Source organism: Anthonomus grandis, chromosome 7 (genome assembly GCF_022605725.1).
Source record: "Anthonomus grandis grandis chromosome 7, icAntGran1.3, whole genome shotgun sequence".
NCBI classification, from domain to species: Eukaryota; Metazoa; Arthropoda; class Insecta; order Coleoptera; family Curculionidae; genus Anthonomus; species Anthonomus grandis.
This window is the reverse complement of record NC_065552.1, coordinates 17,330,333-17,474,511: the sequence shown is the minus strand read 5'-3', so window position 1 is coordinate 17,474,511 and position 144,179 is coordinate 17,330,333. Positions and strand designations below refer to the sequence as shown.

The 144,179-nt window shown below is 31.5% G+C and overlaps 1 protein-coding gene across 3 annotated transcripts; it reads right to left on the bottom strand.

The window, feature by feature from the left end:
* Nucleotides 1-34,071: 34,071 nt before the first annotated feature.
* On the bottom strand, nt 34,072-117,290 carry LOC126738445 (UDP-glycosyltransferase UGT5). Of its 3 annotated transcripts, none has more exons than XM_050443796.1 (8): nt 117,217-117,290; nt 59,366-59,571; nt 59,172-59,302; nt 46,755-47,012; nt 46,456-46,698; nt 34,777-35,002; nt 34,476-34,708; nt 34,072-34,362 (listed from the first exon to the last, which is right to left on the bottom strand). In XM_050443796.1, the coding sequence occupies exons 2-8, from the start codon at nt 59,565-59,567 to the stop codon at nt 34,078-34,080; spliced, it is 1,578 nt and encodes a 525-aa protein (XP_050299753.1). In that variant the 5' UTR covers nt 59,568-59,571; nt 117,217-117,290; the 3' UTR covers nt 34,072-34,077. The 3 variants fall into 3 exon arrangements, with proteins under 3 accessions (XP_050299753.1, XP_050299754.1, XP_050299752.1); XM_050443797.1 differs by lacking the exon at nt 117,217-117,290 and adding an exon at nt 81,411-81,742 and having other exon boundaries at nt 34,509-34,708; XM_050443795.1 differs by lacking the exon at nt 117,217-117,290 and adding an exon at nt 81,411-81,738.
* Between the last annotated feature and the right edge of the window lie 26,889 nt (nt 117,291-144,179).

Here is a 144,179-nt window from a genome sequence, read left to right as displayed (position 1 = left end):
AATTATTTTACCGTACAGCTTTGCTTTGTAAGCAGCTTTTTTAAAAATATAATACGGTCGCCTGTAAAATGGGTCCAAACCGATTTTGAGGTTGTGCCAGGTAATGATATAATAATCCCTTTTAAGTATTTTGTTATGCAAGTTAAGTATTAAGTTATGTTAATATATTGGGGTTTTCCGAAAAGGGATAGGTAATCCTTTTAAGTAATCGTGCCAGGTCAAACATTTAGGGTGTAATTGGTCAGGTTAATCAGAACCGAGCGCTACCTGAGCGCTGGAAGTTTTGCCTATAATAGTAAGGACCAATAAAAATTGTCATACCTGAGCAACAATCGAGCGCTCAGGGAGCGCTTTTTTCTAATGAACCCGGCCATTATAAAATATAATTTTATGATCATAATTTGGTTTTGAGAATTACTTAAGTAGCTTTTATCTTTTTTTAAATATGTGTTTTAAAATGAAAGAAGGAATAACAAGTTAGGGGCTGTGCTGGTAGGCCTGTGAGATTTAAATTTATAGATTGAATATAAGTATATATTTGGTCCTTATTTAAAAAAGGAACAAATACTACATTTATTTTAATACATTTTTTACACATTATGTCTATAATTATGTAAAATATTAAAATTATTTCATCATCTCATCCTGGGACACACTGTATATTAAAAATATTTATTACCTGCTGCTTCTGCTGTAAACTGGACTTTTTGCACTTTATTTTATGCTGGATGCTCGTTATCACATGTTTTATATATGTTCATAATCGCTTCCTTTTCAGCAATGGTCAAATGTTTTCGTACTCTTTTCTTGGGGGGTGACAATGGGGGTGTACGTGGCGCGTCAGCCATTATTTGTTAACAAACAAATTAACAAAAAAATTAACACAATCTCAACTTTTCAATATTGCGAAGATTCAAATATTCGAATAGCAGAAAATTTAACCTAAACGATCTAAAGCTGCTCGACTAATAAAATTGAATAAAACCCCAAGTCATGAACCCTATCGAGGCTCTAGGCCACACCTCCCAACCTGTTCTCCTCTATTCGGTAACCCAAGTATATCTGGTTCAAAGCGTGTAAAATTATACACTGCTTGAACTGATTAAGTTTTATTTGAAAGTTTACAACAGGATACAAGGATGATTACAAGGATGCTAACTTTATGACGTCTTAATGTTCGACAATTGAACAAATTGGTATTTTAATTTTATTTTTTTTTTATTCTAAAATGTTTAAAAGCCTTGACAAAGTTAGAAGAACAACTAATCTAAAAGTAAAGGACACAAAAAAACACTCGTCTGGTGCAGGACGATCTATGAGTACATTTTCTAGATCATTGGCTATTTTCAAAAGGTATCAATTAATGCTGCTCAGATTCTCAGCATCAGTTTTTTTATTTAATGTGTTTTCATGTATTTTAATATGCACCATTTCTAAGAAAGTTTAAAGTATAACGTTTCTAAAGTAACTGTTTTCTTAAGAATCTCTGCAACGTTCCAACCTACTATTCATCTGCTCTAACTGCAACCGCGACGAAAGGGGAAAGAAGGCCATAAATACTGTAAAAACCCCATTTCAAACTTGGCCTCCAGGCATTTTCAGTGGAGCACACTATCAATTACAAAAACATTGAATATTTTACCTGTTTTTTTTTAATTTTTATCACCAAGAATAAAAGCTCTTGATTATGATTTCTCATATATCGCTTTACTTCGGCCCATAGTGCCCACACTAGTTCTATATGGTTTAATTTGCACATGTAGGCTGGTGTTCAATAAGTTGTCTATTTCATAATTTTTATTGGTCACATTAGGCATAGGCGCACATAATAAATCGAAAGCTCAAATTTTCTTTTTGATTCTTTTGTTGCCTTTGAGCCAATTTGCTATTGTACCTTTTGTCGAGGATTTTGTGCGCACTTTACTTGCTAATACAGAGCGATAGGGGGCGTTGTCCATAATATCAACAGTCTGTTTTAGAATATTTGGCAACAGTTTTTCTTCTATCCATCTGGTAAAATTTGTTTCGTTCATTTGCCCATGATAATCCCCCGTAGATAGTTCAGCTTTAAAAATTAGAGATGCACCCTCAACAAATCCAACCTCAAAAAATCAATTTTCGTTTCCGGCATGTACTACAATATAGCGACCAGTCAAACTGATGTTTTCTCTTATTCCGAATATTCCATTAAAATTTTGCTCCGCTTTTGACATCTTCTCCACTAAAATTCATTATTTTTTTAATAATCTTCACAGTGAGCCTTTTTCATATGGAAATATAATTTTCTCCTTAATATTCACCAGCATCTTTCCTAAAGGTTTTACTTTATATTCTGTATAAAATTTCTCAATAATTCTTCTTATTACGCCAAAATCAGCATCATCAAGTTTTTCCAATACTGATAATTTCTCATGTGTTTTTCCTGGAGTCGATAAAGGCTCTGTAGGGTTAAACTCACATCGATGTTGGTCTTCTTTTCTAATTTTAATTATAGTAGATCGCCCTACTCCACAATACATAGATGTTTGTTCTGTTTTATTTTTTAAGGGTAGCTTAAAAGCATTATTGTTACTTTCCTCATCACCAATTCTTATTACATTTGCAATAACCTCACGAGTCTGATTTTTTAAAACTTTATTTTTTAAATATTCCTTATTACTAATTAAGAAACCACGAGACCACACAAAAACTAATATAAACACGAAGGAACAAAATTAACGCGATAACACAACAATATCAATAAATGAAAAATGAAACAGATACTTGCACACTTTCAGAAAAAGAGTGGCGGTTCTAAAATAATAGGTGTATACCTATGTAGGTAAAAGGCTACATTTGCAGGTTCTAATAAAAAAAAGCGATTAATAAGTCTGCCCCCAAATCATTTACCAATATGAATATTTATCATAAATAATTAGATTAAAACATGTTTGATTTACCTAATGTTATCAGATTAGTCCTTTAAGATACGACTGGTAGATATTAAAAAGACAACTTGAAAGTTATAAAAAGGATACAAAAAGGATTAGCGGTAGATGCAAGTCATAAATTATTAATTATTTTATAAATATATAGGTACTAAATTTCCCTTTCCTTGATAATCCAACTATTATAATACACTAATAAATTAATAATTAAACTAATATAATACCTTCATATACAAATTCCATAATTTATGGATAATTCCCAGTGGGACGCCAGTGGGACTATTTTTTCCCTTTAACCTATTTAAAATGTTACGGCTCCCGCGATATACTGACAAAAGATCATTGTTAAACATTAAAAAAATGCGCTGTTGTCAGTCCTATTTTACTTCATTTAAAATTCAAATAGAATAAAGTGAAAAGTATGCATAACATAGCTAAAATTGGCAACTCAGTTGAACCCAACTATTAACATTCTTTTGCCGGCTACAGATTCAATAGATGAATAGTACGTTTGTGTTTTTAGTATGTTCAAACAGAAAGCATTCTAGTGAGGCTGTTTCTACAGTCACTTTTATGATATGTGATACGATCTTTTAGGCTTCTAGATGTTTAGCCAATGTAACAATTACCACAGCTTAAACAAGGGATCCTATAAACTACACCTGAAATTTCTTCTTTACTTAATGGTATTTTAGTTTTAGTAAACACGTTATTTATAGTTTTTAGTTATTTCTTAGTTATTTTGACATGTGTGTTGGTAAACAAATCTAAAAGTTTAAAGGTAAGATTTTCTATAAATAGTGATAATTTACATGCTCTAGATTTCATACCTACTAATAGGTTTATTTTTGCTAATAGGTTTATTTTTGTAGGATGGTACGAGTGAAAACTGATAAATCTGTTAGAGCAGTAAGGCTTTCTATACTATTTTGTCAGAATGGTATTATTCATTCTAATCACCAACATATCAAGAAAAGGGACAGAATTATTGGTTTCCATTTGACGGTGAATTGTATATGTTTATTAAATGAATTAAACATTTCTAGAGTTGTGTTTATTTGCCCTTGTAGAACGCTTAGGATTGTGTCGTCCACGAACCTCTTGACAAACGGTATGTGGAAAGTCATACGTATCAAACAATCCCCAACCAACTTATTAAGCACAAAATTTATTAAAATGGGGGATATTGTTGAACCCATTGGTGTATGAAAAATTTGCTGATAATATGTGTCATTAAAAATTAAAGTGTTAGAATTGAAAATAAACGTCATGATCTCCCTGAACATACCAAAATCAAAATTGCAGTATTTAGATATGTGTAACCATCTTCTTTCGATGCTGTTTAGAATGGCTTCTTGTGGAAGATTAGTAAACAAAGAGACAACATCAAAGCTTACAATGACATAGCCATCAGGTATTTTAAAATCGTTTATAAATTGGCTAAACTGAAAAGAGTCTTTTACATAATAAGGGTTGTTGACATTGTAGGTAGCTTTGAGAACTTCTGTTATATATTTGGCTAGACTACTATTAGGGCTATTAATTAAAGAGGCTATAGGCCTCATTGACAAAATTGGCTTGTGGATTTTAGGCAGTGCAGTGCATAAAATCTAGGTGCAACAGTATTGTATGTTGTTAGTTTAGAAGCCATTACTTTGTCAATAAAGCCCCCATCTTTTAACCCTTTGACAATTTTATTAGCCCTAATGACGTGCTACCCTTCCTAACCCACCACTGAAACTTAAAGTATTCAACGGCATGACTCACCTGATCGGATGTTTTTGGAATGACTTAGGCAATCGGCACATTCTTTAATCTATTTCGCAGGGCAAGATAACAAAAAGAGAATAGATATATTCGCTCGACTCAAAGCGATAAGACTTGCATAAATTAAGAATTATTATTTTTTTAAAAGTTATTGTTTGTGATATTTATAAATATAACTGTTTGGAAGATTGTGGCATTATTTATATTAAACGCTCAGACTACATCAGAAGTGGTTGAAAAGAACCGGAGGTGTTGAGAAAAGGCTAATTTAGGGTGTTTTGTGCAAAATTGAAAAATGGGACGTAATAGTAACAGGGATAGGCGACATCGGTCGCCCTCATCGACATCAACATCAAGTGAAGAGTGCAAGAGCCATAGTAAAATTGGTAAACAAAAACAAAAAAAAAGTTAAGAAGCAGATCATTTAATCTTATATGATCTTATTGTAACTTATATTTATAAGTTACACACCTCCTCCTATTAAGTCTTCCAGCGTTATACAAGATTTTGACCCCAAATTTAGGGACATAAATGACTGGATCAAAATTATTCAATATAGTAAAAATTTATATCATTGGTCTGATAAGGCCACTATGTTTCAAGCTTTAAGCAAATTAAAAGGGACTGGCGAAATGTGGTATAATAGTTTCATTGAAAGGGAATTGGGGTGGTCTCAATTTTCATAGGAAAAATAGAAAAATATTTTATTGCTAACTTTAAAATCAAATTGAAATTGTTACAAGTTGTTAATGAACCTAGTTAATCTTAAACCAAAAGAAAACCAATCATTATACGATTTTTATTTCGAACATCTTTTAAAGATCAACAAACTAAAATTGAAATTTTTCGGAAACAGATATCTTTGATTACCGGAGCCATTAATGACAATAATATAAGCGCAGCAGTCGAAGCTTCTAATGCTAATGCTTTAGCGCATATCTTAAACATAAAACTAATGTTGTTAAAGCCAATAAAATGGTACAAAATAAATTTCAATTTGAGAACACTAAGCATAAAATACATCGTGAAACTCCTTCGACTAGCTCGACACCTCACATAGAAATTATAAACAAAGGGTGCAAAACATGTGGAAAAATTGGTCATGATCGATCCGTTTGTAGGCGTAAAAACCAGATTTGTAATTCTTGTCAAGTTAGAGGACATTTAGAAAGTTATTGTTTAAACAAGAAAAAAGTTAGTAATTTTGAGCCTCACAATTTTCAAGAAAATCAAATGTTAAACAAAATTTTAAACCCAAAAATGTTAACCTAATTAAAAATTCAAACAATATTTTAAAATTTTATATTTTTTTTAATAATTTGTCTTAACAGATTTAATTGCAAAGCATTTATAGACTTTGGTAGCGATTGCTCATTAATTAAATTATCTTTGGTTGAAAAACTCAAAATAGAAATATTTTCACTAGAAATCCCTATTGTGTTGTCAGGATTTTTAGGAGTTGGCACCACTGTTAAATATTAAATTGCAGCTCAAACGAAAATCGATAACGTAGGACTGGAAACAAAATACTATATTATTGAAAACTCGGAATTTCAATTCGATATCTTAATTGTAACTAATTTTACTGAGAATATAAATATTATGTATTATAGAATAAATAACTTTTTAAATATAAAGGCGATATTCCTACATGGTTGTCTAATATTCACAATGGAGAAATATCTTCTGAAAAATTAAGATTGTTACAAAAACTTTTACAGAAATTTAACATGTGTATGTTCCAAACATTTAAGTAAGTTATTTATGCTTAGGTAAGGCTCATTCGGTTACACTTTTAATACAATTAACTTCTGAAAAAACAATATTCCATAGAGCATATTGATGTGCAGAAAAACATAAGGAAATTTATCGAAATATTATAAAAGAACTCTTAGATGCAAAAATTATTCAAGAACGTAAGTCTCCTTATTCTAGTCCGGCTCTGCTTGTAAATAAAAAGAATAAGAAAAATTCTATTGGTTTCCAAAGATGAATAGATTTGTAAAAAAATATATAAGTGCATGTTTACAATGTTTATATCATAAGGACTAAAGTGGAAAAAACCTGGATATCTTTACACAATTCCCAAGTATGCGAGACCTCACCACACAATTCATCTAGATCACCTATGCCTATTTGTTGTGAGTAAAAATGGAAATAAATACTTATTATTGGTGACAGTTGATGGATTTTCAAAATACACATATTGCTAATCATTTCCTGATATGTCTTTAAAACATGTTGTTGCGTATTTTAATAATACACAGGTGTTCTTGATTGATAATAATTTTAATGCAAAATTATGTACAAAACTGACTGATAACACTGACTAAAAAGTAACTGATTGTCTGTAAAAAACTGAGAAAACTCGACTCGACTCGACTGCTTCTTTTTGTGTCCGAGAGGCACTGGTAATATTTTCTGTGACTACCCGTAAAGTAGAGTCTATTCTATATTACATTATTTTAAATTGTTATGAAATAAATATAATTAAAAATAACTTAAATAAAAGTTTCTCTACAACAGGTCACCAGCCTTGAAACAGTTAACAGCGGTTTCAATGATATGTAGTACCAACTTAACAAATACTTTAATAGTACACATATTTACAACAAATTAAAGTACATTGAACATTGCTACTGCTTAAAAACTATGATTAATATTAACTTACAATTATACATCTATTGGCAATATAAAAATTCGTGATAACGCACGTTTTACTTCACCATTAGATGTCTTAACCCTCACCACGCGAACCTTATTGTCTTTGCCTGGATGCACTTCACTGATTCGTCCTAGTTCCATTGGAGAGGAGGTAAATTGTCCTCTTTTAGGCACACCAACTGTCCTTCTTGAATATCATGTGCCTGAGCTGTGTCCTGAGCTGTGCAACTGGGCTAAGTACTCTGTGGACCACCTTGTCCAAAAATGTTGAAGTACTTGCGTCATGTGTTGAAAGTTGTGCAATCTAGTAACTTCACGTAAGTCAGGTTCGGGGAAGGTTGTCAATGGAGAAAAAATTTAAAAATGTCCTGGGGTTAGTGCTTGATAGTCTGTTGGATTGGAAGATAAAGGAGTCAAAGGTCGGGAATTAAGACATGCTTCAATATGTGCTGTTAAAGTAGGAAAATTCTCTAATGAGAAAACATGATTACTAATGATTTTTTTTAGATGAAATTTAAACGACCTCACGCTGCCTCCCAGATTCCACCATAATGTGAAGATCGAGCAAGAATAAATTTCCATTTCATGGACTCGACTGTCAAGAAATTATTAATGTCAGCCTGTGAAGTTTTTAAAAAATCATACATGGCCTTTAGTTGATTACTTGCACCAACAAAAGTTGTTGCATTGTCTGATGAAAGAGTTAAAGGTTTACCTCTACGACTTATAAAACGTTTTAAGCAATTCAAAAAACATTCAGTAGTTAAATCTGACACGATTTCTAAATGAGTAGCTTTCGTGCTAAAACAAACGAATACTTATACACACATAAATATTGATAACCTTTGAATTGCGTAACTTATTAGCTTTAACTGGAAAAGGGCCACAGTAATCTAAGCCTGTATGTAAAAATGCTCTAGCAGGAGTAATTCTATTCTTGGGTAAATCACCCATTAACTGATTAATTAAAATAGGTTTATTCTTAAAACAAACAATACATTTTCTCAAAACCTTTTTGACTGTTGTTAAACCTGACAAAATCCAGTATTTTGTTCGCAATGGCTAATCGCGTGGCTAATAATGATTGTGGTTCCGCATGTAAGTTTTTGTAATATTCATCATGAATTAAACATGTAGTAATATAATGAACTGAGGGTAAAATTATAGGATGCATTTGAGAAAAACTTAGAAATTTTGCGTTGTTGATACGATCACCAACTCTGAGAATATCATCGTCTAAGATGGGGGTAAGAGGCAATAGTTTGCTATTTTTATTAACATTTTTGTTTTTTAAGATATCTGAAATATCTGCCTGAAAACATTCCTGTTGAACAACCTTAATAATTAATTTTACGCTAAACTCCAGCTCCTTTAAAGAAAGTGAGCCATACTGCTTCACGGTTTTATTTAAACAATTATGTTTAAATCTCAAGATCATTGCAATTATTCTCTGCAATTTTGCTATTGACGAATATTTTTGCATAAGATCAAAAGATTCAATTTGTTTGATATGAGCTGATAATTGATATTTATTTCTTTTCGCTGGAGTCTCTTCTGATAAGAAGATTTTTGTTTAGGCCAGCATTCTTCACCTTTCAATAACCAGGAAGGTCCATTCCACCATAGTGAAGAAGTTGTCAAGACCTCAGGGTTGGCTCCTCTAGAAATAAGGTCTGCTGGATTTTCTTTAGATGGAACATGTCTGCATTCATTTATCTTAGAACCCTCATGAATGTGAGCGACTCTATTAGAAACAAAAGGCTTCCAAACATGAGAATTGCTGTTTATCCAATGCAAAACGATCGTTGAGTCTGTCCAGAAGGTATACGTGTCAAAATCAATATCTTAACAAGAAATTATCTTGTTTACTAAGTCTGTTAAAACTATTGCTGCGCATAACATAATTTTGGAATAGTTAGCGTTTTTAATGGTGCTACTTTGCTTTTTGCAGTAAGTAACCTACTCTGTTTTTTGTCTTGATATTGACTGATAATATAAACGCAAGCTCCGTAAGCTGCCTCTGAGGCATCATAGAATACTAAGTATACCCATGTAATACTAAGTATGTTTTTTGAGATAGTATAACATGACGTGGAATGTTGATGTTATTTAAGTTTGTTAACTGGTTTATGAATAAAACAAAACTCGTATGAAGTTCCATAGGAAGAGATTCATCCCATTCAACATTTAATTTCCACAATTTCTGGAGCAATATTTTTGCCTGAATAACACAAGGTCCTATCAAACCTAAAGGATCGAAAATTTGTGAGATAGTTGAAAGGACAAACCTCTTTGAAATTTTGTTATTTTCCTTGTAACTGTTAATTTTAAAGAATAAATTGTCATGACCAGAATGCCAATGAATTCCAAGGGTTTTATTTTCTTCTTTACTAGAAATAAAAAATTCTACATTGGTCTGATTCTTTTCTGTATCTGAAAATATGTTACACTCATTGGAAATCCATTTTCTTAGGATAAGCTTTAATTTTCCAAGAATTTCTTGTAAATTTTGTTTTAATTGTATAGCCTGTTTAACACTGTCACAGCCCTATAAACGATCATCAACGTAGCATCCCTTCTTAATGGCTGATGCTACTTCTGGAAATGAAGTTTCACATTCATTTGCTACTTCCACAGGCTTCTTATAGCTAAATATGGAGCACTTGCAGTTCCATATGTGACAGTTTTAAGCTTGAAATGTTGAATATCTTCAGAACTATTTTTACGCCATAATATTCTTTGATAATTTTGATAATCATCCATTATCAAAACCTGTCTGTACATCTTTTTGACGTCAGCTGCTAAAACAACATTAAAAAATCTGAAACGTATTAAAATAGAAAAAAGATCACTCTGGATAGTTGGTCCAACTTTCAAGCAATCATTTCATGATAAATTGGTAGTTGTTTTTGCTGATCTGTCGAAGACGACCCTTAATTTTGTTGTGTTATTGTCCATTTTTAACACACGATGATGTGGTAAATAGTATGACGGATATTTAAAGTAGTAGTTTAAAGTGACATATGTCCAAGATTATAGTATTCGTCAATGAACTGTGTGTATAACTTTTTATACTCTGGATTTTTATTTAATTTTCTTTCAAGATACAAAAACCTATTTTTAGCTGTCTGAAAAGAATCTCCCAAATTATGAATATTGGGTTTCGTTAAAAGCGGAACAACGAATGGTCCATCTTTAGTTTTAATTACAGATTTTTTATATTCATCTTCACATTCTTCCTCTTGCCTGTTAAAACCTTTAATAGCCTCAATGCTTTCAATTTCCCGAAATTTCCTGAGTTGTTCATTAATGTCATTAAGAGAGCAACGTTACAAATTGTTTTTTTATTTTTTCTAATAAAAGATACATTCCCTGTAATTACCCACCCTAACTTGGTTTTCTGTAAAACTGGTAAATAATTATTAATTTTAATTTATCCAATACATAGCAAATCATAAAATATAGAAGCACCGAGTAAAATATATATTTTTCCTGGAATAAAATATGTTTTATCTGCTAATATGATATGTTCTGGGACATTAAATTCACTTACATTCACCCTGACTACAGGCAAATTTTCTGTAATTTTATCAATTACTAAAAACGAACTTTCATATTCATAAGAACATACTTGTGACCTGATGTAAGTTGTAACTATATAGTTTATCAAAGTTCGTTTGTCATTAATACCTGATACTGGCATATTTATGCAAATTTTGCTGAGATTTAATTATTCACAAAGATCAGCACTGATGATATTAGATTGTGGACCTGAGTCAAGTAATGCCCTTACTTGTGAAACGGATTGTGGTTTTGAGGTGTTTGGATAATGTCGAGAGTGTTATGATTTTTGCTGCAAAGTTTACAACCCCTAGATATACACTTGTCAATGGCATGTTTTCCCTTCAAACAATTTGAACATAACTTCAATTTTTGCACTTTAAGAACTCTTGTTTTCACTGGTAGTTGTAAAAATTTATTACAAAAGAAAATTGAGTGTAAATCTTTGCAATAAAAGCATTTATATTGTGGACTGTTCTGGTTGTTTGTACTAAAAGCTTGTATTTTGGGTTTGTAAGTTGGCTTGTGAGAATTTTGTTGCTGAGAAAATTTAGTGTGTTTGTCACTGTTTGTGTATAACGTTTCTAAAAGAAGTGAACGCTGTGTGAGGAAATTTAAAAATTCTGTGTATATTGGAAGTGCTTTTTTGGAAACATTTTCTGACTCCCATTGTCGCTTGGTATTGTGGTCTAATTTAAAAGTTAATAAATATATTAAAAGAGTTGACCACTCGCTAACTGGCTATCTGAAAGATTCTAAAACCCTTAAATTTATATTAATCTCATCAATCATTTTTCTGAGTTGAGTAAATGACTCTTTTTGCATAACCGGTAACTCAAACAAAGCACGAACATGCGAATGCACAATCATTTTGTTATTTTGAAATCTGTCTGTCAAAATTGCCCATGCAATATTGTAGTTATCATTTGTAACCTCCAGAGAAGAAATCACTGCCGCAGCATTGTCTGTTAAACATGATTTCAAGTAATAAAATTTTTTAATGTTACTCAAATTTAGATCATTTCCAATTAAACTGGTAAAAGTATCGTAAAACTGCAACCACTTTTCTAAGTTTCCATTGAATTTAAGCAAATCAATGGGTGGAAGCTTTACCTCTTGTGACACTGGTAAATTCGTAGTTATTGACTATTTGTTCATTATTTTCATTTAACTCTTTATTTAAAATATTCGCTTTAGAAACTGAACTATAATATCTGTCTTCAAAAGCATCTAACTCATTCTCAAAATTCTGTGAATCATCTAAAGCCATAAGCTGAATACAAACTGACTGAAAATCTAATAATAATTGTTTTGAATTTGTTAATCTGGTAGGCAGCTGATCTGCCTTCGTTCGATCTGTGTCTAAATTATCAACAAAATTACAAAATCTTGTCGACTGACTTTTTAAAGTGGTTTTTTAAGTATTATCGTCTGCCATTTTTAATTTAAAAAATTAAATAAATATGTTATAGAAAATCTCAAATTCCTGCAAAAATATATAACAACAATCAAATAAATCAATAAATAAATACTAACAACACCGATCGAAACATGTAAGGGTAATGTAAGGGTAAATAGGATATTCGGAAAAAGGATACTTCAACTGATCTCATGGAACGAACTTTACATTCCCTGATACAAATGCAACGCGACGCCTGGCGTCGAAGCGCTTTCTGTCCTTTGCTAACCAACCAAAAAGCCTCGCCGCGGGGCGCATGCCACCTGAGCTGTTTGATCACCTGACTCGTATCCCACTAATCACCGCTTGCCCGCTGAAATCGTTCGAACCACAGAATAAACGATCTCGAGATCATTTATTCTTTATTTCTTCAGATCTTGAGATCGTTTATTCTGTGGTTCGAACGTCGCTCTGTCGATGTCCGTTGTCCCTCAGTCGACCGCCAGCCTAGCGTCGAAGTAGGGAGCAAACTATGGCTGCTTTGATAGAATGCGGGTTACAAACGGCAAATGAATTTAATTGAATACCTTGAAAAATCGGCTGTTTCTGTCCTATCACGGTCGCCAAAATGTTGCGTATTTTAATAATACACAGGTGTTATTGATTGACAATAATTTTAATGCAAAATTATGTACAAAACTGACTAATAACACTGACTGAAAAGTAACTGATTGTCTGTAAAAAACTGAGAAAACTCGACTGCTTCTTTTTGTGTCCGAGAGGTACTGGTAAAGTCCAGTTCAGAGATCTATTAGAATCTCTGATGTGTCGCAGATGCCGCACTAACTAGTCCGTGCGCCTATGTCATATTTATTGTCGCATGATATACATGTTTAAATGGCAAAATTTTATATTGTCTATCTATGAAATCATTTTAAATATACGTAAAACCCCATGTTTTATACTATTTTTTATTTTTCTTTCGAAAATGTCAATTTTTAGAAACAAAATAATATCACAAAAAAATAATATCAAAAAATTGACCGCGGACTAAAATCCAAGCATCTAACAAAATATTTTAAACACTTCCAACACTCACAGACTTGTCAACTCTTTTTAGCCAGTCTATTAAACAAAGATAAAACACCTGCGTTCTGGCGATTCCTACTTTAGGCTGTGCAAGTGATTGTGTATCTCTCTCTATCCCACTGATTTTAAGAATTACGGGGCCGTACCCAAATAAATTTTTGTGCAGTTTTTGTATTACTTTCGACGTGTTTTTAAAGAGATCTTTAACGATGGGTCCACGAAACACCAAAACATGTTTTGTGTATCGTGGATGGGTCTATCACCTTTAATAGTTGGGAGGAGAGCCATGTGAAGTTATTATTTGATGTGTTTTGCCGGTTATGCTTTTTACACGTTTATGAAAGTAAAGAATTTAGAATTTGGCGTGTATTCGTCTAAATTTATTGCAGTTTTCACTGTGAGAAAGTGTGTTTTTTTATTTGTGTTTGTGGATTTTTTTTGGTATTATACCTAAAGACCTTAAAATGTTTCGACCCTGGAAAAAGAGGCAGGAAAATTTGGCAAATGAAGAGGAAAGTGTTTGTGCGGGCTTATGGAGACCGTGAGTGTACAAGAAAGACAATAACATTTGTGATAAAAACAATAAGAGTGATCTGGACAGTGATTTAGACTTACATAGTTCTGATAGTTCATTTTCTAGTGTTGAGGAAGCAAAAAGAAGCAAGGGAAGTAGAAGCTACAGAGGAAATCAAGCAGTTTTAAAACGTAATTGTTATATTTAATTGGACCTACAGGTCGCGTGTAATTATTAAATCAAAGATTTTTATTTCAGTGGACTGTATAAAATATGTATATTAAAATAAAGTAAAAATGCCAAGGTGGTGGCGTAATTAAAAAATACAAAAGTAAAAGCGTAAATGACGCGAACAAAAAAAAAACCTGTTCCGGGCTCTTCCTGCGATTAGATGGAAAGGCTAAAGTCAAGTGGCGGCACCGCACAAACGAACGACAGAGACGGTCCCGATGGCGTGATTTTGCGGTTCCAGGAAATCTTGAATCGTTGGCGAAAAAAAAATAAATGAAATCCCTAACATTTTACAAATCTAGACAATTGGTTAAGTACAGACGCCAAACAAATTTATCTAAATATCTATAACAATCTAAGGAATGATCCTCAGTTCACAAATGATTATAGTGCTTTGCAAAAAACAGCGTTTTTAACAGGGGTTCCCTATAGTACAATATGCCTGTAAAAAAAGGATTAAAGGCAGAATAAAAAGGAAAGATGCAGAACAATCAGAGGGACTTGACATTGCCAAATTGCTAAGGGAAGGTGTGTATTCTAACTACAAAATCAATGAGGTTCTGACCATAGAGACACCTTATCGGCAAGGGACAAACATTTCTCAGTCTCAACCTTGCGGAGATACCTCATATAACTTGGATTTAAGCTTAAGATGGTTAACAAAAGAGCTGCTGTAATGGAATTGTCAGGTGGTATATAGAATATTTGAGGAAAATTTAAAAAATTTGGGAGGAAGAAAGATCCATATATTATTTAGCCTAAACATGGTATGATACATTTATGATTTCCATTCTCAGGGAAAAAGTCCCTTTTTTTGCCATAATAAGAAAACCATATTTTTATTAATTAAACAAGTTTAAAATTTTGTTTTCTACAGCTTACTGCCCCTGTTTATCCTTCAGTGACACAATAAAGACTGCTTCTTCCACCATTCTCTGGGAAAAACCATTTTTTGCTATGGTAAAAAAGAAAACAAGTCTAAAATTTTGTTTTTTACAGCTTACTGCCCCTGTTGTCCTTCAGCGATATTATGAAGACTGCTTCTTCCTCCATTCTCTAGAAAAAAGTCCCTTTTTTGCCATAGTAAGAAAACCCTATTTTTATTAATTAAACAAGTTTAAAATTTTTTTGTCAGCTTACTGCCCCTGTTTGTCCTTCAGCGACACAATAAAGTATATATAATATAATGCTTTAGTAATCATATGCTGATGTTCGAGATGAAGTTGGAATCCATGGCGGCAACAGAGAAACTGTTTCCTTCCTTAATGGAAGAAACTGCTAAAGAACAATGACAAAAAAACAGAATTTAGAAAATTGTATTAACTTTTTGGGCCACATTTAAAAGAGTGGTTAAATTTATAAAAGTATTTAGTATTCTCACTATAGTTTTAGAATCCAGTATATTTAAAATGTAGTGTTTTGTATAAGATTTTTAGTTTTTGGTATAAGCATTTATTTTTGTTAATTTTTATCTAATCTCTCCTAATATGCATAATAACTAAATACGAGGCAAACAAATTAATAAATATTACATTCAGGGTGTAAAGTGTATTTTTTTATAAGTAAAACTTGTGTTTTTTAAACACATAAAGTATAGACAGCTAGACGATTTTTAATGTAAAAATTTATTTAAAAAAATATACTTCCAATTTTCTGACTACATAATTACTTTTTATCAAAAGAAGTTGGTACTAAATATAGAGATAGGAAGTTTTCATGAGTATATTATTATAATAATATATCATATTATGTATTAATTTTAAAAAAACTATAATAAAGGACATTGAATATGGCATTCAAAATCCCCATTAATAATCACCAGAAAGTAAAAATAAATCTAAATTCCCAAAAAAAGGAAATATATAAAATTTGAAGACAAACCAAAACATTTTACACTTTTGTGTCAAAAAGTAAATATTTAATGCCTTAATCCACATAATAAATGGGCCTAAGTAATTCGTATTACCTATTCTCTCATCACTTGTTATAAGGGACTGATGGCGCTAAAAACTAAACTTATTAAATTAAAATTTTTGGTTAAACTCATTTTACGTACTTAATAAAACTAAACCCAAAAATCCCGAATAATAAAGTTTTAAATACAAATAAATTTTAAGGCCGGGCCTGTGCAACTTTTCACGCTTGAGTGGCTACGACTAAGGTCAGGCGTTTAACAAAATAGTACGTGGGCGCATGTAGTCAAATTTTACGAATCAAATGTATAAATTCTTAAAAAAATGCTTAAAACATTTATTTATTTAATGAAATGATTAAATATTGCTTAAAATATTACTTTATGACTCTTTCCACATAAAATTTTGTGATTTAAACATGCATGTCATGTGACAATACAAGCAACACCGGCACACGGACTATTCGCGGTACATCAAAGATTCTAATAGATCTCTGAACTGAACTATAATATTTTCTGTGACTGCCCGTAAAGTAGACTCTATTCTATATTACATTATTTTAAATTGTTATGAAATAAATATGATTAAAAAAAACGTTGACAAAAACTAAAACAAAAAAAAGTTGGAAAATTGGAAGAAATTTTTTAAAATTTTTTCTGTACTGCCTTCACTTCAAAAGAATTTAAAGAATATTGCGATAGAAAAGGCATTAAGCTGTTCACAAGAGCTGTGGGACTTCCTCGAGGTAATGGTCAAATAGAACGTATGAACAAGTCCATACTGGAGGCTCTGGCTACATTAACTGCTAGTACAACGAAAGACGACTGGGACAGCAAAATAATACAAATTCATCAAGGAATAAGTAGCATGAAACACCGCATAATTTATTTACGTTATAGATTCACGTTATCCACTTAGAACTAACACTGACATTTACAATGTATTGGACGAAGAGATTATATACGTAACAAAGATCCGGAAGCAAGCGGCCAAAAATCTCGAAGAAAACAGAGTCGGGCAATAATTCTTTAATGAACATCGAACACCACCAAAATTTTATTCAGTACGAGATGTTGTTCTCACAAAATTAACAAGCTTTCCGGCAAACAATGAAAGTAAAATGTCACTTCCCAAGTATAGAGGCCCTTTTAAAGTCATCGAGGTTTTACCTAACGACCGCTATCGCTATCGAGTAAAGGAGGATATTCACTCAGAACGACCCAGTATACCTTACACTGCTGTGGTTGAATTAGAGCAAATAAAGCCTCTTACTCTTCAGGAAAAATATTATCTCAGGTAGGCAAAGAGACTACTTACTACTCTCTCTCCAAACAGTGAAACTTGGTGAAGATCGTTAACATCTTTGGGAAAATAGTAGCCCTCTTAGGCAAAACAGTCGTCCTTTTTGGCAAAATAGTAGCCCTCTTAGGCAAAACAGTCGCCCTCTTTGGCAAAATAGTAGCTCTGTTAGGCAAAAAGTCGCTCTCTTTGACAAAATAGTAGCCGTCTTAGGCGAAACAGCCGCTCTCTTCAGAAAAATAGTAGCCCTCCCAGGCAAAATAGTAACTCTCTTAATCAGATTAGATTATAAAGAAAAAGAAAAAAAAAGTTTTAATTCCAGGTACTCTATCTTTTGAGGACGAAAGAAGATCAGGATGGCCGTGACGTACTACCCTTCCTAACCCACCACTGAAACTTAAAGTATTCAACGGCATAACTCACCTGATCGGATGTTTTTGGAATGAGTCAGGCAATCGGCACATTCTTTATATTTCGCAAGGCGAGATAACAAAAAGAGAATAGATATATTCGCTCGACTCGAAGCGATAAGGCTTGCATAAAGTAAAAATTATTATTTATTGAAAAGTTAGTGTTTGGGATATTTGTAAATATAATTGTTATTGGAAGATTGTGGCTTTATTCCTACATCGCTTAAACGCTCAAACTACTTTAAGTTGTAATGTATACGTTGTATTTTTATTTAACTTTTTATAGTATTGATTATCGTCTAGCAATTCTTAACTTTTACTAAGATATTGTTCCTTTAACATAGCAGCGGTTACACTACCCTTATCACTTCTTATAATGTAAAGTTCTGGGTGGTTCTTGAGAAAAAGTGCATAGTCCAAAAATAGTTTTTTTAAAAAAGGTTGTGATTTATGATTTTTGTTTATAAAATTTGTGAGAATGTTAGTACTACGAGCTCTAAAGGAGTCCCTCTGTGTTTCATCGAAAGAAGAAACACTCAAATGTTTAAACACTTAAATATTATGCTGTAATTTTTAACTTTTGCAATAATATTTATTCTATTAAACAAAAGATATACAGGGTGTTCCACAGAAAAATTCGCATCCTTATTTGTGACGCTTTTGATAGCTTTGGAGGAAAAACGCTCAATTTAATTTAATTTAAATTAACGATATTTTGATTTCTAGGAGGACGCCTTTTTATCATGATTCATATAATATAGGGTGATCTAAGAAGAAGATACTAAAAATTATAATTATTATAGTTTTCATTGTAACAAGATTTCACTTTAAAATTAAACAACTCTTCAAATATTCAAACGAAATATAATAATACAGATTGGGTTCAAATCTATTGCACATATTTTCAAATATGACTTGAGCGGAATCCGGCTTCGGGTGCTTGAGCAATTTAAGATGTTTTTTGTTATTATGTAAAATTAAGAGTGTAAGGCAAACCTTATGTATGTGATTATAAATAAAACTTATGTATGTATGTGTTCAACCCAACCAAACCAAACCCATCCCATCCCATCCCATCCCATCCCATCCCATCCCATCCCATCCCATCCCATCCCATCCCATCCCATCCCATCCCATCCCATCCCATCCCATCCCATCCCATCCCATCCCATCCCATCCCATCCCATCCCATCCCATCCCATCCCATCCCATCCCATCCCATCCTATCCCATCCCATCCCATCCCATCCCATCCCATCCCATCCCAATCCCATCCCATCCCATCCCAATCCCATCCCATCTTTTTTTTATCGGGCATTGGTCTTCTTACATGATATACCTTGTCTTTAATTGCCATATCTTGTAAACTCCGTTTATTTGTCATAATAAATTACAAGTCAAAAAATATACACAGAAAGTATACTATTACGCGTTATTAAAAGAAGAGAAAAAAAATTATTACTTATAATAGACCATAAAATAAGAAGCTATGGTACTTAAGCATAGAAAAAATTTAAATTCTAATAAATAAATATTTAACGATAATATAGAATTTGATGTTTTTGTTCAGTCTTCGTTGTACTCATTATTCCGTTATTTCTCGTCTGCTTCTTTAAGCCTGATCTCTATACTCTTGATATCATACGCTCAACATAGTTTAACATAATTTTTTTTAATGTTCACCGAGTTTCCTCTGTTAAGTGCTACGATCTTCTTCATTTCTGCTCTTCTTCTCTGCAGGTCAAAAGATTTGCAATCAAAGATCATATGCTCAGCCGTACCGCTCTCGCTGTCTCCATACATGCAATCTGGGCCTGGCCTTCTTTTACACTTGTACAAGTAGTGTGCAAAACATCCGTGTTTAGTCAGGAATTGTGTTATGGCGTAATTTGTTTTTTCCATTCCTCCTTTCCACCCATGGTTCTATTTGTGGTATTAAGGTTCTTGTCCATCTTGCTACTCCTCTCTCCGTCGTGGTCCAGAGATTCTACTATCGTTCCAAGGTCCTTGTTTTTTAGGTTCTTTTTTCCTCATGACCTTTTTTTTAGATTTCTGAGATGTTCTAGGTTCTTCGTTTTTTCTCGTTGGTGCACCCTGTCTCGCTCTTTTATCAAGAAAGTCATTGGAATCATGATTGACACCACTGCAGCTACCTCCCCAGAGACGATGTGGTAAGCCATACAGCACCCTAAGGTCACCTTTCATTGACACGACCACAGACGATGTTTGTTCCTGACCGCCTCCAAGCTGGTTTTTCACACTAAAGCGGCATACAGAAGGATTAACTGGACCGCCATCGCCATCACTCTTCGTTTTGCACCATATGGATCTTTCATATTCTGCAGAAATGCACTAAGGTTTTATTAGTCTTATCAGCCTTTTTGATAATATTGTGTAGTCGAGCGTTACTCCTAGGTACTTAATAGTTTTCTGAGGGGTCATCGTTGTCCCCTGCAGCTGGAAACTTACTTCTCTCCTTACTTTATAGTTAAGCTTTTCTAGGGCTAACTTTAAGCCGTGCAAAATTATACTTGTGTTTATGAGGTTTAGTGCTCTGTTTCCAAGATCCATTAACTCGTTTGAGTTTCGCGCCGTTACCATAAGTGCCAAGTCGTCATTATGTTCTACAAGGTAGGCCCCATTACGGATCTTTGTGGAAGTCCGGCAAATATCTCCTTTTGGTCTTTACCCAATGCCACTTGCCTATTGTCTAGGTAGGATGAGATTATTCCAACTAAACCGTTCTCTATACCTCTCTGCCTGAGCTTTCTTATTATTACGTCCCACCCGACCGTGTTGAAAGCATTTTTTATCTCTACGCATGATGATGATTTCTTTTAGACTAGCAACGTAGGCTCTTACCGGTTTTTTAAATAGTCGTTATATAGAAAAGATTAGGCGCCTATCTTTTCATTATTCTGGGTCAAATCTAAGTGCTTTGGACTTTTGACGGCTTAGGAATATGGGAACTGACAGCGTGAAATAAGATTTGGTTGGTTATATTTATAATGTCTGGGTGTGATGCTATTGGACGCAAGCCTAAGGTCAGGTCACGTCTCCTCAAAGTAAAGAACTATGAGAAAAACGGTCGCGCAGAGATGTGACCGTAAACTCAACCTGGCCTTTTGCGAATTAGTTTAAAATCTCAACAGACTCGCAAAGCGTAAAGTTATTTTGGAAAGAACATTGGTTGCACGCTGAAGCGGCTGACGTAATTCACCCCATGGGTAGGACAGTGAGCTTAACTTCATAAGCCAAAATATTTAGAAGTCAATTTTATTATTGAACTGCTAGCCTAGCCCTCCTGGAGGAGTCTAGCTAAAACAAAAACATATCGCATAAAAATCAATTATCAGTTACACCTAAAATTTATAAAATCTAGGAATAATAAGATAAACCTTAGCCCGAAAGATTGGTGTAATTGGAAAAAACCCTGAGAAAACTATCAATAATAAATTGCAGTATTTGGAACTTGCGATAAGCTGAAACATTTATAACAAAAGACCAAAAAAGATTAAAGGAAATTTTTGAGACAAAAAACTGTCGCAAATTTGACTATCAATTTTACGAAAAAGATACCTACCCAGAACAATTTTTCAGATAAAATTTTTAAGCTAAGTATCTAAATAACAAAGGTCAGAAAATAACCTCAATTCCTTCATTAGGTCACAGCAGATATTTATCTAAGCACATCAAAAGCCTAACACAAACCAGAAAATACAAGATGTCCAACTGAGAGGAAAAGTTGATTTTGTCAGGTCATTAACCAAATTTAATGCACTGCAAAGCCTAACAAACCAAACATTTCTTGCCCAAGACAAATCAAAACCATGCCATTGATTTTTGAATTTTAAAAATAGCTACAACAGGATAAAGCATGACTACATTACTGCGAGATCTAAGACAGTTTAAGAAAGGTTTCAGTTCTGTGAAATTATTGCTTAAATATAACTTCTATGACTGGTGTTAATCATAGTTTTCTGGAGCAGAGATACACAGAAAAATTATTAAAAATTGTGTGCCCATCAACTAACCCTATGTGTTATTAAAAAGTTGACAAACGATAAACACGTGCCACCGTCAAGAGTAACATCAATTTCTGCACAAGCTATAATAAGATGTTAAGGTCGACCAACTGCTAGTGTTAAATAATGTTGGAACTAAAACAAAAAACTAAACTAAAGCAAAATCTAAATTGATATTTAAGGCTATAGGTATATTCTATATAATTATGTACAGAAAATACACTTCAATTCAAAATTATAGAGATAGGTGGTAAGTAAACTTTTAGTGAGAACTAAAGTCTACTTACCACCTATTATTAATCAACTAACACTAAACTGAATTAACATGGCTATATAGAAGGAAACTATATTCAAGGGAAGTTTAGAGATCGGTAGATATCGTGCATGTAGTAAACATTACGGAGATTATTGAGTTTTATAACTGTAAAGTTTCATAATAACGGCAGAAAAAAAATTTTAAATTATAATTACTCCAAAATGCCTCAAACACTATAAAATTTAAAAAATGTCGCTGTAGCAAATGGTCTCAGGGGAGAAATTGTAATTGTAATAAATAAGTTTTTTGAACCAACAAACCATATATAAAAAAATCGATATTTGGGTCAACATTTCCGGGATTTGGGGGTATGCCAAGGGATATTCTCTAAAAAATGAGGTTAATTTTTTTTTTGGAATATCTATTAGGCTAAGAGACAAATCAATTTGATGAAAGTTATTAAACCTGTGGCGGGCTACCATTTGCAAAATATTTTACAATTTTATTTTTGATTGTTTTCTAGAAAATTAAAGAAATGCGATTCTTATAATTCTTCAATTTTTTCTAAAACTATGAAGAAAATTGATGTTTTTATTTTTGTTTTGGACTCTATGTCAGGCTTTCTAAAAAAGGTAGAATACTTTTTTGCCCTAAATTGCTAATTAAAGGAGCTATAGGCAATTCTTTAAAATTGGCCAAAACTTTAAGCCCAAAATTTCGAAAATTCGAAATATTTAAAAAACAAAATAACCATGAGGTAGCGTATTAAATTATCATTAGAAAAGGTTTATAACTCATTTTTGTAAGTAAAATAATAACGGCACAAAAAAATCAAAAAATCTGATCCTTTAAAAATGACTTAAAAATTAGCTCTCAAAAAATGGTTAGGAAATGCTTTTAGGAGGGAAAATGTGTTAGAATTTTTCAAATTTTGTAATTGTATTTGGGTACCTTTTTTAAGAGGATGATTTTTCGTTGTATGTATGACGTAGATACACAAACAAGTTCGAAGATGTAAAAGTGAAAGTACCGAGAGTTATGTGATGCAACCATGCCGATAACCCCAGACATGGGGCGATGCCGATGACCAGACAATCCTGTCTATATATATAATATTATTATTGTATCGCAAAATAAGCATTTATAAGTTAATATAATATTAGTTCCCATAATTAGTTTTATTTTTACTTATCTTTTAATTTTGGAGTAGTAAAGACCGCAGCTAGATAGATAGTCAACCTTTATTTTTGTACAAAATTATTTTTTTTAAACGTATTCATAAATAATTCCACTGGCGTAGTCGTTTATGTAGGTGTCTTGGTTTTGCAAAACGATTGCCAAAGCCGAATGCCAAAAATCGTCAGTATTAAGTTAAGAAATCAGTATAAGAGTTTTTCTTTCCATTCTCATTATTTTCATATTTTACCTTATATAATTGTTGTGTGTATTTTTTAAAAATTACTAAAAGTACGAAATAATTTGTTTACATTAGTTACATTTTTAAATTACGTTTCAATATTTTTCATATTAATTTTTAGTAAAGTTAGTGTCACATTCTGAAACTCTTTTGTCTAAATTCAATCAACTTTTATTTAATCTTTATTCGCCACGACTTCATATGGAACTGTTTTTTGTTTCTTACCAAAAATACGCCTTATCCTCTAAACCTTTTTAACCTAAACAAAGTATCAAGTTACAAACTAATATTTCTCGGCTATCGCTACATACTTCTTAAGTGCCACACATCATTACTTTTCCCATAAATAACTGACACTTATTTCGAACCTATATAACAAAAAGAGTATTGTCCTTATATTTAAACCGCGTAATATTCGGCCATCCTAATTCTCTTTTCCGCCCTCGGAAAATAATGATCATAACTTCCTGGCCAACAATCCTTGATGACCTCAACAATCCTGAAATACAAAATTCTACAACAGCAAGACGGCTTAGTGTGGATCTTGGTTGTTCCTTTTCTTAAATATTTTTTTTTTAATTAATTTAATACTTTGCCTCTTAATTAATCGAAAATACTTTACATTTTCTCCACAGCGATTTATTAATCAATCATAGCATTTCATAGCTATTTTCAAAACTATCTGATGACTAATTTTCATTTCACAACAAATAGTTAATTTTCTATCTTATGTCACTTTCTCAACCCTATTTACAGGTCATTCACCCCATACATTACTCTGGCCAGATTTTTTTTTTTTTTTATCAACTGTTTAACACACGTTCCCTTTTAAGTCGTCCTGTCCGACTATTTTTATTCAACACAGGTTACCTTTTAAGTCGCCCTGTCCGACTATTACATTTATTCAAAATGCCAAGTGCTGTATTTAAGAAAAGAAACAACAATCCAACAGTTCAAATTCTAAATTCTACATTAACTTTCCAATAAATCAATCAAATCATGTCTATCTCTTGCATCTTCATCGGATTCACTACCTGAACTCTCATTAATCATTATACTACGATACGGTCATAAAGAGTCAACAGCAACTAGTGTGTTAAACTTTTTATAGTCTCTCATACCCTTTACACTTCTAATCTTATACCTATCGTTATCAAAAATCTTTTCAATTACATACGGCCCTGTAAATTTACCACTTAACTTAGAGTTGACGCCGGTCTTGCTACAAGACTCACCACCTTTCCATAACACTAAATCACCCTTTTTATATTTTTTCGGTGGTTTTCTCTTTCTATCAAAACAAACTTTCATTTGCTCAGAAACTCGTTTCAAATTTTTACTAGCGTCCTTTCTTTTATCTGAAAAATCAACCGTGATTGACCCTTCTAAATCTCTTTGAACATTATTTTTATACCCGAACAAAAGCTCAAAAGCACTGTATTTAGTACTATCATTGACAGTATTATTAATGCCTCAAATAATTTCAGGTAACTTATCGCTCCATTGTAAATCACTATCACTAGTCATTGTTCTCATTGCGTCTAAAAGTGTCCTATGAAACTTTTCTACTTGACCGTTAGCCCTAGGCGTCGCGGTAGCTGTCCTTATATGTTTAATCTGTTTACTATCTACAAATTCCTTAAAATATCTACTGGTAAATGCCAACCCATTGTCAGAAGCAATATGTTTTGGATACCCTAAATAACCACCAAAAATCTCTCGAAAATTCTTAATACATTCCGCCGAATCTAAAGTACGACAAGCCTTTGCTACCATGTATTTCGTAAAGGAATCAACAATGGTCAAAATATACGTAAACCCTGATTTACTTTTAGGAAATGGACCAACGTGATCGATATGAACTGTGTGCATAGGCACATCAGGTTTTCTATAGGATGTAATTTACCCTCTTCTTTCCCGTAACTACCCTTTTTATAATTACAATCTAAACAACTTTGAACATATTTTTTTCACAAATCGAGACATTTTTGCAAACCAAAATTGATCCTTTATTAATTTTAAACAACGTACAAAGCCTGGATGACCTACGGAAACATGATATTTTTGCAATATTTGGAATCGTGCAAATTTTGGAATAACTAATTTTTCGCCATTTAATGTTTTCTTAAAAAGTCGACTATTTTTATATACATATTGCCTTTTAAAATCGGGATTAGAATTATTTTTAATTTGATTTATGATATTTTGTAGTGTTTCATCCTGCATTTGGATTGTTAAAAACCAATCTTCAATATTAATTTTTGATATATGCACCGGCGGATTTCTACTTAAAGCATCTACATGCTTCATAGTACTTCCAGGCTTATGTTCAATTTCAAAATCATACTCTTGTATCGATAACCACCATCTAGCAATTTTTGGAACTAAATCGCGTTTTGCAAAAGTATACCGGACTGCAGAGCAATCAGTTATAATTTTAAAATGTGAACCAATAAGATAAATACGAAAACGTTTCAAGCCTTCTACTACTGCTAAAGTTTCTAATTCATAACTATGATATACCTGCTCAGCCACCGAAGTCACTCGGCTAAAATAAGCCACAGGTTTAAGTCCTTCATCGTAAATCTGAAAAAATATACCTGCAATACCCTTCGAGCTTGCGTCGGTATGAATTTCAGTTTCACGATGCTGGTTAAAGGGCGTTAAAATGGGTCTTGATATTAATTTATCTTTTAAATCGGTGAAAGCAGACATCTGATCTTTTTCCCACTTAAACGGGGCATTCTTTTTTGTTAATTGCGTAAGTGGCAAGGCAATTATGGCAAAATTTTTAATAAATTTTCTAAAGTACCCAGCTAAGCCTAAAAATTGTCGAATTTCGTGACCATTAGTAGGCTGTTTAAAATTTTTGACCGCATCTATCTTAGCTAAACCCAGAGACAAACCATTTGGACCTATTTCATGACCCAAAAATTGAATGCTTTGTTTTAGAAAAGAACATTTTTTTTAATTTAATTTAAAACCTGCCTCAGACAATAACTGCAAAACTTTTTCTAATAATTCTAAACCTTACTCAGGAGTACTAGTGGGGATTAGAAGGTCATCCATGTAAACTAGAACTTGATCAAACCGCAAATTACTCAGAGCTCTGTCAATAGCACTTTGAAATACAGCTGGCGCATTTATCAAACCAAAAGGCATTTTTATATACTCAAAATGACCATCTGGGGTGACAAATGCCGTTTTATCAACAGAGCCCGAGGCAACAGCTATCTGGTGGAAGTCTTGATTACAATCTAAACCTGTAAAATAATATTTCCCCCCTAACATATTTAATTGTTCTTCAACATTTTTCATAGGATAGACTTGTTTTTTAGTTATTTTATTTATTGACCTATAATCACAACATAAACGATATGAATTATTTTTCTTTTTCACTAGAACAATAGGACTAGCAAAATCTGAATTAGATTCTCTTATAATACCTGCAGAAAGCAAGTCATTGATAGAAACTGGCAGCATCGACAAAGGTCCCCTAACTATAGCTCCTGGTATACAAATCAACGATTTGCCCAAGTGGAAACATTTTCCATTTACAAAAACGTCTTCTCCATCCTTCACCCCCTTGATATCCACTGGAACGACGTGGGTTGACCGTGGACTAATAATACTATCCTCTTTAAGCAACACAAGTGGCCTCAGATCTTCAGCTTCAAGTGTCAGTTCTTCCAATAAACCAGCAATGTCTTGGCTCAATTTTGCCTCGTCAGAGTGGACCACTAAAGAAATTCCTGTAGCGTTAATAATGGGTTGTCCAATTAAAACATCAAAATCACCCATTGGAAGGTTAGTTATTAAAGCGGATGTTTCTATTTTAACTTCATCAATTTCAATGCTAAATTTAGTTGTTGCCTCACTTACGTAAGTGCCACCTCCAAAAGCAGTTAAAATATTTTTGCATGGAAATGTTGGCAATTTCATTTGGTTTACCACATCACAGTCTATTATATTTTCCTGGCTACCAGTATCAATATATCTGGTTACCAGATGCCCATTGATTTTACAGGATTTCTTGTAAATTTGATTCACGTCTTTGTTTAAAAACTTGACAGATTTTTTCCCAACGTTTTCACGTGACGTGCTAGGAGTAGCAATATTGCGTGAATTTCGTAGGCGGCAGTTTTCCTTTTTATGGCCCAATCGACCACATAGGTAGCAACGTATTGTACTCTTAAAACGGCAGTCTTTAGCTATGTGGCCCGGTTTTCCACAAATGTAACATTCTGTTGGCTTTTTGGTCTCACCTTCATGCTTAAATCTTTTTGATTTAGGTTCATACGTAGGACTTTGATAATTTTCTAAAGGTGCTATAAAACCAGCATACAGTTCAACTGTAGTAGTGCATTGGAAAGCACGGGCATTTGCCTGCAATTCTAAGGGTAAACCCTTAATAACGGAGGATATTGCTGCTTCCTTATCCAGCCTGCATTGTTGAATTAGCAACAACTTATCATGATAATAGTGGGTCATTGTCTCATTTGGCCTTTTTTTTCTATTTACTAGCTCTTCCAAAACTGTGGCATAGTCTGTACATCTGAGAAATGCCCTGGTAATAGCCATTTTCCATTCTTCCCACGTTTTTCTGTAGTCGTCAAGACGATTAAACCAGCTACGCGCAGCACCACGTAACTTTTGTTGCTTATACGCCGTTTTCTGATAATCTGTCCAGCCGTGAATCTCACTTAATTGGTCGATTTTCTGAAGCCACCCTACAATTGTAGTACTTTTATCGTCTGGGTCAAAGGTAGGAAGAATATCACCCCGTATAATGATCGTAGAGTTCTCTCCATTATCACTCTCCCTTTCGGTTAAATCAACCTCAGCAACCTGTCCAAATTTCCTCTTTAATGCTTGTTCAACTTTCCTTTCAATGTGCTTTTCCAGCAAGCTTTGGTATAAATTATTTTCATCATCACTCATGATTTTTTTTAACACAAACACCGAAACACCCTGTATATTACACAATTAATTTTGCCACCTGCACTATCAAACAATCACTTATACGAAAATAGTCTAATTCAGCGAACGACTCTAATACTCCGGCGCGTAGAGTTCATTCCACTTCTGATGTTAAAATTTATAACGAAAAATAAACTCTTTTGTCTAAATTCAATCAACTTTTATTTAATCTTTATCCGCCACGACTTCATATGGAACTGTTTTTTGTTTCTTACCAAAAATACGCCTTATCCTCTAAACCTTTTTAACCCAAACAAAGTATCAAGTTACAAACTAATATTTCTCGGCTATCGCTACGTACTTCTTAAGTGCCGCACATCATTACTTTTCCCATAAATAACTGACACTTATTTTGAACCTATATAATAAAAAGATTATTGTCCTTATATTTAAACCGCGTAATATTACGCTAAATTCTTTAAATTCAAATATATGTACTCTTACAGCAGCAAAAGATTGCTCGTACCCTCAAAACATTTACAGGCAATAGCGAACATTTACAGTTTGTTGTCCCAACCCAATCCAACCTGTAAAGATTCATTACGTCAACATTTTCCCACTAATGAACAAGTCTTTGAGAAACCAAAAAATTTTGTAGAGAAAATTCTCATAAACCAATAAATCCGCCAACCCCAATGTCTACAACCAGTAGAATACCATCTGCAATAAGTAGAAATCGCTCTGATGTTCATATGCGCATAATTCAAACCCGAAATCAAAATCAAAATTCATTTCCTCAAAAACCAATTTGACTTATCCTATATTGCGGAAAGCAAATCCCAATATCAACAAGAATATGAACATTTTGCACAAGAATCAGAATATGAAACTTGCTTCGAATCTCCTGAATATGGTGAGGAATTAGAATATACCCAAGATTACGAAAGTTCAAACCAACAAAATACACAAGAACAAAATTTTTTCTACAGCCCTCCAGACGAAAATCCATCCTAAATTTAAACAGTTTCCAAGTACATTATTTGCCCTCGTTCAGTTGGTAGTGGTTGTTCGTGAGGTAGACATTAATCCTAATAAATCACTATTCGCGAAAACTTTTCCACAGAAATCAAACATCAAAGAATCTTATCAATATAAAAAATTAATGAAACCTGTAGTAGTGAAAGAAAATATAGTAACCACACTAAACAGAAAAATTCATAAAAACTTATTAAAACCACAACGTCTCCTTGTTTTAGATTAAACAAATCATCCCACTCCTGGCCCTCCTACATCGCTACAAACTTAGAAATAAAATCATTAAAAATCCCATACTACTACCTGCTCTAGGAAAAACTTACATAGCTACGATAAACATACAGCCCTTTTTCACATAAACTTAACCGAAATAGAAAATCTCCTATATAATATACAAAACATCTTAATTCAGGTAAACAAAACCATTTTTAGTACCCAAAAAACAGAAAACTTTTCAATCCGTACTTCTTATAAATTCAATCAAACTTACGAATATCTGCAGACAATTCTAAGAAATTCTAAAATTTTTCACAAATCTAATCGAGCAAAAAGAAGACTACTTAACGTAGTCGGCAAAGTTGATAAATGGTTCTTTGGCACTTTATAGATTCAGACGATGAAATTCATTATAATAATTACTTCGAAATAATGATAAAAAATCAAGAAATCTTAAATACAAATTTTAACAAAGAACAGTTAATCCTATCTACTGTTAGATAAAATCTTGCTAATAATTTAGAGAAAATAAATTCAAACCAACAAATTATATTGGAAAAAATACAATTATTTGAAAAAGAGCAACTAGATTTGTCGAATGCCCTATATATGACTTTAATTCTAGATAATATAATGTTACAAATAAATACTTTAATTCCAATATTGAAAATGCAATCTCCTTTACTCATGTAAATAAAATGCATAAATCTATTTTTAACCCTAATCAACTTTTAGCCTAAATAGAAAACATAAAAACAATATATGGTCCAAATCGAATACCTGAATTTAAAGTGTTAATTAATTTTTATAACTATTTATCTGTCCCAAGTTATTATCAAAAATAACAACTTGTTTTGCCCAACGATTATATCCTTAACAAACTATATCCTGCTCACGCAAAAAGGCTGCTGGACCACAGAAGAAGAATGTCCGCAACTCGAAGACCTTTTTATCTGCAAACAAACCACCCTATTGAAGGATGAACGTTGTCTCTTCGAGCTGCTAACAACCTCACATAATAGATGCACGTTAACCAGCATTAACTTACAAAGAGGTATCATTTAAGGCCTAAATGAAAATCAAATTTTGGTAATTTTTGTGAACGAGATAGTCGCCCAGGACAAATGTCAACAAAGACTATACAAAGTTCTTCAGCTTCAAAGCTCTCCCTATCTATGTGTAGATATAGGTAACCATGAAGGTGAAAGCACATCAGAGTTTCAATATATGCTGGAACTACCTAACTTTTCGTATATACCAAGCAGCAACGGTTTGGCAGTTACGTAACTTTATTTGTTAAACTTCCTTGTTAGTCGAGTTTCATTTAAAGTGGATTTATTCGCTAAGTTCACATCGATAAGATCACATATTTTATATATTTAATTTTTTTATATCTACTTACATTTACTTTTTAAACTGTTTTAATTTTTTATTAGCTTTTAAGGATATTTTGAGTATGTTGTAATTGAGTTTATTTAATGTATACTTTTAGTATTAAGTTTTACTATTAAGAAGTTGTAATTTTTCTGTATTCACTCATAATCTATCATTTACTGATTTTGAGTGTTAAATTTATGACAAGAGAAGTGTTAAAATTATTGACAAAAAAAATTTGACAATTTGACTTAAGATGTAGCCAAGGGGCCTTATACCCCAGAAATGTTAACAAAGCACTTAGCCAGTGCACCTTTCCCTTGAAAATTTTACTAAGCATTGACCAAAGAAATGGGTTTTAGTAGGTCGGGGCATGGCTAACTCTAATCCCACACTACCCTGGACGTTTGACAGGAATCACCCCCAACCAACATGTAGGGTGTCTGTTTTCAGATTTCCTAAATCTCTTAAAAAGAAAAAAAAAACTTATTAGGCTCAAGAAGAGAATAAAATAAGTTGTATTTGAGTAGAAAAAAGGATACCAACTTTTTGGCAAATAACTGTATAGGTTTAAGCGTAATGTACTATCAAATCAAAATATAAAGAAATAAAAAAAAAATAAGAAAGGCAAATAAAAATGAATACAAGATCAGAGATAAAATAAAAAGAGTCTTTTTTTATTAAATGAACCATAGTTTAATAAATTATCTCGCAATCTACTGAACTAAACAATCTAAGTCACTAAACCTGGTTGTTTTCTTGCTAGAAAGCGCTCATTGTACATTTCCCTGGCTCGTACACTAGTTCTGCAGCACAATATGAAGCAATCATATAAATCTACGTTTTCTCTATATGTAAATCTCTTCATCTTAAACTTATTGTTAAGTAAAGAGAGTTTATCACAGAAGCAAAATTGTTTGCGTATTTCAAAACACTTGATTAACATAAACCTCAATAAAATAAACCAAAAAAATAATTATTCAAAATATCAAATCTATTACAATGATCAATAACTTTAAAAATATCATAATTATTTTAAAAGTTTAAGTGTTGACAGAGCGATGGTATCGCTATGACAATAATCTCGACATTTGTTTTCACAGCCAACTAAGAAATTTTTTTAAAATGAATTTATGTTTTCCGCTATATCAAGATAGGGTTGTAATACATGGTTTAAAAGGTCTTTTTACGTGATATTTAATGACGTTTAAATCCAAAATGGCGGCAATGGTTGTAAAAAATCTAAAATGCCTAGAAAAACATCGTTAACGTTAATCGATTGGTCATAGTATAAGTATCAAACTTTATTCAAATTGAATTTTAAATGGCGACGATAATGTAGGTTTTTTAATAAACTAATTTTTAGATTTAGCCCGATATTTTAAAAACCACTGTAGCTTCTTAGCAGGATCTTAATATCGCATGTGATTGGGCCTGGAACAGCACAACTTTTTCCCCATTTAACCGAAACTATATCTCTTACCGTTTACGAGGTCCACATGCATATAATTTTATCTGGTACGTCCTGTATATTAATGGTTTCTAATTTTAGTATTTAAGGTAAATTATATTATTTAGCTACTTTTTTAAGTGTGTAATTGCAATAACAATACATAGTTGTAGCAATAGTATTTATTCTTAATCTTTATTGTTATTTAATCTAAATCTTATTAAAAGGATTTACGCTTTTTACGCTTAACTTATATAAAAGTTAAGACATATTAAAAAAATGAATGTTTTTTTTTAAGTATAGAAAATATTTAACAAAAAACGAAGGTACTTTACAGATAAATTACATAAAAATATACCGAGAGGTTGATTTATAAATATTGAGGTATTGCGTATTTAATTTTGGTAAATACAAAAATGTTAAACCAACATTCTGTTTTACAAAAATGACAAAGTATTAGTATCCGTCTTTAACAGGTATCTTAGATTAATTGTGGTACAAATTTTGTGTAGGTTGAATTCGTAATAAGTTATATTTTTTTAAACGAATCCTCTAAAGACAACAAAAATTATAAGAGAATTAATTATCTGGCAACGCGCCATAAATATTAAAAATTTTATATCAAGGTAAAGCTTTTTTCATACTTCATATCTAAACATTTTATAACAAGATTTACCGAGCGTTCCATTTAAAAAAATATAAATATTTTATGATAACATTTTTATTATTCACCACCGTGCATATGTAAAAATATTCTTTGTTTGTAGATTTTTACCAACATTACAATTGTGCCATAAAACTTTTTGCTTTATGTTATTTAATTTAAATGCTATCTTTTCCTTACGACTTGTTGACGCATTCTTTATATAGGAAACACAAGAGGGCACCTTAATTTAAATATTTTTTTTTTTAACAGAATTTAAGTCATTGTACACCATTATTTGTTTTATATTAGAAAAATTATTTTTTAATCAAATCATAGAAGAATATAAATAAATTATTATAAAAAATAGAATATAACCAAATTTATTTAATAAAAATAATAAATATAATACTAATTTTAACTTTTTTGTCTAAATCAATAATATTTTAGGCAATTAAAATTGCGTTTTTTTAAATAAATATGTTAACTCTGATGATAAACGAATTTTTTATTTGACTCTAAGAGGTGAATAAATTCAGAAATAATTATAAGCTAATAAAACAACTAATTAACAGTTTAAAAAATAGAAGTGGGCAGATATAAAATATAACGTTAGGAAATTGTGTAGAGGGCTTTAAGACCAGAAGAACGTAAGGTTTAATAATAGGTGTATTAATATACTATTGGTTTATATTCTTAGAACTATTACCTTGGAAGACTTTTACCTTTTTAATTATTTACGTTTAAATTAAAACTGAATTTCATCAAATCTTATAAAATTCATTATTACACAATACTCCTATACCACGTTTATTAAATATACTTTTTGATATTATTTTATAATGTTTTTAAATTTTGAAATATTTTTATTTCTTTCTTATCTTTTAAATATTTAAGTAAATTTATATTATTATAAAATAATAAATTTTTTTGACTTAAATGATTTATTAAAACTACCTTAATATGTATTACTCTACTTTAATACTCTTTCGAGGCAAATGTATCCCGACATCTTTTTTAGGCAATATCCTAAGAATCCTTAAAACTTTCTTTATACAATAATAGGATATCAATACGACTAATATTAGGAAAACTATAACATCTATGGAATGATACTCAATAACTCCCATGTGTCTACTAGGCGATTGTAGATGAGTAGCACCCTTATGACGTAGAACGTATTCGGTCCAATAGACTGCCTTTTGTAAAGAGGTTTCTTTCTGATCAAGGAGTAGTGTTTGACGATGTTTTACCTAAAAGTTTAAATTTAATACAAGTTAACTATAAAAGGTTTAAGAAAATCATATCTTTTATATTTTTTTAAAAAAATTGATTTTCATATCTTTTTAATTTAAAAAATAGTTACTTGGTTCTTATATCTGGGATCTATAATAATTGCCTTAATTGCTCGCAGAAGTATTTCAGGAGTAATAGTGTATAAATCCAGCTTAATTGCATATCCGTCTACTTCAGCTTTAGCAGCGTTGGATTCATGGTCACAAAAAACAGGGAGAGATACAACTGGCACACCGTGATACACTGTTTCAAACATACTTAAAAGTCCCCCATGAGTCACAAAGGCTTTCAGTTTTGGATGACCTAGGAAAAGTTTATATTTGAAATTTATGTATATTATTGACATTTAATTACAAAAAAGTATTTCTCACCTAAGATATCTTGCTGAGGTAACCATTTGCCCAACATAACGTTACTAGGCAAATCATGTATATCATCATCCTCATACTTCCAGAGAACCCTTTGTGGTAAATTTCTAAATACAATCATCAGAAGTGCTCTAAAATATTCTGGCATATTGCTGGCTTTTACTGAAGAACCCATACTAAAGTAAATAAAACCAGCATCTCCTGAATCATCTATAAAGTTTTCTAAATGCTAAAATAAAGAAAATTGTTAATCCTATTTCCAATTTATGCAATTTATGCTTAGATAATTATAAATAGATAATTTTTAGGTGGATTTAAATTTTTTATTTAATTTTTTTTAATGGTTCTCGACTATATCACTAAAATTATTTTATTTATGGCAGTCTGCGAGAAAACAATGTTTTGGTAAAAGAGGCTATGAGAAATAGCTGGATATTATTTTATTCTAAGTTCTAAGAACACTTATTAGAGAGCGCAATTTCAATGGCGAATAGGAAAATTAAAGATTTTTTCCTTTTTCCGCCTTTTTCCCATGGTGCGGCACAAACGGCACAAGTTTTTGCAATCGCAACAGTTAGTTTTACTCTTAGAATAATATTATACTATTTCTAATTTTTATTTTTAATTCAAAATCTAAAATCAATAAGTTAAATTAACATTATGATATGTGTATATATATAGCTGAAAATTTCCTCTTTTGAAAATGCGTCTAAACTTGACAACAGAGAATCGATGAATATGTTTATAAACAAAACACTCCCCTTGATCCTGTGCACATGTTGAACACAAACAAAGTTGTTGTTTACTAATTCTAGCCTTTCAATGTTAGCTAGGAGCAAAACTCTTTATTTTACTTTTGACACGGTTTTCGCTATCGATATTAGGATCTTCAGGAAAATTAAAACTAACTAAAACTAGTGACAAGTGACCTTATATACTAAAGATGTAGTTATATCTTTAGTATATAAGTGATAATATATAGAGCGGAAATGCAATGAAGCATGGTCGAACAAATCTTAAACACTAACTAGACTAGAAAATTGACTATAAGGGATTAAACCTTTATCCCTGTTATATGCACCTAATTTTCTATTGTTTTGCATGCTAGCCATTTTTTGTTGAAAACAATAGTTAGATTCTCTAGTTATGTATCTAAAAGTATTTGCTTCCTTTCTATAAATATCATATTCTAACTGATTATTATTTTTGATAACAAGAGTGTCTAAGTATATAAGTTGGTTACTTGTTTCTGATTCCAAGATAAATTTAATAGAAGGAAAATAGTTATTGAATTGTTTTATAAAATTATCAAAATTGCATTTGCTTTTATCGAATACCGCAAACACATCATCAACATATCTTAACCAAACTCGTGGGAAGTATTGGAATGGATTTTTTACATTTAAATCAAAATGGTTAATAAAAAGCTCGAAGCAAACAAGAATTTAATTTTTACTTAGAATTAAATTATTGACTTTTGAAATAAACTTTGGCTATTTTTGAGTGAAAAACATTCAAGTCTGAAATTGTTTACTAAAAAACTTTGCAATGTTGTAAGTTGACAATCCTCGTTTGTTTGGTTAGTGATAAAACTGTTTCGTAGTTTTCAAAAATACTACTTAATAAATAGGATTACCTAACAAATATGTGAATTCCTTTATTTATTTTCTATTGTAATATTAACCATTTTCCAAGTTGTGTGCATAAAGAGAGATATTCAGTGATACGTTTAATGTAATATATATGTGCGAAGGTTTTAATTAAATAATGTATTAACTATGGTCACGATTTATTCTTCTTGACTAAAGGATTAGTTAATATTGATTAAAAGATTTATTTCCTTCTTGACATAGTTTAAAGAAAATTGGCTGAGCATTAATGTTTCATTTTTGCTAAGAAATAAAACCGTACCGTTTATACATTGAACTAAAAACATAAAATATCCAAATTATTATTATCTGTTTTCTCACAAGGTCATCCTATTTTAGTAAGGTCCGTGACGATACTATATTCTTTGCCTTTTGTTTTCTGATTTTAAGGATTTTGTGACATATGTAAATGATCGGTTATTTTAGGTGTAAATTAAAACACTGAATACACAAAAATAGTCAACTAATTTATTTACGCATTTATACTACCAAATAACCTATGCAAATGTAGGCTTTTTTACTGTTGTTGTCTAGGGATACATAAATAAAAGGCACAGGGCTTAATTCAAATGTTTAATAAGATGATATTGCAGACTCAGATTGAAGATTATGGTTAGAATAATAATGATTAGGTTAAGTACACAGTTACACAGGACAGTCTTACGTCTTATAAATATCTCTGGCTCTTACACGTCTTTATACTTTATATACGTACGTCTTACGTATACCAACATCAACTTCACCGCGTCTCGGCAAATTATCAAAATAAGAATAAAATACTTGTCCAAAAAACCACGTCACACGTCAAAATCGGCTACTTCGGGAACGTCTTTCCCTTATGACGCGGCATTTGAGACTCGCAACCCTTGCGCTTTTTTTCTAAAAATAGGTTCAAAGAAGTGGGTGCTTAAAGAAGCCGCCCGACTCTTTGTCGGTCTTTCCGCGCTTTTTGATGGCTGGCCTTGCATTTTACTGCTCTGCGGCTGGGTCGATTTCTTTGCGTAACAACAAAACGAATCATTTGAGCATTTAATATTTGAACTAAAAAAAATTGAAATAACCTTAATTATTAAAATTATCCCACACTCGGCCATCCTGACTTATGAATCCGACTCGGATTCACTGTAATTATTAATCCATGGTTTCAAATATTCTGCACATGTGGAGGTATTCAATGGACCTTCATGTAATCCGACTCTAACGACATCATACCTGTCATGTGGCTTAACTTTCGTTATTTCATAGGGTCCTAGAAATTTAACACGTAACTTTAAACCAGGGCCAAACTGTATTCTCTTTATAGCAACCAAATCTCCTTCTTTATATTGTCTTGCTTTCTTTCTTTTAGGGTTAAATGTCTTCTTATTTTCCTCCTGAACTTTCACAATCTGTTTTCTCGCTTCTTCTCGTATCTCTTGTCTTCTTTCACTAAAATCTAAAATAAGTTCTTCCTCTAAGATCTCTTTTACTCTTAGATCTTCTTTATTTTTCATTTTAACACCTACTAGAACTTCAAAAGGTGACGTATTTATGCTCCTTTGTATTGTAGAGTTTAGAGCTCTCTGTACCCTATCAACATGTCTATACCATTGGAAAGGGTTCTCTAAACTTAATTTCGTGAAGATCGGAATAATTATGCGATTTATCCGCTCCACTTGCCCATTTCCTCTTGGTACACCGGTAGTGATCGTAATGTGGTTAATATTTTCTTCTGCGCAGTAATCTTTAAACTCCTTAGCTGTAAAAGCTGTACCACGATCTGTAATAATTCTCGCTGGATTTCCAAAATTCTTTTGTTGAAGTTTTAACTTGTCAATCGTCTCTCGTGCAGAAGTTGACTTGACTGGAAAATACATACATACAAACTTGTAAAAATCATCAACAACCACAAAAATATGCTGATAATTTTTATTTGTCGATTGTAGCGATCCCAAATGATCGATATGGTAAGTATTAAGAGGACTATCGGCCTTGGGTATGGGGTGTAAAATCCCTTCTTTTTTTCCCTCTTTTTTATTCCCCAAAATACAGTGAATGCAATTCAAGATACACTTATTAACTTTTTCCCTTAACCTAGGTAGGTAGAACTCCCTTTCAACAACCTCCTCCGTTTTCTTCGATGAAAAGTGTCCTAGATCATGCGCTTCCTTGATCACGTTTGTTTGCATTCCTTTAGGTACCACCACTAAATCTTTTCCATCTTTTTGTTTATATACTATTCCACTCCTGATAAAATAGTCTTCATAATCATGTGTCTCTAAAATTTTCTTAATATTATGTATGCCTTGGTTATTCTCTTGGGCTTTCTTAATTCTAACAATGGTTCCACTTTCTTCCTCAGTCATCACCATAATAATAGGATAACGACTTAGCGCATCTACGTGCCGCATCTGGCTTCCTTTTCTATGCACAATTGTGTAATCATATTCTACTAGCGATAATGCCCATCTTGCGACTCTAGTGCAAAGTTCTTTTTTGTCCATAGTTTTCTGGAATGCAGAACAATCAGTCACAATCCAGAACTTGTTTCCCAACAGATACACTCTAAATTTTTTCACGGCTTGAATGACTGCCAAGACTTCCAACTCGTAACTTATGTATCTTTCTTCGGCCGGTGTAGTCTTCTTGCTCATGTAGTACACTGGATGTAATTTCTCATCAACCAGGGATTTCTGCATTAGGCATGCCCCGTAACCGTGCTTACTAGCATCTGTAAATAAGTAAGTTTCACACCCACGTTGAAAAATATTTAGAACAGGTTCTGAACAAAGTAGTTCTTTTAATTTCAAAAATGCTCTTCTTTGATCTTCCTCAAACGCAAACTGTTGATTTTTCTTCAATAAATCACTCAATGGCTTAGCGATAATGGCATAAGAAGATATGAATTTTCTAAAGTATCCTGTAAGCCCAAGGAAAGACTGTAACTACTTGCAAGTTTTCGGCTCAGGAAATTTTCTTATGGCCAGAGTTTTTTCCTCAGAGGGTTGAACTTTTCCATCCTCGATGATGTATCCTAAAAACTCAACTCTTCGCTGAAGAAACTGGCACTTATTAACTTTAATTTCCAGCCCGTAGTCTCTAGCCACGTCCAGCACTAGTTTAAGTCTCTTGACACCTTCTTCTTCGTCTTTGCTCGGTATGACAATTTCATCCACGTAATGTATTACCAAACCCTTAGCTGTCAACTCCCTAAAGATGAACCTTATAAATCTTTGAAATACCGCAGGACTGTTACATAACCCAAAGGGACATCTTAAAAATTCAAATTGTCCAGACGGTGTCACAAATGCCGTATACTTAATGCTATTTTCTTCGACCAGAACATGAAAAAATCCGTTTCTCAAATCCATTGTACTAAAAACTTTTGCTCCCTGTAGTGTATCTACTACATCTTCAATTAAAGCCATGGGAAATCTATCCTTAATAATGTTTTTATTTATAAGCCTTTAATCAACACAAATTCTTAGCTTACCGTCCCTTTTGCGCATCAGTACTATAGGACTAGCAAAATCTGAACAACTAGGCCGGATAATACCTTCTTTGAGCCACTCTTCTATCTGAGCATCTACTTCAACTTTTTCTGGAGCTGCTAAACGTCGAGGTCTTTGATAGACTGGTTCCTCAGTCTTTAGTATAATTTTCATTTCTATGCCAGTGTCTTTCGTCTTATTTGGTTCGTACTCTGTTATCAGCCGTCTAACTTCATTTCTAATACACTCGTCTTTGATGTGCCTCAAATTTATCTCATCATTTACGTCTTCATATTCGTCAACCTTAATATGCATTAGAAAACTTTGTGCTTTTTTTTTGAGTACTACCAAGCTGTCCTCTCTAATGTTGACTTCAGCATGCTTAAGTAAATTGGCTCCAACAATCGCTTGAAAAGCTATAGATGTCACAGGTAAGACATGAATTGTTAAGTAAAAATATTCGTCATTAATAAGAATATTCTTAGTAAAAGCCCCTAAAGTTTTTACTTTATTTTGAGGTCCTAATCCCTCAATTGTTAGACAGTTTTCTTCTAATGGAATATTCTGTAAATAGTTTAAGTAAATATCCTCACGGATTGCACTGATGTCGCTGCCAGTATCAAATAAGGCAACCAACTCCACATCATCAATAGTTAGGTTTACAGAATATTTGGGCACTGCTTGCATGACATGCATTACTGATGTGCTATTTGACTTTGAACTTGGACCAGCAGTATCATTTTTGGGATATTTAGTGGAGATGTGTCCAAAAACTGCACACTTAAAACATTTCGAGCCCTTAGCTTTATCAGGACATTCATTAGATTTATGGCCACGCTGCCCACAGTTAAAACAAGTTCCAAATTTGTTTTTAACTTGCCCTTGTTCTTTCTTAAAGCCAGAACTAGATTCTTTTTTAACATGAGTCTTAAACGGTGGGAATTTTCCTTTTCCTGTTGAGAAATTGCTACTAGTAGATTTCTTTGATCTTACCACTTGATCATATATCTTTATCTTTTCTTTAAATTCCTGGAAATTCCTTGCTCCATAGAGGACAATTTTATCCGATGAATCATCTGGGATTCCATCTATGATGTATTGAATAACAAGCTCTGATTCTATTGAAGCTCTACTGCCAATTTCCCTCATAACCAAAACATACTCTTGTACTGTTTCATTCTGTTCCTTCTTTCTGGACATGAGCAGCTTATGAATTTGAGCGCTACTGATTTGAACCTCAAATTCAGATAAAAGCTTCTTTTTCAACACTGCCCACGACTTAATGCCCTTTTCTGACTGGACATAAAGTTTAGCCAAACCACTTAAGGATTTCTTTGCAAAAATTAATTTCTGCAATTCGTTCCATCCTGTCAAATCCGCGATTTCTTCGAAATTCTCGACCCACTTATTTATAGGGTAATTATCTTTACCGCTAAAAGGTCTAATTGTATCTTCAACATCTCTGAAGGTTAATGCAAATGAATCACATTTCTTTCTCTGTGTAGGCCTCGATGTAGGCCCTAGTGCATATAAATTATCTAATGAAAGACTGTGTTCATCATCTACGTCGTCTTCTACTATGTTTTCGCCCTCCTCACTTTCATCTTCTTCCTCTTCTGCTTCATTTCGGCTCTCAACAGCAGACAAATCATTTAAAAACGAACACACACGCCCTAGCACCTCATCATGACTTCCATCATAATCTAAGTCTAAAATATGACAAGCTGCTGTTAAATCACTTAACTGTAAATTCGTTTTAATATCTTCAAGTTTAGCCGCATATTCATCAGACTCCTTATCAAAATGAAACCCTTCAAACTTTCTTAATTTTTTTCTTAAGAGTCTCAGCTGACCCTCTTCACCGTAAGCAATAAAATGCAAAGATTTCACAGCTTTTAATTTACTATTGGTTATGTTTTGTGCAATTCTTGAAATATCGCCCAGAGTAGCCATTTTTTTTTAAACAAATAAAACCAACAGATAATAAAAGGTAAGTATTTAAAAATTATTTAAATCTTATTTTCAAATTTATGTAACCGCGGTAAATACACCCTTGTATACGCGTTATCCCCTTATGTTACCTTTTATAACAAACGTGAATGAATATTTAATTCTCTTTAAACATAATTTGCCCAATTCAACAAAAATTAACCACTTCACACTAAAAGAAACTTTTACGCGTTTAAAAGTATCAAGACATATAAAAACGCATACCCTACATCTACATTAATTAAATCAAATCTCTCTATTTAATATTTACATCCTAACTCCTAGCAACTTAAAATTATTGATTCAAAATATCATTTAAATTTATTTGAATTTAATTTTCTAAATAGAAAATCCTTTTTTTTTTTTAATTATTCTTGTGTCACCTAATTATACTAGGTGTATTACATTTAATTTAACCACACTTAAAAAAAAAAACAAAATTATAATTATGTACACTAAAGCACTATACAAACAGTTTACTGATTATTAGGTGTCCCTCAAAATAAACTCAAAATACATACCAAAGAGGTAGGTGAAGACACAAATTGTCACTTGCCATAGGAAAAAATAAACAAATCTGTAATAAAATTTTAACCCACCTAACTCAAAAATATTTTTACTTATTTAATAAGCACAATTGAGGTTAAAATACACTAAAATAGTTCACTTAACAAAGATTAGAATTTTAAACCGCCAAAAACTATAATTTGTAAAAGATAAACTCCCAAAACTTAATCTACTCTTATATGTATAGATACCAACTAATTAAAAATTTAAACCTAAACTACACATAAAAATAAATAATACTACATTGAAACCGATGTATTATTTTTGTATGCGTCGGAAAGAAAAGTGAGTATCTAATGTTGTTTATCTTTTCTTTTTATACCTTTATAATCGTTTAAAACTACTATAAAACACTTAATAAACTATTTGCAAAATAGTTGCATGTATGTAATGCATTTTTATATAAGTACTCAGTACACTCACTCGTACATAAAAATAGTCATTACAGTTTACAGTCAAAATAAACAGTGAAAAAAAATATACAAAATAAAGGAATAATCCTACCTTATTATATTACAGCCTTCTATTGTCCGCTCTTTGCACTGTTTCACACTTTTTTTTATGCACCAAAAACCAGCAAGACACACTAAGTACACCACTTTTCAGGATCAGCCTCTCAGGTCCATTTTTTTGCTGCATTTGCTCCCTCTCTATTCATCCAGTATTCTAAGTATGATATTTTTTTATATTATCACTTTAATTTCTATGCAAAACTGCATCAACCCTTCTTTAGCCCTTAATCCTACTTCTGCCTTTATTCTAACCAATCAAAACTTGCCTCAATCCCGGACGAGCCCCCAAAATGTAGGCTTTTTTACTGTTGTTGTCTAGGGATACATAAATAAAAGGCACAGGGCTTAATTCAAATGTTTAATAAGATGATATTGCAGATTCAGATTGAAGATTATGGTTATAATAATAATGATTAGGTTAAGTACACAGTTACACAGGACAGTCTTACGTCTTATAAATATCTCTGGCTCTTACACGTCTTTATACTTTATATACGTACGTCTTACGTATACCAACATCAACTTCACCGCGTCTCGGCAAATTATCAAAATAAGAATAAAATACTTGTCCAAAAAACCACGTCACACGTCAAAATCGGCTACTTCGGGAACGTCTTTCCCTTATGACGCGGCATTTAAGACTTACTCGCAACTCTTGCGCTTTTTTTCTAAAAATAGGTTCAAAGAAGTGGGTGCGTAAAGAAGCCGCCCGACTCTTCTTTTTTTTTTTTCGGTCTTTCGGCGCTTTTTGATGGCTGGCCTTGCATTTTACTGCTCTGCGGCTGGATCGATTTCTTTGCGTAACAACAAAACGAATCATTTGAGCATTTAATATTTGAACTAAAAAAAAATTGAAATAACCTTAATTATTAAAATTATCCCACACTATTATACTACAAATACCAAATACTTAAATATTGCGCCAATATTACAAACTGTACTACACTGCCCAGACAGCACAAATATATTTCATGCATATGCCCAAAATATCTAATTGGCATATTCTTATATGCCAGGAATATCTTTTTATTTCCTAGAATATATTAGGCATATCTGTTGCATTTATTGGGGATATGTCAACTGACTTCTTAGCGACGATGCGACTCTTTATATACTCGGCAAAACGCTTCCCGGAAAAATCGCTAAACTGCCAGAGATGACGAAGTACAGGGGATACTGGCGGGGTTGCCAATATCTTTACAATAGAATAGTGTCATTTATTAAATACTTTTACACTAAACATAATGACTTAAGATTATTAGAAATAAGTATTTACACGGTTGTTGAAGACTACGAGGGCAAAAGAGGGAATATCAATTTTTAACTTATTTGAAAAGAGGTTTTCTTGAATTAGCATTTCCTTTTATTACCGTGTGTATGTTATACTTTCAACCTGCGATAAAATTTTTGACCATCTTTGTTATTGCAGCAAAATTAAAAAATGGAAAAAATTTTCATTAATTTTTTTCCATGTACCCCTCACTTATTTTGATTTAAAAGTCGCGCCAATCTCTAGACTTGAACTTAGACTGGTCTCTTGACGGCGGGGGCATCTTATATACTAAGTAAGCCACTGTTCCGTAACTTTCTTTCTATGTCCCGAGATGTGGCGAGGCGATATTCACTGATCTTTAGATCATTACGCTTTTTTTCTAAGCTCATTTCATCCTAAGATGCTTACAAAGATGGTGGATGTAGCCGTTAGATGGTTTTCCTCATGCAACACGAACTCTTATAGAACTAAGGATCCACGTTTTCACCTCAGAACTTGAGTGCTTGTCCGACTCTGGAGTTAGACCAGCGCAGCTCGCTAGTTTTTCCAAATTTTTTGCAAAAAAATGTGGCTTTCCTTCTAGAAAGCAAATCCTCAGCCACACAATGTAGCATAGCTTGAGCAGAAAAAAAGCCTCGCTGCACTTCACAGGTCACATAGTATCGACTATTTCGGCTATTAGAATAATGGGTCATTAATTAATTAAATGTTGAATCTGACTCTGGTTGGAATTGCCCCAGCTCAACATTCCCATAGCTTAAGAAATACGGCAGTCGGACAAAGTGGATCACTTGAGCCTTACTCCACGTCGGCTCTTGTATCCTGACATCGTTGATGACTTCCAGAACTTCGTATAGCATATACCAGGATGTTTTAAGTTTCAGAACCGATCCTTTCTCAAATATTTTCTTGCAGCTTCACTTCCAAGTTAGTGGACTTTTCTAGCAATAATAAAGACTCTTTTCTCCAGCTCAGTCAATTTTTAAGTCAACTAACTTTACCATTTTCACACACTATTAGGTCGATTTATTTTAGTTCACACTAATATTTATTTTACAGCAATGTCTAGTTAACTGATTTAGTCTAATTTATACATCACAACTATCAATTTAAAACAAATTTATTACACAATTACACACGTACATATTACACACAATCACTTAAGACTACTAGAAACATTTATTTACATAGTAATTATTTTTTACTATATATTTCGATTTGAAAGTCGCAAAAATATTTAAAATTAAAATTGAACTGGCGACCTACCGATAAAGGCTCCTTATATATTATAGATAGACTACTGATCCGGAATATTGCTCTATCCTTATTGCACTTTTGGGTCTAGGCGACGGATAAGATGATTTACGAATATTGAAAAACTGCTGGTATAAACGCGGCATTTAGATCATTACAATAATAATATGTATTATTTTATACCTGCTGACAGATGTAAATATGTATAAATATAAATAAGAAAGGTTCGATTTAAAAAGATAGCTATTTGAAGATTGCTAAATTTTTGACTTGAAATGCATAGAAAAAAAATTTGTATACTAACAAATTTTAAGGTTAAATTAAAATCGATGGGTTATAGATTTTTCTGAACGTGCCCCAATTTAATTATCATTATATCATTGCATTTAAACCTCATTTGTGGTTCCCAATGTTTATGTTTTATCATGTTTTTTAAATTTTTACTTAAAAGTCTTACTATATACTTTATTTAAAATAGATTTATTATTAAATGAAATGGCTATTCATATTAAATAGCCCTGTCGTTCAAAAACTGATATCAGAATCTAATACTATGTTCTGAATAACAATCGAAAATCTAATCTAATATCTCGAAAACTATCGAATTTTTATTTAGGTTATTTAATGTTTTTCTGGATGCTTATACATTGGTCGACCAGCCCTTTCAGTATTATCGTTTACTTTCCGAACACTCAATATAGTTTAACATTCATATTGTAAGCGCTTAGAAAAATAATTTAATTTTCTTATTTTTTTTGTAGATAAAGCTTTAAAAACCCTCATAGAATAATAATATATTAACAATATAGTTCATATGTGATTATAGTTATATTTGGTGGCGGAAACGATGTCAAATTAAAGAAAAACTACACAAAGGTTTATTACTACTATAAGTATAATATTATGTTTTAAAATCATACGTAAATGTTTATTTTTAGAGCTTATTAGTAAAAAAGAAACAAAATTACCTGAGGTAACTTTCTGGCCGGTTTACAATGCAAGCAGGCAATTTCGGCAACATTAGGTAACAATGGTCTGGAATAAGTTAATACTGGATGTCCATTTTGTAAAATAAAGCTTACATTTTTTGATAACTCATAGATACCAGGCATGTCAGATCCAAAATGCCTTCTAACGATACCTTGAAGTTTACCTCTAGTCATTACCGTGTGCATTAGATTAGCTAGTATATAAAAACCAAAGTTTTCAACCTAAAAATTAAACATATTATTTTATTTACTATACACAAATAGTTTAAAAATATTACTCTTTTTAAAAACCCCATATTTTCGGTAAAAGGTTTTGACAAAAAGGGAATCACAGAATATGGAGTAGGATTCCCAGCAATGGACAAGGACCCAGTATACATTCCTACTGTATTAATATATATAAAAGGGGCGTTAAAAAAATGAACAAACCCCATTGCACATTCTGGGTAGGCACCGTCTAGAATAAGCAAATCAAACTTTAATCCTGAATGAAGGAACTCCTTGGTCTCTGGGTCTGAAAGAAATACTTCACAGGCCTAAAACATAAAGTGCAAATTAGATATACCTAAATGACTTTCTTTTTACAGAATGTTTTTTTTAATAAAATGCTTTCTTGTGTGCAAGTCTATATAGATAAACTCAGTGGTATATGAAATATGAATATGAAAATGAAATGTAGATAGATTGATTAAATTAACGAAGCCTCTTTATTGTGTGCTTTTCTGTAAAGAGAAAAAAATCACACAGTAAAGTATGTAGTAATAAGTAGTTTAAAAGCAATATATACGTTTAGAGAACAGCCAAATTTTGAAAAAAGAACTTAAATGCAAATTTAAAACTAAAATGCAATGTGATACGGATGGTAATAAAGAAAATAAGAGAGATACTTGTAATATTGTAACAGAGCTTAGTAACACAGTTCTGTCTAGAATACACTTTGGTCTTTTTTTTAAGAACGTCAGATTACAACTTTTACAGGTCAGGCAATAACTTTGACAGGTCGTTTACGGGTTGCTTTTTAATTGTTTATAAGATAAACAAAAAACAGATCAAAATATTATCAAACGCGACATCCTATGAAGACGCGTGCAATAATTTGAATATGCCTAAAAGTTTCTACATTGATTTTGCCAAAGAGAATACAAGAGAATGCTCACAGTCAGGGCAAGCAAGTTAAGCAAAATCTAGAAAAAACCTAAAGAATAATAAACGTATTTACATTTCCATAATACTGCTCAAATTTGATCAGTTATTATTATTTTCACGAGCTGCTAATAGGAAAGGCCTCGCTACATCGATGGCAATTTGTTCGAAGGCTGCACCAATAGGATATTACATTACTCCAGCGCCGCCAAACACAGCTTCAAGAATTTCTGGAATTTGTTTATTAGCAAAAACATGATTCCCAAGTCATTTTACGTAACAGAGATTTTATGAACCTTTAAAATTTGGCTGAACCATTATAGTTTTACAGAGTCCAAAAGGTAATACTGTTAACTACTTCTTTCAGTATTCCTTACCACCTGGATTCAATTTTGCCTATTCTCTGCTAAGATCCAGCGTTGGAAACCTGATAGCTTGTCCAGAGAATTGTCGTTACTTAATAGGGGGTATAGTTTAGGTGAAGTTACTTGGTCAAGCTCCAAAATTGAGTATGTACAAAATACAATCAACATAAACTGCAAAATATATTACGATATTTAGTGATCGATTCCCGTATATATTTACGATCGATTCGAGTCTTTCAACGGCACCCCGTCTCGTTCAGCAATCAATATTTATCAGATAAAGATAGACAAGTTCGGTGTGGATAATGTGAAATAGACGAATATACGAGCTTCTCTCGATGCTGCTATGATTGAATTGTGAACGGGCCGGGAATATTAGCCAAAGTCGCGCGGTCAAAAATAGGAAATGCAATTATTTTATACGTTTTATTATTGTTATTTTACATTTTTCTTCAAATAAACGAATATAAGTAAAATATTAATTTGTATTGCGTTTTATTATTTATAAACGTCATTTTTGACTAGATATTATATATTATACGACGTGTCACAAATTCCTAGTTCACTACTGGGATCTTGGTAAATATAAGAGATACGAAGATGGATAAATTTAGGGAAAAGTTTCACATTTTTGAGCCTAAAAATGTGCCATTTGAAAATTTGTATAATATTTGTATATTTGTATAATATTATAAACTATTTAAATTTATATTGCTTGTTAGGGCGCTATTGGACCACGCCTTTTGTACGTGGAAATAATGTTTCGAAATATCAACCATTTCTTCAGATGCGTACCATATAGGTCTGGATATGGTAATAATTAAAACAATTTTGAATTTTGTGAATTGAGTGTGTTAAAATTAGCATAGTGCAAACTTGGCTCACCCTAAAATCAATTTCGCGCTTATATTATACTGTAGTTCTTGTTGTTATTCTATTTTCTATATACTGTTGATGTTTTGTTTTATTTACTTTCGTCTCAACTTTTGAATAATAAAAATGTCATTTTTGCGGCCTTTTTAATACTGTGTTTGATGTGTTAGTTTATGATTGTTATACCGATCAAATTTTAAGAGAGTATTAATTTCTTAACACATATAATTTTTGACCTGAATATATCTTAAACCTGAATTATAATTTTTAAATACAATGTACGTTAAAAACTATCATTAATATTTGCTTGATAATAGAAAATACAGTACCGTTTTTTAAGACAAAAATTTAAGGTTAAATTAAATTTTTGACATTAAAATTAACGAGTCACTTATTTTGGGTATTATGCCACTTATATTAAATATCAATTTAGAAAATACAATCACATACGCTCAAATATTGAAAAGAAGAAGAAAATAGACTTAGTCACATATTTAAAATATATTTGAACTTAAATTTTTAACGAAATTAAAGTCTTAAATACAATAATTTATTTAAGGTATAATGGATACGGCAAATTAATCCAATTATAATTCGTGCCAATGACGAATCCATTTCTAAAGAGATGGATAGTAATGCTAAATAGGTAGGCATTTTTGGACGTAAAAAAATGTTGGTGCAAAATTATGAATATGTAACTTAACAATGAAATTTCATTGTTCAGCGGGAATTTTTGAGCTTATCCAAACAAATATCAGCGGAGGCAAGTATAAAAATAATCTATTGCAGCACGGCCACGACATTATTTTATACCTGTATTACAACAAACGACCCACCTTTTTGACAATTTTTGTAACAATTTAAAAAAAACTGTGTAAAAAATATATGTCATTAAATCTAATCATGAGTTTTGCGTGACTTGCTAAATGTTTTTGTTGGTTGTAAAATTACATTTTTACTATATATATTAAGCCAGAAAAACAAAAATTATATGCACTCCAATGCCTTATAAAGAAAACGCCGCGTGCTAAACGTTTTTAGTTTTTTTACTTGTCGAAGTAACTTCACCTAAACTATAATGGACTTTTTCAGTAATATCATCCAGTAGTCAATACTTCTCACAAAATCTAGTATACGTCCTTTCTCTCAACTAATACAACTGGTGATATTAAAGAAATCTGGGATGGTTCTTCTATCCTCATTTCTTGGAGCATAGAGGAAACCTTATCTTGTTTAGCTATAAGAATCTTTGTGCTTGTGCTTCTTTTATATCCAATAATAATTTCATGCTGTACCAAATCAGTACATCCCAGGTTATTATCGTGCAAGGAAACACATCTTTATTTTCTTCAATAGTCACACGTCACTAGTTTAAATTCTGCTCCGGAGTACTAGAGTTTGAGGTGCTTTTTTCTAGAAAACTCAGCATTTAAATGACCTTTAGGTTTTCTGATAAAAAGTTACTTAACTTGTTTAAAGCAGTCTTTAAGGTTACTCTCTGAAGTTCTATTTATCTGTCTCCCAACTGCTTAAAAAGCTCTTTCATACCCATACTATTGTGTTCTATACCGTACCTCATTTTTAAGTGGTTTTTAATTTATTTTTTTTTCTTATTTCTTTTTAGGGTCTTAATCTACTTTTAAATTTTTTTTCAGTAAACCCTATTATTTCATAGAGTTTTCCTATTTTCTATCTCTCTTAATTGTTCTTTTCTTTAGAACGACTTTATATAAATCTTCTTCTTATACACTTAAATTCTTTCTTCAAATCAAGAACTTTCATTACTCAATTTTTTTTTTAATAATTTTGGAAACAATAATTTTAAAAAGCAATTTCATTTTTTGATTTAAATATTTGAGCAAGAAATATTTTATGAAACAAGTGTTTATCCAATGATATAATTTTTTTCTGTATTTAATAAACTTGATTGAAACTAAAATTATTTATTTTTTTAATTTTAGTTTTTAACAGGGAGGATCACGTGACAGCAGAAGTATATCTGAATCTAAATATTATCAAATTAAAGCCATTTTTGCTGAATTAGTTAAAAATAGTAACTATCCAATGAATCTAATAGTATTCAATGCCGTTGTGCCTAGGGTTATTGTTTCCTGAAATAAGAATAAATACATTTACTGGAGATATAAAGTAGTTCACCGCGTTCATTATTCTTTATAATGCCGTTATTCATAATAACCCTAACATATTAAATATCCTATTTTAAATATCTATATTTATTTGCATAAAGCCCCTTAATTGGCAGGTATAATATTGTAACGAAATTCGGGAACACACTTTTATTTTCAACGTCAAAAAAACCAGCCTAACTCGCCTTGGCTGTCGTTTAATTGTTTCCAAGGTAAAAACTGACTAAACAATTAAAACTGAATGAAATGTCACGAAGCGCGTCCTTTTTAAAATCCGATGAAACAGTTTCGAAATATTTAGAATTATCTTCATTGTTCTTGCCGAAAGAAACCAATAATTTTAGGAGAATACTGACAGTCAAAACAAGCAAGTATACAAATTCTAGAAAATGAAAACTACAGTGATTTACAATAATATAACCTAAATAGCCTAAATTGGGGACAAAATAGGGCTCTTAAACAAGATGAACTACTTAAAAACTAAACACTATAGATAAAAATAATAAACCAAACGTAAGAAGAACACAAAATAAACTCCACGAATCAACTTTAACTACAGAATACTAATAAAACAGTACAAAAACTAGGAAAATAATTAACGTATTTATATTTTCATAATAATATTAACATTGTAATAAAATTGAAAACGGCACTTGCGAATAAAAATCTAAAGATATGAAGGAAACTGATTATTACCGTTATTAAAAATATTGCTTCTGTTTAAAAATTAAAATAGTATTTTTAATAATATTAAAAAAGGATTTCAGTATCGGTTTATCTGCGATAGGTACCGGACGGTTAACTGCTTCGAGAGATAACGACGCGTATTTAAAATTACTTCGGTTTTCATAAAGAATAGTGCCTCTTTAAATAGGATTAAATTTAGCAGGAATTCTGTGAGTTGTATCTATTTCAATTTAAATAAAAACAATTATCACGCCGCTTACCCTCTCGTGTTCTTAATATGATTGGGGGTGGCAGTGTTGAAGGGGGGGGGGGGGGGAAACCCTCCGATAAGCAAAATATTAAAGTAGTGATATCACATATGTCGAAAAGAATAAAGATGTATCTATGCATGATTTAAGTTTTCAAAATCAATATAATTCAGGTGCAGAAAATATATTAGACGATAATACTCCTTCTAAAAACATAAATAATCCATCATTTTACTCCCAGCCAATTACTGACAATTGTAATTCAAATAAAAAATGGCGGGTTCAGGATAGAAGCCCTAATTATGAAACTATTCGAAGTAATTTCGATTGGTCTTATACCGATTCCCCTTTAATTGAAATAAATCAAAAACAACCTAAAGAAAATTTAAAACAACTGAAACAAAAAATACATGAAAACATTAAAAATGGATTAAGTCAATCTCTCAATTCTAACACCATTACTAATATTCCAAAAATTCTTAAATGGGTTAGTGATATTTTAAACGATACTCTAGTTAATATTATTGATGAAATATGGCTAATAAAAGACAACAACTAAATATAATACAGTGGAATGCTAGATCTGCTTACTCTAATCATAACCATTTAAAAAACCTTATTATTGACACCAAGTGTACAGACGCTATACTATTATGTGAAACTTGGTATAAGCCAGAATATAAAATTCGACTTAAAGGGTATAATATCATAAGAAAAGATAGGGTTCAAGGTAAGGGCGGAGTAGGAATTTTTCTTAAAAATTCAATACCTTATAAAATAATCGACTTTGTAAATTTAACAAATAATAAACTAGAGTTGTGTGGAGTTAACATTATGTTTAACAAAAAGGAAATCTCGTTAGTATCTATTTATAGACCTCCCAATGTTCAGGTATCTACTTCCGACTACGAAAGAATATTCTCACAATTAAAGGAGCATTGTATTATAGGTGGGAATTTCAATGCCCATCATATAGCATGGGGTTCTGATACCTCTAATAATTTTGGTACTACACTAATTAACTCCTTAGATAATTTTCAGAATTTACTTATTAGGAATCAAGGGCAAACAACCAGAGTTGGTGGTCCTAATCAGTCTAATTCTGCTATTGATGTTACTATTATTTCATCCAATCTGATTCAAAATTCAGATTGGAAGATACTTCAGGATTCATATGGTTCAGACCATCTCCCAATTGTCTTGAATTTAAATAACTTTAACGTTAACAATACTAATAATTGGAAACTTACACAAGCTAACTGGAATAACTATAGACACGAAATTGACCACAAAATGTCTTGTATAACAAATAAACCTGAATACGCTCATGAAATTATTGAACTTGATTCTAATATAATAACAGAAGTTGCTAATAAAATTTTCCCCAAAAGAAAAGCACAAAATAATAAGTATTATATTCCCTGGTGGGATGAAGAATGTCAAAACCTTATGTCAATAAACGTAAACATATTTATAACTTTTACCGTAAAAATAATAATTTAGAAAATTACATAGCATATAAAAAAATAACAGCCAAGTGCAAACTATACTTTAAAAAGAAATCTAAAGAGAGCTGGATTTAACTTTTGTAGTAGTCTTAATGCTCAAAGCTCTTCAACAAAAATTTGGAATAGGGTAAACTGCATCCGGAAATCTTTGGTTGACAGTAATATAATGCCAGCAACTACTGATATTGCTGGTGAATTTTTAAATAAAGTAGCACCTATTTCGGTTTACCAAGATATCCCAAGAAAAAAATCGGATAAAAACCATTATTTAAACCAACCAATTTCATTTTCAGAATTTAACTTTCATCTTAAAAGACATAAAGATACAAGTCCTGGTCCCGACAATATCAAATACATCATGTTGCTAAATCTTCCTAATTCTGCCAAACAATTGTTAATTAAAGCCTTTAATAGTGTTATTATTGATGGAGAAAGTATTAATTCCAAGTCAGCAATAGTTTTAATTAATAAGCCGAGTAAACCTGGTGAATTCAGACCAATAACTTTGTCCTCATGTATTAATAAAACTCTTGAGCGAATTTTAAAAAGTCGTCTGGAGTGGTGGTGTGAGTCCAAATGCATCCTTCCAACCTATCAGTTAGACTTTCGTAAGGGTAAGAGTGTTAGCGATTGCTTAGCACAACTTGTTTCAGACATACAACAAACATACTCAGAAAATAGTTATTTGGGAGCATTATTTCTTGATATTCAAAGTGCTTATGAAAATGTTAATCTTTATATCCTGTTAGAAAAGCTTATTGGTTTAGGTGTTACTGAAGGGTTTGCTCATAATCTTATTAATTTATTTACAAACAGAAATATTACCATAAAAACTAGTTATAATAGAACAGATTATAGGACAACATCTGCAGGCCTACCTCAAGGTTCGGTCTTGAGCCCCTTACTTTTTAATCTTTATACAGCTGATTTTCACAAGCTGCAAATAAGATCTAAAATATTGCAATTTGCAGATGATTTTTGTATTTATTGTATAGCATACGATATGCCAGCTTGTAAAAAGAATCTTAACCATGTTATGTATATTTGTAATAAATATTTTCCAAGCAATGGATTTAGTATTTCTAGCAAAAAATCAGCCTTAGTAATTTTCACACGACACTATCTACAAATAAAAAATCAAATAATTTTAAGTAATACTACCCTTCCATGGATAAAAGAACTAAAATACCTTGGTGTATTTTTAGACCAAAAATTGACATGGAATACCCATATAAATTATATCTTACAAAAAGCTGAAAAGAGCTTGAATATTTTAAAATCAGTCACTGCCCGAAAATGGGGCTCTGATCTTAAGACATCTTTAATGTTCTATCGAGCATTTACTAGATCGTTGCTGGATAACGGCTCAATTTTTTATGGTTCTGCTACTAAAACGAGACTACTAAAGGTTGATCGTATACAATATAGAGCTTTGAGATTAGTCACAGGCGCCTTAAGATCCACGCCGATTGAAGCATTACTGGCAGAGACTAATGAGCTACCATTAGAGATAAGACGAAAAACTTTTGATTAAAAATGTGCAATATCGGAATAACCCACTAATAGCTAAAATTCACAAACTGGCTATGTCTAATTTAACTAATAAATATTGGTTGAATAAAAACAGTCCTCCATTGGCTAAAGCTTATACTGAAACAAAATACCTCCATCAATTCATTAATGAAACAAATATACTATGGATGTACGAAATAGCTTTTGGGGTTAATTTTTTTGACCCCACAATAATATTTCCTACATTCACGAACTGTCATAAGGCCAATCAAACTATTCTTAAGGATACTTTGAGTAAATTTCAAAATTACTTAGAAATATACACAGACGGATCAAAAACTGCTGATGGTACAGGTTGTGCCTTTATTTTTCCGAAAATTAATATTAAAAGAAAATACAAGTGTGAGGATTATGCTTCTATTTTTACTGCAGAGGCATTAGCAATATTAAAGGCCCTGGAATTTATTAGTGATGCTAATATAATTTCAAACTTTTTAATACTTTCTGATTCAAAATCAGTTTTGCAATCACTAAAGAATGGACATAATTTTAAACACCCAGTTATTTTTAAGATTCGAGAGGCTATCAGTAATCTTGATAAACATAATACTAAGGTAGCATTCATTTGGTTAAAAGGACACACAGGATTGCTAGGAAATGAATTGGCAGATAAAGAGGCCAAGGAAGCAATTAAGACAGATAGGATTCTTTCCAAAGTACACTTTAGTGATATAGTTCCAATTATCCGAAAGAGGTCTTCAGAAACTTGGAAAAGAAAATATCTTGCATATTTAGCAAATACTTCAAATACATACACTTCAATAAAAGCGTCCCTTACTAGTTATAGTATGGTTTCCAAATGTAACTTTCGAAGATATTTGACAACATCTTTCTTCAGATTTCTAGTGGGTCATGGTAATTTTAATAAATATCTACATAAATTAGGAATAAATGACTCATATATATGTAACTGTGACAACCAGTCAATTGATGATTTGAACCATATTTTATTTGAATGTAAAAATAATATGGACGCAGTGATGTTTCTCCATAATAAATTGAAAGAGCTTGGCTTGCTTCCTATGTGTCATACTTCACTTATGGCAAACGTAATTGCCGACGATAGAATGGAGTCTATTTTCATAAAATTCTTGAAATTGTCCAAAAGGAATATATAACTTGAACGTATATGCACTAGTTAATAATTTTAGTTACTTAGAGATCCCTTTGTCTTTTCCCTATTGTTTACCTACCTATCCGAGCTCCCCTATGTTCTGTTTTAAAAAATGTCCTGCATTGGCTCCAGGACGAGAAGCGTGTGACCCTGTCTAAGATCCCTAGTATTAATCTTTCTTGCACTATTCCTTTTTTTGTACTCCTTTTATTAGATACAATGTCATACTACCCAATAGTATAATTATTTAAATACTATATTAGCAACTTGTTCTATTATGAATAAGTTCCTATATTGGAACACGTGGCTAAATGTGCCAGGCACAAGGCCAAAAAACGAAAAAAAAAAAAAAAGGATTTCGCATACATGCTGTTACATATTCTAAAAATATGGAATGAATTTAGACAAGACATTTATTTAAGACATATATCGAAATAATAAAGTAATAGTTCATGGCTTAAGTTACCATTGAATATGGATACTGCATAAAACAAGTAAATGCGTATATTAAAAGTAAGCTTGTCTGAAATGCATAAAAATTCTCCACATGGATATATATACACTATTGCTATCTAAATTATTATCAAGTGTTTCGGCATCTTATTCTTAAAAAAAATTTTTTTAAATTAATTTTTTTGGACTGGCTCTATAGTAGTTTCCATGGCTAAGGTCATCGGCTCAAGGGTAAGCCATTTTTGTTGCTAACTGTATGTACATTATAGCCTAAAATATATACTAAAAAATGTATATGTAAAAATAAAATGTTTGATATTCAACTGGAGTAGAATATCAAAAATAAATTCATCTTTTAATAAAATGTAAAAACATGATTTGTTTTTCTAAAGATATAAAATACATATCTAATGGGATTAAGTAACAAATATGCTTAAGAATCTCATGGTTCTTAAGCATATTTCTTACTTAATCACATCTACCATGGTTTAAAAAATCCTATTTTATTATCTCGTGCTTCTAAGTTGACCGAACTGTCGATTATTAAAACCTATAAAAAGTATCTTTATTTTGGATTTCAAATGCTTTAACTGAGTTTAAAGTAAAATTTTTGGATTCCTTTAACTTATTCAGCTATCCATTTTTGTAGAGAAGAATTTAAAAATTATAATGTAAAAGTTTGTGGTATCCGAAAAGATAATTTTAGTTAAATCCAACTACTGCTTCTTACTTGGCATAATGGAAAGTGGAGACAAAAATTTTAAAACTCATTTCGTTCAGGTATAGAAACACAAGAAACGCAAATTTTTTATTTATTATTTGCACCCAGGTATAACGATTTATTAACTTACGGCCTTATGCTTGTTAAACTTTGACCCTAGCAATTTCTTAGTCTGGCCAAGGTATTTTCTTACCCTTGCACTACGTCCTGTCTTACCAAAACCTAACTTAGAACAAATAGGCCGTAACAGACTGAAAAAGTTTTGTCTTACTTTAAATGCTTCTCTCCGATTTCTGAAATTGCTGGAATATGAAATATACCTTTAAAATGTTGCAAATTTAAAAGGTGAGAGGAAATATTAACACGTTTTATTTAAAAGTTTATATAGTCTGCTGAGAGTTGTACTAGAAAAAGTGTGAGAAGAGGCTCTTACTTTTATGGAATTCCAAAGCCCAACCAGAAGATTGACGTTTTTGAATTAAATGCAGTATTGGCCATTTCAGCATAATTTTTATGAAACTTTATATAGCCAGTCTACAGTTCCCGCAATATACTTTGTTTTTTATCTTGTTCTTTTTGTTTCACATCCTTTATTTATTTCTCATGACTGCCCAATATTTAGATAACCTTTCCTTCTGACATTAAATCTACCGGAAGTAAAGAACATACTCTTATCAGCAATACTCTTCCATCGGGAAAAAACTCTTTATGTCAATAAACTTTTTGTTATTGCTAATTTTACTTTAAAATATCATCTCGAGTTATACTTTTAATCTGCTTTTGAACTATTTCAAAAAGAAAGATTAATACTAAAAATTGAGTTTAATATTAAAAAGCGTGGCTTTTCTTAAAAGTTGATGGAATAATTTAAATATGCTTGGAAATTTCTACATTGGTTCTGCCAAAGGACACCAATAATTGTGAGAGTTGAAGTTGCTACTAAATAATATCATTTTGAAAACCTTGCAATACAAAAACTTTTCAGTATGATAATTTTCTACAAAGATATTTGACAAAATTCCATAATGTTTAAATAAAAGTTAATAATTAATAGGTAATAACGTAAGTAATTTTTAAATTGTGGTTTAAACATGAGTTTCTTTTTGGTCAATCATTGAATTAAACAATAACCATACCTAACCCGGGAAAGTGATACAACATTAAAAAATAGGTTACATCAATAATTTGACATTTCAATATTAATCTCAACTTTTCAAACTAAACGAGGCAATTTGGTAAAAAATTAATTGTGGCATAGAAGTGTCGTCTATATACAGCATAAATTTTATTTATTTTTTGTTTATTTATAGTTTATCTAAATTTTTATTTGATTTAATACATCTAATGTAAGCCTTAAGGTTTCTCTTAAAAAAATTAAAAATCGTTGAGTTTCAAATTGTTCACTTACCATACCTTAAATTGGAGGTCCAATAAGGTCCTTGAATAGGATAAACTACTAAGAACTAGATCTTATAAGCAATAGTATTAAACTTATATTAAGTAGAACGCTAAATAAACTAATGAACCTTACCTACCAAATTAAACTAAAACGGCTTAAAAACTTTGAGAATAATTAACGTATTTCCATTTTCGCTAAAATATGTTATCCTTTTTTTTGGGACAACATACAGAAAATAACGGCTAGTCCATTATGTAAGGACAAAACTAAGCCTTATCCAATTTGAAACAACTATTGAAATATGAATAATCCAAACGACAATTTTATTATTTCTTTAAGAATATGGCCAGTTTTTTAATAAAATATATTTATATTTTTTGTCATTGTTTAACTCTAGATGTTTAACTATATTTAATAAATATCTGATAAGATTTAATATTTAATTAAAAAAGAAAAAGTTCCTACCTCATACCCAAATTTAATCATGTCAAGCAATGGTATTGGTTCTTCTCCTTTTATTTTAGCTCCTACTAGATCCCAATTTGTAAAGTTTCTTATGTACACTACATAACTTGTAGGGGTAATTTCTTCTAAGCCTTAAAGAACAAACATACAAAAAATTTTTTTTCGAAGAAATACGTCAATATTAATAAATATACCTTCTATATAAAAATCCCTAGGAAAAGCATTTAAGAATGTGACGTTATGTCCCCTAGGTATTAGTCCTCTAGCTAGTTCCCAAAAAGGAATCTTGTGAGACTTGGTACCACCCATTGTGATCATCAATATGTTTGCACAGGTACAGTAGTTTATCACAGTTAGTATTAAAATGGTGAAAAAGGTGAGCCATTTTAAAATCATTTTTCTGAAAAAAAAATTTAAAAATTATTCTTTTATATTCACGTTTTTTGTAGCTTAAATGTTTAACAAGTATTTATTTCATTTCATTTATTCATAAGGGCTGTATCACTTAGGAGATGGATTAGCTATATAGACACAATTTGAGCGGTGACCCATCAAAAATAGTCCATCAAAGTTTATGGCTTTAAATATGAAAATTACAAAAAAATTAGGTATGCTGTTATACTTGTTCTGAAAAGATATTAAATTTTTTACAAAACAGCGCTTCTTTTTTTTAAATTTAACCTACCGGTTACCGAGAACATGAATTTTATTTTATTGATTAGTACTTACGTTCTATCTTATGAATTGTTAAAAATATCCGCCAGTCATGTCCATAGATATTGTGAAAAATATCAGGGTAATTGATAGCATACATTATTCATTATTCGTCATGGATAAATAGTGCCAGTTCTGAATATCTTCTAAAGATTAATACTAGATACACTTACGAAGATACATGGAATGATCACTGTTTATTACCGATAGTATCCCTTCTTATATTTCATCTACCAGAAATATATTTAAAAGTATTTTCAGTAAATTATTTGAAATTCCAATTCACGGCCTCAACGCTAATATAAATTTACATCTAAAACTGCAAACCTTACTGGACTGTTTCTCATGGGCTGTTTTTCATTCTGTTTTTAGCTTTATTAACAGTTTCTAGGTATACCATAATCTCTTTAGATCGGAGCTTTAGTCCAAATATATTTAATATTTTTGTTCTGTAATGTATGCAGCAAGATTAATATTTCTGTCAAAAACCAACAAACAATTTCTTCTTATAGTGCAAATTTTTTTTCAGATGTATAAGACTTTATTGTGAATATTATTATTTATTAATTACAATATTAATTAATTAATTTATTTATTACAATATATCTTTAATTTTTTAATATGCCCCATTTTAAGACACCGAGTATGGCTGCTGCCTCAGCAGTAAAAATTCTGTTCATTACATTTATTTGGACCGAATGTATAAAATTAAATATAAGATAATAAAAAGCACACATACAAAAGCACTAAGTTAGATAGATCTTTATCTAACTTAGAACCATCAGTTCATATCACATTCATAATCAAATCAATATCAAACATCATTCATATTCAGAACACTATCACTCTCTAATTAAAATTTAAAAATTAATCGAATATAAATACAAATACAAATCGTTTGTTTGTCAAAATAAGAAAAAAAAAGAATACATTTTATGAAAAAAAAAGTATGACAAAAAGGACAGTTCATCGATTATAAAAAAACCGCTTCACATGCTCCCTATATTAAGGAAAGCATATGTGAAGTATTCTATACATAACAAACAAAACAGCTAAATATTTCTAAATAATTCTATATAAAAACTAAACTAAAAAAAAAAAGAATTAATGCATGGCAGATGCAAGCACTATCATTAGTATTTAGTCTATGAAAGAATTTAAAACGACTACTAGAAATATAATGTTAAGTTATGAAAAAAAAACAAAAAATTAGCAATTAGGGAGGCAGAAGCGAGGGGCGACAGTAAGGGCAGCCTGGCCACGGGAAAAGCGAGAAAAAAAAAAGATTATTATAATATAATATGATATGACGCTGAAGTCTGTTGAAGTATGTTGTATTATTAATGACATGTTTGATTTCCTAAGGTTGAGAGCCTTGTTCATAGAGTAATTTTAATCTGACATGCTTTAAGAAACCCTTCTTGCTACGTGTTTTGATCTGTTCCGGCAGTTGGTTCCACAAGTGCGCAGCAACAAAAGAAAAACATACTTACCTGTATGAAGATTAATCATAATTTTTCGAATTTGTCTTCCAATATGATTACGTCTGTAGTTTCTGTCTTTCCCATCTAGGCGATACGTTTTTTTAAAGTAAGCATAACAAATGAGTCACACCCGACGACCCTCTTCATGCCGTGCAGTGCGCGTCTTCATTCTGCTTTTCTTTTTTTTTTTTTTTTTTTTTTTTTTTTTTTAGAGCGCAAAATTGCAAGGAAGCAGGGGATTTATGTATAGTGAGGTGGGTGGGCCGTAATCATATCGGAAGACAAGTTTGGAAAATTATGATTAATCTTCATACAGGTAAGTATGGTATTCGATTAATCTTTAAATTTTCCTTCATTTGTCTTCCGATATGATTACGTCTGTAGATGTTTAAAGTTTGTTAAAGCAATTTTGCCTAAAAGAAAATATAAGAAAGTAAAAACTACCATCGTTTTGCTTTCATTATAAATTTATTATACCTAATATTGGTATGATCAACTAAATAATAATAACAACACAATACTTACGTTAAGACAACGTTATATAGTGTAAAATATAAAATATAAACCGAACATAACCCCTAAACAAAATAGTAATGATGTAGGATGTGTATTAAAAATAGTTTGTTATTTTTCTAATGCTAATTTAAGAATTGTAATAGCAAAAATTTCATTTGGTTCACCGACAGGCCTGTTATAGAATTTTAGAAACACCTCAGATTCTAAACTCCAGCCAGCGGTATTTTTTATAGTATTTATATTGACCCCACACCTAATGGCTGTTGAGGTCGAAGCATGCCTTACACTATGACTTGAAAACCGTTCAATATTAATGCCGCTATTTTTAAGGCCTGCTTTTATCCATCTACTGATACTTTGACACGAAGCAGCGTGAAATGGTTTTTTTTGTGTTAGAATAAGGTTATTAATTTTGCCTCGTTGTAAGGAAGTTTTTTGAATATAAAAGTCTGTTGTTGTGGCTACACAAATTTCTAATTTTTCTTTGAAATATGGAAAAACTAAGGTAGGCTGTAATTTGTTTGGACCTGAAGTTTTAATTTTTTCTAAAATTCTTATTTCGATTTTGTCCGTGGAACGAAATATATTATTTGACGTTATTTTACTTAGGGTTTGAACTCTGTGAGCTGTTGTAATAGGCATAAGGGTAACTAATTTTTTTGTAAGTTTATCGATACTAAGATTTTCCAGTGGAAAAAGAGAAGCTATACTTTAGAACTGGATCTAAACTCCAAGTAATAGCATATTTTGGTTGAGGCGGTATAGTGTTGTAAGTACCTTTTATAAATCTTTTTATAATAATTTCGTCCTTGTTATCCACAGAAAAGATTAAATTAAGAGCTGACTGGTATATAATAATAGATGAATATGAAAAGTTTTTATTAATCTTTTCTAACAGGAAATTTAAGTCAATATTCAGGTCATATGCAAACATATCGATATTATTACTAATACAATAACTCCAAAATTTCTTATAACAGGTAGAGTATTGTTTAAGAGTCCCCTCGCTAATTGAGGAAATCATGATAGGGATAGCTGCTTCGGAAACGCTTCTTTTCATAAGAGCCCTCCGTATAACTTCCCTGCCACCAGGAAAATCTCCTTGCATAAAAGAAGAGAGCAGTAAGTTTTTGTCTGGACCAAAAACCAACCGTTTTCTTAAAGTATTTTAAAAAAGAGTGGATTCCAAGGCTGGGTCGGCCAGTTAGGTACCACTAATATACCACAAGCTTTTTCTTCTATTATTTTCTCTAATGCCTTTGTTATCAAAGAAAAAGGGGGAGATACATAAAAGTAACTATTCCAAGAAACCGTAAAGACAACTTCAAAACAATTGGGATCTGGGAACCAAGATATATATTTTTTGCATTTTGTATTTAATTTGGTTGCGAAGAGATGTATCTCCGGTGTACCCCATTTATGAATTAGTTTTTGAAAAATTTGATTTTTTAATTCATAATCTGTTTCTATAGCTAGACTTCTAGATTCTAGGTCGGCGTCTTTATTCTCCGACGATGCTATGTATTATGCAAAAACTTTAATTTGATTCGCTTAACAATAATTCCATAGCTCTTGAGTAATTTCATTAAGGGTACCAAATTTTACACTGCCTCGTCAGTTTATACAGGCAATAGCAGTTTTGTTATCAACGCGTAATAGGACTTTTATATTTCTTAATTCTTTGCAAAATTATTGAATACCATAAAGAGCAGCTTTAATTTCAAGATAATTAATGTGAAATGAACATTCACTTGGTCCCCAAAACCCATGGCACTTTCCCTCACTACAAAGGGCACCCCAGCCTCTAGAAGAAGCATCGCTAAATATTTCTAAACTAAATTTTAGACTCTTTATGTGTTCACAATGATCTAAATTATTTTGGAACCATAAGAGTTCCTTTTTAATTTTTGAGGTGATGGCCATATAATTACTATAATTTTTAAGATTAAGGGCCATACATTTTTCTCTTTCTAAAATTTTTAGGTGATGCTGTCTAAAAGGTATTGCAGGAGAAGCAGCTATTAAAGTACCTGACAATTTTACAAAATCACGACTTTTTATTGTCAGTTTTTTCTTGACTATCTTTGACTATTGATAGTAATTTAACAATTAAATTCATATTGTTGATTATTAAAATTAAATCTCAAGTATTTTCTAGAGGATTTGTGAATAGAAAGAAGGAAATATGCATCTTTTAGATCTATCTTAGTTACAAAACAATCTTTTAAGAGGAGTTTTGCTACCGTTCTTCTGTCCTCGAGCTTAAAATGTGGTGCATGAATGTAGAAATTAAGATTCTTTAAATTCAGAATGAATCGTTGTTTATTATTTGGTTTGAGGGCAAGAAAAAATGTTGACAGGAATTCGTTTTTGTTGTATGCACATTTTAAAATTGCACCGATATCTTCTAGTTCCGTAATATGCAAATTTAGATCTAATGTTTACGGGAATAGGTTCTTGAACTAATTTTATTCGAATTCTGTTTATGTATTGAAGTACGAATCTGTCATTAGTTAAGTCTTGCCAAACCGGTAAATAGTTTTGCAAGCGACTCGCATATTTAATATTTGTATTTACCAAGTTTAGTTTTTGCGGTAAGGGTTGGTCTGGTACGGTCTTCTCGTTGTTGCCATACGTGTCCCCCTCCCTTTCATCCTGGATCTGAACACTCCGCGCTGGTAGTTTAAATTCATTGAATTTGTATTTGTTTGGAAGCGTCTGGTAGTTGTTTGAATCGGTTTGGGTAGGTTAAAGGTCGAGAGGCCCGATGTTGAGGCTTTGGGAGCCAGTGGACCTGAGAATTGTTTCTTTTTGATATCGATAGATGCTTTCTTGCTGTCATGTTTGTCTTTTGTATCAGGAAGGCAGGCCAACATTTCTTCATTGACTATTGAGGTAGTAATTGCTGACAGTTTGCCGGTAAATTAAACTTTTCAATAATTTTCTTACGTTCTTTTAAGCTTACCCCTTTTACTAAATATGACTGCCATCTTATTACTATTTCGTTATCTAATTCAGCACCCAGTTTTGCATCATCCATAGGAGGTTTGGCTCCCAACGGCTTAAATTCATCCTCCAAAATAGGATCACCATTTTCCTCCTCGAGGTAGGTAGGTGGTTCATCATCTGCATTGTCGTTCATGTTAAAATCGGTTTTGTCTTCTGTCTTAGTGTCACCCACATTAACAAACACTATTTTTTCCTCCTCTTTAGAAGAATTTGGAATAGAGAATCTTCTTAAGACTACATTAATATAATGATTATGTTTATTTTGGATTATGATTATTAGTTGTAGTGTTGAATGGCCTTGCCAATTTTATCTTACATTTACATAAATAATGAAAACAACATGTAAAAAAACTCTTAAGCAATACTCTATAGAGAGAACCCAAAATAAAATTTACAAAACAAAATATAATTTATTTGTAACATTTTAACTTTCAACATCCTTAATTACCCTCAGTTATAAGAAGTGCTGACCAAAAAAGAGGCTCGTCCCACCATATTAATTGCGTCTTATGTATAAACCCATAATAAAAACTTTAATGGTGTTAATATAAACAGAACAGATCTCTCAAATGTGTTTATTTTATTTTTGATTATTAGACGCATAATTTAGATTGGGTACTGAGTGTGCCATCTTCAATGATTAATTTAAATGAATTAATTTAATAAGGTATCCACCCCGGCGGAAATGCGTAAATAGGGATGTGATTACATAACCTGTCGTTTTTATACCCTTGGTACAAAAAGAAAAAATAAAATAATATTAATGTCAATTTTTGGCCCTTGGCCCAAATTGCACTAAAATTTGTTGCCCTTGGCAAAATAATAAAAGAAGATTGTAGTTTGTTCTCGGCAAAATATCAAAATAAGATTAGAGTTTGCCCTCGGCAAAATGGTAAACCAAAATATAATATTGTTATCTTTATCTGTAATGCCATAATGGAATGAACAAAATTAGGCCCTGAGCCCATTCACCATTTATTGGCATATTAAAATAACTGATTATGGGGTAAATAAAAATTTGGCCTTGGCGGACCCCTATTCATTCACCCTCTAATATAACAAGGCAATAACAATTTTATTAATAACGTACATCTAAAGTACTTACTTGGGGTAGGTGAGGAGAGAGCCTCTTTCAATCTTTTCCTCATCTCGTTTAATTCTTCCAAAATATCACTTAATTCCCGCTTTTTGGCACTTTTTCCCGAATCTATTTTACGCGGCATTTTTTGAACGCGGGGCTCGCACTAATCGATTAACAACCGTACCCGCTAGATACGAAAAGCAGAATGAAGGCACGCACCATAGAATAATATTGAGGGGTATGGCACGCACACATAACACATAAGAATGTATCTTATGTGTTATGTGGGCACGCACTTCACCGCATGAAGAGCCGAAGAGGGTCGTCGGGTGTGACTCATTTGTTTTGCTTACTTTAAAAAAACGTATTACCTACTAGTAGATGGGAAAGACAGAAACTACAGACGTAATCACATCGGAAGACAAATGAAGGAAAATAAAAATTTAGGTAAGAGTAGAAGATTATAATTCAGTTCATTACAATTTTGCTCTCTGATATATTGCTCTATATATTATTTTTATATTTTTCATACGAGGTAGCCAAAAAGTTTTTATTCTTTTTTGACCAATAAAGTAAAGAGATAATATTTTTATATGATTTATAAATTTTGTTAATAATCGGCCGTATTTTTTGTATTAACTTAAAAAAATATTTCGATGCCAAATATACTCTTTGAGAGAGGCTTCTAAAGCTTCTCCAGATATCGTATTAGAGAAGGATTGTTTTTGTTGCCCCTAGGCAAATTCTAATAGCTTTATGTCATACTCTATCAATTTTTTTTAGTATTTATGTGCAAAACTAGCTCAATAAAAAAGTAAAACTTTGTTCTGCTAAGCACCCTAAAAGAAAGCTAGCTCTTTCGCATTTATTATGGGTACATATAGGTTTAAAAGTTTTGCATTACCCTAAATTTCTGACACTTTCTTTTATCGGCAAATATAGATAAACTTATTGATTGATTAGTTTTAAATAAGAAAACAACTAAAGTTGTTAATAAGAACACTGAAAAACTTAATACCGAGTATTTCCACCTCTAGCGTTAGTGTAAGCTTAGAGACGCCTGTCTATATTGCCTATGAGTTTGAAGATATGCGGTTGAAAAATATTATATAGCAGCATGAATAAGCTCTTATATAGTTCTAAGCGAGTTTCTGCATGCTAGCGAGTTATATTTACGTAAAATATTATTAACCATTGATTTAAAAAATATATTAACAGATGATGGCGTTATATTAATTAATATTTTTCCTACTTTTTCAGGACCAACTTAGATAGATACATTTGCCTCATTTTTAGTAAAGGATTTTATTTTTTTCATATTGGACCAATATTTGGTGTATTTTTATTTAGAGAATTACAATATTCGTGCCAGCTCTTACGAGAAGTCATGAAATAACTTTTTTTGATTTTGTATAATAATATTGAAACCATAATCCCACTATATCGGCTTATCTTTTATTTTTGGAATAAAAGAGTGATTCTGTTAACATAATAAAGCAAGTAATTCAACAACTGTTTCACAAAACAACATTACTTTTTCTTTAAGCTAGATTGTATAATTGGTACATAGTAAATTAGCTTTGTAAATATCAGATTGATGTTACCGGATGATTTTCATCAAGTTTAAACCAGAAGCTATGTATATTTATTTATTTAAATAAAGTCATAAAGTATATAGGGTGTTTTATTGAGAAAAGTTTATTCTAGATGCAAATAGAAGTTATAATTGTATAGTTATTATTATTAAAATTTATTATACATACAGGGTAATTTAGCAAATATGCCATTTTTAAATTCACCTATAACTTCTGAACAAGGTATTATTTTTTCCACATTTGGGGTACTTACTTATGGTGGCCTTTTTAAAACTTAAAACAGCAACATACCAGAAAAGGTCAGGTTTGGTAAAAAAGTGCTTTGAAAGTTTAGTAATACCCTAAGAGCTCACCTTGTGCCATTTTCACTTTTGTGGTTTGCTTACTAAATTAACAAGATTTAAATTCTCAACTCTTTAAATTCTCTTTCAGTATAAAATAAATAACAAAACAAATTTTAGCCTAATAACACAAATGTACAATTCCCTCTCTAGGCTTACTATATTACTGGTTGCTAGAATACAGCACAACAAAGCTGAAATGGTTTTCTTCCGTGATTTATGGATTTTGGAAATAAGTTATCATTCTGGATACAAGATGGTTCTAAAATTTTCTGCAAACTTTTTATTATGTAAACATATCAGTTAACTTTAATCATTTTGTAAACAATCTCGATAATAATTAAATAAGCATATTAAAAATATTAATCATTTTATTCTTATTACATTAGGTGTTCAATAGGTCCTCCGTTTTGTTCAAAACATAAATTAATACATTCCTAAAAACTTCTTTCGACTTAATGTAACATTTGTGAAGTAACTTGAGCAAATGCAGCTCGTATTCTCTGCTCAATGTGAATTATGTTTTCACAAAAAACTTTTATATAAAAGTTATGTTGATTTAATGAGCCTAAAAATCTTAAGAGGATAAGATAAAAGAGAAAAAATCTAATTTAGGTAGATATATATCTATTTGTTCAAAACAAAATACATCTTCTGTTAAATTTATACTTCACAATATCTTCAAAAAAAAATATGGGTAATTGTTTCATTCATAATTTAATATTTAATGCAGAAACTATAAATTATTAGTAATTAAAAAAGTTAAGAAAACTAATATTTATATTTGAAATCGTGTTATTTACATGATTTTTACTTAGATACAGGAGAAAATCTTTAAAAACTTTTCTCTTGGCATTTTCTAGTTCTCTATACATTTTAGTTTACCGACTTTCAAATTCTTAAGTTATTTCGCAATTCATTCCCAAAAGGTAGTAGTAGGTAAAATTAAAATCAGGCAATCGAAGAAGCCACTGATAGGACTGCATGAACATATTTGGAAAATATTTGGCAACAAGTCAGCTACAATTTGTCTGAAATGTGGAGGAGCTTAATATTATTAAAAGCATATACATGAAATGTAAATTGCAAAGCAAAATTGGTAACACATTTTCAATAAAATTAAAATTAAATATACTAAAAAAAATATGTCTAATAAGTTTATTTTCCTAGAGACCGTACCATAATTAACAGAAAAATTATGGTGAGAGTGTGCCTCTCGTGTAGCTTTTGGATTTTCGGCTTCCCAAATATGCGTATTTCCCGAATTGTATACTTCCTATTTTGTGAAAAGCTCTATAGCTACTAAATATGCCTTGACCTCATCGATTTGGCCCACCTAAATAAAAATTCTTATTCTAAATTATCAATTATGCTTAAGCATTATGAATTATAAAAGCCCCTGTATATGAGTTATAAATTAAAAGTTATGCCTATGCATTAAGAAAAGTTGTAAAAAAATGTTAGGTTTAACCTAACATAAAACAGCATGCCTTGGTTATCAGTTATAAAATTAACGAATTATGCAATCAATTAAATTTCTAGGCTAAGACACAGGTAATTTTTAATTCAATTTGGTGTTAATTTATCGTTTTAAGGTCTTAATTACCCGAAAATGGATGATTATGCAGTAGCAACCATAAAAGCTACATTTTAGATAGTCAAATTTTAATGATATTGTAAGTTTAAAAATATATTTAAATTTGCCTCCATAAGCTCGTCTATAGATAAATATTAATTATTTAAGGGTTTGCGGCACTTGCTATATAGGTTGCCCAGCCATCCCGAGAATCACCGGATCGAAAACTAATAGGAAAATATTAAACATTTGACTATATGGGAAACTATCAAAATATTTTAGTTGCATGTTCCCCAATGCCTTTGCCAAATTTTCTATTTATATTCAATTTTTAATAATTAATGTTCAAAACATTTTTTACATTTTATGTAGCTGCTTACTTTCACGTATTGTTCTTTTAAATTATTGATGCCGATCAGCCAGAACAATTAAAGTATTTTATGGTTTTCCAAATTATTTATCTCTCTTTAGAAGGCTTTGTGACGTTTCAGTCAGTTTTTGCTGTGTATCTTTATCATTGTGTTTTCGAGACAGAATGTTTCTGTGTTTTGTTACAATTGATATCAGCAGTAAAAGATATCTGGAAGCTTAATCTAACTGATTCCTTTAACTAGAAGTCTGGCCAAGATAAAGACCGAGAAATTAATGGAGATTCTATTAAAGTGCGTGCCTCCGAGATATGATGCGGTGAAGCTTATCTCAAGTAGTGTACCAGCCCTAATTGATATCTAGGACATACCACTTCATGAAGGTCGCAGTTTGAGGCCGATATTTCTCTATTAGTAAATATCACTTAGTTTTCCACCTAAACAGAGTTCGAGAATAAATCTCCAGAAACTGTTTTATTGACAGAGTTTAAAATTCTGATACTAAGCATGTCCTTAGGATGGTGAGCAAGTTATAGTTTAGTTCACTAAAACGTTATCAAAGCCAGAAACAAACTATTGTATGACCAGATGAGAAATATTAATGGCAGTAAAAGTTATAAAAATTATATAAGTGCTAATGCTTTTTATAGGAAACTTTGTATTAAATCATGTCAAAATTGCCTTAAAGGAATTTAAATAATAGCCAGAAATATTTGCTTGTCATCGTAGAAGGCTGCTAGTTTATTTCAAGATTAGTGTGTAGATCCAGTGAGTGGACGTTTTTGTAAACTAAGACTCGTAAGTCTCCAAGAGTTATAAAACCCGAATGGAAAGACATTTTTCAGATACCTGACAAAATATCTGAAAAATATCTTTATATATAGTAAATAGATAATTTTACACTGCTTACAATAATATGTTTCACGAGGGGGATTCCCATTTTCCATGAGCCATTTCAGAGGAGGTGGTTATTAAAAGAACTTTATTAAATGTAAAATTGAACTTCCCCCTTCATGTGTAAATAAGCATCTTTTGTTTTAATAATTAGAGTAATTCCTTTTGATATAAAAATACTGTATATAAAATTATAAGCTTAAAGTATATTATCGGTTTTATACTATACTGACATACTAATATAGTACAGGTGAAAGTATTACTTAACGTACTTTAGTAATATCTTCTTTGTTAAGTGGCCAAAGAAAGTGAAATTAAGAAAATAAACGAATCTTATAACTAGGTTGCGATGTATTATGTTTGATTTTTTAAGTTAAGGTACGGGTGAAATAAAACAAGAACTTTATAAAAAAAAATTAAAATATAAACAAGAAATTATTAAATGTAGATTATATTATTATTAGATCCTACATCAAAATATTTAAAAACGATGTATTATTAGTGCAACTTAATTTCCTTGTGATAAACAATTTAATAATTAGGATTTAAAAAGTTAACCAGCTTCTTTACCAAAGTTTATTATTTAAAATATTAAAAAGCTTCATAGCATTTAAGTATACAATGCCTGATATTTAGTCGCAAATTCTAACGTTTTGTTAATCATTTTAACGATTTCTTCAGAGAGTTATCTGAAGCATTTATGAGACGCATTCAGATGCATCTCAAAGCATTTTTTTAAGCGTTAGTTGCGTGAGAAATTTTTCTATCTTAAAACTTATATTTTAAGATAGAAAAAAGTTATACTTGGGTTACCAAACAGATGGAGTGGTCACGTGATCGTTCTGTGCCGGAGGTATGGCCTAGAGCCTCGATAGGGTTCATGACTTGGGGTTTTATTTAATTTTATTTTTATTAAATATTTTTAATATATAGTGTGTCCCAGGATGAGCGAATTTATACGTGAAAATGACAAAAAAAAGTTGAAAGAAGTTGATTTTTACGTTTTGTGTACCAATGAATTTTTTTATTCAAATTTAATTTTTAGAGACTGAAATTGAAAACAAAGCAAAGCTGTACGGTAAAATAATTTAAAATAAGTAGGCATAATTCTCCTCGTCTAAGTCTGCCAAGCTTGCATCGATGGGCGGGCCTATATTTCGCGCACATCATTTACTCCATCTGTTCGGTAATCCGACTATAAAGTCTTAACTTTAGAGATACAGGGTGTTAAAGTTTTAAAAATAATTATAACTTAAACAATATTGTAGAAATTTTTATGAAATTTGGTACATGTATTTTATACATCAAGACGCGGACACCACCAATTATCCTGACGATTATTTTAAGAAAAAGTTAAATAATAAATTATTTTTATTTTTTATTTTTTTAAGCGAAAACCATATGTAAGACAAAAAAACAGGATATCAAATTTGCTAAAAAGTGATTGAGGATTTAAAAAATAATTTTTAATTTAAGAAAAAGCAGTGCCGTATTCTTTTTTTACTAAAAATATCCAATAGAAGATCTGTAGGGACGCCAGTGACAAAAAAAATATTTGTTTTTGCACATCAAAAAATACGTCTTGATGCATAGAATACACGTACTAAATTTCATAAAAATGTCTACAATATTGTTTATGTTATTATTAAAAACTGATTTTTTTTTGAAAACTTTAACACCCTGTATCTCGAAAGTTAAGACGTTTAGGACATATGTTCATAGGAACTTTTTTTCCTAAAATGGGTCCAGGAATCACCTCTTTAAATATTAGCACGTCTTTAAGGAACACCTTGTAGAAAGCAAGATAATGCATTCTAAAAACGTTATATTGCTAAAAGTACTACTATCAGGTAGTACCAAAGTTTTAGTGGTAAAATCACGAATGATAAATATAATGGGATTTTGCCCAATTTTTTTTTTTAATTTTTATATCTTCTTTCTCAGCAATGTTTTTTTTTTGGATTTATTAACACACAGTATAAGTAAAATCTGTATTGTTGTGACGAATTCATAATGAGTTACTTATTATATTGGGTATTACGTCACTTATAGCAAAAATCAATTTAGAAATTTTTATCTCACATGCTCAACAATTGAAAAGAAGAAGAAAATAGACTTATTCACGTATTTAAAAGAAATATGAACTTAAATCTGTAACGATACCGTTCGATATACTTAATTTAATTTAAGTTCAATAAGTTTTAAATACAATAATTTACTTGAGGTATAATAGATTTTTTATATACCTGAGGAGCTGAGGTTCAATCTATTAATCTCTGAGCTCGTTTCTTCTTTTCAATATCCTACCTAACTTTGTTATGAATATTACAATTAAAAAACGATAAAAAACAACAAGAAGACCTACTTTTTTTAAAAATACCTAATTTGAACCAACATTTCGGTAGTTATATCTACTACCGTTATCAAGGTAATTAAAGTTAAATTAAATTAAATTAAAAATAAAATATACTTATCTTTCAAATCTTCAGCGATGTAGTCTCATCAAAATTTCTTCCTAATTCGGAAAAACTTTATATACTTTTTTATATGATTTGACGGTTTATTAATAGTTTGACAAACTATTTTGAAAGATAACAAAAATTTCAAAGGTTACTTTTTTAAAATTAAAGGGGTGTGATCTAAATATAAATTAATCATAGAAAATACATGAATATCAAATATTTTAAATCATTAATTAATTTTGAGAATACCCTGATCTACTTCTCTCTTTAGCAAAGGAATCCATGTATTATGAAAATCAACCGAACAAGTAGCTAAGCATTTATCTTCATTTAACATTATAAATTAAATTATTAAATTAAGTATATCGAACGGTATCGTTACAGATTTAAGTTCATATTTCTTTTAAATACGTGAATAAGTCTATTTTCTTCTTCTTTTCAATTGTTGAGCATGTGAGATAAAAATTTCTAAATTGATTTTTACTATAAGTGACGTAATACCCAATATAATAAGTAACTCACAAATAAGTATGTGACATGGCCCTTAATTATTGAATTTAGCAATTGTTTTTTCTAACTTTTTTTTTCTTTTTCAGATTAATTTGTATCGTATCATGTTGATTCGTATCGGATGACCACTAAAAATGGCACTCTGGATTTAAATCTTAAGAAAATTATAGTAATGAGCATATTTTTTATTACTAATATTTTTTTACCAATACCTTCAGTTTGAACCAATATATCAAGATGTGATTTCTGCTGACTAAAGTTATTATTTCTTCCTAGATTTAGCTAAAATAATACATCATATTCTATTAAAATTTAAAAAAAAAACGCCCAATATTTATTGCCTTTGATCAATAATAATAAGGAATGGTATATATGTATAGTAATTAACGCTATTTGAAATGAGACCTAAATCGTTAAAATCACTGAGATTTGATTATTTGATTATTTAGTAAATCTGTTACCTAGGAAAAATGTTGTATGAATGCTTTTACTTTATTTATTATAAAACTTGCGACCTCTAGTAGAAGTTCCAGATATTTGACAATAATTTCCAGCAATATACTATAAAGCTTCTTTGAAAATATTTTTTTTCTGCAGACCACACGAGTGATACTTTTCGAGAGCCATTATTAGTGGGGTTCATTATTTTTACAAAGCAGTAGTTTACTTTTAGAAGCGTATAATTAATTTATGTAAGTAAATTTTGTAAATTGATTTGTAATTCAATACATTTTACAATCCAAATTATATTTTTCTATTTTTTTTTTAATTTCTGAAAATAGTTTTGTCACCTACGTAACATTAAAAATAACCTAAAATACCAAGCATTCTGTGTCACTGGTATTAATTATATAATCGATGTGGTGAAAATAATTTATCTTTAGGCTATAATATCGGCAAATTTGTTAACTAAATCGTTAAAAACCAGTATTATTTATGTAACTAACCTCTTCACTTGAATTTATGCAAGCATCTCTGGTGGTTGATTACAGGAAAAACTTAGGCGCGTATTAAATGATTTGATTTAGGACTCAGGTCAGGTTATTTTGTTATAAACCAAAAGAATGCAAATAATAATGAAAATCAGTTTACTGAAACTAAAGCTTGGGTAACTTCTTAAATCAGTTCGAGTCAAGAAAACTACTGGGATATCGAGAAAATGGCAATCAACATTATCAGGTCCTGTGATCCTCAGACTACGGTGATCCCTAGACGAGAATCATCCAATACTCTTCGAACTCCCCACATTCCTGCAAATTTTCCTTTTTTAATTCCCTTTTTTATCGCCTTTTCAACTTTCTTCTTTTTAAAGAAGCTTTTCTTGCTAAATTAAACTTAATTAAACATATCGCTTTTAATAATGGTTTTCCGCTGAATATTATTAATCGCTTTTAATATAAATTTTATAATATCCAAGTGGCGGTACAAGACTCACAGGAGAACCAGGCTTTCAATTCTAACCTTGCAAGCTAAGTAGTCCAAGTAAATGGAACTTGCAATTCTCCGGCGATAAATAAGGTTTATCGCTGAGTGCTTTTCTAGAAAATGTTAAAGAACTTATACTTAAACGTATTTCGCGGTATGTTCCTAAAGAGGTACTACTGGAATCCGATATAGATCTTTTTCAGGGTAAATCCTATCAGTATTAATGTGCTATCAGTTATAGCTGGTTACTTTACAAGACTTAATTGTTCCATTTTCGAGAAGGCTGAAGATTTTACTCCGAAACCTTTCACCTTTCTATCAGAATCAACTGGCGTTGGTTGATGTGACTTCTGTAAGCCAGTTACGTTCCGTGTGTCGCTTAAGGAAATGAGAGAAGCTGTTAAGTTACTCCCAACCATCTAGGTGTGCCAATCTTCTTGAACCGGATTTTTGACATGACTTCGAGGTTACAGCTGGTGTTGCCACTCTGCATGTGAAGCAGTCTAAGATTGTGTCGAGCCTCGGTAACTCTATTCCGTGTCTTCGTCGTAAGACAGATGTTATTACTGTCAGAACTTGTCTAAATTTTAAGTCGAGAAACTGGGTCAGACGGTCTAAAGCCTGAATGAGGGCTTAGGTAGCGCCGATAATCGATTTGAACCCATTCTAAATTTTGTTCTTGACCATGCTCAGAATAATGAACGTTCTTACTTGCGGGTAGATATTCTAGGTAAAAAGATCTTAGATCTTCTTGATTCAGGTGTTTCACGAATAGTCAAAGGTGGTCCTGATTGGAAGTTGATTCAATTACTTCCACCCTACGCCTCGAAACTAGTAAACTGTACTCTGACTTGAAATGTGGCCTTGGAAGGATGATTCATTTTGCGTCTATGTAGACTATCGCAAGGTTAATACTGTCTGTGAGCACGATACTTATCCCCTTCCCCACGTGACTGATGAACTTTCTTAGAGCAAGCACGTTTCAACTTTGGACATTAGATCAGCATATTGGCAAGTACCAGTTGCAGAAGTTCCTCTTATCCCTAGACAGATTCTACGATTCCACATCGCGGACTTTTCCAATTTAACAGACTTGGTTTACATAATACTCCTGTTTCCTGGCAGAGATTATTGGTGCTGACTTTGAACCATATCTTAGTTATGTTGTTGACAGGAACGAGTTGCACGTAAATCCCAATAAGATTTAGGCTATGGTAGACGTTCCAACACCCGAAGATGTCACAGAAGTCAGGATTGTGGAAACTTTTTCGTTGTACCGTAGGTTGATTAAATATTTTTCAACTCTTATGGCTCATATATGCAATTACTGATTTGTTTCAGAAAAGTTGTAAATTAGAGTGAACGTATTTAGAAAGATTAGGGAATGCCTAATTAGTGCCCCCATTTTAGCTTCTCCTGGTTACTCGTTAGATTTCGTTGTTAAGTGCGATAGCTTTGGTTATGGTCTTGGTGGTCATCGAGTTCAACCTTACCCTAATGGTACTGGCTATCAGTTAGGTAAGTAGAAGTCTAATGAAACAAATGTAAAACTTCTCCACCACCGGGGGGGAATGCCTTGCCGTTGTCTGTTTCCTTTAAAAATTCCGTCGTTACTTAGACATTGTTAATTTTTAGTTGATTATTGATCATTATTTTCTAGTTTGATTCTAAAATATGCAATGCAACAGCCTATAGGTCGATTAGCCAGATGATAACTCCAGCAATATGATTTTAACTTAGTTCATCGTAAGGGCAAGGAACATGTTGTCCCTAATATGCGTTCATTCCAAAACCTGTAATTGATAAATGGTATCATGATGTGGTAGAAAAGGTTAAACCTCATACTCTTAAATTTTTTAGATGAAGAAGAAGGAATGGTAGGCTATGGAAACAGTGTTCGTATATAGACTTAAATCCAGAGGTTGATAATTGAAAAGAGGTGATTCCGAGAGATGATAGGTTTGAAGGATATCTTTGAAAGTTAGTGTATTCCTATTACTTGAAATGCAATATTTTTCTTTATCTATTAACTAAAATCATTTTTATATTTTTTTCGTGATTTAATTTTTTTTAATATTATTAAATTATTTCTTATAAATAATATTTAGGTTATTAGTATCTTATTTGTCTTAAACTAATAATCCTCAACCAAGCCTCGTCTTTAGGTTAAAATATATACAGGGTAATTCTAACAAGTTATACACGGTGAATTCAAGGGATTTTCTTTCAAGCGATCATCTGGTTTTGATCGATGGTTTGTTTTTGTATTTCTGAAAACCAGTGGCGCCTTAAATTTTTATTTGTTGATTAAATAATCTACTCACTTACTGCAATCACGGAGTGATGGGTCGCGAGTATTTATTTGATCTGCTGACCGTATCCTTTTTTAATTGACCTCTGTTGCCTTTAAGCTTTATAAAACTTTTCATTCAAATTTTGAACTGGATATATTTTAGCAATTTTTGTATATAATAATTTTTTAATTGTTTGATTCAGGTCATTAGCGAGCAAACAGTTGATAAAACATGTATACTGGAAACACATTTTTAAAATAAAACAAAATAAAAACAATATTTTGAGTAACGTAATATCCTAAATTATCTAAAAGAGTAAGGAAGCAAAGAGTAATGAGAATAATGAGTCTAAGAGTATTTAGAGGTTCAGACGCTTGGAAAGTAATAATCTTTTTATGTCCCAATAGATCCACAGTCTTTGGCTATTGACGCTATTGAGCATATCTCTGCATTTGTCTGTAAGGGTCCTGAATTCACCTACTTAACGCATGCCTAATTTTTGATGTCACAAGATTTTTCTTGATTCATAGGACAAAGACATTAAAAGAATTTAAACTTTCCTTTGAGAAGACTCGATCTTCCACATCTGAGATTCCACATCTGAGATTTTTTTATGGTTATCTTGACTTAGGCTTCACTTAGCAGATCCATGTTATATATTAAAGCTCCTGATTTTAACCTATCTAATAACATCTGTGCAAATTCTCACCAGGAAAAATATCATGGCATTTCTGCTTTGTTATACCCTATCCGCCACTCTCGTTATTGTGAAGTAATATTTTGACGGCATAAAAGATGCATTTGCATTATTTATTGTAGGGCAAAGATATCAAGAGACTCTTACCATAGTTTTTTGAACTTAAAGTTCTCCCTTACCATCTATTCATATTTCCCCTATAATACACATGATATATTACATCAATATCGTACTTGCAACAGTCATAATATTATCCCAAATTTATTAGACGTGGGAGAATCCGCAAGGGACTGACTATCGTCTAAATTCAGGTTGTCCATTATCAATCAAAAATTTAGATATTTTTACATCAAAAGATTTAATTGTTTGATTTTAAGAACATGATTTCAACTCGATAAACATTGTATTTTTATAAATAGATGATAATTTTAAATAAGTAATAATAAACGCAAAAATCTCATATAATAAGATATGTTTGTAGTTTTTTATACTAATTCATTCTCTGCAGCTAAATAGAATAATATATTTAGATTTCCTACTTCGTCACGACGTTTAAATAAACCATTGCAATGCTATTGTGACCAAACCTTACCTAACTACTACATACCCATATAGGAAAAAAATAACTATTGCTATTTTAATAAGAGTATAATTTCAATTTGCATTCAGCGATCAAAACAAAATAATAATTAGAATTTAAGTTGATAATTTTAGAAGGTATTTACAAGACGTAATTATTAATGATTTTGGCACAGTTAAAATGCTTCTTGCTGACACGTATTTCTACTTTTTGGTTTGTTCAGGGCAAAGAAATTAGGAAACTAAGAAACCAAAAGAAATTTAAAAATTTCAAAAAAACAGTAGTTAATAACCAATTTTTGTACTCGTGTGTACTCGTTGTAGCTCTAGTGTGTACAGTTTCGAAAAAAAAATCAAATTTTGGACATTAGGGAAGCATAAGCTACCTAAATGGCATAACTTTAACATGAGTCATTATTACAAGTCTAAAATTGAGTTTACAATCGAACGGGAACAGAACAACACCTTACTGTTATCATTATCCATCTCCTTTCAGATATTCCGTAAACAAGCAACAACAGATAATATTATACAATAAAATTCAAGATCACCGTCATCACATAAATTTGCTGCTTTCCATTCCTTGTTTTACAGACTTTTTAACATCCCACTTTCTCGTGAAGATTTTAAAAAAGAATTCCTTATCATTAAACAATTAGCAGTCAGTACTTTTTCCCTCTTAAACCCTCTTAAACCTTTTTATAATAAATTTAAAAATGCCGATATCACAGTCACCAGATCAGCTTTTGCTAATCACCTCCTCGACTCCAAACATAATTTTTCTGACAGCTAAAATATAAAAATACTTCATCAGTACCATAAAAGTAAAAAACTAGACTTGCTGGAGACAATGGAAATTAGTAAAGCTTTTAAAAGCCCAGATCTGTCCTGTGTAAATGAAAGGTTTGAATTTGATGGCCACCTAGTTTTTAATAACATTAAATAATACATTAAATGATGGTTAGATTTCTGAAATGTCATCTAACTATATTTTCCACTCGAAGGGTTTTTTAACATAATCAGTAAAAGATCAATCTCTTGAATTTAAATATTCCCTTATTTATATTTTTTTGTTATTATTATTTTTTATTAGTTTTTTTACTTGTTCTAAACTAATTTCTAACGAAAAAAACTAATTAGAAAGAAGAATAGGTTTTTCGGAATACTCCAACCAAGAAGTGGAAAAGGTAAAGGTAGTAATTGCCTACGCATGCTGTTGTTGATTAGCTTCTTTAGGACAAAAAAACAATACAAAATAATGGTGTGGCTTTATTACTCGTAGATTTAAAGAAGATTGGCATGTAATTATATTCGAATATATATTTTTTTATATTATTCGTAGAGCACTTCATCAGGTCATCTTCAGCGCCAACGTGGAAAGTGAATCCAAAGTGGTAAAAATATAAAAAAAAACAAGAAAATAAACTTTCGGCTTTTAAGTCTACTATTATTACTGCTATTGAAATTTGGTATAAGAAATCTGTTGCTTCTTACTATACGTAATCCCTTATAATTTTTTTAAATTTTGCTCTGGTCTTGCCCAGAAAATATCAATTACTTTTTATTTTATTTTACTTTTTTTACTTCCAGGTTTACGAAGTATCCCGAAAAGCCTATCTTTTTGCCCTTTGATAACCGTGCCAATTGTTTTATCCTTTAATATCCTGTACTAAACTTTTCTTTATTGCGACTATTTACCCATAGAATTAAGGAACACTAAGCTAGTATCCTAAAAATATTTGCCGATATGGTTCGAAAAAGTGAAGAATACATTAACCGATAATTTTAAACTACGAACATAATTGTATAATAAATAATTTATTAATGTATAGAAATTGAAAATGTATTAAGTAATTTCCTTCCGTATACAGGCATTTTTATGGTCCAACTTTTATCGATTATTGTTTTTTTGAATATAGTTTAAGCAATAAAGAGCTTGTTGTACAACTACTTGTTTGTAATGTTTATTTGAAGTCTTGTTATTAATGTGTTTCATTTAATTTAACAACCTGCCAATGCCTTCATTTTTATAAATAATAATTAATATATTAGCTTTTATTTTATTAGGGATATTTTATGAAGCATATAATACAAAGATAGCACTTATATTTTTAAAAAACACAAGCAAAGGTGAAAAAGAGTACTAATATTTAATATAATAAATAAGAGTACCGCAAAGTTCTAAATATAAACTCCAATTTGTTTTTTTACTGCTATTAAGGGTACCATGCCAAATCAAACATTTTTAAATACAGTATCACTTCGATGTAAATACTTACTAAAAGGTGATATCATTATTATTAAACCCTAGACAAATAAAAATATATAAAAATAAACTTAAATAACGTGATAGTGTATACGTTTAAATTTATATACCACAGCGTAATGATTATTTTTTATAAAAAAAGGTTTTTTAAGAGTATTTATAATAGCATATATTTATACAGTTGCAAAAACGTAGTAGAAAAAACGTACGTATTAAGTAGATTTGTCTTGTGTGTTAATTCTTTTATTTGTTATTATATTTTTTTAAGTGAAAATAGACGGCATAAACTTAATAAACAAAAAGTTAAAGAAAAAAAAGAAATTGTGTGAAAGAGGCTTTCATAAATAAAAACTATTACCCGGAAATAAATTATAACTATTATGTAATAAGGAATATTATATAACACTAAAATTTATTCTTTAACTTACCGGCAAACGAAAATAACAATTTACACCTTCAAGTTTGTTAACAGTTCTGCCAATTACCTTACAAGTTAACCTACACTTAATTATTCAGTAATTTACTCAAATCAATCGCCATCAATTCGAATATTACACTTTAATGCCCACTTGCTAAAATCGAGATTTACATATTAAGTTCCGCTTAAGTTCAAGAATAGTTTTATCATTTTTCTAATGGTTCTATTTTCTACGAAAAAAACTAACCAAAACTAAAAAGAAACTTATTAAAATTCGATTTAAACTGTTTACGGTTAGTGCGTACTGGCGATTGGTATATTCTTCTGCGGTGTACGGCGCTTGGTGCACCAGTACCACTTCGCTTGAAAGTAGGAGAAATTGAAATGGTCTGTGCCACTAATTGACGGGTTAGTTCTGCAGTCAAGTGGTCCCATGCTTATCGTTGTAATAATTAAAAAACCATATTGTGGCTTAATATCTACGTTTACAGTATTTTTTTGATATGACGTATCTTTTAAGAAAAAGATTATAAACTGAATTAAGTTTTTAATAATAAACTCAAATAAAATGATTATATGTTAGCGTCAAATGAAATATTATTTTAATAATGAAATGCTGTATCGGGCAGAATTTAATTTAACAGAACACTGATCGAAGCATTATAAATTAAATTTTTTATATTTGGATGTGGTTATTAATTTTAAATATATATTATTATAGAATGTAAGAAAAATCAATCACAGTTTATGAACATGCTGAAATAAAATATTTTTTAAGCAAAGCTCTTCTCGAAAACACTTAAATATTATTATTTCGAAATTTGCATTTTTTTAAACCTTTTTTTTCACATTACCATTTACCTAGGCATATTATATCATATTAAAAGTATGCAGTGGCGGCTCCTCTATTTTCAAAAAGATAATAAGTATATAAATAACATAATAGAAATCCAAATTATCAAATGAGATGTATTTCGTAAAAAAGTTAAGCTTTTTAGGAGATTGTGCATTTTTTCTATACCATAAAAAAACATTGATACATTATCTTTTAACTAGAAGTTTGTATTTCCAACAAAGTTCCTCGTTCAAGCTCTACTAGGATTTATATTTTTGAAAAAATATGTATGAATTAAGATACAAAAACAGGATAAATATTGATAAATAAAGGATACATTCTCATGTTATTATTCAGATTTCGAATCAAACGACAACACATTTCAATCTGGATTGGGAGAAACACCATTTATTCTAGATATCCAAGACATCAGAAGAAATGAGAAACTTTATCTATAAAAATGCGGTTAGGTCAGTCAATATTACTTATTCGCTGATCTGAGTCCAGTGTCAGTATAATTTATGCTAGTCATCTTTAAATATCGCCTTTGAGATATTCTCCTAATAGGGCCTTATCTCTGGCCAAAAGTTTTGTTTTCCTGCTAGCTCTTCTTTATATTCTAATAGAGCAAGTGCCTAACAGCCTCCTCACATGCGTAGCAAAAATCTATCACACACCATTGCTGAATCACATACAACAAATTTGAGATAGTTCCTTATTGGAATAACTTGTATAGTCACTTAAGTTGACGTACTTCTACTTATGCTCCTGCCGACCTGGCGTACACGTAACAAGGATAATTCCATTTTAAATGCGCCTTACAATTTCTTTGAGATTATCCAGTTTAGCTACCTTAATTCTTGCAACGTGTGTTTTTGCATTAAACTACTTGGGAAAATAGTAAAAGGGTGAATAATGACTGCGTATACGAAGCCGACGTGAGTGGTAATTTATGTACAAGATCCATATATTTTAACAATTGAGTGTTTCAAACTCCTCTTACGTTAGCATCTTCCAATGCAGTTACATTCATCAAGTTTGTATTTTTTTATTTTATCGACTATTACTTTATCTAAAATATTGTTCTTTTGTTTCCAGTTTCATTCTTATTCCTTATCACTTTTTGTTATGTAGTGGTAATCAATATCTGTCAATGTCTTATTTCCACGGTTCCTTCATTTCAATTTACATTGTGTATTTCTATTATCTATACTTTGTATTATCTGATCGTGGCACCGGCCGTAGAGTGATCGAAAAGTAGATCTGTTTTTTTTTAACTAATTGTGTAAAATATCTGGTCTAACTCGCGACGGTTCTAACTGTACGAATTGTGGTATCTCAATATAATTCCTATTATTCCTCATTCTCTAATTTTGATTGCGGGCGTACTTAAAATAAGGTTGTTTTTCACCTGTGAGTTTGTAGTTCAGTGCCAGCTTGTAACGGTATGTTTTATTTCTGCATATAGTTAACATCTGCTTGTAGCTGTGGTCTTAATGTGGTATTTTACCTGTGAAGTTTTCTTTGGCATATTCGGCACGACTCGTTCTGTGTCCATGTTTGTTTTTTTTACTATGGGTATTTTGTAGTCTTTTGTGTCATTGATCTGGTCTTATCTCGCTAGGGCAACTCCTTTTTATTTTAGGGTGCAGATTTCCTTTAATTAACCATATGTACATGAGTTTTTGTCTATGTGCTGCTGTAATTTTATAATGTTTTCCATGAATTGTCTTTTAGGATCATGGCGTCAATTTATTATTATTATAATTAATAATAGTAATAATATAATTATAATTAAAAATTAATTTTATAAAAATAATAATATTAGCTATTATTATTTCCCTATGTAAGTCCGACATGAGGTTACTTATGGCTCCGACCCCATAAGCCGTCATGCGGAAGGCCAATCGTATCAAAGACCAGACCTCGCGTCCACTCGGTTAGTGTTATTTTTAATTTGGCTCAACCAACGAAGAGTCCTTAGAATGACAGATTTCTGCATCTTCATCGCCAGGAGTTCGGATGAATCTTGACATACCGGCATTTTTTTCAGTTCTTCCACTAGGATAATCTTCATAAAAAATACCGACGATTCGGATAGTCAATCGCATAAATTATCCCGTATAAAGCCTGCGCAGTGTACCAATGAGATTTGGCTAGTTTTTCTTAATCTTTGCAGTTAAAAAAAAAGCAAAAACGTGAAAATAATTATTAGACATTATAAGACTTTCTAAAGATTCTAACCTCTTTAAAAATTAACAATTTAATTTTGTGATCCCGCGTTTTTATTTTTAATTATTAAATATTTCAGAAGTTTGAAGAATTGTTAAATGTTATCTCAAAAATATTTTTACCTATACTTTTTATTTTTTGGCTCTTAGTTTTTCACTTGACTCGAATTACCTCTATTTTACGACTACAGCAATAACTTCAGGATAAAAAGACCTTTAAAATAAGGTATCACCGATAACTTGATCTTCTTCTAATTTAAAAATTTAAAGACAGCTCTCACCTTCACTCAGGAGTTGATACTGTGGGGTTAAACCAAAGGTTAAACATAAAATATGATAATATAATATTTTCACGGAAACCTACTAAAATATGTGCGGAAAGTTTTGTAAGAATCAGTTGAGTAGAAGTAGTTCAAAAAACTATTGCAAGTTAAAATCAAAAAATCAACAACTATACAGATCGAGCGATATTAAATATTTTTGTAAAATAATTTTTCCAGTTCGGGTTCCCGGGGTATAAAATAAAACAATGACATGCGTTCGCTAATCAATTTTTGATATTCACACAAGAAAACGGAAGATAAATTAGACGTGAATTATGTGACGAGCCACCCTGTACAACCATGGAAGCCACTAGCTGCTGACCCTGCATTTTATGATAACAAAACTGTTTCATTGTTTATTATCGAGTTAGTCAATTGAAGTCGCTGAGATAATTAGTATGTAATTGTGTATCAATTAATTTTTAATTTAAAATAATATTTTTTTAAAAAGGTGTTTTGGTTGTTAATTCAGTTAAATGGCGCAGTCGGTAGATTAGTCCGGAGTTAGATCGGTTAGCGTATCGAACGTTCGTTTTAACGATTAATCGGACTATATGAAACTTAATGAAAATTCGGTGGAGGAATTTGCAGTGAGTTTAGTAGTCACGAATTAGAATTAGAAACTCAGAATTAGGACTTAAAACTTTTGTATCAGTATCAAAAATTAAAACTTCAATAAAAAATGGTGAAATCATTATTCCAAATTAAAAAAATAGGAAATTGTAAAATTTCAGAAAGGCTCTCTATTGCATAAAATGGCATAGTACATACATGGGTAATGGAATACTACCATCTAAAATAGCTCTACTGATCAAATTTTATTAGATTTTTTCCGAACCCATTAAAATTGAACCATTTGAAAGAAAAGAATTAGAATCTATTGATTTTAACTTAGTCGATAATTTTACCAATAAATCTTCTTATTTTAAGCCGGAAAAACTAATCTGAATAGATCATATGAATCAAGAAGAAATATTTGCAATTTTAAAATAACGTAAAGAATACTCTGATATTTTTTATAATGAAAATACTCCTCTTACGTTCATAAGTCAGATAAAACATAAAATTAAAACCACAGATGAAACACCCATTTATTCGAAAATATACAGATATCCCTTTATTTACAAACAAGTTGAGCGTCAAATAAAAACAAATTTTGAGCAGAATATTATAAGACCAAGTGTATCCCCATGGTCCTCACCATTTTGGGTAGTACCCAAAAAATTCTCTATCTAAATGACTCTAGCGCAAAACAAAAATGGAGATGTGTAATAGACTTCAGAAAACTAAATGAAGTTACCATCCATATGCAGTATCCCCTACCCAATATAACAGATCTTCTCGATAAGCTAGGTAAATGTCAATATTTTTCAACCCTCGGTCTAGCGAGTTGTTTCCACCAAATGAACAGGACATTCCGAAAACTACTTTCAGTTGTGAGAATGGGCACTACAAATTTCTGTGTATCCCTTTTGGCCTGAAAAATGCCCCCGCGACCTTTTAACGCTCAATGGTCAATGTCTTTCATGGAATGTAAAACAAAAAGTGTGCCGTTTACCTTGATGATATAATTGTCTACTCTACCTTATTACAAGAACACATCGATAAATTACGCGCTGTTTTCCAACGTCTTTGTGAAACCAATTTCAAACTACAGCTAGATAAAATCGATTTAAAAAAAAAAGAAGTAGGATATTTAAGACACATTGTTACCCCTTCAGATGTGAAACCAAGCTCCTAAAAAATGAAAGCCAATAAAAATTATCCTATTCGAAAAACTACTAAGCAAATTAAGGGATTTTTAGGATTATTAGGCTATTACAGGAAATTCATTGATAATTTCGCTAAATTGACTAAACCTCTAACCAAATGTTTAAAAAAAGGAGCCACTATTGAACATAATGCTGCAAATTGCTTTGAAACCTGTAAAAATCTTTTAATGAATGACCCTATTTTACAATATCCAGATTTTAATAAACCCTTTAATGAAACAACGGACGCAAGTAATATAGGAATAGGTGCTGTGCTTTCTCAAGGACGAATTGATAATGACCTAGCAATTGCATATGCGTCACGTACTTTAAACGATAGTGAGGTCAATTATTCAACAATAGCAAAAGAACTTCTTTGCATCGCCTGGGCTACGAAGTTCTTTAGGCCTTATCTCTACGGAAAAAAGTTCAACATAATTACGGATCATAAACCTTTACATTACCTTTTTGTGGTTATTCTCACTAAAGGATCCTTCATCAAAATTAGTACGTTGGAGAATTAAATTAGATGAATGTAATTATATCAATTATTATAAAAAGAATAAACTAAATACAAATGCCGACGCCCTTTCACGTGTACAAATCCTCGCCAATGATACGGATACTAATTTTGATTTAAGTAAATAAATATAGGAATTTAATTAGTTTCTTCAAAATCCCGAAAATGTATACCCAGAAAATGAAAACCCTGACCATCACAATATTTAAATGATTGTGCAACATGACCCTACAGAGCAATGTCCCTAAACAGATGAAGGCACTGAAAGTCTTTCCGTGGAAAACACAGAGGATATAGTGTAACCTGATATTCCTAATGCGATAACGGGAATGACGACACGGTTCATACCAATGCTAATAAACAAAATTAGGATTTTGTTTTTACGATAGGTCATAGGTTTACCGATCATTGAGATACCAGTTAAATACGGGTTAAATCAAATAATAAAATCTATTGTTTTACATTCCCCTGCAATTCCCAAAATTTAAATTTTGTTTGAAAAAAGAAACGAATTAATTTACAAATATCCCAAAATAATTTCCATAATGATATAATAAATTTTATAAAAAATTATGTTAAGCCAGGATTACAATAACACTTATATTTCGAAAATTCTGAATTTTTTGTGAAGTCATCAGAAAAAGTTTTAAATGGCCATCTTTAAAATTAACACGTTGCTTAACTAAATTAATAAATCACATATAAAGACAGTATAAGATAATATTCACGCATATAAACGATATAAAAGAAATTATAAAAAATTATCACGAATCAAAAATAAATCATCGAGGAATGGATGAAACTGAAAGAAGGAATAGAGAAAAATACTATTGGCCTAATCTAAGACAATCTGTACAAACTTTTATAAATGATTGTGAAATCTGTCAACAAGGTAAATATGAACGCCATCCAGTTAAAGTAAAAATTAATGTTACACCGGCAGCTAACCGACTATTTGAAATTCTTCATATTGAGGTTTTTACTATTGAAAAAAAAAGTATTTAACTATATTTGATTCTTTTTTAAAATATGCACAAGCTTATCCAATTTCTACAGCCGAATCTATTGAAGTAGCTGATTGTTTATTAAATTTCTTTTCTCACCATTCTGTACCAAAACAAATAATTGCCGATAATGGAACTGAATTCAAAATTTCTTCAATTCCAGAATTACTTGATTATACACAAAATTAAAATCCATTTCATTTGTTCAAATTATCATAATTCAAATGGTATGATAGAAAGATCTCATTTAACTATTTTAGAGCATATTCGAATTTTAAATACACTGGATTTTTAAAGACACCCACTAATAAAAAAATGATTTACTTTATTCTCGCATATAATCATACAATCCACTGATCTACAAAATTTAAACCAATTGATATAATTAATAGTCGTATTACGGAAAATAGTCCTTTTGATATAAAACATGACCAACTATTGATTAACGATTATATCAATTCACATAAAGAAAAAGTTGAATTGCTCTAAAAATTACAACGTAATAAAGAAACTGTAATTGAAACCCGCAATAAAAATCGCGACGACCCTGAAATATTTGCACCTGATCAACAAGCATATGTAAGAAAACATATAGAACAAAAAAACGCTAGTGTTTTTAAGAAACTGACAATTCTTAAAACTACTGATAATGTTCAAACGGTTTCCACAGAGTTTGATAAAAGATTCACAGGAATAATTTTAAAAAACCGCCTAAGAAACTTTATTCCCTTGATAACAACGACTAAAGTTGTTTTGTTTTCAATTAACTTATTTCTTCTAGGTTGCTCACGTTCATCGTAAGAATGCAAGGAAACGACGATATAGAAATTAGAAACCTAAGTAGCCATGCTGGCTTAATTTTAATAAATTTAGGATCCGATAAAATTCAAGAATCGAGCTATAATCTAATACATTATTTTATCCTTAATCCGTTAATTATAGAGATAGGACAACTAGATCAGAAAACTAATAATTTAACCTTAGTATTGGAAAATGATAGAAATTTTTATAAAAATGATTCTCTTAATCAGCTTAAGTTTAATTAAAGATAAGGTAGATATAGAGCTTCATGGAATATTACCTAATGTTACAGTAAAAAGAGGTTTATTCAATGGACTTGGGTCAATATTTAAATCAATTAGTGGTAATTATTTACAGTTTGTCTCAGGATGAGCGAATTTATACGTAAAAATTACAAAAAATGTTGGGGTTGAAATTTGAGCATTTGGCATCCAGCCCTGCTTAATTAAAAAAAAATACATATTTTTATTTTTTAAAAATCAAGCATGCCTTGATACGAGTACTTTTTAAATTATATGAGTAGGTAAAGTAGTATTTCTAGGCAATATATTAAAAAAGTGTGTAAAAAAAAGTTGTTTAGAATCCAAAATTATGCCCGATTACCGAATTTCATGACCATAGGCCTACTTTGATTTTTATGTTTAAATTAGTTATTAATTATTTATTCTTACTTTTTTAGAAGTTAAAAAAAACGAGATGCTTGTAATTTAATTATTAAGATTAGAAATTCTTTTAAAATATTTGAAATTGGTATGAAATTTGGTACTCATGCGCTCGTACGTATAATTTTGCATTCTAAACAACTTTTTCTTATAAACTTTTTTTATATGTTGCCTAAAAATATTACTCATAAAATTAAAATACCTACTCATAAAATTTTAAAAAATGCTCGTATTAAGGCATGCTTAATTTTTAAACAAATAAAAATATGCTAAATTTTATTTTTTAATCAAGCAGGGCTGGATGCCAACAGTCAAATTTCAACTACAAAATCTTTTGTTATTTTTACGTATAAATTCGCTCATCCTGGGACAAACTGTAGATGCATCAGATAAAGAGGGGTTTAATACGTTAAGAAAACAACCAAGAGAAATTAGCAAATAACTTGTATAATCAATATAAAATATCTTTAAATGTTATTGATCAATTTAATGCTACAATAAGCAAAACTGTAAATAATCAAAAATATTGGAAAATAAAATTATTTGGTTATAAAAGATTATTTAGATCAATTAATCTATATAAAGTTATAAATTCTGTTTTACAAGATATTGAAAATTCGATCTCTTTTGCAAAAATAAATGTGATGCATCCAAGTATTATAAAAATAAAAGATTTATATCTATATGAACTCCTTAAACTCTAAAAACAATTAAATAATAAAAAGTTACCTTTTGCAATAATATTAAAAAACACATTTTCATTTCGAAAGTTTATCGATATAGAATGTTATATTGTAAATAATAAAATAATATATTTCCTAATAATACAAATTATGCAACCTTTTACTTTTACATATTCTCATTTATATTCTGCACCAATATTTAATGGAATATAAATGGAAATCAATTTAAGGCGATTGTACCATGAAATAAATTTTTGTTTAAAAATGAGGAATACTATTCCTTCACGAGCGACCCAGACAACAACATACAATATTAAAACAAATTCTCAATAACTGGCAGCAAAAATTGTAGTGAATACATTTTTCAGTTTACTAAATATGCATATATGCCAGAGGTATATAGACACGATACTTGAAGATATTTCTGATGAAGCACCCTGCGAGATCCTGCTTTTGGAAAATAAAAATACTTCCACCTACAAAAAGGTCCAAGTAGTTGCTACCAAATCCAAGATTCTGCGCATCAAAGAATCCAATCAGTTTATTGGAATTCTTCCTAATCAAGAGGTCATTAAACTCAACTGTATTACATATTGAGTCAGTTGTTTTAATGTACCTCAAAATTGTGACATTGTTACCAATCAAGCGAAGTTCCTGATCGATGAGCCAATTGTAAGTAGCCTATCAATGATACATCCAAAAATCGTGGAACCGACCTTCGAAGAAAAATCTTGAAGTTTCAAAATTCACCTTGACGACATTAAATTGGACGAACATCATGCTGTAAAACATCAAATTTTGCAGAATCACAGTATCAATTAATTTTCAAATAAAATAATATTTTTTTAAATAGGCGTTTTAGTTATTAAGTTAGTTAAATCGTGTTTTAAAGTGGTAGAAAGAAAATATTCGATTCGATAAAGTGTTTCATATTTTTTGTTATTGTGTTTGGTGTGAACATTAAATTAAGATTGAAATGGTAAGCATTATATTATATCATACAAAAAATAATATTTATAATTGGACATATTCTAATAAAGTAATAAACTCCGAAATTAGTTTTTTTACAATAGTTAGATTCTACGTAAAACTCGAGGATAATCTCTTAAGATTTAATGGCTGTTGAGATATTTTAATTTTCATTATTTTAAATAATATAGCTTTTAACTATTAAAAGATAAATAAAATATTTTACAAATTTTGTTATTCCAAATCATTGCCTATAATAAATCAAGTTAAAATAATAAATGTTTTGATTATAGGAAAAAAATGCAATCGTAATTTTTGAAATAAGAATGATTTTTTTTTCTTAATCTTTAAGGATATTAAAGGATATTAAATATACAAAAATTCCGGTAATTAGACTTTTACTTTATAATAGGTAATTATATACAGGGTGTCTCATTTAAATTACCGAAGTTGACGTCTCTTTCCGGCGTAACCGGTAGTGCCAAAACTAATCCAATGATCTCACCACGTTTTTTTTTTAAATGTTTTCTGAGCCTAGAACATCTTAATACATTTTATATTGATCTAATATATTAGCTTATATTAGCTTCACTTCGGAAGCAAAATCAAGTTAGAGCCCTAAAACAGGAGAAGATGGCTGGCAAAATAAAAGATTTTTTGGCGAAAACTCCAGTTTCCAATGCAGAAAGACAAACTTTAGAGAGTCAATGTTCTGAAGCGGTCGCTGCTTCACCTGTTCCTGCACTTGAACCATCTACGAGTACATCAACTCTTAGTGAAAACGTACAATCGGTCGAGCCTACCGACTCAACAATAGAGGCTACATTCAAGGGAAGATAAACCCAAAGCCTTGACTCTAAGGGCCCTGAGATGACAAGTACCATTCTTCTATCAGAGGATCCTGGTATGTGGCCTAGAACCATTAACAACGAAGAAGAAGGTTGGTTGAGCGAGGACCTCACTTGATAGGACGCAATTACCAATTTCCTACAAATCAAGACAAAAGAAAATTTTAAAAGCATGTACTTTGTCAGAAAACTGAAGAATGGTGAAACAAAAAGAATTTGGATTATTTATTCAGTTTCAAAAAACTCTATATTTTGCTTTTGCTGTAAGGTTATTTTTAAATTTATTTGTTGTGTAATTATTTGGTATGATGTTTTATTTCAGATTAATATTGTAAGCAAAATGATGCAAAGTGTAACAATTAACATTAAAGTATGTTTTAAGATTTAATGATTATAAATTATTTAAAGAATTTAGTTGATCATTTCAAAAATTATGGAAATGATCATTTCTTTAAGGAAATAATTGCTCAAGCGGCAAAATTAGCCGCCGATCTTGAGATAGCAATCATTCTCCCGTAATCATTACTACTAGACGAAAATATACACCACACAAGTTTTTTGATTATGAACACTGGAATGAAGCACCTCAAAATCCCAAAACCGCGTATAAAGTTGATTATTATTTGAGAGATCAAATTAAAAATAATAAGAAATTTTCTTCGATCAACTATGCATTACGAGAAATTATCTGGGCTACCAATGTTAGCTATAGAGTAAAAGATGGTTAACAAAATCGATTTTAATAATGTTATAAAAAAATTGTTTCCGAAAAACACCTATATTTAACATTTAACTTAATACAAGTTCTAGTTTTAAGTGATGAATTACACATGTTTTTTTTTTGGTATTAATTAATAATAAAATACTTATTATTTCCATTAAAAATAAAATTAAAAAAATTATACTTCAGGTACTAGTACATGACTCAATTTAAAGTCATTTTCACCCATACAAAATGCAAATTCTTTGGGAATTGCAAGAGGACCATGCTGCCGAAGAATAGAATTTTGCAAAAGAATGACAAAAAAATTACAGGTAGAAATAACAAAAGTAGTAACAAAATGCACTGAAAAATTCAATATTATTATTAACGGAATAAATGTCCCAATAGTTGCGAAAAATTTAATATGAAAGTTACATTTATTTCACATTTAAATTTTGCCTCTTGCATTAAGTTACATTAAGACTAGATTTAAAATCGCTTACACTAAAAAAAACATATTTTATTATTAAAATAATCAAATACTAAATACTTGCGTTGCGATTATCGATACTTTCTTAACTTGATAATGTTTATAATGACTCTTTGACGGTATTTCTAACTTAAACAATTTAAGCATTTCAAAAATACATTAAAGCATTTAAACATGGTTCCATTTTTTAAAGATGTATTTGGCAAACATGATTATTTACACAGTACTATCACAAAGAAAGCACTCCTATTTAGAATTGATTGAGTCGCGTTGGCTTTGCTTTTTTGCTTATGTTCATTTCTATTTACTGCCCTACATGACTACGGCCTACAGCCTACATGACTGTTATAAAACAAGATTATTATTATTAACATAATTTTATTTTTTTTTGGGTCCATTTCTCAATTTAAATTAAGATGTAACTATTAGCATAAACCTAATATTGTTCGTTGTATTTTCTAATCGGAGGTTTTTATTACCTACTTAGCTTTTTTTCGATGGCTGTTTTATATAAATTAGTTTTAAGTTCTAATATAAGATTTTTGAAATTCAAACACATTTATACTTGCTGTGATCTAAGTCGCAGCTCAAATTTAAATAGTAAAACTCTTTTGTTTAACTTTTTGCAATAATACAATTGTTTTAATGAGGGTTGAGCTTAAAAGCAAACTGTAGTCCTAATAGAAATAATAGTTTTAAGAGGAAACGGGTAGATAAGAGTGTGCCAATTTTATTGTACTAATAATAGAAAATTAGATACCAAAGGGCAAAACTGGCATGAAATAAAACACAATAATGTCATTTATTTTAGCTTAGGAGCGAATATATTCGGTGTTTTTGGGCTGCCAACTGATTTTTATTCAACTGGGTAATTTCTATGTGATATACTTTTTTTTATCTCTTAAAATGCAATGACTCATTTATGAACTATTTGTTCAAGTTTTCTTAATTTAATGCATTACCAAATAAATATAACAAAAAAAAATTTGAATAGATAATATTTCATTTTCATCTTAAAATATTTCCAAAATATTTCTATATAAATTGCTATATTTTATATGCACAAAAATGGGTATAAAAATTAATGTAGCGAAAAATGTATATAAAATTAAAAATATAATGACTTTTTAATGTGCGGAAGGTAATTTATATAATTTAAAATCCATTTGATAATATTTAGCAATTTCTATATAATGATGTAGATTAGTATTTGTTTTAAGTCTTCCTATATATAATTTTTCTTTTCAGTGTACTAATAGTAAGTTCCCTAACTTTGCTATTTTGAGTAAGGTATCTGATAGAGAAAAATCTATACTTGACATTGCGCAACTAGAGGGGGGCTAGGGAGGGGGGCTTAGCCCCCCCCAAACTTAGACGAGCCCCCCCAGAAACTGAAATAGAAAAAATCGGCGTGGGAAGGTATAACCCATAAAATATGATTTCCCACAAAAAATATAATAAAATTATAAAAAAAAAACACCAACATAAATATGTCATGCGCAAATCCCACCCACTGTTATAAGATACGGTACGTCTTTTCTGGCCAGTCGAATATCCTGTCTCTTTACATATCCTTGGTCACACGCCACACGCCAGTATTGACGTTTGATGTTCCGTTGTGGTAATAAAAGTGTTTTATTGGTGAACATTATAGTGGCTATATCTCTGTGAAAAAATAGGTAAGATTTTAAGTTTTAAAAAAATCCATAATTTTATTTCTCTAACTTAAGAGGACTCCCTAGGACCCTTGTTTATAAATACTCTAGTTAGCTAATTCCCGTGCTAAAATATTCTACACAAAATTGATTTCATTTGCAGTATCGCCTGCTACGAACAACATCAAAACATGCCAAAATAATCAATAATTCCCGTTTTCATTATTTAATACTCGATGTCAGCACCATCGCGCCATGAATTTTTCCTACTTTGTACTCGGAATTTTTTCTGGTGAATTTTATTTGTCTGCTAGAAAATCGATAGCTTGTTGTACCATTCGGCTTGCGATCGCGAAACAGGCTATATTAAATTTTTGGAGGCTGTGTTTCGATCTTGTCCTACTAATTTATTTTCTGTTTGTGCGCGTGTGAAAGGTAAGTTGAGCTTATTCTAAGTGGTTAAAGCTTTCTACATACTAGCTTGCTTTTATTTGCTTTTTGGCTAAAAAATTTCCATTTTGTGCATGCTTATTTCCAATTATATTGCTTAAAGTTAAAGTATTATGAGTGAAGCAGGGGGGGGGGGCGGCCCCCCCTAGCCCATGGCAACAATGCCAAAAGAATGTGACGGTATAGATAATGGCAATGTTGATGTTTGTAGTATTTCAATAGAGGCTTCAAACATTTAAAAAAACAACCTTGAAAAAGAACCAGGTTTTTATTCTAAAAATGATACTGGCCCATTTCTTGTCTATTTGGAATCCACTGAAAATGTGGGTTTTAATGTAGGCAAATTTAATAATATTAAAATTGCTAGAGACATTTTTAACCTAAATCTGACAGACTAGACGTTAAAAAAATTAAAAATAAAGGCTTAAACAGAATCTCTGTAGAATTCATTAATTTCCTGTCTGCAAATAATTTTGTTAAAAACAAAACCCTGTTAAATAAGGGCTATAAAATCTACATTCCATTTAACTTTGTGACTTGTAAAGAGTTAGTCAGGCAAATTGACATAGAAATAGGCGAAAAAGAAATATTAGAATGTTCTAAAACTGATACCGGCATAGAAATTCTAGAGGTTAAAAGATTAAACCGAAAAATATTTAAAGACAAAGATATAATACTCCCCTGTAACGCAGTGACCACTTTCCCATACGTTTTATACTTAACAACCATGACAATAATGACTTACACAATATCATTAGGCCCTATAATATTAGAAACTTCAAAAAAGTAGATTGGGAAAGTTTTCATGATAAAGTGTTAATAGCCCTTTCAGATTTGAATTACAACCTATCTTATAACGAATTAATTGGTCACATAAACATAGTAGCCGATCAGGTAATCCCAATTAAAACAGTTGGCACATTTAAAAAAAGGGGTAATCCGTGGTGGGATGTTGATTGTACATCCTGGATCAAAGAAAGAAAAACGGCCATAGCAACATTTAATAATAACCCATCAAGAGAAAATTATATTGCAGCCAAAAAAGCCATAGCCATTACTAGAAAAAAATTAAATGATAAAAAAAAAGGAAAAGTTTAGACTATTTTGTGAAACTTTAAATAGAAGTTCTAGCATTAAATATGTTTGGAACAAGGTCAAATAATTTAACAACAACTCTAAAATAAACCGATTTAATGTTACAATTTCAGACAACTTTAAACAATTGATTCTTAATAATATGACAGTTGTAAACGTAGACCCCAACTTTAACTTTGTTCGGGACAATGATACTGAGAACATAAAGCTTTTTTCATTAAATGAGTTAAATCTAGCCTTAAAAAATAAAAAATCATCTGCACCAGGTATGTATGACATGTCATATCAAATGTTTAAATTTTTACCATTTAAAGCAAAGCAAATTCTCCTGAATATTTACAATAACACTTTGATGGGGGGTGAAATACCTATATCTTGGAAAAAATTCAATGTCATTAGTTTCTTAAAGCCAGAGAGGGATCCATCAAATCCCGAAAATTATAGACCAATTGTTTTATCTTCATGCGGAGCCAAAATCTTAGAAATTATGGTTAAAAATCATCTAGACTGGCAATTGAAACATAACTTAGAATTTTCACATAAACATACAGGTTTTCGCAAGGGAAAGGGTATATACAATAATATTGCATATATCACTTCATACATTAACCTTGCTTTTCAATCCTTCGAATCAGTTATTGCCGTTTTTTTAGATATATTGTGTGATTTAATTTTTAATCTCCTGACGGAACGGTCTTTATTTTGTAGGAGTAATGATGGGTCTTTTTTAGGGCTAGTTCGATCAACTACGGGGGTACCACAGGGCTCCCCCTAAGTACGATTTTATTTAACATATATATAAGGGACATTTTTAATTTAAATCTGGGAGAAGCAACTATAATTGGGTATGCTGATGATCTGGCAGTAATTATTAGGTGTAAAAATGTCACTTCCATGGTGAATAAAATAAATAATGCCCTAGAGCGCATACACTTATTTCTCAGTGAACATAACCTATCTATCTCTTATAACAAAAGCGAGGCAATTTGGTTTACTAGAGGGAGGAGAAGCAATGCCCCACCACCTATACAATTCAACAATTCAATTATTTCTTATAAACGACAGGTAAAATATCTGGGTGTAATTCTACATGAAAACCTAAAATGGGCACCTCATATTATTAATATTACTAATAAGGCCAAAAAATCATTAAATGTCCTAAGAGCACTTTGTAGGGTATGGTGGGGTAATGACCCAAAAACCCTTCTAATTGTCTTCTTTGCTTTAGTACAATCCCATCTAGATTTTGGATCAATATTTTTCAAGCCTTGTTCAAACACTGCACTCAATAGATTAGATGTGGTTTTTTATGAAGGCTTACGTATATGTCTGGGATGTATGCGTTCTACCCCTAAGGTTGCACTTTTGGCAGAAGCATCTGTCATGGATCTAGAACACAGAAGAAAGATAATTGCCCTTAAATTCATTTCTAAAATCCTATCTATAACAAATCACCCGACTATACAAATAATAAATAATATCCGAATGAAAGTGATCCATAGACCAGAATTCTGGAATGGGAACAAAATGCCATATTTAGTGGAAGCATTACAATCTTATAGGCCACATTGAAAATCAATTTATAGGGGTCCAACTTTTTCCTGTTATGAGATTGACTTTCCTATTCCTTGCGAACCTTTAAAACCCATAAATTTTAACTGTAAAAAAGGGGATGGTATATCTAAAAACATATTTGCGGCAGAATCCAACAAATGAAAAGCCCCATATACATTTATTTTTTCTGATGTATAAAAAAAATGTGAAAGGGTGGGGTTTGGCATATCCATCCCCTCTTTCAATTATAAATTCTCACAAAGACTCCCCAACAATTTAAGTATATATAAAGCAGAAATAATTGCAATACATGATGCCATTAAAACTGGTATTAACCAAAAAATTAAAAATGCGATAGTTTTTTCAGATTCAAAGGAAGCCATAACAAAACTCTGCAACCCTTCCTTGGTAGCAAACTCCGAACATTGGGTTTTGTCTACAAAAAGCTGATTGTCACAACTAACAAAAATGATTATAACATCAAATTATCCTGGATCCCAGGACACTCTGGTATAACCGGAAATATGGATGCAGATAATCTGGCCAAGATTGGGACAGACTTAAATATTCCTAGAAAAATGTTATATGACATAAATGATATTTTTAATCCTCTTAAGCAAGAAATTTCAAACGTCTTCAAAAATAAATGGAAAGCTTTGGTTACAACGAAACATCACGGCTATGCCGGGGTTCAATCTACTTTTAACAGTAAAAAATTGTACGCCAATTTGACCTATAGGGATAGAAAACACGTTACAACAATAATTAGAATGCGCACAGGTCATTGCCTGACTAACGCCCATCTATATAAGATTAAAATGAAAGATAGCCCTTATTGCGACTGCGGTATGTTTGATGACCTAAACCACATATTTTTTGAATGCCCTATTAATAATATACCCGATCTAGACTTGTATAAAATCTGTGTATTGAAAAAGAAAATATCACCATTATCCATAACTCAAATTCTGTCTGCCCCCGACGACGAGTCAATAGAAATCATCATGCGATTTATAAACATCAATAAGATTAAACTTTGAAGCTTAACTATCCAATACCCCTCTTGTATCCTACAATCCCGCTTGTTTTAGTGCTTGGTGTGGTCCCTCATTCCTTTTGTTGTAATACTAACGTTTTCCTCCCGTATTATAGCCACAAACCATAAAGCAGACGGCCGATACAGGACAAAGCTATAGTCACAAGCGAAACAGAACGAGCAAAGTTGTCATATAAGAAGATATTTCGGAGATTCCTGCATGGTCCAGAGCCAGACAAAGAAGGAGTCTCCCCCAAATCGGGCTGGCAATTGCCTTGTAGCAAAGCCATCAACTAAACAAGACAAGACAAGACAAGCTTGTTGTAATTAAGCGGTAGCCTCACAGATGGGGCAAAAAAACGAATAAATCCGTGTTTGTGTGTAGACTTTTTCCCATTAGGCCTGGCTAACTAGAGTATTCAATTTATAAACAAAGGTAGGACGAACGAAATGACTTTTCGATTAGAAGAATTGCTGTTTGATTGAGACGATAGGTTGTCTAATAAAACTTTCTTGAAATTTATTTAAGAATTGTGAAAAGTCCAACATTTAAAAAAAAATGTGAAAAAATTTGGTTATTTGTTATTTCAGTAGAAAAGTAGAGACTTTCCCCAATTTTAATGCAAGTTTGTTTCATTGATTTCCAAAACTGGCTAAAACTTTTTTTTAAATCGAAAAATACAAATTTCTTTAATTTCTTGTTTGATTTATAGCGCATCTTACTTCCACAATTACTGTGTTCCACAATACAGTGTCGCCGGCTCGTGAAAAAATAGTGGCCAGGAATTTTTTTAGGATTATCTACTTTTGATGTCAATTTGACAGATGGTAGAATAAAAAAACTTTCTTTGTGATTTTTTGGCGATTCGGTTTTATTCGGGTTTATTCTTAAAATGGGAAAATATTGTATTATATTAGTAATGAGCTACGTCAGTGTGCACCTTTAGTAACCTGTAATCAAGAGACTTTTTGCGCTGGAATGACGCATATGGCGAAGAGCAAACATCACGAAATCTGTAAATACAGCTCGCTACGGAGTCCTCTTAAGTTTTAATATAAAAATCAAATTAACTAAAAATACCTACTTATGACTTTGACATAATATAGGTACCTGTATGTTTTATAACTTTTAGGTTTAAAAAAGCAGGAATCTTTTTTTAAATTTCGCCAACAAAAGTTATGAGGAAGACCTATTTTTATACAAACTCATTTTAACCATATTCAAAGTTGAGCTTTTTAGACACGGTGTTTCAGGATTTTAACTTCTTTTTTTTTTCAGATAAAATGAATGATATAAGAAGATTTTTTACTAAAAAAAATAAAAGTCCCACTTCTTATGCAGCTTCACAACTAAGTTGCCCTCAAAGAAAGGGCAGCTTAAGTTATAATGATGCAGACAGTACGGAAAATGTAGAATCCAGTCAATCCAACCCAACTCCAAATAAGGATGGATCTTCAGATTTAGCACCTATTGACAGCAGTCCAAATCAACCTGTGCTAGCAAAATTTCCACTTACAGTATTTGGCAAACAATCCAGGGCTTTTAGTAGAACCCACTACACATTATATAAGTGGATTGAGTATAGTGAGGAATGTGATGCGGTTTTTTGTTTCCCTTGTCGGCATTTTGGCTTACATGAAGAAGATGATCAGTTTGGAAAAAAAGGCTGCAAAAACTGGAAAAAAGTTGGAGAAAAACTAAAAAAACACAACAATTGTATGTCACACAAAAAAAATTAAGCTAAATGGAAGGATTTTAAAAATAGCATTAAAGAAGGGAGTATTTTAACTTATTTGTCTTCGGCGTATAAGAATTTAATCGTAAAATAAAGAATTTAAACAAAAATAAAAATACATTAAATCTTTGGCTGAAATATGTCTAATGTTAGACAAGGAATGGCTTTTAGAGGTCATAACGAAAGCGAACAATCTTTAAACCAGGGAAATTTTAAAGAAATGCGTAAGCTTTTAGCCAAGCCTGATGAGGACTTTTCTAGTATGTATAACAAGAAAATCAATAACACAAGTTGGCAAGTACAAAATGAATTACTAGAAATTCTTGCACAGCAATTTTTGACAACAATCCTTGAAGAAATGAAAGGATCCAAAATATTTGCAATCATGGTTGATGAGGCGAGAGTTGGTCGAGTAGAACAGTTAGCCCTTTGTGTACGGTATGCCTTGGACCTAGAAATTAAAGAAAGATTTCTAAAGTTTACTTTCTAAAGTCAACGGCTTTGGATTTAAGCTCGTTAATTATAAAAGAGCTTAATGACCTAAACTTATTAAACCTCAACTTAGTTGGCCAATCCTATGATGGCGCAGCTGTAATGTCAGGTCATATTGGAGGCCTACAAACTAAAATAAAAGAAACATTTCCAAATGCATTGTATACTCATTTTATGGCACATAGAGTAAACCTAGCTTTAGTAGACTCTTGCAAAAATGTAACGAGCATTAATCATTTTTTTAATACATTGGAGGCTTTATACGAACATTTTTCAAAGCCTAAACATAATGCGAAGTATAAACAAGTTATGCAGAACTTAGGAATAAAGCCGATGGAGCTATCTAAGCTTTCTGATACCCGGTGGGTATCAAGATTTAAAACTTGTGCCGCAGTAAAACATTGTTTCTCTGGTCTTATCAACTTACTGCAAGAAGAAATAGATGAAAAGCGAAATGAACAAGCTGTCTCAGCGATTGGCATATTGTCGTCGATAAAACAACCAGCTTTCGTTGTTCATTTACTTATTTTAGATAATCTTCTTGCCACGCTTAATGTTTTATCTGAAGCACTTCAGTCCAAAAGTGCAACTTTGGGTAGTGCTGCTAAGGTGGTGGAAGGAGTTTTAATAACTTTGGAGTCCATGAGAACAGATTCAACTTATAAAGACATTCATACAGACATTGTATCTTTCGCAAATGAGGCCGATATAAGCTTAAACCCGCCAACATCTAAAAGAAAAAAGCAAATTTCTTCAAAACTTACAGACTATGTAACAAATTCCAGCTACTGAAGGAGCAGGTAATCGTAATGAAATTGAATACTGGCGAGCTAATGTATTTTATAGAATCCTCGATTCTATTATAGGATTCCTTAAGATCAGAGTTTCAAATGAAAGTCTTATTATTAGAAAGGCTGTAGACTGTTTTTTTCAACTAGATTTTTATAACGCTTTGCCATTTATTGATTTTTATTTCGAACAATTTAATATTTCGCAAAAAAGTATTAAAGCAGAAATGACTGTATTAAAAAACGTTATCCTTAATGCTAAAAAAACATTAAATTCCGAAAATTTTAAAAGTGAGATAAACTCCGAAGTTTATCCCTCTCTTTATATATTATTTAGAGTTGCCATTACACTGCCTGTCTCTTCAAGCACTTGTGAGCGTTCATTCTCAGTAATGAAATTGATTTTGACATGGTTAAGATTAACCATGTCACAAGAAAGGTTTTCGGCACTCTCAATTTTATTTATTGAGAGGGAAATAGATATTAACATGGAGGAAAATACTCAATCATGAATCGAAAAATGTTTAATTTAGCTCTTAAAATCTAATTTTGTTTAATAAAATATGTATTACACATTATTTATAGAAGTTTGATTTACACGTAATATTCACGCCCTTTTGTCTAAAAAAATCCTCCAACAAATTAGGTGGTCTTCGGCGGCGCGGCGGCTTGACGGCTTCCATGGGAAGTTTCTGTTCATATTTTAATATGTATGTACGACTACAACTTTAACTCATTTTTAGATGAAAATTCGGGTTCCTCCCAAAAAAATGTTTGCCTCAGGGGGCGGGCTTTTCGCCTTTGGGGCTGGAGCCCCCCCAAAAGTCACTGTCTAGTTGCGCCACTGATACCTATTAAACTTACAGTTATAGTAATAATTAGTAGTTTATGTCACGGACAAGCCATAATGTTTGCATAGCTAACAATTATTTTTACCATTATCTTTACTATTTACTGCTTGTTAGCATATGCACCTTCAGTTTTTTTTTGTTTATACTTATCATTGTTTAATAGCGAAAAAATGTATTTTCCCAATAGTCTTCTGACTCTCAGTTTATTTTTCTTTAAAAAAATTAAGCATTTTTCCTGCTTGGTCCTAAGACGTCAATACAAATTTCTTCCCAAATCTTATCCCTTATGTTTTAATCCCTATATATTTCTATAGGAACTTATTTGACAGAAATGAGTGGTCTCTATCTCCTCCGATTAGCTACTTCGATATGATTGTGCACATTTAATGATATTTAATATTTCATATATTTTGATTAATAAAATAACTCAGACCGGTTGGATTGACTGTTGTTCTTTCAACAAAATCGTAATAAATATTCGCTCTATCTGTGCATGTACAGTGAATAGGTAAGACCAATGTTGATGCTGTTATTGTTATAATTACGTTTAGTTTAGACCGAGACGCAGTCTTAATTATTTAAGACGTGGATGTATTTTCGTGTGTTAGATGTTGTAGCTGTTTTTAAAGATTTTGGTTATTTGTCATGGATGTGTAAGTCAAAAGGTTGTCAAACATCTTTTTCCCATATTCGATGATCATTTCGATTCCATTCCTGATGGCAGTTTGTAATCAATTTATTTTATATTTACATTAAATAATATTTATTAGTAATCTGAGCATAAAATCCAGCCCAATTATCACCCTAAACAGCGACATAAAAAACTTACACTTAGAAGGCTTAACCGGGATTGACGGAAATTTCAAGATAGATAAGGCAAGAGATTTATGAAGGATGAACGTATTTGGAAGGCATTGGTAATTAAATTATTAATTAATTTATTTTAAGCCCTTAAGATTTTCGAACAATATTTTAACCTAAAACTCTCATATAATTTTTTTTGGTGGAGAAAAAAAAAATTTTCAAATTTCAAATATAAAGGGAAGTCCAACGAAAAGTTTTTAAGGTATTATTTCACACTGACAATTTTACCAAAGCCTAAGCTGAATATTTTTATTTTAGAAGTTCTGAGTTTCAGCTAGGCCACAATAAGTTAATATAGAAAATGCAAAAAAAAACAAATGTTTTTTTAAGCAGAAATTATAAATGAATTAAAAAAAAAACTCATTTTTAACCATCCTGTTTTTTTGTGATAAAATGCAATAAACCCGTAAATTATGATGTATATTATAAAATATATTAAAACATAAAACAGAAAATTATTAACAAATAAACGTTATTTAAAACGACCCGACCAACGCTTAAGACGGCAATGCTGCTTCCCGCAGGAATCCTCTGTGACTCCCACACTTGACCATCTCAGGCTGCCCACGTTCCCAAATTTACAGTTACGTCTTAATAATTCCGAACAGCTTTAACACGGCCAGACTGACAAGGGACTCGTTCTCGAGAGACCTCCTCTTCATAAGGATCCAAAGTTTCATTTTCTGCAAGTGAAACATAGTTTCAGAACATTGCACACCCACAAGCCGATAACAATGTCAGTTTATATTAAAAGTTCAGAGGTACATCCAAGAAAAATCTTTGACCAGTACTTAACTTTTACTTGATAACTCAAAATCAATAAATTAAAAACTATTAACCCCTCATCCAACCATAAGTTCAGAGGTACTTCTTAGGACTTTTCCTAACCTGTAACAGTCAATATGGATTGTGTGAAATGGTATATTTATTTTTTCGATCGGATGTAATTTTGTTTTTGTTAATTAATTTTGGACTGCATGATTTTTTCGCTGTTATGCAAATTAAGCATTTTGAAATATACTTTCGAACAAAGGAGGACATTCTTGGAAATCAAAATAACTCTTTAACCTTTTTCAAAGTTTTTTTTCCAACCCACGTGACATTGTTCGTCGTGGTAAATACGAATCAAAGGGAGTCTATTACCTTTGGGTACATAAAACCGCAATAAATTTTGACCATTTTTAGGAATTTTACGGTAAAAGTCATCTTTTATTATAAAATCACTAACAATAGATTCTCCTGCTCGTACTTTGGCAATAATTGCTTGAGTTTCTGGGCCTCTTATTTCTTGTTATTCTAGCCCTATGTTCCCTCCGTAATGATATTAATAGCGTGCATCGCCAATGGGGGATTCCGGCTAAGAATATCTACGTGCGCTACATATTTCCCCTTTCGATACTCAATTTCGAAGTCGAAATCCTGTAAATAAGCCCACTATCTAGCGACACGTAGTACAATATCCTTCTTGTGGGAAGTGGCTTTGATAGCATTACAGTCTATGACAATTTTAAATTTTAAACCTAAAACAGCTCGAGCTCGTAAGAGTGGTATTTGGACTCTTCGGTAGTGGTTCGTTTCCTGAAGTAAGCAACCACTTTTAGCTGAGAATCATGTTTTTGGAATAAAATAGCTCCATATCCAATGGCGCTTGCATCAGTGTGCAACTCGGTAACCAAGTATAATAATTAAAACCTGTGAGCGTCATTTAAATAATTTTATAATTTTTAATACGTCAAATACATTTAAAATAGTCCAAAATAATCAAAATAAAACATAAAAATATAATAAACACCTTGTAAAACAACTGGGCGCTTGGTCGACTCCAAAGTAGATATGGTGACGTGTAGACCTGAAATAATAAAAGTAACCTGAGCACACTTATTTCCGTAAAATTAATTAATAAAAAAAATATTAAGCATGAACTCATTAATATGAAAAATATGAATTTATATGTTTTAAACTTGCTCAGTGATTTTACTTTTACGATAAATATCCCAAAATTCACTATTCACCAATTTATTACTTGTATCCGATTGTTAAATGTCCCAGTTTTGACAACGTACTGATATTGAATGATATACAATCGTTCAATATGCCAAAACGTGAGCAACACAATACTCATAAAACCGTAGCCAAAATGCTACCAAAAACATTATCATAAAACATGAGATTGAGATAGCAATCTCCGATCTAGATCACTTGACGATAACACACTTTGTACTAAGGGGTGCAATAGGCCCAAAACGCAAGGGTCCTCTCCAGATATAAAGCCTTGTTAAATACAACGACCTGTGCTATGGTTCCAGACCAGCTCAGTATCTTAACAAGAAACAATAAACAATCGTCACAACAAAACAAGCAAGACAAGCAACTATCGGTCATTAAAATATTTCATTAATCACATTTTTATTTAAAAAGGTAGAACATCGTTGTAATCAATAAGATAGAAATAAGTATACTCTGTGAAAACACTCATCCTTTCTTGTAGTAAAACACTACACCAAACCAACACAGCTTATTTGTCTTCGCAACACCCTTTATTGTTTTTATTAAATAACTTCACTCTTTAGTGACCAAAACTAAAATGAATTTCATAAACTAAATATTTATCTCAGACTCTTTTATCGAAACCCATAAAAATAATTCCCGAGAGGAAACTCTAAGTGTAAACCGTCTTTGGTTACTTACGGTACCGCTGAGCTAGCTTAAGTTTTGTAAATATCCTGGCCCTCTTTTCGGTCAGACCGATAATTTTCGTCTTGATGACTAAGAAAAATATTTCAATTCTTTAGAAAATAAACAGGGTCTTACACAAGATGGGGTGAAAAATTGTTGGTAATGGTTGGGTAGATAAATGGTTAATAACATATTTTCTGACCTCATTTTTTTCAGGGCCCAAGAAAAACAATTCACTCACAAATTCAGGGATACATTTTCGAAAATACCCTGCGATAAGACCCATAAACTGACGAACTTGCTTAACATTATTAGTAATTAATTAAAACGTCAACTTTATTATGGCTAGGTTTGATGCCATTAGCTGAGACATTTCTGCCTAGATAATCTACAGAGGTTTTAAAAAACTTAAAAGGTTTTAAAAAATTTTTTGTTTAGGGAAAAACCGGCCTTTTGTAAGACTGTTAAAACTTGCTTTAATGAAATTAAACCCTCCTCAATTGTCTTTGATGGGAACAAAACGTTATCCATATAGACTAAAGCTACCATATTTTTTAAGGGGCCCAAATCTTTATGAATAGCTCGCTGAAAGACAGCGGGGGCATTACACAGACGTACTGACCATCTGGGGTTACGAACGCGGTTTTGTCTATGGAATCTTCCGCAATAGTTATTTGATGAACCCCGCGGTCATATCGAGCACAGTAAAATATTTTGCATGTCCAAGTTGATCGTCGATAAGGGGTAGCGGATATCGATCTTTAATAGTGATTCTGTTTAACGCCCTATAATCAACACGATCGCTTCCGTTTTTTTTTTCACAAGTAATATCGAGCTTGCATATAACGACTTACTTTCTCTTATAATATTATTTTTTAATAAGTCAGATATAATATTTTGAACTTTTTCTCTTTCAATTGCCGACGCGCGATACGGGTGATAATTAATTACTTGGTCACTAGTAAGCTTTATTTTTAACTCCAAACGTAAATATTTCTTAAAATAATAATAACAAATGTTTAAATTTTTCGGCGTTCTGTTTATCCAATAGAGAAACCGCTGGTTCAACCCAACTTTCGGGCTCATTTACAAGCCTTATCGATACACTGGGCTCGTTTGTTCGGATTAACCTTGTATCACTGCTATCGGTTACAATTTGTATATCTGAATATCGAACAACATTGCTTCCTATTATTGCTTTATAATTTCAACCATAATCTTACAGCACTACAAAAAATACTACTTCGATTGCCAAACTTTCAAATCGCGTCCCCGGTGCCAACATTTTGTCAAAATCAAAACTGCTCAATACTCAAACTATCTAACTAGGAAGAAGCAGAACGGGACGGAAATTTGATGGATCATTAGAATCTCCACCCTTGTGAAGAGGGATAATGACAGCCTTCCTCAAGCATGAGGGAAACACACCCCTGACGAAAGAGGTGTTTAACGCAGCTACAAGTGTCCCCAGCACTTCTATAGGAAGAGGCAGAAAAATACGCAAGGATATCTTATCCCAACCGGAACTAGTTTAATTTTTAATTCTAGAAAGAATCCCCTCACTTCTAAAACGTCAGTGGTAGCAAGAAAAAAAGATTCAGGTACATATGACATACGACAAATATTTCAAGGGATTTCCAGCCTGTGGTATACTTTTTGAGAGGTTATCAGCTATAGTACAGTAAAATGAATTTAAATTATCAGCTTTTAAATCGCTTGAAACCTGAGAAAAATGACCAGCCCTTACCCCTCAAGGCATTTACGATTCTCCACGACTCCTTAGCCCTATTACTTAATTTTTTAATTCTTTCTTAAAAGTAAGTTGTTTTTGCCATTAAAATTAAGGCTCTGTAAATTCTTCTGTAATTATTTCAGTATTTTAAGTGTTGATTATGTATCAAAAATTTACGAATATATTGTAAAGATCGCATATTCTTCCCAGACACTCTAAGACCCTTTGTTTACCAAGGCTTTCTTTTTGGCTCCTTAATACTTATGAGAGGATAAGATATATTATTAAATAAATAACACAATTTCTGATGAAATTCCTCCATGGGGCTCTCTTCGGCAAGGACACTGTGCCAGTCAATCAGACTACATTTCAACTGAAATTCTTTACAATTGTTTGCAGTATACTACTACCTAATATCGCACTGGACTTCGTCTCGTTTTACACTGAAATCCGCATAACTAAGAACCGCCTCGTGGTCAGACAACCCAGCATTAACAATTTTGCAATAAATATTGCGCTGATCAAGATTAGCACAGAAATAATCTATTAATGAAGATGAAACTGCTGTAAAATGAGTTGGCTGATCCACGTGCATGCTTATCTTCATTGATGTAAAAAGATTTTTCTAGGCACTTAGTTTGCTTATCTTGTTTATTTAAAAAGCTTAAGTTTAAGTCACCATATAGCAATACTGTAGAGTCTATAGGCAAGCTACATATTAGTATTTCTAGTTATTCTAAAAATATATCTGCTTTTCCTAATAGAGATCTATACAAAGCCAAAATATAATAATCAATTTTCCCCCTTGAGAATTTTTTAAACGACAGTACCTAGACATCAAAATGTAATTCTTTATAGACAATGGTTCATCTTTTTTTAACTAATGTTCTACCAATACTAAAATATCAGGAAACTCTACACTCTCCAGAAATAATTCAAGTTCATTTACCTTATTTCTAACAGACTGAATATTAAAAATGCCTACAGAGGTACAATATTTATTTGTTTGTCTATTTCTAAAAAAGAGGATCTATCCTCCAATAAATCTACGTCAGGTGATTGACTACCACTGTATTCCCCTCCAGAATTGAACTCTCATGATTATGAATTTCTACACTATTAATATCAGTATTAATAACTAAAACTGGCTCAGTGTTCGCGATATTTAGATCTAAATTTTGCACAATATTAGAATTAATATTTGTGTGAGTTGAAGGACTAATTTTCACAGATTTTAATGAAATTTTATTACGTGAGAAAACGTCTGTAACATCAATATATAGCGAGAGAAGTTTACAGAGGGATTTATTTGTATATCTATATTTAAGATTTGATTTGATGTTTTGAATTAATCTAATGCTAGAGTTATAGCCTTGACAGTAGGTTGATACACATTTTATGATCCTAAAGTATCTTTGTTCAGAATACATTGTTAAATCACATTAAATAAACATTATGAGGTTTGTTGTTTTTCCTATAGCTAAAAGCTTCCTGAGATCGCCAACGGATAAGGGTAGGGTGTTCAAATTCAACGACACAACAAAAATATCATCTTCACCCTGTTCCGATGACAGTAAAGAAGCCCTATTCAGAATTTCTACAAAGTTAGCACCACATATCCCTTTCTTTTATATGATGGGTCCATATAGAAAGACAAGTGACGAGACATGTTTCGGGCACTAGAGTCACCACAAATAACAATCTTTCTATGACACACACTATTACCAATCTGGCATATGGATTTTTTTATTTCGCTGTACAAGAAAGTGGCATTATCTGTCATATCTGGATCCGAATTATTAGTTTATTTAATTTAGAATTATTTAATTATCCTTTTTTAGAAATAGACAAACAAATAAATATTGTACCTCTGTAGGCATTTTTAATATTCAGTCTGTTAGAAATAAGGTAAATGAACTTGAATTATTTCTGGAGAGTGTAGAGTTTCCTGATATTTTAGTATTGGTAGAACATTAGTTAAAAAAAGATGAACCATTGTCTATAAAGAATTACATTTTGATGTCTAGGTACTGTCGTTTAAAAAATTCTCACGGGGGAAAATTGATTATTATATTTTGGCTTTGTATAGATCTCCATTAGGAAAAGCAGATATATTTTTAGAATAACTAGAAATACTAATATGTAGCTTGCCTATAGACTCTACAGTATTGCTATATGGTGACTTAAACTTAAGCTTTTTAAATAAACAAGATAAGCAAACTAAGTGCCTAGAAAAATCTTTTTACATCAATGAAGATAAGCATGCACGTGGATCAGCCAACTCATTTTACAGCAGTTTCATCTTCATTAATAGATTATTTCTGTGCTAATCTTGATCAGCGCAATATTTATTGCAAAATTGTTAATGCTGGGTTGTCTGACCACGAGGCGGTTCTTAGTTATGCGGATTTCAGTGTAAAACGAGACGAAGTCCAGTGCGATATTAGGTAGTAGTATACTGCAAACAATTGTAAAGAATTTCAGTTGAAATGTAGTCTGATTGACTGGCAGAGTGTCCTTGCCGAAGAGAGCCCCATGGAGGAATTTCATCAGAAATTGTGTTATTTATTTAATAATATATCTTATCCTCTCATAAGTATTAAGGAGCCAAAAAGAAAGCCTTGGTAAACAAAGGGTCTTAGAGTGTCTGGGAAGAATATGCGATCTTTACAATATATTCGTAAATTTTTGATACATAATCAACACTTAAAATACTGAAATAATTACAGAAGAATTTACAGAGCCTTAATTTTAATGGCAAAAACAACTTACTTTTAAGAAAGAATTAAAAAATTAAGTAATAGGGCTAAGGAGTCGTGGAGAATCGTAAATGCCTTGAGGGGTAAGGGCTGGTCATTTTTCTCAGGTTTCAAGCGATTTAAAAGCTGATAATTTAAATTCATTTTACTGTACTATAGCTGATAACCTCTCAAAAAGTATACCACAGGCTGGAAATCCCTTGAAATATTTGTCGTATGTCATATGTACCTGAATCTTTTTTTCTTGCTACCACTGACGTTTTAGAAGTGAGGGGATTCTTTCTAGAATTAAAAATTAAACTAGTTCCGGTTGGGATAAGATATCCTTGCGTATTTTTCTGCCTCTTCCTATAGAAGTGCTGGGGACACTTGTAGCTGCGTTAAACACCTCTTTCGTCAGGGGTGTGTTTCCCTCATGCTTGAGGAAGGCTGTCATTATCCCTCTTCACAAGGGTGGAGATTCTAATGATCCATCAAATTTCCGTCCCGTTCTGCTTCTTCCTAGTTAGATAGTTTGAGTATTGAGCAGTTTTGATTTTGACAAAATGTTGGCACCGGGGACGCGATTTGAAAGTTTGGCAATCGAAGTAGTATTTTTTGTAGTGCTGTAAGATTATGGTTGAAATTATAAAGCAATAATAGGAAGCAATGTTGTTCGATATTCAGATATACAAATTATAACCGATAGAAGTGATACAAGGTTAATCCGAACAAACGAGCCCAGTGTATCGATAAGGCTTGTAAATGAGCCCGAAAGTTGGGTTGAACCAGCGGTTTCTCTATTGGATAAACAGAACGCCGAAAAATTTAAACATTTGTTATTATTATTTTAAGAAATATTTACGTTTGGAGTTAAAAATAAAGCTTACTAGTGACCAAGTAATTAATTATCACCCGTATCGCGCGTCGGCAATTGAAAGAGAAAAAGTTCAAAATATTATATCCGACTTATTAAAAAATAATATTATAAGAGAAAGTAAGTCGTTATATGCAAGCTCGATATTACTTGTGAAAAAAAAACGGAAGCGATCGTGTTGATTATAGGGCGTTAAACAGAATCACTATTAAAGATCGATATCCGCTACCCCTTATCGACGATCAACTTGGACATGCAAAATATTTTACTGTGCTCGATATGACCGCGGGGTTCATCAAATAACTATTGCGGAAGATTCCATAGACAAAACCGCGTTCGTAACCCCAGATCGTCAGTACGTCTGTGTAATGCCCCCGCTGTCTTTCAGCGAGCTATTCATAAAGATTTGGGCCCCTTAAAAAATATGGTAGCTTTAGTCTATATGGATAACGTTTTGTTCCCATCAAAGACAATTGAGGAGGGTTTAATTTCATTAAAGCAAGTTTTAACAGTCTTACAAAAGGCCGGTTTTTCCCTAAACAAAAAATTTTTTAAAACCTTTTAAGTTTTTTAAAACCTCTGTAGATTATCTAGGCAGAAATGTCTCAGCTAATGGCATCAAACCTAGCCATAATAAAGTTGACGTTTTAATTAATTACTAATAATGTTAAGCAAGTTCGTCAGTTTATGGGTCTTATCGCAGGGTATTTTCGAAAATGTATCCCTGAATTTGTGAGTGAATTGTTTTTCTTGGGCCCTGAAAAAAATGAGGTCAGAAAATATGTTATTAACCATTTATCTACCCAACCATTACCAACAATTTTTCACCCCATCTTGTGTAAGACCCTGTTTATTTTCTAAAGAATTGAAATATTTTTCTTAGTCATCAAGACGAAAATTATCGGTCTGACCGAAAAGAGGGCCAGGATATTTACAAAACTTAAGCTAGCTCAGCGGTACCGTAAGTAACCAAAGACGGTTTACACTTAGAGTTTCCTCTCGGGAATTATTTTTATGGGTTTCGATAAAAGAGTCTGAGATAAATATTTAGTTTATGAAATTCATTTTAGTTTTGGTCACTAAAGAGTGAAGTTATTTAATAAAAACAATAAAGGGTGTTGCGAAGACAAATAAGCTGTGTTGGTTTGGTGTAGTGTTTTACTACAAGAAAGGATAGGTGTTTTCACAGAGTATACTTATTTCTATCTTATTGATTACAACGATGTTCTACCTTTTTAAATAAAAATGTGATTAATGAAATATTTTAATGACCGATAGTTGCTTGTCTTGCTTGTTTTGTTGTGACGATTGTTTATTGTTTCTTGTTAAGATACTGAGCTGGTCTGGAACCATAGCACAGGTCGTTGTATTTAACAAGGCTTTATATCTGGAGAGGACCCTTGCGTTTTGGGCCTATTGCACCCCTTAGTACAAAGTGTGTTATCGTCAAGTGATCTAGATCGGAGATTGCTATCTCAATCTCATGTTTTATGATAATGTTTTTGGTAGCATTTTGGCTACGGTTTATGAGTATTGTGTTGCTCACGTTTTGGCATATTGAACGATTGTATATCATTCAATATCAGTACGTTGTCAAAACTGGGACATTTAACAATCGGATACAAGTAATAAATTGGTGAATAGTGAATTTTGGGATATTTATCGTAAAAGTAAAATCACTGAGCAAGTTTAAAACATATAAATTCATATTTTTCATATTAATGAGTTCATGCTTAATATTTTTTTTATTAATTAATTTTACGGAAATAAGTGTGCTCAGGTTACTTTTATTATTTCAGGTCTACACGTCACCATATCTACTTTGGAGTCGACCAAGCGCCCAGTTGTTTTACAAGGTGTTTATTATATTTTTATGTTTTATTTTGATTATTTTGGACTATTTTAAATGTATTTGACGTATTAAAAATTATAAAATTATTTAAATGACGCTCACAGATTTTAATTATTATACTTGGTTACCGAGTTGCACACTGATGCAAGCGCCATTGGATATGGAGCTATTTTATTCCAAAAACATGATTCTCAGCTAAAAGTGGTTGCTTACTTCAGGAAACGAACCACTACCGAAGAGTCCAAATACCACTCTTACGAGCTCGAGCTGTTTTAGGTTTAAAATTTAAAATTGTCATAGACTGTAATGCTATCAAAGCCACTTCCCACAAGAAGGATATTGTACTACGTGTCGCTAGATAGTGGGCTTATTTACAGGATTTCGACTTCGAAATTGAGTATCGAAAGGGGAAATATGTAGCGCACGTAGATTTTCTTAGCCGGAATCCCCCATTGGCGATGCACGCTATTAATATCATTACGGAGGGAACATAGGGCTAGAATAACAAGAAATAAGAGGCCCAGAAACTCAAGCAATTATTGCCAAAGTACGAGCAGGAGAATCTATTGTTAGTGATTTTATAATAAAAGATGACTTTTACCGTAAAATTCCTAAAAATGGTCAAAATTTATTGCGGTTTTATGTACCCAAAGGTAATAGACTCCCTTTGATTCGTATTTACCACGACGAACAATGTCACGTGGGTTGGAAAAAAAACTTTGAAAAAGGTTAAAGAGTTATTTTGGTTTCCAAGAATGTCCTCCTTTGTTCGAAAGTATATTTCAAAATGCTTAATTTGCATAACAGCGAAAAAATCATGCAGTCCAAAATTAATTAACAAAAACAAAATTACATCCGATCGAAAAAATAAATATACCATTTCACACAATCCATATTGACTGTTACAGGTTAGGAAAAGTCCTAAGAAGTACCTCTGAACTTATGGTTGGATGAGGGGTTAATAATGTTAGGGGTTAATGAGTTATCAAGTAAAAGTTAAGTACTGGTCAAAGATTTTTCTTGGATGTACCTCTGAACTTTTAATATAAACTGACATTGTTATCGGCTTGTGGGTGTGCAATGTTCTGAAACTATGTTTCACTTGCAGAAAATGAAACTTTGGATCCTTATGAAGAGGAGGTCTCTCGAGAACGAGTCCCTTGTCAGTCTGGCCGTGTTAAAGCTGTCCGGAATTATTAAGACGTAACTGTAAATTTGGGAACGTGGGCAGCCTGAGATGGTCAAGTGTGGGAGTCACAGAGGATTCCTGCGGGAAGCAGCATTGCCGTCTTAAGCGTTGGTCGGGTCGTTTTAAATAACGTTTATTTGTTAATAATTTTCTGTTTTATGTTTTAATATATTTTATACTTAAATTTTATTTGATTATCTTTTATATATATAACACAGGTAAATTCCTGTGGTCATTTTCCTGACCTAATACTAGCTTTAATCGATTTATTGTGTGTTATTTCTGAGTGAGTGATTCTTTTCCCATCAATTAATTTAGCAGGCAGATCTAGGGAGTTCATCTTGTTATTTAAAACTTTAAAATTAGGATTGCTCAACAAACTTAACTCCCTAGAAATATCCCCTGTAAACCGGTTAGTTTTGCCGAAATATTTTTAACATAACATGCTTTAATATTTCTAGTTTAGTGTGAACTTTAATTAAAATATGACGAAATGAATAGTTTTACCAGCGACTTTTGAATCGCTTGTGCTAGTGCCGGCAACTCTGGTATCTACATCGGTATTATTAGCCATCGGAGTGACAAGAATACATCGTGATGTCTGAAAACTCGCCAGAGCCTTAAATAAAATCCTATTGGTCCTGTATCTGCCTTCAAATAGACGATGAGCGAGATAGCGAACCCAGTTATTTGTTTCTTAATTTGGCCTTTTTAACTTGTCTATTGATTATTCCACATAACTTACATAACTATAGTTGAAAAAAAACAAACCAAAAGAGGACAATATACAAAATTTAAATTACTCCTGATGATAGATGATGTACAGCATAAAAATATAGAATGCGGTAGATATAGATCACAGGACCAGAAGATTTTATTATATGCCCCTATAGTGTAATTTTGAAAACAAAAGCAACGTGTTGAAAAATATAAATGTGTTGTTTTGTTTATTGTTAATATATATATTTTTTTTATGTATAATATATTCTCTCAAACTAATTTATTTAGATTTAGCACATCTACTTCCTCTTTATTCTTTGGAGACTGTTTTGTAGGGAAAAGGCAGAAATATAGTAGTTTCTGCAAATTGAATTATAATGCCACAACTATCTATTTTCAGAACTAATTCTAAAACCTTGATGCAGATAGTAAGTAGCAATGGCCTTAAGAGCATCCCCGAAGGTTTGTTGCATGTAACGGACTTTCTTCTAATCGATATCCAATGGCACGTCATGCCCACAGATGTAAATAGCTCCGCACATAGCTCCGTGCGGAGCTATTTACATCTGTGATCATGCCAAAGGCTTAAGTTAAATTAACAGAAACATAAATAAAGGTCTTTTGCAGAATGCTTTATTTTTGAAAGCAAAATTTCCATTTTGACATATTTTTTTGGTTGGAACATTTATGCCTGACTGTATAATATAATTAGTAAGGAATTAAGAAAAAATTAATGTCAGTTTTCTTCGCTAGTATTTTTTTAAATTTTCTTTAGAAGAAAAGAGCTAATATAAAACAATAACTTTAAAAATTTGGATTAAATTAAAAAACAAAAATCAAATTTTAAATTAAATTACTTACTAAATAATTAAAAACTAGATTTATTTGACCACTCACGTAGTGTACTTTAATGACAACTTTAAATTTCAATACCCTTTTTTGTTACTTTTACTTTTCAATAATTTCAGATGGAATTTTTTAGATTAGAATCGCTGTTTAAACCTCAAGGTCAATTAATTTTAGCTTCTAGCAGAACAATAATGTCTATCTATGGACTCTACTTTTGGTAATCTTTACTGTATAACTTCTTATAATAATATTAATCTGCTTTATTGCCATAAAAAATTTTACAAATTTTGTAGACAAAGCTAATAGAACATATTTAAAAAAAAAAACATACAAAAAACAAACAAAATAAACGGTCACAATACATAAAACAAAATATAAATTCCTTTTACAACTCCTAAGGGTGAACATTTTTATATTCGAAGCATGCAGGGCATAATATCTCACATAGAATTATATATTTTATTATTTGAGGAAGACTATATGTGTTTCATTAACTCTATCTTACAACTCCACTTCAAGAATGGATTACTTAACTTTTAATGAAAAAAAAATATATATATATATATATATATATATATATATATATATATATTTATATATATATATATATATATATATATATATATATATATATAGAGAGAGAGAGAGAAATTTTATCATAATATTTTAAATAAACAGGCTTATTATACACTTATACACTTATTGACTGATTATGAGCATCTCTTTGTTTATAGTCCAATTTTTCTATATGGCGATGCTTTACAGACCCTAGTTAACAATTATTTAATCGTATTTTAAAGCTTGTGCATAAATTAAAAACGAATTTTTTTATGAATACTTACCAACTTAAGTATTTTAAACACCTTAAACTTTGAAACCTCCAACTTAACCTTATACAATTCTATCTGAATATAAATAATGGTTATATAAATTAGGATTTTTTAAATGTCTTACCTTTCCACTTATTTATAATGTTATCTTTTTCTTTAGCAAATATGATTTAATATGAGTGACAGTTCATTATGTATGCTTCCTAGGAGAAAGAATTAAGTGATAAAATTCGACGACGTGTTTTTTAATTCATATTACAAATATCAAATTATTGTAAAACAATCAGAATAATAGAAGTAATAGGTTTAATGTTTAATCGTTAAAAATTAAAAAAAATGATAACAATTTTTAAAATACATTTAAAAATTTAATAATGTATGTTAAATTTTTAGAAATTGCTAATCGTGCAAAATATAAATAATAAGTGTAGAAGAAGCAGAATGCTGGTGACAGGACCGCCTCTACGAATAATGAATGTTAATTTTCTCGTGTGTTTTAGGCTAAAATTTCTATTGACTTAGTTTTATTTCAATTTTTATTTGTTCCATAACAGATTATTTTTAATTATCAAGTGTATAAAGCAACAATTTTTAATGACTAATATAGTTAAAATACATTTTTATTGCTCATCTCAAATTTATAAGTGAAATGAGTGTTTTGTGTATTGGCGGCGCTATTCTTGCTACACCGGAGATTTCTTGCTTCATTCTTGAATTATTGGAGTCTGCTCTTCTTGGTTCTTTATTCTCCATGTGTAACTAAATGCACATTTTGAAAAACACGACATTTCATTCATTCAACACTTCAATACATGTACACTGATTTATTGGAACCGCTTTTACCGTATTAAGCTACGATTTGGTCATTTTGTGACATGATGCTTAAGGTCTAACCGAAAACGTTATTATAACGAGGTTTTAGAGTCAGCTATTTTTGGGCAGCGCCTAATTACTCACATATCTCTAAATTAATTTTTAAGAGAAAAAAGTTTTACATATTTTGCACCAATTTTTGGTAGACCAAATTTACTAAAAAATAATTAAATTTTTGTATACAGTTATACATACAGGGTGTTCATTTGAAAATTTCCCACCACGGATTTATCGAGAACCACTGTTTAAAAAAAAAACGCCGAAATACGTCAAAAGGTTTGTCAAGGGGGACAACTTTCTAACCTAAAATTACTTCACCCCCTTTCACCCTCTGCCGCCAGGGTCATTTCCTTAAAAATGTTAAATGGCAAGGGGTATCGAGTAATAGCTTGTTTAAAAGGTCTTTCAAAGTCTTTTATTCTGACGTTTGATTTTTTTAAATCGGTCGATTCGTTTTCGAGAAAATTTAAAAAATCTTTGTTTATCTTAATTTGTTCAGATAGAAAACAAAAACATGAAAATATCCGTTTTTATTTCAATAAGTGTTCAAAATGTTGCCATTAGGGTTTGCCAAATCTATAATTCGTTTATAATTTAAAACGGAAACTACCAACATAAACAGCAATTCCGAAGATTAGACGTGGAAAAAACTAAATAACAACCTGATTTTTTTTCCGCATTCTTTTCATCAACAGAGATATCCTGGGCGAACTGTATTTATTGTTATACCTGCTTAGTTATTTATAGTTGCTAAGGAAAATAAAGAATTTATTTGGCCGTCAGTTACATTTATGACAGTCTTGGAATAGTGAAAATGTATTTGTTGAATTGAAGTCCGGAGAAGATAACTTCGCATAGGTATGTTTTGGACCTTGTTACTAAGTTTACTGAAAATGAATCTGTTGCAAATAAAAAACGTGATCATCGGCAACGTTTGGATGAAGCCACTCAAGTTGAAGTTTTGGGTCATTTCAGAATAAATCCTAATACTTCATTACGCAAAATTGTTGCTGCCACTGGTATTTCATTAGGCTCTGTTCACACAGTTACCAAACTTTATAAATTTCATCCATTCAAAATGAAAATATTGCAAGAGTTAACCGAAGACGATTTCGATAGGCGAGTTGAGTTTTGTGAAAAAATGACTGAAGCGATTAATAATAACACTATTCATGTAAAGAATATCTGCTTCAGCGATGAATGCACATTTTATCTAAATGGATTTGTTAATAAGCATAACTGTACATATTGGAGCAATGAAAATCCTCATGCATTTATAGAGGGGCATACCCAACAACGTACCCTCAAAAAATTAATGTATGGGCAGGCATTTTAGGAAATAAAGTAATTGGGCCATTATTTATTAACGGAAATTTAAATGCAGACATTTATTTGGATATGTTGGAAAATACCATCAATCCGCTTATCACTGAATCCATTGAAAACTAAATCGATGATGATGGAAACCCTAAACTTGATGAGGCTGAAATATATTTCCAGCAAGACGGCGCTCCTCCTCACTATGTTCTTCCCGTTCGGCAATGGCTAGACGACGAGTTTCCAGATAAATGGATAGGGCGAAGGAAGCTTATAGAATGGCTTGCTAGATCTCCTGATATAACGCCGTTAGACTTTTTTCTATGGGGTCATTTGAAATCTATTGTGTGTACTTCCCAGCCTGAAAGTTTGGATGAACTTCGTCAACGCATCATCGACAGCTGCCATGATATCCCACAACATGTTTTTGAAAATGTCCGTCAGGAATTTGAACATCGCCTATATCATTGTTTGGCCAAAAACGGGCAAAATTATGAACACTTATTGAAATAAAAACTGATATTTTCATGTTTTTGTTTTCTATCTGAACAAATTAAGATAAACAAAGATTTTTCTAACTTTCTCGAAAACGAATCGACCGATTTAAATAAATCAAACGTCAAAATAAAAGACTTCGAAAGACCTTTTAAACAAGCTATAACTCAATACCCTTGCCATTTAAAATTTTTAAGGGGATGTCCCCGGGGGGGGTGCAGAGGGTAAAAGGGGGTGAAGTAATTTTAGGTTAGAAAGTTGTCCTCCTTGATAAACCTTTTGATGTATTTCGGCGTTTTTTTTTAAACAGTGGTTTTCGATAAATCCGTGGTGGGAAGTTTTCAAATGAACACCCTGTATAATACATAAAGATCCTAGCTCTATTTGTACTTTAACTTTTGGGTGTTTTCTTTATTAAAATTCGTGTCGATTTAATTAATAATAGTAATTTTTTTGAGGTATCTTTTCTTAAGGGTTTTTATTTTTTGTTTAACAGCTTACAAAAGCATAATGTATACATGGTGTCATGTAAGGAAAAAATTATATTGACTTTGTTTAGCTGAAAATGTCAATTCCAAGTATAACGGTTGTTATTGGGTAAAGGTCCTGTTTATTTTGAATTATAAATATTTGGCGGCTCTAATACATAGGTCTGGCTGGCTAAGCACCGGTCATAGGCAATTCAATACTGTATTGAATAAATGGAAGAATCAGTGATGGGGAGTGATGGCACCGTGTTGAAGGGTCGTAAACTTGCTCCACATGCTTATGGCAGAGCGGACGATCATTTTATCAGTTTTGGCGTGGGTGCTTTGCTTTGGTTTACTTGCTCGCTACCAACGGAGGAGTGCAGTTGTATGTCTTCTTAACCGGAAAAAAATTACAATATGCAAGCCTATGTCAAATACTTAATTTGTTTTCCATTTTTTTTTGCCGCGAAGTGAAATAAAACTGGTATTCTGTTACATAAAATAAACATAAAACATTCTGCATGAAGTATTTTTTTTACTAAAATAAATAATAACGTCTCTGTGAGGTGTCCGCAAAGGAAAAAATTATTAAGGGATAAATCTGGAGATCTAGGAGGCCATCGAATAAGCTCTCGCGTGCCTATGACTTTATCTGGAAAAGTTTCTTGCAAAAAGTCGCAAACCGCTCTTGCTTTATGTGCTGGGCAACCAATCTTTTGATACCAAATTCTATTGAGATTATTATTCAACCTTCGAAGTGTAGGAATAAATTTCGTCCCTCAGAAGGTTAAGGTATTTTTAGGCATTTAAATTGCTACCAATAAAAAAGAGCTGTTTAATTTGGTTTCCTAAAATACCAATCCATACATTAACCTTCTGAGGGTACTGCGTACTTTTTGTGATACTCAAGTGTTTATTTTCTGTTGAGTAACAGACGGCAACAGATGGATTGTGTGTTTATGATGACCATGAATAGGAAAAGAGGACAGAGACAGTCAGTGAATAAAATATTTTCTATAAATGTAGGATTTATGTTCGCCCTTTCATCATTTCTTCGCAAAATTCCATCCGTTTCACCTGATTCTCATTAAAAATTTCTTGAGTAGTCCGCAATTTATAGCACTTACATTTATTTTACTTTAAAATCATACATCAAGTTTACCAGAAATTCAAGTACTGTTACAAGGAAAGTTAATCTCAGCAACACTGTAAAGAGCAATTTCTCGAAGTTCCCTTTCTGGCCCCAACTGTCGAACAGGTGGGTCTTCGACATTATGATGGCATTCACTAAAATCTTGCACACAGCCATCCCTATCAAATTTTGCAATGATTGCTATGCTTTGCAAATATTTCTATAATTATTGCAATGATAGAACGCACCGGCACGGGTTCGTTTGGATATTCAAAGGCAAATCCGCGATATCCGCGGCTGAATCACCCGAGTAATACCATTTAATAATTTGTGTTTTTTTATTAACGATATAAGTAGACATGTTTTGTTTATTAACACGCAACAGAATTAACCAGAACATAACTTACGCTCAGTCAGCGATCGAAAGTAAAATGATCCCGACTGACAAAGACAAAATCAACCCGCCGCGAGTTTTGTGGTTGATCAAGACTGGTTTCTTTTAAAAATAAACAACTTTATTATACACGACGACTTTTTAATGTACAAAAGTTGATACAATAAAGAGTATTTTTAAAATTAGTTTAAGCCATATTTATAACTTTAAAAAGGCGTTGGCTACATAAGCATAAAAGTTACTAGCTAAGGTCTGGTTAACATGCTTGGTAAGGGCTACTGACCACGTAACTCTCCCCTCTGAGTTGGAGAACTATAGGGGTAGTCAGAGTTCTCTTGGAAAATCGGCTAGTTTAATATTCTGGACGGTTTCTTCCGGGGTTGTCTTCAAGAATTTTTTCTTCATCCAGCATGTTTTACATAATACATAAAATGCTAAAATTATTATTATTATAATAATATAAAGTAATATGGTCTTAAAAGTAACACTATTTATTCGTACAGCTGGAATTTCCGAAAATTCATTCAAGTTTTTGCTTTTGTGTTTCAAGGGTATTTATTTTCTAGTTTTAAATCTTGAAAGTTTATTTCAGGGTCAGCATTTTCAGAAATATTAAAACTACTTAAAATAGGTAATTCTATGTTTTTAAAACTAGGTTTAACGCATATTTAAGGCGGTGTAAAATAGTATTTTTAATATTGATTTCACCATGGGGTTGAGTAGGTGGTCTGGGCTCTAATCGGCGTAAGGCTGAACGGTCCCTAGCACACCTCTTGGGTAGTTTGTTGGACCTACACGTAGACCTTTTTGTTTTTCTTCCTAGCTAGCACCTCCATAGTCATCAAACTACCAAGACTACAGGATACTCCCGTCAATGATCGGGAGTGTGCAGGCCTAGCCTGCATCCTTCACGCGGTAACCCTGTTGAAACTAAATCCTGTAGATCTAGACTGGACTTCGATAAACTCCCCGGCAATAACACTTGGGATTGTTGGACTAGAGTCACACCTTTCTTCCGCTATTCTTGGGTGTGCCTCTGCTTTCTCTTCTTCCTGCTTACTATCTGCCGCCCTCGGCCTACTGTTCTTCTTTCTTAATGTTCGTCTTTTCCTGCGTGTCTTCTTCTCTTCTTTAGCGCAATCCAAGGTGTGTAGGCAACGTGCCGAGGGATGAATCGCCGTGGGGCAAAACACGGTCGCAGACGTTTCCTCTGGAATACCGGGCGACCTTCCAGAGTATCCAGCCTTACCCAGGTAAACGGCTCTGCCTGGGTGGACCGCTATTCCGTTATACTCGTGGGACCAACATGGACCATCAAAAAACCAAAAAAACTCTTTCTCCCCTTCGTTCCCCCTCCACTATGGCGGGCTCTGATACATCAGAGCCCACCTTTCCTTCAGCTCCTGTTGCGGGCCCTTCCTCTGATGGGCCCCCACATTCTCCCACCCCCGAGGGCTCTCTCCTAGCAGGGAACCCGGTAATCTCCGACGTCAACATTGACGATCTAGCTGGAGCTCTCAATAGGGCACAGCTGAAAAGAAAGAACCTCTGCGGTTCTGAGAAAAAAAGGAGAAGGAAGGCTAGGGCTGCAGAAGAGGCCAAAGGCTCCCTGGGCTCGGCTTTCACGGCGGCCCTGGCACCTACTCCCTCAGAGGCTTGCAAGCCTGGGGCTTCCACTAAGGAGAAACCAGGCACCAAAAGGCTCAGGACACCCGGGTCTACGCCTACCGAGCGCGCTGGCGGGGCTAAGAGACCGCGGACCGCTGAGTCCCGGCCTCAAGTCAGCTATGCGCGATCGGTCGGCAGCGCCAAGCTGCAGCTGGCAGTGTGCCGAACGGGACAGCCCGAGGTCGGTTTCACTGGCGAACAACTGCTACAATCGTGGACTCGGTGACTGAGGCCATACTGCGGACTTCGTCCGGCAGTGAGGCACAGTCACTGCAATTCCATCCACCGCGGCTGATCAGGCACCACATTCTGTTAACGGCCGCGAACCAGGAAAGTCTGGAGTGGCTCCGTCGGGCACTCTCAAGTCTTTCCCCTTGGGAGGGAGTCACGCTGACAACAGTGGTTCCCTCCAAGCTTCGCTTACGCCGGGCTATCTTAAGGATCCCGGGCACTAGACATAAGTCTGACAAGGACACCCTAAGACTTCTGGAGCTTCAAAATCCTGGCCTCCCGTGCTCCCAGTGGAGAGTGTGGGAGCGCAAGGAAGAGGCTAAGAACCTCAGGCTGGTGGTGGGGGTGGATGAGGGATCATCAGAGGTCATGTATCTGCTCAGCTCAACAACGAGATTGTCGAAACGTTGGCGGCTAGGGGCTGCCCGCAGGGAGGAGTATTGTCCCCTCTGCCGGTTTGGAAAAATCGGGGTACATTAGTATGGGATCATTAGTTAAAATTTGCTTGCAGGTATTAAAACAATCAATAAATTCTTTATCATGGATGACTTTACCATCTTTTTTAAGGCATTTAGTAATTGGCTTAACGAATAAATCTGCGATAATATCTAAGTAAACCTAAAAAACTTTTGATATCTTTTGGTAACTGGAGAATTGTAAATCTTTTATTTTTATCAGGGTTTGGTTTTACTCCTTTGGGTGTGATAATATGGCCTAAATATTGAACTGTGGTATGAAGAAATTCGGATTTATCTAATTGAAGTTTAAAGTTACTTTTTCTCAAACGATCAAAAATTGATTTTAGTCTTGAAATATGTTTTTCTAGAAAGGTGGAAAAAATAATAATCTCATCTAAATGAACTAAGCATATTTCATGCTGAAGCCCTCGAAGTATGTTATCCATTATGCGTTGAAAGATTGCCGGGGCGTTTTTTGTGTTTAAATTCGTAATCTCCACTTTCGGTACTAAAGGCTGTCTTAGGGATATCTGAATTATCGACTTCGATTTGGTGGAATCCACTCGCAAGATCAAGGGTGGTAAAATAGTTGGCTTGACCTAGTTTATCTAAAATGTCAGTTATGTTGGGTAGAGGGTATTTATTGTCGATTGTTTATTCATTTATTTTCCTAAAATCAATTATGTGGTCTCATTTTTTCTTTTTTGACGCATCCATTTTTTTGGCACGACCCAAATAGGGCTAGACCAGGGTGAATCTTGGATAATACCTGTTATTAATTTGATCTTTTACTTCCTGTCTATGGACCTCGGGTAATCTATAAAATTTTGTAAAAATCGGAAATCGTCAGTAAGTTATATCTGGTGTCTTATTTCGTTTGTAAAACTAAGAGGGATTTTTCACAATAGAAAATATCTCTACATTCGAAACATAATTTTCTTAATGCGTCTTTCTCTTCTTTATTGCAATGGTCTAATCTAAGGTTCCTTAAATTTTCTTTTAGATAGCTATCATGTTCAAGAGTTGGGTTAAAATCTACTTCCATTTTTTCAATAAAATTTACGTCAATTAAATTTACTGGCTCTGTTTCAAAAGGTTCTTGAATATTTATTTTTATTGGAATTTCATTTGAATTTATTAAGGAGGTAATCTTTTATATTGACTAAGGCTTTTGGCATTTCTAAACCTTGTTAAAAACAAAAATAATTTAATATTCCTGTACCATTTCTTTGCGTTACAGGAACTCTTATGATCTTTTGTATTCTAGGTTCAATAGTTATCGAATAACTATTTATTTTGTCATTTTTTCAAAAATTAATTGGTTGGAATTTTCAGGTTAAAAAATAATTTTTACTGTTGAATAAGGTGTCTTTAATTCTTTAGTATTCATGTTAATATTAGCGTCTAATTGTTTTAATAAATCAATGCCTATTAAACCATCGAATTTGTCGCTAATCTTAAACAAAAAGAATTTATGGTATTCTTTTAAATTGAAAATTTTACAAATGGGTATTTCGGCTCCTTCATTGTGGTAGGTTACATACTCGTTTTTAGTTGGTCTTAAAGAAACTAAATCTTGGACTAGGCAATCTATGTCGCGCTGGTCTCCAAAACTAAGGTTTAAAGAATCTTTTATTTGTTGCCAATCTCTAATTTCTAGTCTAGAACCTATCATCATTAAAGCTTTTCCACTAAGTTTTCCTAAAATTGCTCTGAGAATGAAAATATTGAACTGATCATCATTTCTACGGGCAAAGTTTTGAATTAAGCTTTTGCAATTACCAATAAAGATAGCAAGTAGGGATTACCTTCATAATTCGGAATTGCATCAAGATATAATTAAAATAATTGATAATTAATGGCTAGTTCAACAGCGGCTGCTGCAGCATTATTTCCTTGTGTACTTTTTTTTATTATTTAAATAATTGCAGCTTAAAATATTTTCTTTAAATTAAAAATTAAAATATATTTTTCAATATACGTTTCAAAATTCTCAATACATCGATAAAAAAAATACAAATATAAATCACTCAAAAGAAATAGATAATTCAAATGGAAAATAAATAATATTACTCACATCATGACGATTTGCATTTTCTGAGGTTTCTTCTTAATCTAACTTACCTCTAGGACTCCTATAAGTTTTGACTCCCAGAGTACCGTATTTGTTGCTTCTTCTTGAGGAAACTGCCTCGATCGCTTAGTTTCTACAGCTTGTACAGGTATCTTGTCCCAATTGACCGGTGATCTACGATAGATCAGACCACTGTACTTTTTGTAAAAATAATTAATTTTTTCCGTAACTCGCGAAACTTGGAAAAGTTTAGTCAGTTTCTCGGAAAAATCCTACTATCGACTGCGCCAGTCTTGTGGTTGATCGAGCCTGGTTTCTTTTAAAAAAAACAACTTTATTATACAAAACGACTTTTTAATGTACAAAGGTTGATACAAGAAAGAGAAGTATTTTCAAAATTAGTTTAAGGCATATTTATAACATTAAAAAGGCGTTGGCTACATAAGCATGAAAGTTACTAGCTAAGGTCTGGTTAACATGCTTGGTAAGGGCTACTGGTCATATAACTTGCGCCTTGTCGGCATAAGTTGTTTTTCTTTCCAATCACTATTTTGATTGTTCCTATGAGGAACAGGTACAAAGATGGGGCTACATGAGTCATAAAAATTTGTTTACAAGACGATGTTTATAATTTCATGTTCGCTGCCGAATGTGGCCGATACACCACGTCGTTTCATTCTGCTAACGACATGAAATGGATCTTACCAATTCTTCTGGAGCTTTGCTGACTTACCCTTTATCCTGCGTGAATTATATAACAAGACTGCGAAAAAATCCCATGCCTGTTCCAGTTGGTCAAGCATTTGCAAATGGTCCTTACCATTTGCAAATGCTTCTATAGATAGTCAATATACTTCCACCAGTTTCAACCTTGTCAAGTAATAATGTCCAAAAATAAACGAAGTTTCATCACCGAAGATAAATTTGTTCTGGGCATCTTCGAGTAAACTCGTGAATAGAAGAACGATGCCCATAGGAGTAGTTGAATACAGGCTTGGTTTGTTTAAAGTTAACCATATTGAGAATTATGGTAAGGTTTTAAAGGTGCAATTAATCTTTTAACCATTCTATCAGATTGAGAGAAGCTGCGCGAGTCTTATTAATTTCCAGCATCTGGCATACGTTGTAGCGTTTTATTTTTCTATTTCTTATGTTCACTAACGCTCCATTGATATTTCATTAATTTCAATAATTATATTAATAATTTCAGTCAACTTCTTCTATCGATATTTCTTTAAATTCATACTGTTAATGACACATTACTACTGTAACGCATCACTCTCCTGGTTTTATTATTCATGCCACCGGTATGAAGGTTGAATGTGGCGGGGCGGAATAGTCTGCCACCCAAGATGGCCGATTGATTCATGTTGTCTAATTTTTGACGTACATCAAATATGACAATAGTGACATTTTAACTGTCGTATTTGACGATTGTCTCTTTTAAGTTTTCTTTGGGTGGAAAACAAGCCAAGCCTCATGATTTTCTTCCAATTTAAAGTTTTTGAGTAATTTTATAGCTTTTTGTAGTTTTTTTGAGTTCTGGGTTGATACATTATTTTACAAACGTGCCAACATCGAATCATCGTGCAACTACATAGAGCAGGAGACAGGTAAATTTCAATTATGACATACCTAAGTGTTTTCTAATAATGTTTAGGTGTATCTTGGATGTATTATCATTTTCCAGGATATAATTATAGATTTAATCTTATTTTGGACATATCTATGTCATGTTCTCAATTTAACTTTTTTTTTACATTCAATTTTAATTCTTGAACCTTCACTGGGGAAATATGAAGTATTTCCTTTTCCTTGTCTTCATCTAGATTAAGATATTCATACAAATATTCTTTATTCACTAGTTTATATATGAGGAATTGCCCAGACAGTCAAAGAAATCATAAATTTTTTTAATTGCCATTGAATCCATCCTTACAAAAATCTTGTCTGTCATGTAAGTCCGACTAAAAATGTTTGCTCCAAACACTTTTCTGGTTCTTAAGTAGAAATGATATTCACATGGAGTATAAACACAATACCTATTTGTTCAATTTAACAAAAACAGATTGACATATACTTCTCAAAAACTGATTTCCCTAATCGACTTAATCCACCTTAAGTTATACACATTTATGGATGGATAGCCATGGTCATTTAGTCAATTTAGAGAAAAAGTTTTGGTTGGTTTATAAATCTTTAAAGTATAAAATCAAAAGCCAACTTCAAAAGTCGTCATTCTAAAAAACAGAAAAATATTTGACAATCTAAAATGCCTTTAAAAAAACAAAAATCCTGAATATCCTCATTTAATACTCATGATCCTACACCTACACAATCAGAATAATTTTGTTTTTTAACTTTTTAGCTAAGATTTTAGTATGTAATATCTTATTTTTTAAAATACCTAAATTACCTGAGACATTTTGATAGTAAATGCTATGCTTTTTACAGTCCTATTTTATTTTTACTGACTCATAATTAAATTTATATTATTAGCTTAAAGTAAAATTATGGACTAATATCAAATGCTTTACGGTATTATTTAGAACCTTAATTTGTAATCATAACTAATGTGATAATCAATACTTACTAATAATGAAAACTTATGTATTTTGGATCATTAGGATGAAATACTTTTAGGAGATTTAATTTTAACCCGATAGAATATATAATATTGTATACACAATACACTGTCTTAATCTGTTTTCTTATGTTTCATGTTGCATACTGACTGAAGACAACCCCACTGACTTGTGACATCTTTACCCGATTGTGACTAATCAAAAGTCATATTTTGTTTTTATTTGCTTATACTAAAAAAATAAAATGGAAAAAAACATGCATATTAACTCGTACATATGTATTTGTGTTATATCTAGTCATTATTAATTAACTTATTTACAATGAAAAGCCAGATTTATTTCAAGAGATAGGTTCAGTTTCTTTCTTTATAAGAGCTTATATTTTGTTTTCCATAATTTGTGGATATATATTATTTTATTGCAGATGTATAGATGGTTAAAAAATATATATGTTTAATTTTTTATTTAGGTATGTTTGTTACATATTTCTTATCATGTTTTATACTTATAGAAACAAAAAAAGCAGGTAATTTTTTTCTGAAACTCCAGAAATTAGTATTTTCAGTTAAAATATGCTTTATACCTGCAACAATTCTATTTTTTACATAAAAAGTTCTTATTAATACCATACTTACAGTTTGCAGTATTTAATTTAGAATATATTGTAACTTTTTTTATGCATTTTAAAACCCTTTGTTAAATTTATTTTATTTCATCTTAAAATAAAATATTTAAAAGACAATTTAGTTTTTTTTTTTTTATGTAAAATTTGGTCCCATATGTATCGTGCCAATTTATAATTCTTGGTAAGTATCTATAGCTAAATATCTTAATAAGCAATGTCTTGAGAACCAAATTTAAATTAAATAATATTTTAGTTGATGTGTTAATTCTTGATTAAAGTGATGAGGGATGTCTGAGATGCAATATTTTTATTTTTTTCTCAGCAAAATTAACCATTTTAATTAAATGTGGGTATTTCTAAACTAATAAGCATATCGTTTTTTTTTATATAAAATTCTATTTAAATATATCTCATCACTCGTCAGTTAACGCATCAACTTTTTTAATTCTGCAAATTACTTGAAATTTAAATATCAGGCAATAAATCAGGCTTAAATTTCCCGCCACATGCCACCCAAGATGGTTGCCCCCGTCTCTGTCAACAATGTCAATAAAGCTGTCAACAGAATTTCTGTCTGTTCATTAGGCAACACGCATTTCTCTATATTTGTGTTCTGTGATTCATGCTTTCTGTTGACGGTCCGTCACTCTTCTGGTTGGTCTTAATTAATGGCTGGGTTTCTAAAATCACGACTCGATCTCGATACGATCACGACTTCGAATTCGATCGTGATTCAGTCGTGACGACAAGGGTGATTCTAAATTTCAATCGTCGGCTAAACTCGTTTTATTCGATTTGATTTAGGTTTCTTGGTATATATTTGTTTTTTTCCCTAATATTTGACAGATGGAAGGGTCAATTGTCTTTTATATTGATAAACACTAAGAATTTTCATTTATTTTGTTAATTTTTTTCGCCTTCGTGTTTTTTTGTTTAAATATATGCCTATATTATTTCTTTAAAATAAAAAATTATCATTTAAAACCATCACTATCCATTGGAAAATCATAATTGAATTCATGGAAAATCACAAAAACTTGTTGTGTTCATCCACTTTTGGTATGTTAAAACGTTTTAATATGGTAACATGTGTGCAATCAATAGGACCTAGAACACCAGGGAAATTGGATCTCTCTATAAATGTTAATTTAATGATTCCTCTAATCTCTTATATTTGAAAAATTAATGAATCGGTCAGCAAGGTGATTGTCAATAATTTCAGTAATTTTATGGATCCAATGACTTGTAGTAGTTTCGCTAATTTCAAATTTCAAATCTTGTCCAATGCTTCTTTGGTAATAATATGTGGCATAGAATCTTGATATATGTACTAAAACTGCCCATTCAATGGTAACTCTATTTCCTCTGCCTCTATTATTAACAGAAGGTTGTGGAAAATTGGGTCGAATTAAATCTAAGTATTAGTTATTGTGTTTAAGAAAGCTTCTTGATATACTAATGAAAACCTGGTATCATAGATAATATATATAATTACTAAAAATGCCTGGTATGACTATTGGTAACAATAAATGAAACAAATACGTTTAAAAAAGGATGCTGTTACATTATGCACGTATTAAAAAAGGAAGAAGCTATATCATCTGGTGTATACGATATACCCAAGCGTGTCGTCGACAAATCGTTAAAAATTAGGCAATCCGCAAGACACTCACGACTGAAAATTTTATTTAGAATCAGTCATATCGAGTAATCGTGTCGAGTCGTGATTTTAGAATCCCAGCGAATGTTTTCTCTAATTGGATTGACATTGACAGCTCAGGCGAGAGGTGGGGTCGTAACTTATTTAGGGTATGTACCGTTATCAACTGTCAGTACTGAATTTACTGGAAGTCGTTTCGATATTTGTTTCAGTTTACTGATTCAGTACTGAATGACGTCATAAATGCGTCAGTGACGTCATTAATCTTTACTGGATTGACTGGGGATAAAAGCTACTGTGGGTACAGTAAAATAGTGGGGGAATGTCAAAACTGTCAGAAGTGTTGTTGATGTTGATTTCTTGGATCTTCTTGTTTACGTTGTGGGAATTATTTTCCAAGTTCAAAACATAAATTGTTCAAAATTTACCACTTAAAAAGCTCTCATACAACGCACTAACCTGTTTGGGCTCTTTCGTATTTTCCGGTGTAACTTCAATGTGGTATTCAAAATTATTTTCTGCGTCTATTATTCTTACCATCTTGCTTTTTTCAGTCATATTTATTTAATAAAAAAATGTGGTCTGGTTTTAATAAATCAAAATACCGTACCGGAAAACAAAACAGAAACAGGTAATTTGGTTTTATAGGTTATGTTGTAGTTGTGAAAACAGTGCTGAAAACTGTTCCTTTTTTGGAGCGAAACAGCACGCTGTATAAAATCGGAACGACAAATTACAGTAAAATCAGCACAGTACAATCCTGTACTGACAGTTAAAAACGGTACATACCCTTAGTCGGTACTGCATCCATTTTTCGAGGACCACAGACACGAACTTAAAAATATCGTTGTGGCTAGAAAACCGTTAACGGCTGAGCATATTTGACCGTTATTCTATTATCTTACATCATAGATGACGTCATAATACCTTAATGGCAATATATATCCCGGCTGAATAGGTGTCGACCGGGAAAAAAGTGAGATTATACAAACATTATGTATACACCGGTTAAAAATAGGTGATATGTGACTGGGATTGTTGGTATAAGGTAATCTAGGAGGTATTATTGAGGTGTTAAAACATAATAATTACGTACAATAAAATGCTTTTATCCATTAAATGAACATCATCTTTGGTAATTTTTTTAATATCGTCATTAATGGATGTAAATTCGTTATCCTCTATCGTAGCCGATCGATAGTTCTAGCCTGGACACTTATCCCCGCTTCCATCGATACCTCACAACAGAAGCCGAAATCATGCGAGGCAACGACCGCATCGCGATAGCAAAAATTTCGCCGCTGGGGCACATACTTTGCGTTGATTCGAAATAATATTTTACTGCTGTTATTATTGTAGTTTAGAGTAAGATTACGCATTTAAAATTTTAAACTACCAAACTATTTTGATACTCGCTTTGAGTTTTAAAAAGAATAAAAATTCGGTATTTAAATTAGGTGGGTAAATTAACAATTTTCGTATTTTGAGGGTACACGATTTTGAAACACCGTTTATGTATATTTATCCAATAAAATAAATAATAATAAATATTTAAAACATTTATCATATACCTAAAAATACGTAATAATAAAAAAAATATTTTATCTTGTAAAATGTAAAATATTAGGTCCCGCGGTATCTCCACTTAGTCGTTCCACTGTACGGCGTGCGCCACCAAATCTCGGCTTCAATTTTGACGCCACGAAACCAGTGTCACGGCTAGAACTATCGATCGGCTACGCCTCTATATTTAGCAACCTTAGAATAAATCGTTGTTTTTCATTAATGCTAAGTTTGGCAAATGGCGTAGGTTTTTTATTAATTTTTCTTGTTTTAGGCAAGCCAATGGTTGTCAGAGCCTCACCTTTTACTCTACCTCTTTTTAAAATTTTCTTTGGCATTTTAATATTATCCAACTCCTAAAAAATTAAAATATTTTTATTATTTTTACTTAGATACGATGTTTTTAGTATTTTCATTATTTAAAATTTGACTAGTACTAGGCAGTAGAATATTTTCCATTATGACAATCTTATTTGAGGAAGATGCAACAAAATTTTCAATTTCATCATTATTTTCAACTACTAGTTCTTCTACAATCACGTTTTCTGCTAGAACCCAGACATTATTTTCCAAGTGCTCCGTTTCTAAATTCCAATTATTTTTGTTACTAATGTCATCAGAGGACATATCAGCCGACACTAATTGACTCTCCTAAAAAAATATTTCATAAAATTAGAAATACCTATAGTTAGGGAAAAAGATACCTTGTCTCTATTAGGACTATCTATTGCACTGACTGGTAAAATTTTTATATCAATATCTTCTTCCCAATATTTCTTATTAGTAAGTAATAATTGTTTTCGTCTTTCGTATAACATATTTGACCGCTGAGCGGCTATATCCGCAAGACTATTAGTTATTGGTAAGATATTCCGTCGTTTCTGGCCATATGAGACTATATGTTTTGGTTTTGCTATGGTAATAGCAACATTTGGAAAAATGTTTTCAGTTTCATTTTCGTCAGGCATCGATTCTGGGAATAACACTGATTTGTTGTAACTTACGATCTATCTTTTATCTGGCAAGAGGGGATCAAATAGAGGCTGATTTAATAGTTTTCTGACAGAAAATATATGACACGGTAAAAGCATGGAAATAAAATTATAAAGTGCTAAATCCTGTTGTATATCTTTTACCTTTCTTGAAAATTCTAGCTGTTTGAATAATTGTTTTCCAGATTCTTTTGTCAATAGTTTTAAATATCGAGCTTCAACACTTTCAGCTTCAATTTAGTGACAGTCCGTTTTAATTCACTATATATGAACTTATGGGCGCGTCCGGATTTCATACTAGATGTTATTTTGAAGAATCCTATGAAAAAGTCTTCAAGGCTGCTATTTCTTGAAATAACATCTTTTATTTTACCTTTAATAGATTCCAATCTATTTTTAGTATTATTAAGAAAATTATTTTTGCAGGATTCTGTATGCATTGACCACTGATGCTTAATATCATGCCAATTTTTCATATAATAGCTTAAGACCGCTTTTGGTGCAATTTCCTTAAAGCTATCCAGGGTTTTTGTAAAATCTTCTTTAGATTTGGCATAAACTAAATTTTGAAAATACTCTAAACATAGTTTTTTTTTGACTTTCAGTTATACCCATTTTTTCACACTTTATTTCATGACGGAAGCTTCTCATTGTGTGAAAGATACATAAAATTAATGAAAGTTTAGGAGACAATTCCTTAATTACATCTCGCTCGGTCATATCTTTATCTGTAATAATACATTTAGTTTCTGTGGCTTTCTCGTTAAGTTGTTTAAAAGTACTCAAAAACCAACTAATATTTTCTTTACTTTCCGAAACCATTAAGCACATGCCCACTATCTGACTTTCACACACATCTTCTACTAGCATTAAATAAAGTGGAATACCTATATTTAAGTGTTTGTATGTAGCATCAATTGCTATAAATTCGGGAAAATATTCAAAAATATTTTTCATATATGGACTTTGGGCAAACAGTGCTTGGAAATTTGAATCATCATCTTTTAGAACAGAAACTTCACACTCTAAAATAAAAAGTAAATTTTATAATTTAAATGCAGGTATATTACGTACGTTCTTACCATATTTATCCTGTATTAGCTTAATGCAGTAGGCCAAATTATTTTTCTTCACATTTTTAACTGATGCCAAATTAGACAGGTCTTTCAGTAAAATTACTTTTCCAGTTTTTTCTATCATTTTTTCTTTAACAAGTTTTTTATTTGCCTTTAGTACTAATAACTCTTTTGTAATATTTTTCATATCTTTAGGCATTTTTCTTTGAACTGGGTAGTGGGCATAATATTCCTGTAATTATTGTTGCTATGTTAAATATTTATCAGTATTATTATAATTTGTTTTATTAATATCGTTAGTAGAAAAAAATAAAAAGTTTGATTACATTTTTTACCTTTGAAATTGTATGATTGTGTTCATTGTTCATGACTATTACTTCTAAACTTTTTCCATTTTTGGAAGCCCTAAATCTGACAAAAAAAGGGACACTCCTTTCTATATGTTCTACAACATAGATCATTATTATTAATGGATTCTATTCATTGCAATTACAAAAATTATTATGAAGTATGGGGATAAATACTAAATATACATGGGTACTACGACGATTCACGTATGCCCTTGCTACAAGAAACAAAACATCTACCTCCATGTACACAAGCATATTTTAGTTCATAATAAATAAGTTTATCACTTAAAAAACGCTTAACTTTACTTGACTGAATTGTTCTGGCATCCCGTTTCCGTAAAATGATATAATTTCTTTTTGAATACTCATCAATTGCCTTCTGAACTTCCTCATAGCTTTCAAACTGAGATCCTATCTCAATATTATTACTGACAACATCAGTCGACATGATCTTCTGTATTATACAGAGTTACTAAGTATTTGCCTAGAAATTTTAATAAAATAATATAACTACTACCGGTACTTAGGTACCTACTTACCTATTTTTTCGCTAATATCTGTTATAAAAACAGTAGTAAACTAATATTTAATCTCAACCACAAGTACCGCAAAATTCACAGAAAATAAACAAATAATAAAAGAAAACAAAAATCTAACCTCATTTTTTTCGTAGCTAGATTTATTCAGCCGGCAAACGTGTCATTTGTGACGTAACAGATGACGTCATATCTATTTTACCGACTGAATATCGCCAGCCGTTAACGGTTGACTAGCCAGAGCGTAAAAATATACCTGGACTGCTAATGCATATGGCCACGATACCCAAAAATGACCACAGCATGGTGGCTGCCATTTTTGTAGTGGTTGTGTCCTTTTGATGTTGGTCACTCACATTTTTGGTGTTGCCAACAAAAAATATATTAAATAACGGTAATGAAGTTGACATTTGACGTGTGAGTACAGCGGATTGCATAGTTAGTAGTTAGTAGTTTTTGACGATTTGTAAACGACGCTTGGGTATATCGTCTGGAACAGGCGATGTATCTTTCTCTTTATTTAATACGTGAATATTGTATCACCATCTTTATTTAAAGGCATTTGGTTCAGTTTCTCAAAACCGAATTATTATGAATTGTCCGTCTGTGTTGTTTATATTAGAATAATATATTGAGTTGTTGACAGAATAATATATTTTTTCTATATAAACCCTTTATAATTACAAACCCTCATAAAATCATCTATATTTTGATTCTTATATATGGTTGTACCTATTAATGTGGAAACACTGTACATGGAAGGAAAGTAAAACTACTAATAGTAAAAATAGAAAGAAAATAAGTGTTTTAAGTGTTTTAAATTTGTTAAGTAAATACAAGCAAAAATTTAAATGAATATCATGATTTTCATGATATTAGGATTTATAAGATTCAAGATTATCAGAATGATAAAACAAATATTTTAAAGTGCACGCATCTATTCTAAGTTGATTGAAACTTTGTCTCATTTTAGGTGAGGATTACTTTCTTTCATAAATTTTAACAAAATTCTTAAAGAAGTACTAGAAAAATCACAGATCTAATGTAACTATCTTAAATTCTTACCTATATGTAACTTTCTATTTTGTATTTTTGTAAACATAACCTCTCAAAAACTTAATTGTTTTGTTTCCCTACAGTTGGCACAATTAAAATTTGTCAGAGTGACCAACATCGAAAGGACACAATCACGCAAAATGGCGGCCCCCTAGTAGTGGTCATTTACTTTTCATTGAATTGGCAGTCCAGGTATATTTATAAGTTCGTGACCACAGAACACAAAGAGGAAAATAGAAAAAAAACATAAATGGGGATTTGCGCCACGGGAAAGGTTCGGATCGCGTCCACTTTGGCGCTAGTAACACTGTCCCATTTTATTTTCTGTTTTCTATTTTGACAGCACTATATGCAAAACAGTGTTCTTACTTTTCGTTTCCTGGTACTTGGCTGGGAATTACAGAAAACATTTAGAATTCATATTTTTGTGCGAGTTTATGATATTTATCCGCATAATAGATTTTCTTTTTATGTGAATAGTGATTAGTTTCTTATTATATACTGTTGTGACAATTTGTGTTGTGTTTTATTATTAAAAGAAACAAACTAACAGGACATTATACAATATATGATAGTGCTGTAACCTGTGGTAAATTTCCAGATTAGGGTTGCAATTTACAAAACTATTATTATTTGTTTAATGAAGACCTAGTTTTCAGGTAAGATTCTATATACTCTCTTTTATTTTAATATTAATGTTTTAAAATTTTAGTTTCTCTATTAATAATCATATAATAATCATCTACTACTCCACAGTCACACAAACAAAAAATGTTGTGTAGCTGCGTGTCTGAATCAGGATGGTAAGAGGCATAGATTTCCAAAAAATGACCCAGAAATATACAATGTATGGATTTCCATTATTAATCCATCTAATTATCATTGTTTATCCTTGGAACAAATCTATAATCGTTTTTATGTTTGCAATTGTCACTTTAAAGAGTACTGCAAAGTGCCAACCAGTAAGAGAGGACTCAAAAGAGCAGCAATACCTACTCTTAACATTGAAGGTAAGTAAATGAATGAATTACTATTAAAAGAATATCTATATAAATCTTATTTAGTCAGATTTACATATATACTTATGTAAGTTATTTTATTATTTAATTTTTTTCCTTAAATTGTTGGCACAAATTGGTGGCAAACCTAAAATATAGGGAGCCATATTTTTTTTTTTTTTCAATGAACAGGGTTCCATATTGAATTTATTGCAATTAAAATTTCCATATTTTACCTATATATATCTATATATAGAATGATATTACTATTTTATTTTTTAAATGAAAAATTATGTTTTACTAGCAAAAGATCTTTCAAGTTCTTAAGTTCAGTCCTCTTACCACTGGGGGCTTTGGGTATAAAACATTCACCTTGAAAACTGTTTTTTTTTTCTTTTTTATACTAGAATACAGAATGCTGAGTTATTAAAAATAAATTTTTGATTATTGGGCATTAAAGTATTTTATAAAAAAGTGAAAATTGCTTGTATCTTGTACTCAATATTACCTTTTGGCTAAGGGGAACAAAATAATTTGATATTTTAAACTGGGGGCTTACATAATATATACTTACCTCAAATTGTTGTTTCCGAGAGCAGCTTTTCAAATATTAAAGATAATGGATCTGTCTTTAGTTGATTTTAAAAAATATGAAAAGCTATAGATTTTAAACTTGAAAACAAATGATAAAGCATCAAGTAGGTACTTTATAAAAAATGAGTCCTATCTTTTAGAGTGATATGACTTAATCCTGAGTTTGAAATGTGGATTAAAACATTCAATTTGAGGCTTAAGCTTTAATAGAATCATTTTAATTTGCTTTAAAACATTTTTTTGCAAGATTTTTTATATATGTAGATTTTATTTATAAAAATAAATTAATTTTAACATCTTGATTTTCTGAGAGTAAAAATTATTTACATTAATTTATATCATCTGGGAAGCAACTTTATATTTAAAGCAATATTTATTTTTTAGGGTATGGTGCTTATAATGCTGAGCTATTATTAAGCAATAAAGGATATATAATAAATGGCATATATTATGCAAAAGGTAAGATTTCTTCAAAATTCAGAATAGAATATATTTATATACATTTTTGATATTTTCTGCATATTTTTTGTCACTTCTAATATATGAAATGGCTTAAATATATGTTTTACATAATGATTATTAACTAATGATGACATTAACGAATTAATGTTATAATTATTGAAATATTTATTTTTAAAATTAACGGAATTATTAATTATTGACCATACTTTTAAATTAATGCATTTTGATACCTAATTATGTTTCAATTAGATTTGGATTTTGTTTATATTTTAATTAAAACCTTTTCATTTTACTTAACATTTGTTAAAATAACAAGTACTGCTTATTGCCTCCAAAAGTTTTTTTAGCACTTCCCACCAAAAAATTATTAGACCTTCATATGTATCTAAAAATATATAATAATTTTTTGTTAAAGATTCCGTCGATGGGTCCATATGTTCTAAAGTTACTAATCTTTTAGAACCTCTCAGCCAAACTATAGTGGTAGAAAATATCTTAGAGGTACCTATGGAAATAGCTGATGAGAAATCCTCATATGCTTTAAATCAAAAAGATATTCCAGAAAATACCTCATCTTATATGGAAATAATTGCTATAATAGAAAATTCCAATAATCAAATAGATTGAAAAAGTACCATTACAAATTGTACCTAATGCCTCAAGGAAAAAGGAATCTGCTAAGAAACGTGAGTATGTATACACTTATTATATCTATTTTATATAAGTCATTTATTATTATTATATTTATTTATTTTTTTCTCCTCATTAGGTCTTATTCGTTTTTTTTATTGCCAATTTTATTGATATTCCTTTAAACAAATGCATTATTTGAATATTTAAAAAATATGTTTTTAGGTCTTGAAAAAAGAAGGTTTTTATTGAAAAGTTTTAATGTTCATTGTTCCATTGAGTTGACACCAAAGGCCAAAAAATTATATACCAAATTAACATCTTGGAGGACTGAAATATATGGAATGGAAAAAAAATTAAATCTTACAAAGAGAGAATAGGTATTGCCGAAAAATATGTCAATTCCACAGATTTTAAAAACCTCTTAAAATTAATAGTCCTACTTACAAGTTCATTATAAAATAATGTATATTATTATATCTATCTTCACCAACGTACACAGAAACGTACATGTATCAGAGTCAACTGTTTTTTTCTGCAAATGTATGTTATTTGGTAGTATGTTATGTATTTGGCATAGACATAATGCAAAATAGACAATACTTACAAAAGGTCGCCAAGAAATGATAAGTGGAATATTCACCTCCATATTTTTAAATTTAAAATATAATACCGTGTAAATGCATATTATTATGTAGTATATATTTGAATTTTATTTATGTTTTTGATAATGTCTTTTTCAGATCGTTGATTGAAATAATAACAGGCAACAAAAATTAATTTTTCTATAATATTTCAATTGATGTTCGGAGGTAAACTGGAATTCTAAAAGAAATGTAATCATATTTCTTCAGGTTACCTGAATATTGATTGAAATATAGGGAGATTATTTAATATTGTCTATTATTATTCCAACAGATTTTTAATGTTCATTTCTCCATATTTGGTGAAAGGGCCGGTATACATTTTTACAGGTATCTTTGCTAGTTCGGATCGCATCCAACGTTTTTGTGGCGTTTTGTTCCGCAGAACTTTATTCAGAGGTTTGTCTATCCTTGGTTTGTTTTCTGTGTCGAGGACTTGTTCTCGTGTCGCAGGTAGAAGCGCACGTAAAATGCCAGTTTTTTATTTCCGAAATTTGTGAAGCAGGAAGTGGCCAATATGGTTTATAATTTATAGTCCTTAATCTTGTTCCTTTAGGGAACTGTTTATTTCATAATTCTGGTGCAGGATGCCCGAGATTTTGATGGATAGATAATGAAACTTAGCAAGGTGAGTGTGTCACATTTTGAACGCCCTTCATTTTTATCGACAGTGAATACAATGGCAATCGTTGTTTTAGGGTTTTACTTTTCCGTTTTCCTCTTTATTCTTCTTCAATTGTTGATGGCTGCTGATTTTGATTTCCCCGGGAAATTGCTGTAAGCTGTGGAGCTGGAGCCAGAGTTAGAGCTAGTATTAGAAATTCCCAGTCCAGATAGCTAAGCTATAAATGGCATATATTCACAGCCTCGATTTTGAAGGCTAGCCGTTCATTTCTTGGAGGAATATACAGGCCAGTTTATTCCATTTATTTAAATATTATTAACCATAGATTTGTCCCACTTATTTAAATTTTTATTAATATACTTTTAATGTCAATTTATTGCTACAAATATTTAATCAATATAATTTAATATGACAATTTCCTATCTATAATTTTAGTTATTTTTTGTTCAGTATTTTTCACTACCTTTTTTGGTAGTTAAGTAGATATAACTCGGTTAAGGCTGATATGCCTTAGGTAAAAAGGTTCATGAACTTTCCCCTGCATAATACAAAAATTTACTAAAAACTTTAATAATTGCAATTTATTTTTCCAGTGCTGAAATCTACCTAGTAGCTTAATCATAATTTAAATGTTACTTTTGACAAACTTATTTTATTTAATCATATCAACATTATTCACATTTTAATTCATAATAAATTATTAACATTTAACAGATTAGAAAATGAGGTGTATACATATCTTTGATGTAAATATAATTTGGTTGTATTGTTAAGATATTTTTTTTTGCCTCTTTAAATCTACTTTATCCAGGGTCATTTAATTGGTAATTGAAACCTATATACCAAGTGTTTTTCTTAGTTTTCTTTCATTTATAAAAAAAAACTAAGTGGCGCCCTCTTATTTAATAGTTATATTCAAGATTATATTCTTTAATAGCCAGTCATACGTGAATCTTCGAACAATCCCAAGCCTCCAATAATTCTGAGCTACCGTCTGCAAACTCTTGGCAAAATAGTAACACTGTAAAGTTAACGCCACAGAAAATGGCGCCGAACGTGGGGCCCAGATTGGCTATTTTTATTGATCTATTTTAATAATCTTTTAATTTTTTCAAAATATTGATAATACCTTGGATGGGTGGAGTTTTAGAGTGCTTTGAATCTCAAGTAATGCTTAATGTTTTTGAGTGATGCAAATATCAAATTTGGTTATAATTTATTGGCCATAATTTTATTAGTAATTGTTGGTATACAGAGTGTATACAATTTGGAGGAAAACCCTTGCTAGGAAAGTGTTTATATATGATATTTTTGATATTTATTGTTTTTCGAGGTATCCTTGTTAAGGACTATGATTTGACAATCTGTGACAATACAATGTGTTTAGTATATGCTGGGTGTATAAAAAGTATGTACTTACTTGCATAGTGTTTAGGGACATTAAGAGGATTTTAATAATTTTTTAGGGACAGGATATCTTAATGTTCGAATTGTAATGGATCACAATTAGAAAAGTAAAATATTTATTAATATTTTTCAATTAAACTTTGTTATACTCGTAAACATTTCACTTCCTTTATTATTCTGGATTCTCGAAGTATTGCTGAGTAAATTTAAAATTTTTTGGATAGTTGTGGAAATTCACATTTTAATTATACATGGTATCACCACTTCGTTTAGGTTTCTATATGGCAAATGTATTTGGGATTTGAAACGCTATTCTGACTTTTAGTTTTTGGAAGGAACATAATTTATGGCTAACATATGCATAAGTTATACAGGGTGATACAGATTAATAAATTGTTTTAAAACTATTCTTTTTCAATTTCGATATACCTAGAACTAATGACTGCTATTACACAACATTTAATACTGCAATTTTTCAATCCAAATGGTACCACCCTGTAGAACCAACCCAGACTGTTTACAATTGTGTTTGATTTGAACAATTAAGCAATTCCATATTTGGAAAAACATTAGTTTTGGCTCACTAAAAGTTTACATTTTTCAGTACAAATTTTTTTTACAGTCATCCCTTATACAAAGGTTTATTCATCATTGTGCCACTGACATTGTTTTAATTCTACAATTTTTGAGAGATATTGTGGTCTCATATTGTTTTGTCATATAAAGTCAACTTAGATCAATTTCATTTCATGCCATCAAGTTTCTTAGGTGAGGTCTTTGGAACAATTTTTTTTGACACCATGGATTTGTATAATTTCCAACCTAATCATTTGTTAGAACATGAACTAGATTATGAATTGAAAATTCGTTTAGTTGCTACTGTTCGGAATGTTGCTGACAAAAGAAGGATTTTATTGAGAATTCTAAAAAAGGAACAAACTTCTCCGGGATCTAGCATAACTTTACAGGAAGTTAAATTAGATTATGATAGGGAAAGAGCTGAGATTAAAAAGAGTTTAGATTCCATTGCAAGTGTCATTGAAGAATTTGAGAGTGTAGCTTCTGATTCAACTGTTGCTCGAATGAAATCTCGTTTGTCTCATGTAGCTGGTAGGGCTAAAAGAATTCCTATGTTTGAAGAAAAAGCTGAAGAAATTCAAGCTTATAGTCAGGAAATTACAGCCACTTGTTTAGCTCTTGAAGCTGATCTTCTTGACAAAATTTTACCCAATGCTCATTCAGAAGCAGTAACTCATTCCTCTGCTCCAGTTGTAAATGTAGCTGCTCCGATAGTCCATTGTGCTACTCGAAATGTTCCTATTAGTGAATGGCAAGTTAAGTTTAATGGAGATTCTCGTAAACTTTATAATTTTTTGGAAACCTTAACTGAATTGGCTCAGGCTAGAGACGTATCTGAGGATATGTTATTTCAGTCTGCAGCAGAATTTTTTGTTGGTGATGCATTTGTGTGGTATAGGAGTGTCAAGTCAACTGTTAGTGATTAGTGTTCCCTAGTAAATAAATTAAAAAGGGATTTTTTACATGATGATATAGATTATGAAATTTAGGATCAGATTAAGAAAAGAAAGCAAAAGAAGGGAGAAAGTACTCTAGTTTTCATTGCTCATTTGGAGGTTCTTTTTGCTAGGCTTTCTCGTGTGCCAGCAGAATGTACTAAGATTAAGTTTGTTAAAAATAATTTGTTGCCTGACTTCATTGATAGATTGGCTTTAATAGAAATTAATTCCATTTCTCAACTTTCTGAGCTTTGTAGGAAACTTGAAGAATCTGATTATTTAAAGAATTAAAATAAAATTAATAATGTTTCAGAAGTATCTACTAATAAATTTTCTAAAATCAAGTTTTCTAAAAATTATTCTAATAGAAAACCTTTCTTTCAAAATAATAATAAAAATAAAAACTCAGTGGAAGAATTTGCAAATAAACCTAGTACTTCTCATGATATACAGCAAGGCTCCAAAAATTATGAACATAAATCAACTAATAAAATAAAGAAAGAGTTAATATATTGGAATTGTCATTTGGCTAACCATTCTTAT

What these genes read in the sequence shown, in the direction of transcription:
- LOC126738445 (XM_050443796.1), bottom strand. Translation starts at nt 59,567, where the DNA reads ATGATTTTAAAATGGCTCACCTTTTTCACCATTTTAATACTAACTGTG. An exon ending in TGATTAAATTTGGGTATGAG is followed by an intron (nt 47,013 to 59,171) that starts GTAGGAACTTTT and finishes TTTATGTTTTAG; the next exon opens with GCCTGTGAAGTATTTCTTTC. An exon ending in ACCTCAGCAAGATATCTTAG is followed by an intron (nt 34,709 to 34,776) that starts GTGAGAAATACT and finishes AACTTTTCCTAG; the next exon opens with GTCATCCAAAACTGAAAGCC.